We start from the raw sequence: 135,083 nt of genomic DNA on the forward strand, positions 1-135,083 counted from the left end.
AGGCTCGAAGAACGTGAAGGCGGACACCCTGTCTCGCCTCTATGATGCAGAGGAGAGAGAGGGAGAAGAGACCCCCTTCCTCCCTCCGTCCCATATCATCGCACCAGTGGTGTGGGATGTGGACCCCCGACATATGGCAGGCCCTGCACACGGAACCCGCACCTGCACAGTGCAGTGCAACCTCATCTACATGCCCATGGGTGTGTGGGACTGCCTCCTTACCTGGGCACACACGGCGCCTGTGTCGGGATAAGCCGTACCATTGCCTGCCTGACTGAGAAGTACTGGTGGCCCACCTTTGGCTAGGGACGCCCAGGTTTACGTATCTTCCTGCTCCATCTGTACCCAGTCTAAGACACCCAGACACCTCCCTTATGGAAAACTCCTTCCCATGCCGCATCCACAACGACCCTGGTCTCACCTCTCGGTGGACTTTGTCACTGACTTTGCCCCCTCCCAGGGGAACATGACCGTTCTCGTTGTTGGGGACGGGTTTTCCAAAGCTTGTTGACTCCTTCCTCTGCCTGGGCTCCCATCGGCCATGAAAATCACGGAGGCTCTTTATACACATGTCTTCCGGCACAACGGGATCTCGGAGGATATTGTGTCAGAGCGTGGCCCTCAGTTCACCTCACGCATATGGAAAGCTTTCATGGAACGCCTGGAGGTCACGTCAGTCTCACCTCCGGGTACTGTCCTCAAGCTAATGGGCAGGTGGAGAGGGCCAATCAGGAGCTGGGGTTCCTGAGGTGTGGGTGGATTTTCTACCTTGGGGTGAGTATGCACAGAACTCCCTCTGCCACTCCTCCACTAGCCTCACTCCTTTCCAGTGCGTGTTGGGGTGTCAGCCGGTCCTGGCACCTTGGCATCCGAGCCAGACTATGGCCTCTGCAGTGGATGAGTGGTTTCGGCGCGCTGAGGAATGCTGCGCACACTTGTCTTCAGTGGGCTGTGCTTCGGCACAGGAACAGGCCAAGGAACAGGCCGACCGCCACCGCATTGAGGCGCCTGTCTTCACTCCAGGTGACCAGGTCTGGCTCTCCACCCTCCGCTTGCCCCTCCGCCTGCCCTTCCGGAAGCTGAACCTGCGGTTTGTGGGGCCATTTAAAGTCCCGAGGAGGGTTAATGAGGTAACGTACCGTTTGCAACTCCCTGCTGATTATCGCATTAACCCAACTTTTTATGTGTCTCTCCTCAGCCCAGTGGTGCCTGGTCCCCTCGCTGAGGCTGGACCCAGTGACGCCCCGCCTCCTCCTCTGGACATCGAGAGAGGTCCGGCGTACTCGGTCTCTGACCCAGAAGTGTCTTCCCGATGCTAGTGCAGCAGGTCGGAGGGTACTGTCACAGATCCCCCCCCCGGTACTGCTGCTCATTCTGTTCACCAGCTTCGGAGGGCTACGTCACCGGCCTTCTAGGTGTCACTGAACTTGATTCCTTACCACTAACCCCGGAATGTCTTGTCTCATTATGTACACCTGGTTCCCATTCCCCCTGATTAGTATGTTATATATGTGCCATCTGTTCCCCATTGTCCTTGACGGTTATTGTTACCATGTCCGTTGGTCCTGTGAGTACCTGTGCTGTTGTATTGGCTTCCATGCTACGTGTTATAGTGCACCTGTTTTACGGGTCTCATCCCATGTATTATTTGTAGGTTTACACCTCGCTTTTTTGTTTGGGTGGAGTAAATACTACCACCTATTACTATTTCTGTGCCTGTCTCCAGTCATTAGACAACGTGACACACCCCTCAGAACAGCCTCAATTCGTTGGTGCATGAACTCGACAAGGTGTCGGATGTACTACCATACGCTGTTCAAAGGTACTTACATTTTTTGTCTCTTAATGGCACACATACACAATCCATGTCTCAAGGCTTAAAAATCCTTCTTTAACCTGTCTCCTCCCCTTAATGTACACTACAAGTGACATCCATAAGGAATCATAGCGTTCACCTGGATTCACCTAGTCAATTTATGCCAGGTTCTTAATGTTTTGTATACTCAGTGTATATAAGTTTTGTCATACAATATGGTGTCTCTAGCTTTATTTATCTCTGAGTAATTAGGGGAAAGAAATGTGACTTTCATCCCGTTCCTCCCCTATCCTTCCTCTTTCCCTTGCCTCTACTCTTACTCTCGAGGCTCTCTGCATCTCACACTTATTGTGTCCAGTATTTTTCATTATTATTTTACTTTTTATTTCACCTTTATTTAACCAGGTAGGCCAGTTGAGAACAAGTTCTCATTTACAACTGCGACCTGGCCAAGATAAAGCATAGCAGTGCGACAAATACAACAACACAGTGTTACACATAAACAAACGTACAGTCAATAACACAAAATAAAAGAAAAATTGACAATCTATGTACAGTGTGTGCAAATGTAGAAGAGTAGGGAGGTAGGCAATAAATAGGCCATAGAGGTGAAAATAATTACAATTTAGCATTAATACTGGAGTGATATATGTGCAGATGATGATGTGCAAGTACGGCTACTGGGGTGCAAAAGAGCAAGAGGGTAAGTAAAATATGGGGATGAGGTAGTCTGGTGTGCTATTTACAGATTGGCTAAGTACAGTGATCGGTAAGCTGCTCTGACGGCTCATGCTTAAAGTTAGAAAGGGAGATAAAAGTAAGGATTGGCTTTGGGGATGACCAGTGCAATATACAGTGGGTAGTACAAGTATTTGATACACTGCCGATTTTGCAGGTTTTCCTACTTACAAAGCATGTAGAGGTCTGTAATTTTTATCATAGGTACACTTCAACTGTGAGAGACGGAATCACGAAAATCACATTGTATGGTTTTTAAGTAATTAATTTGCATTTTATTGCATGCCATAACTATTCGATCACCTACCAACCAGTAAGAATTCCGGCTCTCACAGACCTGTTAGTTTTTCTTTAAGAAGACCTCCACTCATTATCTGTATTAACTGCACCTGTTTGAACTCGTTACCTGTATAAAAGACACCTGTCCACAAACTCAATCAAACAGACTGCAACCTCTCCACAATGGGCAAGACCAGAGAGCTGTGTAAGGACATCAGGGTTAAAATTGTAGACCTGCACAAGGCTGGGATGTGCTACAGGACAATAGGCAAGCAGCTTGGTGAGAAGGCAACAACTGTTGGCGCAATTATTAGAAAATGGAAGAAGTTCAAGATGACGGTCAATCACCCTCGGTCTGGGGCTCCATGCAAGATGTCACCTTGTGGGGCATCAATGATCATGAGGAAGGTGAGGGATGAGCCCAGAACTACACAGCAGGACCTGGTCAATGACCTGAAGAGAGCTGGGACCACAGTCTCAAAGAACACCACTAGTAACACACTACGCCATCATGGATTAAAATCATGCAGGGCACGCAAGGTCCCCCTGCTCAAGGCAGCGCATGTCCAGGCCCGTCTGAAGTTTGCCAATGACCATCTGGATGATCCAGAGGAGGAATGGGAGAAGGTCATGTGGTCTGATGAGACAAAAATATATATTTTTGGTCTAAACTCCACTTGCCGTGTTTGGAGTACAACCCCAAGAACACCATCCCAACCGTGAAGCATGGAGGTGGAAACATCATTCTTTGGGGATTCTTTTTTGCAAAGGGGACAGGACGACTGCACTGTATTGAGGGGAGGATGGATGGGGCCATGTATCGTGAGATCTTGGCCAACAACCTCCTTCCCTCAGTAAGAGCATTGAAGATGGGTCGTGGCTGGGTCTTCCAGCATGACAACGACCCGAAACACACAGCTAGGGCAACTAAGGAGTGGATCCATAAGAAGCATCTCAAGGTCCTGGAGTGGCCTAGCCAGTCTCCAGACCTGAACCCAAAATAAAATATTTGGAGGGAGCTGAAAGTCCGTATTGCCCAGCGACAGCCCCGAAACCTGAAGGATCTGGAGATGGTCTATATGGAGGAGTGGGCCAAAATCCCTTCTGCAGTGTGTGCAAACCTGGTCAAGAACTACAGGACACTTATGATCTCTGTAATTGCGAACAATGGTTTCTGTACCAAATATTAAGTTCTGCTTTTCCGATGTATCAAATACTTAAGTCATGCAGTAAAATGCAAATGAATTACTTAAAAATCAGACAATGTGATTTTCTGGATTTTTTTTTAGATTCTGCCTCTCACAGTTGAAGTGTACCTATGATAAAAATTACAGACCTCTACATGCTTTGTAAGTTGGAAAACCTGCAAAATCGGCAGTGTATCAAATACTTGTTCTCCACACTGTACCTGCTGGAGTGCGTGCTACGGGGTGTTGCTATGGTGACCACTGAGCTGAGATAAGGTGGGGCTTTCCCTAGCAAATACTTATAGATGACCTGGAGCCAGTGGGTTTGGCAACGGATATGTAGTGAGGGCCAGCCAACGAGGGCATAGAGGCCGCAGTGTGGGTAGTATATGGGACTTTGGTGATAAAATGGATGGCACTGTGATAGACTACAGGGTTTGCTGAGTAGAGTTTAGGGAGCTATTTTGTAAATGACATAACCAAAGTCAAGTTTTGGTACGATAGTCAGTTTTACGAGGGTATGTTTGGCGGCATGAGTGAAGTAGACGTTGTGGCGAAATAGGAAGCCGATTCTAGATTTATTTTGGGATTGGAGATGCTTAATGTGAGTCTGGAAGGAGAGTTTACAGTCTAACCAGACACCTAGGTATTTGTAGTTGTCCACATATTCTAGGTCAGAACCGTCCAGAGTAGTGATGCTAGTTGGGAGGGAGGGTGCGGCCAGCAATCGGTTGAAGAGCATGCACTTAGTTTTACTAGCATTTAAAAGTGTTTGGAGGCCACGGCAGGAGAGTTGGATGGTGTTGAAGCTCGTTTGGAGGTTTGTTAGCACAGTGTCCAAAGAAGGGCCAGATGTATACAGAATGGTGTTGTCTGCGTGGATCAGAGAATTACCAGCAGCAAGAGCGACATAATTGATATGTACAGAGAAAAGAGTCGTCCCGAGAATTGAGCCCTGTGGCACCCCCATAGAGACTGCCAGAGGTTCGGACAACAGGCCCTCCGATTTGACACACTGAACTCTATCTGAGAAGTAGTTGGTGAACCAGGTGAGGCAGTCATTTGAGAAGCCAAGGCTATTGAGTCTGCCGATAAGAATACGGTGATTGACAGAGCCGAAAGCCTGGGCCAGGTCGATGAAGACAGCTGCACAGTGGTCAGTGATCTGTTTATTAACTTGGCTTTCAAAGATTTAGAAAGGCAGGGCAGTATGGATATAGGTCTATAACAGTTTGGTTCTAGAGTGTCTCCCCCTTTGAAGAGGGGGATGACCGCACCAGCTTTCCAACCTTTGGGGAACTTAGACGATACGAAAGAGAGGTTGAACAAGCTAGTAATAGGGGTTGCAACAATTTTGGCGGATAATTTTAGAAAGAGAGGGTCCAGATTGCCTAGCCCAGGTGATTTGTCGGGATCCAGATTTTGCAGCTCTTTCAGAACATCAGCTGTTTGGATTTGGGTGAAGGAGAAGTCATAGGAATCTACTGTGAAGGCTGGCGGAAGGCTGGTCGCTGCTTCATATTGGAGCCCAAGGGTATCTGCAATTAAGTGTGAAGACTGCATCAAGGTTATTTACTCCACCCTGACACAAAGTGATGGATGTCTCGATTTGGTTGTCCTACTTGAGGGAGGCACATCCCTTAGCACTTTGTGAGAAAGGGTTAGATTTTCATTTAAGAAAAGAGAGAGAGAGTTGGTTGGTTGAGAAGAGGAGCAATATAATAGCCATGAGAGCCCAGGGAGGGAATTGTCCGTGTGTCACGTTCTGACCTTAGTTCCTTTGATTTGTCTTTGTTTTAGTATGGTCAGGGTGTGGGTTGGGTGGGTTGTCTATGTTCCGTTTTCTATGTTGTGTTTATGTGTTTGGCCTGGTATGGTTCTCAATCAGAGGCAGGTGTCGTTAGTTGTCTCTGATTGAGAATCATACTTAGGTAGCCTTTTCCCACTTGCGTTTCGTGAGTGTTTATTTTCTGTGTCTGTGTGCTCCACACGGAACTGTTTCGGTTGGTTATTTCACGTGTCGTTTATTGTTTTGTTTCAGTGTTCACTTGTTTTAATAAAGAGCATGAACACGTACCACGCTGCGCATTGGTCCTCCGATCCCTACTACTCCTCGGAGGAGGAGGAGGAAGACAGCCGTTACTGTGTCAGGGCTTGAACAAACATTTAACAGGATGATAAAGTATGTATTGATTTTTGGTTGGATGGTGCTCCGTCTGTCAATGCACTAATTTGCCAAATTGACAGCAGCTCTGCAGCGTTGTGTGTGACCAAACAGCTGGATTTAGTCTAAACACCATAAACACTATCCATACTTGGCTGCAACCTCTTCATAGGGCCACTGATTTATAATCCAGTGGATTGTGTGCATTTGTGGGAATTACTGTATAAGAACATTGCAGAAAACCTTTCCAATCTCTCTCCCACTGCTTAGCCAGGGATGAGCTGATGCATATACAACGGAGATGCATAGACAATATTTTCATGTTTTGACATTTGACTGTGGTTGACTATTCTGTCTAAAATATGTGTCCCTCTAGGCTCATGTCTCACATATTTGTGAGAATGCAATTGAATAATATAGTGAAAACTGTTTGGAATCTTTGTATTTTACACAGATGGTCAATTGCAGTTTGTGGGAGATATTACTTTAACTAAATAATGATGTAGTCTCAAATGATGTCTCAAATGATTTAATGGAATCAGATCGGGGATGTAACCTTGTCAAAACTGTTATTACCGCTATGTTACCAATATGTGCCGTGACTCCTCATTACAAGTATTTCAATTGAATGTCTCACATAAAATGCATGTTACTAAGCTCAGTTTAAGATCATGAAGTAGATGTAATATTGAATCGCTCTGATATAAGGGAATTTGGGAAACACAAACTACACACAAATGAAATCACTATCTCATTCTTTATCACCAGGGAGGTAATTGACAAGTGATTTATCATTGTCTTATTCTTTATTCACAGTTGTGTTCCTGGGTTAACAAACCGGGAGATTGGGCCGTGCCTCTGCGCTGCACATTCTTAGCTTGCAGGCCTGTTGTTCTTCTGCCTTTCGTGGAGTCTGCCCTGAATTCACTGAAACTCTCTACTGTTGAGTGTACTGAAGAAGCCTTTTTCTCACACACACACACACTTAGTGTACACACACACTCGCAGATGCACAAAGACTGAACCGCTGCCAGCATGTCGTGGGATAATCTACCTTCCTGAAGGTTTGGCAAAGCCTCCCCTTGCTCCTCCTTATCGGCGTAGTGTAAGCAGCATATGGTTTCCTGCCAACATCTTGGGCTGTGAGCTGCCTCTCCAAACAGGAACACGTATGGAGACATTCCTCTGCTGGAGAGGGAAACTGTCCTCAGCCACCACCCCCTAACCCCCTCCCTGGACACTTAAACACAACCCACACAATCCTCAACTCCTGAGGGTCCTGACCAGACTACAATTCCCCCACACCCACACAGTGAGGCCACTGCCATTTAATGCAGGAAGTGTGTATGTGTGATGTAGGTTATCTATTCTACAGTATACACTCTGCTGCATTTCCATTCCCATTTTGTGTGACAGCTACAGAGGTATTTTCTTCACTGCCCGCAAAGATGCCCACAGACAGTATCAACACTGGAGTTAAACACACCATTGGGTGTAATCACAGGGTGTAAGGTGAAGTAGAGTAAATACCTACCAGTTGTCGAACAGTCAAAACAAAGAGGGTCTAATTGCCTGCATGGTAAACCTCCATTTTATGACCAAATGCATCCTGACTTGTCCTTCATAATTAGATGATAATGATGATGTTTTGATGAGGATTAATAATTGTGTAATTAATTAGGCAAGTAAGATGAGGGACACGTACCATGATGGACTAATTGGGAGCAAGAGGATCTTGGGTGTATTGCAAGCAGTGGCAAAGAGGAAGTGTTGAGTTTCTTTCCTGTGAGACTTTTGTGGATCCTGGAATGTCACCAGGGAACTTTGTGAGAGACCTCGATTAATCATGAGCTTCTTTCCTCTCCTGTGTGATTTCAGTATCAGGAGTATGTGTCCTCGTCTGCTATCCTACCTGTCTCTTAACAGCCTATTTTCCCATGTCTGCTCCACGACCTCTCTTCTCCCTGGCTCATCCTTAACCTGCCATTCTCTCTTCATCTCTTCCACTCCACTGTTTTTCAGTCAAATTAATGTTTTCCAAAAACAAGTGCGCAGGAAAGGAATTGTGTGAAGTGCAACACGTTTCCGCTACGCGATGCTGTCTTTTTCCATAAATAGACAAAAATAAACTGCTTTTTCCTTTAGATTACCATCTCTCTGGAACAAACAACCTGTCCACATGCTAAAACCTGATTTTCACATTGTATCTTGATCTTAATTACCATATAAGACACAAAAGACACAGTTACTGAAGTGCTATGTTCTCAGTTAATATAATTTAATATAAGTGAGTGCTTAAGGCAGAACACCTGCTTTATACAGTTGAAGTCGGAAGTTTACATACACTTGGAGTCATTAAAACTCATTTTTCAACCACTCCACAAGTTTCTTGTTAACAAACTATCATTTTGGCAAGTCGGTTAGGACATCTACTTTGTGCATGACACAAGTCATTTTTCCAACAATTGTTTACAGACAGATTATTTCACGTAGAATTCACGGTATCACAATTCTAGTGGGTCAGAAGTTTACATACATTAAGTTGACTGTGACAGCTTGGAACATTCCAGAAAATTATGTCATGGCTTTAGAAGCCTCTGATAGGCTAATTGACATCATTTGAGTCAATTGCATCTTTGCTTGACATCATGGGAAAATCAAAAGAAATCAGCCAAGACCTCAGAAAAATAATTGTAGACCTCCACAAGTGTGGTTCATCCTTGGGAACAATTTCCAAACGCCTGAAGGTACCACGTTCATCTGTACAAACAATAGTACGCAAGTGGGACCATGGGACCACGCATCTGTCATACCGCTCAGGAAGGAGACGTGTTCTTTGGTGCGAAAAGTGCAAATCAATCCCAGAACATCAGCAAAGGACCTTGTGACGATGCTGGAAGAAACAGGCACAAAAGTATCTATATCCACAGTAAATCGAGTCCTATATCAACATAACCTGAAAGGCCGCTCAGAAAGGAAGAAGCCACTGCTCCAAAACTGCCACAAAAATCGCCAGACTACGGTTTGCAACTGCACATGGGGACAAAGATCATACTTTTTAAATGTCCTCTGGTCTGATGTAACAAAAATAGAACTGTTTGGCCATAATGACCATCATTATGTTTGTAGGAAAAAGGGGGATGCTTGCAAGCCGAAGAACACCATCCCAACCGTAAAGCACGGGATGGCAGCATCATGTTGTGGGGGTGCTTTGCTGCAGGAGTGACTGGTGCACTTCACAAAATAGATGGCATCATGAGGGAGGGAAATTATGAGGATATATTGAAGCAACATCTCAAGACATCAGCCAGGAAGTTAAAGCTTGGTCGCAAATGGGTCTTCCAAATGGACAATGACCCCAAGCATACTTCCAAAGTTGTGGAAAAATGGCTTAAGGGCAACGAAGTCAAGGTATTGGAGTGGCCATCACAATGCTCTGACCTCAATCCTATAGAACATTTGTGGGCAGAACTGAAAAAGCATGTGCGAGCAAGGAGGCCTACAAACCTGACTCAGTTACACCTGCTCTGTGAGGAGGAATGGGCCAAAATTCACCCAATTTATTGTGGGAAGCTTGTGGAATGCTACCCGAAACATTTGACCCAAGTTAAACCATTTAAAGGCAATGCTACCAAATACTAATTGAGTGTATGTAAACTTCTGACCCACTGGGAATGTGATGAAATAAATAAAAGCTGAAATAAATCATTCTCTCTACTATTATTCTGACATTTCACATTTTTAAAATAAAGTGGTGATCCTAACTGACCTAAGAAAGGGAATTTTTACTAGGATTAAATGTCAGGAATTGTGAAAAACTGAGTTTAAATGTATTTGGCTAAGGTGTATGTAAACTTCAGACTTCAACTGTATGTAATTGAGCCAACTGTAATCCCTACGTAGAATCTCTCACCATACTACACTCAGTTAAACACATTTTACTGATCATACCAGAACTTCAGCACCATATGTATTTTTCCAAAGAGATTCAGTCAGAGGAAATGTATGTCAGAGCTACCATGCACTTTTGGTTGTTGACAGCTTGGCAACATGCCAATCACAGATTATTTTTCTGAGCAATAACAAGATTCAGTAAAGGAAGGAACTCTGATGTGGGTAGAACTGTTTCAGTCACACTCTTGAATTGCCGAATGCATGGTATCATTTCTCGTCTCTGTCCCCTCCCCCAATTCTCTTTTCACTTGTTGCTTTTCTTATAATGTCTCCCTTATTACTGTAACATCAAAAATGCCCAATTTTCCATTGAATTAATTACAGAATGAGCCAGGCAATGCGTAATGCTGTTATGATTGAATTCCGTTTATTAACATCATGATGTGCAGATGAGCCTCTAGAGCAGCATGCTATGAGCTAAGCAGATATCTAGAACCTGAAATGGTTCTTCGCCTGTCCCCATATAGGACAACCTTTGAAGAACCCTTTTTGGTTACAGGTAAAACCCTTTTCCACAGAGGGTTCTCCCTGGAACCAAAAAGGGTTCTCATATGGGGGACAGCTGAAGAACCCTTTTTGAACCCTTTTTTCTAAGAGTGTATATTCACTGGGTAGAGGGCAGAGCCGGTGTGATAAGAATGACAGTGACACAGCAGAAGTGATCGTATCTTCTCCTCTCCACTTGGTGGATAGAAGGGAGAGATTCACAATAATATATGCTATTTAGCAGACACTTTTATCCAAAGCGATTTAGTCATTTGTGCATACATATAGGACCAGGAGCCATGGCAAGTGGCTAATGAGGCTATACGATTCATACTTCATCTCCTACACAGAGAGTCTTGTCCTGTGCAGGAGGGAGGGAGGCCTTCATGGGGGTCCTCCAGGATGTCTGGAATTTTGGAAATGATGAGTAAGGTGAACATTTGTAATCTAAATACAAATGATCATTCAAGGTGAATGTTTAGTGTCTGAGGTAATCCTTTCTTTCTTCTACGTCTTATTTGAAACATAAGGCATTCCCCATTTCCTTGAGTCCTTTCAAATGTTAGGCAGTGTGGGCACACTACAACCACAGAAGATGAAACAACTGAAACATGTCCGTCTTAATGCAAAGACAGTAGGCTAATCTCACGGACAGGTATGATAGGGACAAAAGCCCTACAGGCTAAATTGACTGGACTGCTCTGATAGCACTCAACATACATTTTTGAATTTGGTTTATTAGTAGTCCTAGACATTTTGACTCTTACACCTGTCACGATTGAAAAGGGATGATGGGGAATAACTTTCTATGCACCTGTGTCCCAAGATGAACTCCACCAGCTACTTCTTCAATGTGTGTAGGGATAAAATGCAATGACACCAGCTCATGCTGTGGTACTGCACAGTATGACACTCACGAAACCTGTGAATACATTGGGCTGGCACTCTTATTCCTAAATTTCGACTATAACCCGCATCATCTCATTTCGATACAGAATATTTCGGGGAAATATATAGCGAGCTACCTATTTCTCTTATTTCCAACCAGACTTTTAAACAGAGGCATGCGGTGATTGGGCGTCTTGGAGTCACGCGGTGTGCAGTCGCCCTGCCGCTGAATGCGAGCTTAACTGCCAGCTTTAGCAGCGGTTCTATCTGGATCCTCCGCGCAGAACCTACAACAATTACTGATTATTACTGAAGACCTTTTCTTCTTTTGGAAGACAGTTCTTCACCATGGGCGACAAGAAAAGCCCTACCAGGTATTTAACCGTATACCCCAGTCGGTTTTGTGTCGATTTAGACTTGTTTTGCGATAATTCCATGGCGTTTGCGGTTGATATTCGGATGATTTCTCAAGGAGTGTTTCTCCCTTTTTTCAGTTTGTATGCCAGAGCTAGAATAGTGCACAGGCACTATGGCGGCTTCTCGCTCCCTACTCTCTACCAGTCACTCTCAGACAAAGGGAATTTTTCAGTGGATATGCCTGCCATTCTAGAAAATTATATTCAATGTCAACAGAAGTCGTTCGAAGATCAATGTCGAATGGACATTATTTGACATTCGTTTTGCTAGTTAACATGCTTAGCCCCGAACAGACATTAGGCTAAGCCGCGATACAATCGAATGTTGTAACGTTAGCTAGCTAGCTAACCGAAATTCGAGCTAGGTCGCTTGATTCTAGGGTTAGTGCTATCCAGAATCCTTGGGTCATCCCTATCCTAATCTTAACTCCTACCCCAACCATAACAACCCTTATCATAACAATTTTAAACGTCAACTTCAATGGGATAGGGACGTCCCAAGGATCCCAGATAGCAAGGACCTTGATTTTAGCTAGCGACTGATCTACTCGAGAAACTCGCGCTGCGTAGGTTATTCGGGATTCGAATGGATAACCTGACAGCGATTTTTGTTTCTTCTGTATTGGTTTAAGTTAACCGATTTTTAATTTAGGGGGTATTGCATGTCGTCAGCACTAACAACAGTCATTATCAAATTAAGTATATGTAATAAACTAACTTGACTTTACATTTTTATATTTCTAAGGCCAAAAAGACAAGCTAAACCAAGTGCTGACGACGGATATTGGGACTGTAGCGTCTGCACCTTCAAGAACAGTGCAGAGGCTTTTAAATGCAGCATATGCGATGTGAGGAAGGGCACATCCACAAGGTATGTCTGAACGGGTGTTGTTTTACTCCTGCAGTAAAGCATCGCAATTGATTGAAATCAACATTAATCGTCTACCAATTTCCGTAGTAATACTTTGATTTATTGATTGACGTAGGCATGTTGCATTGTGTGGCCATGCATTTCATTATTGTATGGATAGTGAGTGAATTGAGTCGTCTAGGTGTGCTGTTGGTAGCCAGAGAGGGGGATGGGGTGGGAATGAGGGACCTTACTTCTTCATAATAGCTGTATGGAGCTGCTAGAATAAAGCAGCTCCCAAGTGAATCTCTGAATTTGACATTAGTATCACCAGATTGAAACAAGACATCTGTAGCTTGAAACATCTGTTAGAATATATCACTTAGGCTACCTGTAGGATTAAACATCAGGAGTTGGCATGGCTGTGGGAAGTAGCTAGGTGTGCTGAGGTGCTGCAGCACCCCCCGAAAATAAATAAATATATATATATATACAAATAAATGGGATTACTCCCTCTCCACCACCAAATTAGTGCACTAGGCCTTTATTACTCCTGTATGAGTGGAGCATAAATACTTCTCAGAGTGGGAGAAATGACCCCCCACATTAGAAACCTATTTCTTGGCTGTCACTGCAATGGGAAACTAAGATGACATCATCACGATATGCATTCAGAATTTTTTACGTGATTCCCTTTAAATTTCATGTTTATCACTCCAGCCTGAGTTCTTGGTACTGATGATCAGTTGTCAGTGTGAGTTTACAGGCACTTATCATCAGCTGCCTGATGAAATCTAGAGATAGATGAGTCATTTGTGAGCCTGCAGAAGAGTCCCTCCATGCTCTAACCTTTCCAGCTGTGGTTTTAGAATGAGTGTTCTGCTGACACCTTTGGTCTGCCACTGGGAAAACACTGACCGGTTTACTGCTATTCGAAATGTGTGTTGTGTACTGGGCAATTCCACATTAACGGAATTATGCTTTGACTCAGATTTTTTGTTTTAAAATGTATGCTAAGCAAAAAACATTGATTTCAAAGTTTAACAAACCATACAACTCTAAGCACAAGACCTACTTTGATCAAGTTACACAGAGAATGTCATAACACATTTACTGGAAGAACTTTGTAGATGCAAAGTTTGGTAACAGAATTACGGTAGAATCTCACTCAGATTTTACGACATGATACCTTGAGTTTGAAAAAAAATATTTTGGTTATTCAACTATATCAGGTGAATTTACATCTGGTAATGAAATGACTGCAACTTAATTACATCATAGGTCCCTTATCTGTACTATAGAGAAATGCATTATAATGAATATAATTATCTTCATGGTGATGTATCCTGAATAGGTACAAATATGTAATATCCTTCTTTTGCGTATTTGGGTATTATTCTACACACTGGCTATTGTTGTAATGAGCTCTGCTCCCAAGGCACAGGAGGCTGCTGAGGGGAGAACCGCACATAATAATGGCCGGAACAGAGCCAATAGAATGGCATCAAACACCTGGAAGCCATGTATTTGATACTATTCCGCTCCAGTCATTACCATGAGCTCGGTTTCCCCAATTAAGGTGCCGCCAACCTCCTGTGTCACAACGACCACATTTGGTTGGACGTCCATGGTCTGTACCAGACCAAATCGGAACCAATCATGGACGTCCATGTTTCACAATTTTGGACATCACAGTGCAGCAAAGTAGATAGCCTATGTAGAATATAGTACATTATACTGTTCTCTACTGTGCTGTCCAAACTTGTGAAACATCTACGTCTGATTGGTTCAGATTTGGTCCGGACCGGGCAAGTTAACAGATACTGGCACGTCACAGTGGGGGTTAGCATGCTTTATGTTAATGAGGGGATGTCATGACAAGTATGTCCAAGCCCCTTACCATGTAGCTTTTGGCAACAGCCCAATTGCCTCTATTTGGTAAATGAAATCGCATGACATCATTGAAGTGGGTTGTCACATTCCCATTTGATCTGAATTGTTAACCTTTGATGCAGTTGTTTGCTTGTTGAAAGCCTGGCTCTTATTGTAATGAGTACTAATTAGGCATATTTTCTCTCTGTTTGATGCAGTATGCTCTCAGCCAAATCATTCACACTTTAACAGTGTGTGTTTGTGGTAGGGGTGGGCGATATGAACTAAAGTTTATTTCACAATATTTTCCACTTTCTGGACGATAACGATATATCACGATATACTGTACTTTAATAAAACAAACATTTTATGAGCCCTTCAAAGTTAATAAATTAGAAAATATTGCTTTTAACCCTATAGAAACAGAAAGCATTGCACTTAATTTTTTTTAACTTCTATGGTAAACCTGTGCAAACACGAAACGTATGTAAAGGTATGAGTTAAATATATATGCAGTACAATTAAATAAAACAAATATTTAAAGTATTCAGGATGTAAAGAAAAGTAACTTATTTTTTAAGCTTTGTCCTGCCAAATATAAGTGCAGTCTGTTTTTTCAGCATAATACTGGACATGAATTCAAGTTGTAAACCTTTTCAAACTAACTTCTTCAAGCATTCACCAGACAGTCTATGTTTCTCAGTTCAACATGTAACAATTCACTGCCTCCCTCTTCACAAGTTCTGTGCCAGGAACACCAGCCTATTGACAGTTTCTGGCTTCAAAGTTGCCTTGTGGCATGTGACCATATGAAGACAGCCATGCAATCTTCATAGACAAACATTGGCAGTAGATTGGCCTTACTGAAGAGCACAGTGACTTTCAACGTGGCACCGTCGTAGGATGCCACATGTCCAACAAGCCAGTTCGTCAAATTTCTTCCCTACTAGAGATGCCCCTGTCAACTGTAATTGCTGTTATTGCTGTAAGTGGAAACGTTTAGGAGCAACAACAGCTCAGCTGCAAAGTGGTAGGCCACAAGCTCACAGAATGGGACCAGTGAGTGCTGAAGTGCGTAGTGCGTAAAAATCGCCTGTACTCGTTTGAAACACTCAGTTTCAAACTGCCTCTGGAAGCAACATCAGCACACTAATTGTTCGTAGGGAGCTTCATGAAATGGGTTTCCATGGCCGAGCAGCCGTGCACAAGCCTAAGATCACCATGCGCAAGGCCAAGCATCGGCTGGAGTGGTGTGTAAAGCTCGCCACCTTTGGACTCTGGAGCGGTGGAAACGTTCTCTGGAGTGATTAATCATGCTTCACTGTCTGGTGTATGAATCTGGGTTTGGTGGATATCAGGAGAACGCTACCTGACCCAATGCATTGTGCCAACTGTAAAGTTTGGTGGAGGAGGAATACTGATCTTGGGCTGTTTTTCATGGTTTGGCTAAGCACCTTAGTTCCAGTGAAGGGAAATTAACGCTACAGCATACAATTACATTCTAGACAATTCTGTGTTTCCAACTTTGTGGCAACAGTTTTGTTTCAGCATGACAATGCTCGCTGTGCACAAAGCGAGGTCCATAAAGAAATGGTTTGTTGAGATCGGTGTGGAAGAACCTGACTGGCCTGCACAGGGCCTTGACCTCAACCCCATCAAACACTTTTGGTATGAATTGGAACGTCAACTGCAAACCAGGCCTAATCTAAGTGTGTGGCTGAATTAATAAGGTGACGGGGCATCATATTGTTTTAGCTTTCTGCCATGTTGGAGAAGTCAAAGCCTTTTGCATGAGTTATCTGTACAGCTGCCATTGCTATGTTGATTTCCTTCATTTTTTTTCTCCTCTCTGTTCTCGGCTCACCTGCTCCGCCCCCCTCTTCTCCAAGCAGAGCAGACTCCACACAGACACAGTGTGTTGACACAGATGGGGTTAGTTATAAAATCTTTGGTGTAGACATGCTGCTCGAGAGCCAGTACTGCATGCGTCTCAACTTTCTCTCGTTCACATTCGCTTGTAAATGTCTAAACTCACCAAAAATGACATTCGGTATCTCCTACCTATTTATGTAAAACTTTGTGAGCTGGATTGCCTGTCTTTGCAATTTATCACATTTAGCTAGCAGGCTCCATGGAAATTTGCTATTACTTGTGCTAATTTTGTTAGCATTCTGGTAATAGACCCCCAATTGGGTTTTGGGCATTTTTTTTTGACTCACATTATTACCAGTTTAGTACACATGCATCTCCCGGGGTGAGAGAATGATGGATGGTATGGCGATATGAAAACCGGGATACCACCCAACCCTACTCCTGACCAGGCCCTAATCTCTGTGATTTGAAAGAAGAAGCAAGAGAGGCAGATGAGCTGGCATCTAGACAAGACTACTTACTATACCCTACGTTCTATTGCCAAACGTACAGCCACAAGAGAACAAACTGGACGAGCTCTGTTCGATTGTATTCTATCAACGGGACCTAAAGAAATGTCATATTCTATGTTTATCTATGTTTATCGTGGCTGAACAAGGACATGGCTAACAAATCTAGCTGTTTTTTCCATGCATCGTCAAGACCGCTCGGCAGCCTCGGGTAAGACGAAGAGAGGAGGGGTGTGTATCTTTAACAGCTGGTGCATGATCTCTGTTCAAGGGTAGGTAGCATAAACGTAGCATATGTATTTGAATTAGTATACACCTCAAAAGTCTTAATGCAAAGTCACACCTCACTTTTATATTGTTTGAGTTATTACATAAAACTGATCAGAAAGCCGAAGTCATGTCGGAAAATATTCTTCCGTAAGGTGATGTTATATGGAGGACCCGGCAAGCCGGCCTGTCTTCTATAATGTAAACTCTAACATAAATAACTTAAAATTAAACCAAATGAATACTGGTTTCAGTGTAATTTTCAGGCAACTTACAAGCAATTACTAAATTAATTTATTGTTACAAACCAGCTTTCAAGGCTGATAGCCAACTAGCCTGCTAATGTTATGTTAGCACTACACGAGTCAGCCAGTTGCTATCAACACCTAGCTTACAGCTACATTAAAGTAAACCAAAGTTTTGGAAATGCATAATTATTTTTGGATCTGAGTTAGCTACCAAAGCCAGGAGGAGGTGGGTGCTTCACTGGCTGATGGAGAGTCTCAGGGAAATCCCAAATGGATAGATTCCAGATATCCGTCAGCTATCGCGCTAGCACTAAGCCAAGGTGGAAAAGTTACACAACTCCTATAGCGTACTAAACAGCGAATATGCTGAAAAGTTGACAAAACAAAAAGGTGAACAGACGAGGTACTACAAAATGTGATTTTCTGTATCGATTTGAGCCCACGGGAAGAAGGCACCAGGGCCTGCCATGCTAACGGGTTCCAAATAGATAACACAGCCACAAAGTCTGTGAAGAGCATGCTTCATGGCCGCACGTGCCCCATCAACTTCTTGTTTACATCACACTTCCTGCGTTTGGTGGATTGTAGCTCACCACCGCCAACACTTGGTTTGGAATGTAATTACACGCTGTCATCGCTAGTGGCTAACGTTGGCCAGCTTGAGCTAGCTGCTCAGTAGCACAAAGCAGATCCTCCACTTGATGTTGAGAAATAGTGCATTGTGGGTAGTTTAGAAGATATCCAGAAATAAGTTAAGAAATATTGAATATGTAACAACTTTTTGCACATGTAGTCATGATCTGGTTACCTATATCTAAGTTACTAAGTCTTTGACTACACTGTGTTGCGTGTTTCCTACCCTTTAAGGAAGTATGACGTTTTTGCTTGCCTGATTTAGAATACCTTATGACAAGCTGCAGACAAAACTATTTACTTATTTATCTATATTTTTTGTAGCTGTATATTTACCACCACAGACCGATGCTGGCACTGAGACCACACTCGACAATCTGTGTAGGGCCATAAGCAAACAAGAAAATGTACATCCAGAACCGGCGCTTCTCGTGTCCGGTGATGTTATCGCAGGGAAACTGATCCGTTTCACAACATTTTAATATTTGCATAATTTAGCAGATGCTCTTATCCGGAGCGACTTACAGTAGTGAGTGCATACATTTTCATACTTTTTTCGTACTGGTCCCCTGTGGGAATTGAACCCAAAACCCTAATGTTGTAAGTGGCATGCTCTACCAACTGAGGGACCAGCGTGAAAGGCTCGCCCTCCCTTTGGCAAATCTGACCATAAATCTATCCTTCTGATTCTTGCTTACAAGCAAAAATTAAATGCCTTTTATGCAACACTGGATCATGCATGAGATCACCAGCTGTTGCGGATGACTGTGTGATCTCGCTCTCCCTAGTAAAGGTTAACATTCACAAGGTCGTGGGGACAGACGGATTACCAGGATGCGTGCTCAGAGAATGCGCTGACCAGCTGGCAAGTGTCTTCAGACATTTTCAACCTCTCCCTGACCCCGTCTGTCTCCCTGATACCTACATGTTTCAAGCAGATCACCATAGTCCCTGTGCCCAAGAATGCCCAGATAACCTGTCTAAATCACTACCACCCCTTATCACTCAGATCTGTAGCCATGAAATCGTTTGAAAGGTTGGTCATGGCTCACGTCAACACCATCATCCCAGACACCATACGTCTCTATTGCACTTCCCTCTCCCACCTGGACAAGAGGAAAACCTATGTGAGAATACTGTTCATTGACTACAGCTCAGCATTCAACACCTTGGTGCCCTCCAAGCTCATCACTATGCTCAGGACCCTGGGACTGAACCCCTTCCTCTGCAACTGGATCCTGGACTTCCCGACTGGCTGTCCCCCAGGAAGCGAGGGTAGGCAACATCTGCCACGCTTTATCATCCTACACAGTTACATAACTCCATTCAGAATATAAAGTAGCAGCTGACATTTTAACTCCATCTTCCTCCATTTATTAGATAGTGTATGTACAAAAGTAGGTGGGACACTCCTTCATATTAGTGGATTCGGCTATTTCAGCCACACCCATTGCTGACAGGTGTACAAAATCGAGCACCCAGCCATGCAATCTCCATAGACAAACATTGGCAGTAGAATGATCTCACTGAAGAATTTAGTGACTTTCAACGTGGCACTGTCATAGGATGCCACCTTTCTAACAAGTCAGTTCGTAACATTTCTGCCCTGCTAAAGCTGCCCCGGTCAACTGTAAGTGCTGTTATTGTGAAGTGGAAATGTCTAGGAGCAACAACTGCTCAGCCGCGAAGTTGTAGGCCAACCAAGTTCACAGAACAGGACCGCCAAGTGCAGAAGCGCGTAGCACGTAAAAATTCTCTGTACTCGGTTACAACACTCACTACGAGTTCCAAACTGCCTCTGGAAGCAGTGTCAGCACAATAACTATTCGTCGGGTGCTTCATGAAATGGGTTTCCATGGCCGAGCAGCCGCGACAAGCCTAAGATCACAATGTGCAATGCCAAGTGTCGGCTGAAGTGGTGTAAAGCTAGCTGCCATTGGAATCTGGAGCAATGGAAACGCATTCCCTGGTGTGATGAATCACGCTTCACCATCTGGCAGTCCAACGAACAAATCTGAGTTCGACCAATGCCAGGAGAACTCTAACTGCCCAAATGCATAGTGCCAACTGTAAAGTTTGGAGGATCAGAATGCTACAGCGTACAATTACATTCTAGACGATTCTGTACTTTCAACATTGGTAACAGTTTGAGGAGTGCCCATTCCTGTTTCAGCATGAGTACCCCCCCCCCCCCCCCCCCACCCCACCCACCACCACAAAGCGGGGTCCATACAGAAATTGGTTGTCGAGATCGGTGTGGAAAAACTTGACTGGCCTGCACAGAGCCCTGACCTCAACTCCATCAAATGGTATGAATTGGAACACCAGCTGCGAGCCAGGCCTAATTGCCAAATATCAGTGCCCGACTTCACTAATGCTCTTGTGGCTGAATGTTCCAACATCTAGTGGAAAGCTTTCCCAGAAGAGTGGAGACTGTTATAGCGGCAAAGGGGGACCAACTTCATAATAATGCCCATGATTTTGGAATGAGATGTTTGATCAGCAGGTGTCCACATACTTTCGGTCATGTAGTGTTTCTCCTAACTTTTGCCCCACGTGGAGGATCTATGACTAGCCTAACGTTGCTTTGATGATTTGTGATTGCCGCGTGTAGCTTGTTGTTGGTCATTCTCGTGAAAAGCACAGAGCAGCAGCATGAATTATACAAATTCTCTCTACTGCAGCAGGCGCATTCGGCTCTGTATGGGTCCTTCTGGACAAGTCAGTTAAAATTACTCATACCCATGACAATTAAATCAGGGTTTTGGATCTGGTCTCGGGTATTCGGGTACAGGTGAATCTGTGAAGACCTCTAGTGCTAACTTGTGCTAGAGAAGCAATATCAACATGCATGGGGAGGCCCAACTCTCACCCAATCTCACACAATGCCCAAGTAGGCTAAATCTGTGCACTGCCACTGCCACTGCACTCACTTTGGTTCTCCAACAAGAAAGCACTGTGTGTGTTGTGACCTGACCTCCCGAGTTCTGCTGTTAATAGTTGGAGTACGTTTTTGAAGCATTCTTATACCAGAAGAGGCACATCTTTGCGTTAGCAGCGTAGGCCTGACAGCAGTGATCAGCTATCGTATTCGAAAGTAGCCAGCACATGAAACCAATCAGTGCTAGATTGTGACATCTTGCTGCTGGACCAGTACAGTTTTCCTGATGGCTGTGCTGTGTGTTGGTATGATGCACCTTGAGCTGCTCCAGGTCCTGGCTGGGCCTTTTTGACTTGATTAATGGTCGGGATCAGGTGCTAATGCTCTTTGGTTGTTGTGACGCCTCAGGCTGTGGTTTTGGGGGACGTGACGTTCCTTGTTGATTGTTGCTTGCCACTTTGTTCCAGACATGTTTGTGCAGATGTAGGATTTTTGGCTCACTGCTGTGCGTCGTGCTGGTGATTCTCATATTCCAAACCAAATTATTAGAATTGCGTTAACTCGGCTACTGTTTGGTATGCAGACTGTAACCTGTTGACGCTTAGCATCAACATTTTGATGTCCAGATTAGAAGTCGACCGATTAATCTGGTCCAATTTCAAGTTTTCATAACAATCGGAAATCGGTATTTTTGGGTGCCGATTTGCCTTTTTAAAAATGTATTTAAAAAAATATATATATTTTTAACTAGGCAAGTCGGTTAAGAACACATTCTTATTTTCAATGACGGCCTAGGAATGGTGGGTTAACTGCCTCGTTCAGGGGCAGAAAGACAGATTTTCACCTTGTCAGCTCGGGGGATCCAATCTGGCAACCTTACAGTTAACTAGTCCAACGCAATAACGACCTGCCTCTCTCTCATTGCACTCCACAAGGAGACTGACTGCCTGTTACACAAATGCAGTAAGCCAAGGTAAGTTGCTAGCTAGCATTAAACTTATCTTATAAAAAACAATCTATCATAATCACTAGTTAACTACACATGGTTGATGATATTACTAGATATTATCTAGCGTGTCCTGTGTTGCATATAATCTGACTGAGCATACAAGTATCTAAGTATCTGACAGATATATAGGCAGAAGCAGGCGCGTAAACATTCATTCAAACAGCACTTTAGTGCGTTTTGCCAGCAGCTCTTCGTTGTGCGTCAAGCATTGCGCTGTTTATGACTTCAAGCCTATCAACTCCAGAGATGAGGCTCGAGTAACCGAAGTGAAATGGCTGGCTAGTTAGCGTGCGCTAATAGCGTTTCAAACTTCACTCGCTCTGACCCTTGGAGGGACGGAAGCTATAATGTTACACTGGCAATTCTAAAGTGCCTATAAGAACATCCAATAGTCAAAGGTTAATGAAATACAAATGGTATAGAGGGAAATAGTCCTATAATAACTACAACGTAAAACTTCTTACCTGGGAATATTGAAGACTCATGTTAAAAGGAACCACCAGCTTTCATATGTTCTCATGTTCTGAGCAAGGAACTGAAACGTTAGCTTTCTTACATAGCTAATGTTTCAGTCTCATAGGTCATTTCATATCACGATATAGCACATTTTCTGTAAATTCAATGAATAAATAGTTTATGTAAAGGCCTATTTCTTATTACATGTTGAATTATACTCAACAAATAAAAGGTTCTTACTCTTGATTATTTCTCCTTTTATTTAGAACCTTTTAGCAAATTTTAAATTAAGCGTGTAATACAATATTAATCTAAAAAGGTAAATAGAAAACACTTAAATTTATATGTGCAAAAAAACATAAATATTGGCCTGTTGCATGTTATTTTGGCATTAATACGCGTCACATATCAATTTGCATTTGGTACCTTAGGTCGAGTGTTAGCACCAACTCACGAAACCCTCGTTTCTCCACCGTGTAAATTGGGGCCATGTCTTTGCAGATGTAAGTTGTAACAGCAGCTGTTACCTCCTTCCGTCTTTTGTGATTCTTTGCCATATGGTTTGCCGCGGGCAAAAGTATCTTGCAACGTTTAGAGCACTCGACTGTACTTTTTTGTTTCTCATCCATAGACTTTCTCTGTACTGTTTCACATGATTCTTGCGTACGTGTTTTGAGCCTGTTGTCGGGACTGGCCTGCGGCATATTTTGCAGAGGACGGTTTTCTGGTCCGTGTCAGACTTTTCATACCCAAACCACGTCCATGTGACCGAAGGAGCCACTCTTTCAGGTACGAGCTCCGATGTCACGTTCACTGTCCTCCATGTTTGTTTGTTGCAAATTTCCTTCCAATTGATGAAAAATATTGCCGTAAAGAGTAAGATTTGCGACATGAAATAAACGATAGTGCATAATATGAAACGATAGATATTTTTCTATCATCACACGATATATATCGTCATATCGCCCAGCCATAGTCATTATAATCTGTGGATTTTACCGCTGTCACATTAACACAAATTGTCAAGACTAATGGAATTACTTAAGAAGGACGTGCTTGCACACTCCATTTGTATTTGTAAAGGCTTATGCTTATAAATCATTATCAGCATCTGCATTAATCCTTAAGCATGAGCAGGTAGGCCCTAATCTTAATGTGTTAATTGGCGGATTTCAGAGTATTTAATTACTTCATGAGATTTGAGAGAATGTGAGTGATTTTGAATGGCCCATTTGGCAGTCTGACAAATGGCGAAACGTTGATAGAACGAGCTGTTGACTTGAACTTGTCCTCACAGGGTGGAGTGAGGGAGCGAGCAAGTGAGAGAACGAGACTGAGAGAGACGTGTAGAGTGACAATGGGGAGGCAAAGTAGCCGGAAGAAGAACCGAGAGCAGATGGTACAGAGGGACAAGGGGCTTCGGAGGGACAAGGGGCTTCGGAGGGACAAGGGGCTTCGGAGGGACAAGGGGCTTCGGAGGGACAAGGGGCTTCGGAGGGACAAGGGAGTGTACGGAGGGACAAGGGAGTGTACGGAGGGACAAGGGAGTGTACGGAGGGACAAGGGAGTGTACGGAGGGACAAGGGAGTGTACGGAGGGACAAGGGAGTGTACGGAGGGACAAGGGAGTGTACGGAGGGACAAGGGAGTGTACGGAGGGACAAGGGAGTGTACGGAGGGACAAGGGAGGGTACGGAGGGACAAGGGAGGGTACGGAGGGACAAGGGGAAGCAGGTAAGAGGTAAGAGGTAAAAGGCAGGTAAAAGGTAAGAGCTGGGCTGGCCCTCACACACGCCTCTTTCCACCATGGCCATCCCTCTGGATCACAACTCCATCCGTGTCTGTCACAACACTAGACGGGGAAAGAAACAGCTCAGCGGTAGTGTCATCTGGGGAAGAATATATATATATATATATATTATATATATATTTTATTTAACTAGGCAAGTTAAAAATTGTATTTTTATTCAGGTAAGATTGACATGATTGTCTTTTGTGTATAGAATATTTTGTAATTGGGAGACTGACTGTGGTATTTCCATCAAAGCAAATTTGTGACGTCCTCAATGTTACCTGTAATTTTTTGGGGCACTGAGCAGTGTAGGTCTTGTGAGCGGAAACTTGAATGTTGTGAGAATTTTGCAGTGAGGCTGTACCCTTACAGTTTTAGACAGTAGCCAATAGGTGATTGTGGCTATTTGAGCATAATGTAGGTCTACCAACAAAACCAATGGAGCAAATCACATAACATTTTTAACTTGGAAATAGCTTTTGATTTCTGATATAGCCCACAGTAGCCTATATGTGGTGTTCAATGCAGGGCTACATTGCATACTTACATTTTTTTTTTTTTTAATATATCATTATGAAGGGCTTGACATTAATGATTTTTTAAAAACTTGTCTGTAATACCATGGGCAAAATGGGTGACTGTAAATTGCTTTGTGCCTTGTTGTATGACGCAAGAAATCACTTTACAAAATACAATGAATTATTATTACCATAGTGAATTAGACAATGTAGGCTTCCCCTCTGCCTATTGGCTTATTTGCATATTCAAGCCTGTCTTAAAATACAACACTGCCTCTTTAATTAAGGCATAAGCTTTTTACCTGACTGGCTTTTCAAAGACCACTTGAAATGTAGCCTACATGTTTTGTGCTCTTGTTGGAAGCAGTAGCTTCCCATTACTGACCTATACTTACCTATAACTGGGCTAATAACTCTTTAACTAGCAAATAATAACAAATGTTCACGTGTGGCTCTGATCTGAAGAACGCGTTCATTCACTCGCTGGTGATTGAAAGACCCCTAGTGTGCTACAGTGGTTCCTCCTTTAAAAGTTGCGAGCTTTGCACTGCGGGACTTGGAGGTACCCAGCGTCACGGCTTCAATGCTCCAGACCACCACAAGGGGGAGTTGGAGCACTCGTTATGCATTTGGGTCCCAAGGTTTTTATATGACCAATCATATCGAGTGGTTCCAATGATGAATTTTGTCGCGAGCCAGACTTGCCTTGTGGCGTTCTTCAACAAAGATGGCTGACAACATTACGGTGGAAACAGATTTAAGTTATTATAACGTCAAGTCAAGCAAAAAAAAATACAATTGAGATGAATATGCTAGTTAATGTAGAGACAAACGTTTGTGCATATTTTTTGGGGTCATAAAGCTAATTCACAAATCGCTATTTAGCAAGTTATCTGACTAGCTAACATTAGCCAGCTTGCTAGTGTTAGGATAATTAATTTGTGTTTAATGTTTTAGGGGACTCCTGAGAACCAGCAAACCAGGCTGTCGTCTTGTGAAACAGTGGATGTAAAGAATCTAGCTAGCTAAAACATTTACTGCAAATGTAATGTACAATTGTATACACTTGCCTTGCAATGCAGCTGAAGTAACACAGCTAGCTAACTATTTACTTGCTTATTGTGTAGTGAAGGATAAAAATAGCTGTATGCCTATGGATGTGTAGCTAGCTACAGTATGTAGCCAATCTGTGTATGGACCCTAAAACATTAGTTCTGAACTAATATTCATACCAATCAATGAACCACAGCTATTATAGTTGTTGTATCAATTTCAAGTCTGAATGGCATTAATGAAGCCTATGGATAGAGTAGATTATTAACTTTATTGTGCCAAGGATGCAAGTCCTATATACACATGTGCTGTAGTTATTACCACGTATGAGATTCCCACATTGTAGCCTGTACATTGAATATATTCACTGATCATGTACTCTTCCTTGGCAAATAAAGGTGCGGTTCAGGTATGAATCTCGGAGACATTATTTTTCAGTAATATCAAACTCCATTATTTTAATAATGCTGTGTCTGCATGAATGTTTTACAATTATACACTTCAACAGTGTTGCTGCTCCTGGGACATCAATGATTACACATTGTAACATGATTGAGTTGTAGTTCATATATACAGGTACAACTATGCATAACTCCCTTCATCTGCATTTAATCTGAGGACACAGGATAGTATTTCAACCATTGGAGAATGTGAAAAGCTTTACTGAAATAAGTTCATTATCCAGGTGTTATAATTACATAATTATAATGCATTTATGATAATTGTAATATTTTTAAATACAAGTTCAATCTGTACTTCAATGCACATATGGTGTGCATTATAAAATGCGGAAGAAAGACGAGGTGGGGAGAGGTGTAGAAGGGAAAGAGGTAAGAACAGCGGCAGACAGAATATGATTCATGAATTACAGTGCTACCCTAATATTCTCCCAGTTCATCACAATTGCGGTGTCTCCTAACCAGCCTTGGGCCCCCAGTTGGCCCGACGGTTATCTTAAGAGCGGGTTAGGTGGTGAGGATGAGACTGGCTTCCTCTCTCACATCAAAACATACCTGCAGACGATTGACAAATGGATAGAGATAGAGCATGATTAGAGCATGTTTTTTAAAATTCTGACATCTTAAATCAGAAGGTGAAATGCAAAACTGGCCTTGGATCATTAACTCTGGGACTAAAACATCTGTCTGTATTTCAATGTAAAGCATCTCTTTAATAATACTTCCTGTTGACCCGACCAAGTGACATCTCACCTATGATCATGCTGTGCCCTCTGTCAGCCTGTTCAGATCCGGGAGGTGTTCACCAAAACAGCTGATATAACCTAGAGGATTTAGGGAGAAGGGGCAGAGGGATGAAGTGAAGAGAATGTTATTGTGTGGTCTCACCTGGTGGCTACAGAGTACTGAAAAACAGACACATGATGGCAAACAATAATGTCAATAGAAGATACTGTATGTGACGCAGACACCTATCAGAGTGTACCTGAAACAATTAAATACAGAGGGCATTGTGTCTCACCACTTGGTTATTGCAAGGCTAACCCCCAGGTAAATCATGAATTGGCTGCAATAGATAGCCCGGTGAAAATGGCTGTGTTTATGTGGTGTAAATCTGAAAATTAGCAGCTGACATCTTAAGGTAATTTTTTTTTTTTTTTATCCATGTGAGACAGGTTCCATGTACAACAAGACAGGCAGAGATGGAGAAAAATAACACAACAGTTTAACTACCTCTGGTTGTGGACACTTGCCAGCCATAAAGCCTCTACGGCCTGTTCCTTGGACAGTGAACATCTGGCAATAACTACATTTTCGACCCCTTACGTTCTTTGAAAGTGAAGAAAACGGCTTGTTTTTTTATAGATATGTAAACAATAACTGAGATGACCGTTTAATCTAAAGCAGCAGATGCCATTTTTAGGATACATCAATACCATCGATGCCATCTTCGCAGGTGTCCGCTTTGACTGACTTAGTGTCGGAAAAAAGTTGCTTTCAGAACAATTATTTTTTGATTGAAAATAAAAAAGGTTTTGCTCTCTACAAAAAGACATCTACCTCCATAGCATATAACAATTTGCCTATGAATAACCACACCTTCATACAAACGTGCTACTATATGCAGAATTCTTGACGCACAACCGAAGATGCTACCATATCACGCCCACAAGCGAGCCACTCGGGAGCAGAATGATGACGCGTGAAAGAGGGAAAGGAATGAGATGGGAACAGCAATTTGTTGCAACTTGGGGAGGAGGGCTAATAGCTGAACAATAGACTATTCCACCTTTACTAAAGAATAACCTAATAGCGGAGCGAGGTGTGAACCCCCCGCCTATCACAGACCAGATTTGCCCTAACGAGCAAGGGGTAGCTTGCTACTCAGTGTAATAAAGTAATGACTTCAATTACCTTACACGTTATGTTGGCTGACAATTTGTTAGCAACGCTGTCCTTACGAACCACAGCATATCATTACAGCAGTATGTGCCGGTATGTTAGCTAGCTGCCTAACGTTAGTAGTCATACATCAGCCTATAGTTAATATACTAACAAGTTTATCTAACTACCCAACGTTTATTGACTTGATTATTCTCGTCATTAGCTAAATGGTATAATCGTTGTGCTTTCTCAATGGATATTTGAGTGCTTTCGTAAATTTGCTCTGGCTATCAATAGGCTGGACAATAGAATGGGTCAAAATTCACCCAAGGCTGAAAAACATCTTAAGAACGTTGGCTAAACTGGAACACTAGCGTGAGCCCATAGCAAATTTAATTGAATTTAACGTTCGCAGAGCCTGCTTTGACAGTAGTGCTGCTAAGAATTCTATAAAAATTTTTTTAAAAATTCAGACTATTTCTGGTCTAGCGATCGATGACAAACGAGCTCGCTGCCCAGATTTACGTAATTACAAAGAGGAGATTATCCTGATTTTTAAAATAGTGCCAGTGTAACATTATAGTTCCAGTCCCTCGCTCAAACCAGGGACCCTCTGCACACACAGACAACAGCCACTCTCGAAGCATCGTTACCCATTGCTCCACAAAAGCCGCAGCCCTTGCAGAGCAAGGGGAACAACTACTTCAAGTTCTCAGAGCGAGTGACGTCACCGATTGAAATGCTATTAGCTCGCACCCCGCTAACTAGCTAGCCATTTCACACCGGTTACACCCGACATGAAAAAAACTAAATATATTGCCAACAATAGCGACGCAGTCATTGTGACGTTGAACAATAAGCTGGGAATAGAAAGTTCAGAAGGCGAGTTGGTGCCACGGTGCTCAAAATAACTAATAGGAGCTGGCAGGGTGAGAAATGCACTAAAATAAGGCCTGTTTTTTCGCGATTACTCCAAAATGACGGCAAGCAGCTGGGAAATATGGTCATAATATGGAACTGGGCTCCACGGGGGATGCAATGAAATAGTTTTTATCAGAAAAGAATGTTGTTAAAAATGTCATGTGTCCAGCCTACTATCTACACAGATTTCAGAACATCCTCTGAGTGTACCAGAGCGCAGAATAATTACTTTATGAGCACTCAACAGCCGTTGAATTTGGCCGGTGTCAGGAAACGTCACAAAAAAATGGTAATTAAAATTGTTTCCAGCAGCACATTTAGTCACCAACACTCTGGTTAACACAAACTGCCTTTCCAGCTCTGCTAGAGTGAGTAAAATGTTCAAAGTGGTCTCATTTGTGTCTGGAAGAAGCTAGACAACGTTAGCTTGGGTGCTTGACTGCCGTTGTAAGGCCAGAATGCTCAAATCAATCCCACTCCTCGCCCCGAATATCCAGTGTGCACTCCGAGAGCAAAATGGTCTGAATTCACAAACTGACAATTTTTCTATGAATGGAAACACCATTATATTAATCAAATTAATTAAGCCAAATTTCTTAATCAATCCCATATACTATGTTATACAAAAGGTTTTAAATTCTCTGGTAATGCCAATGCGTAATACTACCAAGTGCTTCTAAAAGATAAGATGTCCTCTGGTGGTCAAACTAGCAATAACTTGCAGTAATCGAAGAAATGGCTGAGAATTAAATGACGTGCCACAGAAGGTTGCAGCAGCACGCAGGGTGTGCCGCAGTATGACACAACTTTTAAAGGAGGAACCACTACCCGCCAATAGAATTCTACTCTGTTGTGCTCTGGCTCTGCCTACACCAAAATCAGACTCAATCTTGCAAAGTTCGATTGGTTTTGCATCGAAAAGGGGCTGAAATAATGTTGATTCCATCACAGAAAAAAACGTATCTATATAGGGCAAACTAATAGGGTGAACTCTGAAGTTCAGTCTCTTGGGTCTTCTCTGTGCTGCTTGACATTTTCTTCTGTGCGGCAGTCCTAGAGGTGCGCTTAGAGTGAACATTGGAAGTTACCCAATTATTGCAGTTCGTGTAGTGTTTGACTAGCATTATGAAGTGTCAGGATAGAAGGCTTCTCTGATTGTATTTAGGCAATGTTTTTGTTCCCTTTTGTATAGTTTACGGTGCATTCGGAACCCTTTCCCACTTTTTTTTTTCTCATCAATCTACACACTATAATAATGATATTTTGCAAATATACTAAAATAAGTGTTAAGACCCTTTGCTATGAGACTTGAATTGAGCAGCTTGTTTCCATCCTTGATGTTTCTACAACTTGATTGGAGTCCACAAGTAATGAGGTCAAAGGAATTGTCCGTAGAGCTCCGAGACAGGATTGTGTCGCGGCACAGATCTGGGGATAGCTAACAAAAAAATGTATGTAGCATTGAAGGAACACCGTGACCTCCATCATTCTTAAATGGAAGAAGTTTGGTATCTCAAAGACTCTTCCTAGAGCTGGCTGCCCGGCCAAAATGAGCAATCGGGGGAGAAGAGCCTTGGTCAGGGAGGTGCCCAAGAACCTGATGGTCACTATGACATAGCTCCAGAAGGACAACCATCTCTGCAGCACTCCACCAGTCAGACCTTTATGGTAGAGTGGCCAGACGGAAGTCACTCCTCAGTAAAAAGCACATGACAGCCCGCTTGGAGTTTGCCAAAAGGCACCTAAAGGACTCTGACCATGAGAAACAAGATTCTCTGGTCTGATGAAACCAAGATTGAACTCTTTGGCCTGAATGCCAAGTGTCACATAAGGAGGAAACCTGGCACCATCCCAACGGTGAAGCGTGGTGGTGGTGGCAGCATCATGCTGTGGGGATGCTTTTCAGCGGCAGGGACTGTGAGACTAGTCAGGATTATTTATATATATATATATATATATAAATAACAAAAAAACAACTATTTAACGAGGCAAGTCAGTTAAGAACACATTCCTACTTTCAATGACTGCCTAGGAAGGTGGGTTAACTGCCTTGTTCAGGGGCAGAATGACAGATTTTTACCTTGTCAGCTCAGGGATTCAATCTTGCAACCTTACGGTTAACTAGTCCAACGCGCTAACCACCTGCCTCACGAGGAGCCTGCCTGTTACGCGAATGCAGTAAGAAGCCAAGGGAAGTTGCTAGCTAGCATTAAACTTATCTTATAAAAAACAATCAATCAATCATAATCAGTAGTTATAACTACACATGTTTGATGAAATTACTAGTTTATCCAGCGTGTTGCATATAATCGATGCGGTGCGCATTCGTGAACAAGGACTGTCGTTGCTCCAATGTGTACCTAACCATAAACAGCAATGCCTTTCTTAAAATCAATACACAGAAGTATATATTTTTAAACCTGCATATTTAGCTAAACGAAAGGTTAACAGGCAATATTAACTAGGTGAAATTGTGTCACTTCTCTTGTGTTCATTGCACGCAGAGTCAGGGTATATGCAACAGTTTGGGCTGCCTGGCTCATTGTGAACTAATTTGCCAGAGTTTTATGTAATTATGACAACATTGAAGGTTGTGCAATGTAACAGCAATATTTAGACTTATGGATGCCACCCGTTAGATAAAATACAGAACGGTTCCGTATTTCACTGAAAGAATACACGTTTTGTTTTCAAAATAATAATTTCCGGATTTGACCATATTAATGACCTAAGGCTCGTATTTCTGTGTGTTATTATGTTATAATTAAGTCTATGATTTGATAGAGCAGTCTGACTGAGCGATGGTAGGCACCAGCAGACTCGTAAGTATTCATTCAAACAGCACTTTCGTGCGTTTTGCTAGCAGCTCTTCGTTGTGTGTCAAGCATTGCGCTGTTTTTGACTTCAAGCCTATCAACTCCCGAGATTAGGCTGGTGTAACCGATGTGTAATGGCTAGCTAGTTAGCGGGGTGCGCGCTAAAAGCGTTTCAAACGTCACTCGCTCTGAGACTTGGAGTAGTTGTTCCCCTTGCTCTGCATGGGTAACGCTGCTTCGAGGGTGGCTGTTGTCGATGTGTTCCTGGTACGAGCCCAGGTAGCGGCGAGGAGAGGGATGGAAGCTATATTGTTACACTGGCAATACTAAAGTGCCTATAAGAACATCCAATAGTCAAAGGTATATGAAATACAAATCGTATAGAGAAATAGACCTATAATTTCTATAATAACTAACTACAACCTAAAACTTCTTACCTGGGAATATTGAAGCCTCATGTTAAAAGGAACCACCAGCTTTCATATGTTCTGAGCAAGGAACTTAAACGTTAGCTTTCTTACATGGCACATATTGCACTTTTACTTTCTTCTCCAACACTTTGTTTTTGCATTATTTAAACCAAATTGAACATGTTTCATTATTTGTTAGGCTAAATTGATTTTATTGATGTATTAAGTTAAAATAAGTGTTCATTCAGTATTGTTGTAATTGTCATTATTACAACAACAACAAAAATTTGACCGCTTAATCGGTCCTCCAATAATCGGTTTCGGTGTTGAAAAATCATAATCTGTCTACCTCTAGTCAGGATCGAGGGAAAGATGAGCGGAGCAAAGTACAGAGATCCTTAATGAAAACCTGCTCCAGAGCTTTCAGGACCTCCGACCGGGTCGAACGTTTACCTTCCAACAGGACAATGACCCTAAGGCACAAAGCCAAGACAACGCAGGAGTGCCTTCGGCACAAATCTCTCTGTGTCCTTGAGTGGCCCAGCCAGAGCCCAGACTTGAACCCGACCGAACATCTCTGGAGAGACCTGAAAATAGCTGTGCAGTGACTTTCCCCATCCAACCTGACAGAACTTCAGAGGGTCTGCAGAGAGGAATGAGAGAAACCAAATACAGGTGTACCTAGCTTGTAGTTTCATACCCAAGAAGACTCAGCTGTAATCACTGCCAAAGGTGCTTCAACAAAGTACTGAATAAAGGGTCTGAATACTTATATACTTATAATATTTCAGTTTTTCAAGGGTTCTGAATACTTTCCGAATGCACTGTACAACATGAAACGCCTGCTGTCAACCACTGTGTCCCCCTGAGCAGTATTGCTTGATGACTTGTTGAGCTAATTTGAAACGGGCCATGTTTACACAAGAGCAAGTATGACAACGCATGACCGCTGCAGGGTGACTGGTTCCAACAGACACTGGCAGACACCCCTCACATAGCAGGGAGTCAGACTGACACAGAGGAGAGAGACTACAGGGAGAGAGAGGAGCATTGAGGTGAGAGCCACGGAATGAGAAATAATAAGGGAAGGAAGAGTGAAAAACAGTGTGTAATTGACAGCACAGAAAAGGTATAGCAGGGAAGCAATGGCTACATATTTAGAATGGGGACTGGAGACAAAGTGGATGATACATTTGACTAGAGGTGAAGAGATAATGATTCAGCAGGGAAAGCGAGGGCGGAGAGAGCACAAGTGATACAAAGAGGACTGTCATGGAGCCTCTGATGGAGGGAGCTCATGCATGCTTAGTGCTGTCACAAGTGCGGCTGTCAATCACCCTGATGGGAAGCAATTTGTAGCCTGGAGGTCAGACGTGGGAGGGAATATCTCACAGTGGGAGGCCACACACACTCAGAAGCCCCACACTGGTTTAGGTTAAAGGGTTCTATTTTTTTTTTTTTTTTTAAGAATGAGGAACTTATTTCTTTCCCCATTTTTTTGTTTTTAAGATTTTCATTGATTTGTTTCTCTTTTGTCAACTGTCCCAAATAGTTGTCACTGTACATCACCGTGGGAAAGAAATGTCATGCTCAGCTGCCTTGTCGGAGGGCTCTGCTGGGGCCCACTGTGCTCACTGAGTACCCGGGGGCATGGGGAGGCATGCAGGGGCATCCCCCTTGGGGGTGCAGGATTTTGTGTCTGGAGGAATGTTTAATTCAATGTTTTTAATAATGCCCTTGGCTCTAGCCAGCAGTGAGTCATGCAGACAGTGCTGGAGCTGCTCTCCACTCCAGGTAGGGCTGCACGATGTCTAATAGCAAAACATTTATTTTTTGGGGGAGGCACAGATTGTGATTTTCAAACACTTGGGTGAAAACTTGGTAATATCATCAGACATGGTAAAACCGTGTCAGGGTAGAGAAAATAACTTGTAAAATGAGATCCTATAAATACATACTGTGCTAACTGAATACAAACCCAAATGAAACTAATAATCTTTTTCAGCATTGTTTTATAGGCTACATACAGTACCAGTCAAAAGTTTGGACAAACCTACTCATTCAAGGGTTTTTCTTTATTTTTACCGTATTATACATTGTAGAATAATAGTAAAGACATCAAAACTATGAAATAACACATATGGAATCATGTACTGTAGTAACCAAAAAAGTGTTAAACAAATCAAAACCTTATTGATATTTCAGATTCTTCAAAGTAGCCACCCTTTGCCTTGACAGCTTTGCACACTCTTGGCATTCTCTCAACCAGCTCATGAGGTAGTCACCTGGAATGCATTTCAATTAACATGTGTGCCTTGTTAAAAGTTAATTTGTGGAATTTCTTTCCTTAATGAGTTTGAGCCAATCAGTTGTGTTGTGACAAGGTAGGGGTGATATACAGAAGATATCCCTTTTTGGTAAAATATCAAGTCCATATTATGGCAAGAACTGCTCAAGTAAGCAAAGACAAATGACAGTCCCATTACTTTAAGACATGGCCAGTCAATTCTGAAAATGTCAAGTACTTTGAAAGTTTCTTCAAGTGCAGTCGCAAAAACCATCAAGCGCTATAATGAAACTGGCTTACATGAGGACCGCCACAGGAAAGGAAGACCCAGAGTTCTCTGCTACAGAGGATCATTTCATTGGAGTTACCAGCCTCAGAAATTTCAGCCCAAAAAATGCTTCAGATTTCAAGTCACAGACATATCTCAACATCAACTGTTCAGAGGAGACTGTGTGAATCAGGGATTCATGGTTGAATTGCTGCAAAGAAACCACTACTAAAGGACACTAAGAAGAAGAGACTTGCTTGGGCCAAGAAACACAAGCAATGGACATTAGACTGGTGGAAATCTGTCCTTTGGTTTTAGAGTCCACATTTTTGCTTCCAACCGCTGTGTCTTTGTGAGACACAGAGTAGGTGAACGGATGATCTCCGCATGTGTGGTTCCCACTGTGAAGCGTGGAGGAGGTGTGATTGTTGTGGGGGTGCTTTGCTGGTGACACAGATTTATTTAGAATTCAAAGCACATGTAACCAGCATGGCTACCACAACATTCTGCAGAGATAAGCCATTCCATCTGGTTTACGCCATTCCATCTGGTTTGCGCTTAGTCCCACTCATTTTGTTTTTCAACAGGTCAATGACCCAAAACACACCTCAAGGCTGTGTATGTGCTATTTGACCAAGGAGAGTGATACTGTACTGCATCAGGAGACCTGGCCTCCACAATTACCCGAGCCTCAACCCAATTGAGATGGTTTGGGATGAGTTGGAACGCAGGGTGAAGGAAAAGCAGCTAACAAGTGTTTAGCATATGTGGGAACTCCCAAGACGGTTGGAAAAGCATTTCTCATGAAGGTGGTTGAGAGAATGCCAAAGACTGTGCAAAGCTGTCATCAAGGCAAAGGGTGGCTATTTGAAGAATCTCAAATAGAAAATATATTTTCATTGGTTTAACACCTCTTTGGTTACTCCATGATTCCATATGTGTTATTTCATAGTTTTGATGTATTCACTAGTATTCTACAATGTAGGAAATAGTAAAAATAACTAATTCAAGGGTTTTTCTTTGTCAACTTTTGACTGGTACTGTGATAATGCATTGCATTATTACACCTACCTCTTAACTAAAATACATTTTTAACATGATCATCAAAATGGTGATCCTCTATCCCAGCACTTATTAATTAATATCATTAGGTCCTATTTCTTATTTTACCATTTAGTTCTTAAATTACCTAAGATAATTGTTTATTCAGGCAGCCATAGGCTGGTTATGGAATAGGAAACTTGTTAGTGTGTAAATTATGTATAAGTATGACCTATAATTATTATAATTGAAATGATGAGTCAAAGTGCCATAACATGTAACACGTAGCCTACCAATTGCAAGGTGCAGCCTGTGTCCAAAAACTGTCTGGTCCAGTCAATCGACTCGACATGTTTCAACTTTTACCCTTTTTTAATTTTGTTATACAGTGTTGGGGTGGCGACTTGGGAAATATGTGCAAGATGGAATCTTGTATGTCCTGTCCAGCTTGTTAATATTCTTTTTGAAGCCGTCTTTGCTGACAGTGTAAATAGGAACCATGTCTTTGGATATGTGATGGCCTCTGATTTCTGTGTGTCTGCAGGAAGTTTTTCATAGGACGTTACACTTGAAAATACATGGACAATCGATGCCTGTTTAACATAGGTTGTTGAATGTGGTTTAGGGGCTTTGCTGCTGTCCAGGCACTTTTTGTTTTCAATACTTTTTTTTTACCGTGCAATCATCGCAAAGTGGGGGTGGTTATTCTTCAAATGATTGAATACATTTGTTGTGTTGCCTCTTGTCACCACAGCTCGGGGGTTATTTTTGCCAAAATACTGCTGAAGATGAGCCCTTCTTTGGCACCAAATTGAAATTTTAATTAGTACTTGCAGCATTCATGTTTGACACACACTTTGAGGTAAAGCCACAGAGTTTCTGAACCTCATACTGTACTGTCTTTGAAGCCCCTTCTCTCTTCACCAGCGCGGATGCTTGTGATTGGCCAGCATGTGCATGCCGTGCAGAGAGTGGGAGAGCCCGCTTGTGATTGGTCAGCATCCTCTGTGCATGTAGAGGGTGAGTGAACGGAGTCTAGCGCCTCTCATTGGAGGTGGTACCATAGTCTAATTTTTCTTGTGTTAAGTGTCAAAGAAAGGAGAAAATTGCAACTTCTTGCGATATGGATATTTGCACGTCAAAATCGCAATTTTTGATCTGAATACGATTTATCATGTAGTCCTAACTTCAGGTGCACAGTATTTTGTAAAAATGTTTTTAGATTCAGATGAAATCTTATAGTCTGACTACAGTTGGCTGTCCCTGTTAGAGGGGACCTTTTTGTCTAGGCCTCTCTCTTTGAGCTGCCGCTGCTGCATGCTCTGGGTCTGTGGCTGGCTGGGAGTAATAGCCTGTCCTCCAATTATCACTCAAAATAAAGAGCCGTGTTAATGAGGGCTTTCCTGTGGTCGCATGGTCACCCCTCTCTCCGTGTCTGTCTCTACAGAAGTACTCAATATCTCAATTCTGTCACAACACTGCTTGGTTTTAAGTTCAACAGTATGTTATTGGCATCTCTAGGTCTCCACTTGCTATGCTCTTCAGGTAGGAGGCTAATATTGACATGCATGAGTAGTTCCTTGGGAGTACTTATTATGATTGACAATATAGTGGGTGTGGCTGGCAGCATAACCATAGGTCTGTCTGCCTGGGTTTAGTGTTTAGTGCTGATGACAGTCATTTCATAGCCGCCTGTGGGGTAAGAATCCACACCCCATATCAAGGGGAATTTAAGGGGCAGTCAGCAGAGACAATCATTATCTATGGAGGTGTGAAAAGGAGGAATAGCCTAGACCGATTATCTGGTGTTTCTCAGTGAGAAGTGGCTTGGAACAGATGCAGTGGCGCTGTTTTCCTGCCTACCAGCAAGGTGAGTGTGGCCAGCCCAGTGGTGTGGATCCAGCCAGCCAGCCAGCCGTGTTAATGGGTCAGAGTGGTGGTGTTCAGAGCAGCAGTGACGTAGCTGGTAAGTGTAATAATACTCTGTAGAGTAAGCGCACCACAGGGCAGGCCAAACAGGGAGTAGCGCTCCGATCATGCTGGCAACAACTCCATGGCTCAGTTACAGCTGGCACTGAATCACAGCTTAACTACTGGGGCTGTTCCTGCTGCTTCCCTCTCTCTGGGCTGAGCACTGCTGCGTCTGACACAAATCTCTGGGTCTGGGGTGATGGGCCAAGGAGGCGGTGAGCCAATCAATCAATCAATCAATCAATCAATCAATCAATCAATCATGCTCACTTTCTACCTCCAGCACTTTGCTGACAGCTTAACCTGCCACGGGAAATTATTTCTGGGCCCGTCAGACGCGGGCTGCGCTGAGAACCCGTTTACGAGTGTTTGGTCTGCATGCGTCCTGCCAAATCCTGTGATTGATTGGCGACAATATTCACTGCCGTTGGAGACAAATAGTTTTGGTGTGTTTGAGTGCTTGTTGCAAAGTGACCTCGGGCGCCAGTCTGAGAGTACAAGTGAGGCTCCTCAAGGGTATTGAGAACTGCCATTGATATGAAGTTGCTCAAACCTTGTCAAGTCACTTAAGGTTTTTTTTGAGTGTCTCGTCATCCAGATGCTGCTGAACGTGAGCATGTCAATCCCTCCTCTCCTGTGGAGTGTGACTGGCATTGATTCTGTAAGAGTGAGTAGGCTAGCTTTATGCAGCAGCTCCAGAGCCATGCCAGCTGTGCTGGGTGGAGTCACTACAAGGTCATCAGCATTCACCACAGCCTGCCTATTGATTGGAGCGTGGCGCGAGCGCTACGACATGATGCCATATTATGAAGCGATTGATTGCCTACTGATCGACTGGTCCCCCCTGAGGGAGAGACGGTGGGTTCTCTATCTCCTGCAGAACAGAGATAAAGAGACAGGGAGAGGGCGGGAGAAAGTAAAAGGGTTGATATCTAGGATGTGCTGTTTCTAAGGTAAATTACTCCAGCAGCCTTGTGAAAAACACTCTCCTCTCCACAAATAGACCTCATCAGCCATGCATCATAATCAATGTACCCATCGTAATCAGACAACCACATCTGAAATTAACCTTTAAGTAAAGCCTGGGGGCCATGTTGTCTAAAATGTCTTGAGCAGCACCAGCTGTATCAGAACAGTCCCACTCAGTATTGTCATCAAGTTTCTGCTCATGTTCTGACCAACTTAACGATAACAGACTCTCTGAGAGAACGAGTCAGCACCTCATTGGTATTCTAGTCAACAGGTAGGCTACATTTTCTAGGAGCCAGACAGAGCTTGTTTATCAGTTCAGTCTGAGGCTCAGGCAGGTGGATCAGAAAGCAGGGAAGTGCCCATCTGCCCTCAAACCCGCAGAGAGTTTCTTTAAACATGACACACTCTGAACAGCTAGACAATAAACAGGACCTCTTGGCAATGCAGTAGATGAGATGTGGAGGCTATGCCATAGTTGGATTGTGCCTCCTGAGTAGCTTGCAAACCATGTACCTCTCAGACGTGGTTGAGTGTGTGTGTGTGGTATACTCTGGTATTTTTCACTGATCTGGCCCAGTCCAGTGATGTGATTATCTGTGCTGGTGAGAGCCAAATCTAGGCTAACCTTGTGTCTGTGGCACTCTATTCTCTTGCTCTCTCTCTCTCTCTGCCTGCCCCTGAGACCCCCCCACTGCTGCCAGCTGTTGTCCATTAGGGAGGCAGACGGGACACGCAGCACTCACCCCTCACATCTTAGACGTCGAACTGTGTGTGTGTGGTGCGACACTTGGGGGCGGGGGGGTGATATTGGGACTTAAAATCTGTTATAAAACAGGTTGTATGGATGCTGATTGGTTGCTAGCAGGAAGTTTTTCACCACAAGCCCCGGGTAGTGCCTGTTAACAGTTCCACTGTCCCACAGCCCAGCCAGGCAATTCATAAACTTAATCTCCCCTGAAAAAATGTGTCTAGACATTATTTCCCTATGCTTCTAGGTTAGCATATGCTTTTCAACAGTTGGGATTAGTCTAAACTAGAGGTCGACCGATTGTGGTTTTTCAACACCGATACCGATTATTGGAGGACCAAAATCGGACAATTTTTATTTATTTATATGTAATAATGACAATTACAAGAATACTGAATGAACAATGAACACTTGTATATTTTAACTTAATATAATACAGAAATAAAATCAATTTAGTCTGAAATAAATAATGAAGTGAAGATGCTGGTGGAAACAGGCACAAAAGTATCTATATACAGTGGGGCAAAAAAGTGTTTAGTCAGCCACCAATTGTGCAAGTTCTCCCACTTGAAAAGATGAGAGAGGCCTGTATAATTTTCATCATAGGTACACTTCAACTATGACAGACAAAATGAGAAAAAAAAATCCAGAAAATCGACATATCCTGAAAAGCCGCTAAGCAAAGAAGCCACTGCTCCAAAACCGCCATAAAAAGCCAGACTACAGTTTGCAACTCCACATGGGGACAAAGATTGTACTTCTTGGAAAAATGTCCTCTGGTCTGATGAAATATAAATGGAACTGTTTGGCCATCATGACCATTGTTATGTTTGGGGGGAAAAGGGGGATGCTTGCAAGCCGAAGAACACCATCTTAATCGTGAAGCACGGGGGTTTCAGCATCACGTTGTGGGGGTGCTTTGCTGCAGGAGGGACTGGTGCACTTAACAAAATAGATGGCATCATGAGGCAGGAAAATTATGTGGATATATTGAAGCAACATCTCAAGACATCAGCCAGGAAGTTAAAGCTTGGTCGCAAATGGGTCTTCCAAATGCACAATGACCCCAAGCATACTTCCAAAGTTGTGGCAAAATGTCTTAAGGACAACACAGTCAAGGTATTGGAGTGGCCATCACAAAGCCCTGACCTCAATCCCATAGAAAATTTGTGGGCAGAACTGAAAAAGCATGTGCGAGCAAGGAGGCCTACAAACCTGACTCGGTTACACCAGTTCTGTCAGAAGGAATGGGCCAAAATTCACCCAACTTATTGTGGGAAGCTTGTGGAAAGCTACCTGAAATGTTTGACCCAAGTTAAACAATTTAAAGGCAATGCTACCAAATACTAATTGAGTGTATGTAAACTTCTGACCCACTGGGAATGTGATGAAATAAATAAAAGCTGAAATAAATCTGTCTACTATTATTCTGACATTTCACATTCTTAAAATAACGTGGTGATCCTAAGACAGGCAATTTTTACCAGGAGTAAATGTCAGGAATTGTGAAACTGAGTTTAAATGTATTTGGCTAAGGTGTATGTAAACTTCTGACTTTATCTGTATGTAAGTTTTAATGCTAGCCTATTACTTAGCTTGGCTCCTTGCATTCACAATGTCCTTTTGATGCTGCACTTGCGTAACAGGTGGTCAGCCTTCCACGCAGTCTCCTCGTGGATTGCAATATAATCGGCGACCAAAAAGGCCGATTACCGATTTGTTATGAGAACTTGAAGTCGGCCCTAATTAATCGGCCATACCAATTAGACCTCTAGTCTAAACCTTGCTGCCTTTCTCGTTGACCTGTGCAACAACGTTGCTTTTTTTTTTTTGCGATCTTCACCTGCCGTAGAAAGAATGAATGTGAAGAGACTGACATCTTCTGAGCCGGGTGAATTTATTTATCAGGATGATTATAATGGATAAATCCAAAGAAATGGCAATAGAAACAAAGGTAAAATAAATTTGCTGTCATTTCAGCTGCTTGCTCTGATTGTGTTTGATCTAGTTGGCTAGCTAGCAATGGATGAGTAGCTACTATAGCCTGCATGGCATCCTTTTTTGCTTAGAACATTTGGAATGGACAACCAGTTCATTTGGCTAATGACTTTTGCCCGGACAATATTGTGGAAGGATGAAAAAAATGAATTTATTAATACTAATATTTGTACTTTTTGCACATTTTTTTCTCCCCAATTTCATGATATCCAATTCGTAGTTAGTTTTGTCCCATTGCTGCAACTCACGTACAGACTCGGGAGAGGCGAAGGTCAAGAGCCATGCGTCCTCCTAAACACGACCCTACCAATCCGCACTGCTTCTTGACACACTGCTCGCTTAACCCAGATGCCAGCCGCACCAATGTTTTGGAGGAAAAACTGGCGACCAACTGGCGACCGTGTCAGCGTGCATGCGTTCGCCCCGCCACAGGAGTCGCTAGATTGCGATGGGACAAGGACATCCCGGCCGGCCAAGCCCTCCCCTAACCTGGGCGACGCTGGGAACGTTGTGCGCTGCCTCTTGGGTCTCCCAGTCGCGGCCGGCTGCGACACAGCCCGGGATCGAACCCGGATCTGTAGTGACGCCACTAGCATTGCGATACAGCGCCTTAGACTGCTGCACCACTCGGGAGGCCCTTAAATATTTGAATGAAAATATGTAATCTTTAGAAAAATATGTTAGTAACTGTTTTATAAAAGCTATAACCTGGGAATTATTGTTAATATCACCCTCCAAAGGGCTGTTTCCCTGGCCCTCTGCTTCGTGTCGGACTAAGAACAGCCCCTAGTCGGAAGTTATTCACACGATAATCCTCGCATTCTCATTCATTGCCTGAAGTGTTTGTTTTTTTCCCCCCCATGAAGTACCTCTTCTAACCTCTCAGGATGAAGAGTGATGAGCTCCCAATGAGCCCTTTATCCTAGATCTTTTTATTCATCCACCAAGGCACTCATTTGTCTCCACCTCTCACTCACAACGCATTTGCCTGCTGAACGAGAATGGTTTGGCTCAAAGAGAATAGGCTAGGTGTGTCTGTGTGTGAGTGACGACAGAGAGCCACAGAGTGACTTCTTTCTGCTCTGGTGGGCTAGCCAGCTAGTAAGTGAGCGGCTGCACGTCTCTGTGTATCCCAGTCTGTGACAAATGGGGCCAACGCTGCAGTAATCAGATTAGAGGACGTAAATGACATGCTGCAACTGTCCCACGTTGTGATCCCCACATTCATTTTATTATAGCACTGAGCTAGTGAGATTACTCTTCAAACAGACCAGCCCGACCAAGAGCTGTCACTTACATCCAGTCAGCCAGCCGTGTGTGTACATTAACCCTTTCACTCCACAGAGGCACTGTGACTCAATCCAGCAAACTCCTTATAAGATGATGCAGAGAGGGTGTGTGTGTGTTGCTATGTGGTCAGGCAGGGGCTGCTCATGGTCATCTTGTCCTGAGAAAGCTGAGCCTGGAGTCTCTGCTGCCTGCTAATCCCTATTTGTGCCCTGGCCTCTACAGGAAACCCAGGATCAACTCCCAGCTGGTGGCCCAGCAGGTGGCACAACAGTACGCGATGCCTCCCCCGCCCAAGAAGGAGAGGAAGGAGAGGCCTGAGAGGGAGCATGGCCCGGACGGGGAGCTCTTGGAGGGGGAGCACCCCGAGGGAGAGCTTCTGGAGAGAGTGAAGCCAGAAGTAGAAGAAGAACCTCCCCTGGATAAAGACGAGAGCAATAAGGAGAAGCCGGAAAATGACCAAGCAGAAAAGCCAGAGCAAGAGGAGGAGAAAGAAAAAGGGAAAGAGATCAGCCTAGCCAGGCCCATCGCCAAGAAACCCAGCATCAAAGAGATCAGCCTAGCCGGGCCTATAGCCAAGAAACCCAGCATTAAAGAGAGCAGCCCAGCCGGCCCCATTGCCAAGAAACCCAGCATAAAAGAGAGCAGCCCAGCTGGCCCCATTGCCAAGAAACCCAGCATAAAAGAGAGCAGCCCAGCCGGGCCCATCGCCAAGAAACCCAGCATCAAAGAGAGCAGCCCAGCCAGCCCCATCGCCAAGAAACCCAGCATCAAAGAGAGCAGCCCAGCCAGGCCCATCGCCAAGAAACCCAGCATCAAAGAGAGTAGCCCAGCCAGGCCCATTGCCAAGAAACCCAGCATCAAAGAGAGCAGCCCAGCCAGGCCCGTTGCCAAGAAACCCAGCATCAAAAAGATCAGGTCAGTGTGTTTATAAAGGAGTAAGATGTCTGTTCATTGTCTGTGTAAGCATTTTTCCTCTCTAGACATGAACTTTACTAATATACTCCTCTGTGGTCAGACCATCAAATAAGCTGAAGGAGACATTACATTACTCTTACTGAATTTCCACGTGGGTGAGGATATTGGAAATTTAATCAAAGCCTATTGGATGATAACTTGTTTTTAACTAGGACAGAGGAATTTATAACATAGGTACAGCAAATCCGCTTATTGTATGGGCCACTTTTAAATATGCCTTTAGAGGCCATGCAATTCAGTACTCCTTTCTAAAACAAAAGCAATTTAGGTCAAAGGCATCCATACTAACAAAGGAAATTGAAGGTCTAACAGAACAGATAGATGGCAGTGAAAACTGTACCATAGAGGCTCAGAATAAGTTGGAGGAAAAGGAAATGGAGGAACTTATTCAACAAAGATCAAGTGTAATATATTAATAATAATAATAAAGCAAACTGAATGGAATATGGGGGAAAATGCACCAAATTATTTTTTAATCTTCAACATAGAAATGCTCCCAAAAATAATTTACTGAAACTTGTTACAAATGACGGAGTCACCAATGATTCACGAAATGATATTTTGGAAGAGGAAGCAAAGTACTTTAAAGCATGTGTTTTCATTTGTCTCCTTCAGCGCCTTTTAACCGAAGCTAATTGTATGGACATTTTTTCTATTAATAACTTTAAATGAACAGCCATACAGAAAGACTCATGTGAAGGTGAAATTATAGAGAAGGAACTTCTTGATGCAATTAAAGCCTTTAACTGGGATAACTTCAGGGCTGGATGGCATATACCATTTCAGGTATACCAAACCTTTTTTGATATACTCAGAGGACCGTTATTAGCATGTTTTAACCACTCCTATGTAAATGGTAGATAATCAGACACTCAACAAGGTCTGATTCCATTATTACTGAAACAGGATACAAGTGGGAAATATAAAGATCCAGTCCTTTAAAAATAAATTGGAGGCATCTTACACTTCAGTGATTTATTGTCAGACATTATTTGTCAGACATTATTCATTCTAATCAGACAGGTTTTGTTTTTTTACATTGGAGATAATATAAGGCAAGTACTGGAAACACTATGAAAAATCTGGGAAACCAGGCCTGCTATTCATAGCTGACTTTGAAAAGGCTTTTGATAAAGTATGACTGGAGTTTTTAGAGAAATGCCTGGAACATTTCAATTTTGGAGAATCTCTTATAAAATGGGTTAAAATCGTGTATTAAAAAATGAGTTAAAATCCAGTCATACCCTAGGTGTAAAATAGTAAATAATGGCTACTTAGAAAGTTTTAAACTGTCGATAGGAGTAAAACAAGGTTGTCCACTATCAGCATATCTATTTATTATGGCCATCAAAATGTTAGCTATTAAAATCAGATCCAACAATAATATCAAGTGAATAGAAATACAGGGCTGAAAAACAAAGGTGTCATTGTACACTGATTCATGTTTTTTTTTAAGATCCACAACTTGGATCACTCCACAGCCTCAGAGGATCTAGATCATTTTTCTAACCTTTCTGGATTACAACCAATTGATAAGTGTACTAAATTACATATTGGATCACAAAAAAAATACAACTTTTACATTACCATGTAGTTTACCAATAAAATGGTCTAATGGTGTTGTGGATATACTCGGTATACATATCCCAAAAAGGTTAGTAAAATACATAAGATCTTGCTACCATAGAAAGGTAAATACCCTTCCATTTGTGGAAAAACCTCCCTGATTAACTCTAGTCATATCCCAGTTTACCTATTTGCTTATGGTCTTGCCTACACCTGGAGAACAGTTGTCTTTTTCTTATTGTATGAGAAAAAAAGATTCAATTTAATTTGGAATGGCAAGGAAGACAAAATTTAAACAGGCCTATTTATATAATGACTATACATTCGGAGGGCAAAAAGTCTTAAATATTAAAGCATTAGACCTCTCAATAATGGCTTCAGGCATACTAAAGTTATACTTAAATCTGAACTTCTCTAGAAAATTAGTAAGAGTCTCACCCTATGTTCATGAAATGATTTTTTCCCCTTTATTCAGATTATAACCTCTCACATTGTTATTTGAAAAGGAAATAATCTGTCAAATATCGCTATTTTTAAAATAAGCCATTGGTTGCAATTTCAATTTAATCCAGCAGAAAAGACAGAACAAATAATACAACAAATATTGAGGTTAAACTCAAATATAATATTAGATTTTTTTATGAATTTGTTTGAATAAAAAAAAAAAGCTATAATCTAAGTAAATTGTCATACATGCAGCTAACTAAACAATTGCAGCGTTACCGCAAAAATAGAAGAGGGAAGTGGAAGGGGGCAAAAGTATGGAACTTGTCTGTCGGCCCTGCATTAAATACCATAATTGGTTAAGGAAAACCAATTTAATTTAAGGACCAAGAAATGTACAGCTGCGCCATATAGATTGCAAAATAGTTTAGATTTTTGATGTACCAATTCCATGGCGCATGGTTTATAAACTGATAAGCAAAACAATGCTGGATTCAAAACGTAGATTTTTTAACATTTTAATTATTATACAGAATTCTTGCAACCAATAGAATGTTATTTATATGTGCGATACAACCTTCCCAGCTCTGCAGATTTTACTGCGAAGAGGCAGAATCATTAGATCATTTGTTTCGGTACTATCCATATGTAGCTTGCTTTTGGTAACAGGTCCAGCAATAGCTGAAGATTTGCAACATTTACCTGAAACTAACCCTGCAGATAGCACTACTGGGCGATCTGAAAAGTTATAGTCAATCGATCAATAATATAATAATACTTTTTGCAAAAAAATGTATTTACAATTTACAATCTGTAGAAACAATGAAAATAGAAAGGTTCAGAACTTTTGTTAAACAGCACAGTTGAAAAATATATGGCAAATAGAATCCAATATGGATGGTGTTAAGAGATAAATTGGAGGGGTTGAATGGAGCTGAAGGTTGGGACTAATAACAAGATAACTAGTGTAAAACATACTGTGCCCATAACATGTACAGTGGGGCAAAAAAGTATTTAGTCAGACACCAATTGTGCAAGTTCTCCCACTTAAAGATGAGAGGCCTGTAATTTTCATCATAGGTGCACTTCAACTATGACAGACAAAATGAGAAGAAAAAATCCAGAAAATCACATTCTAGGATTTCTAATTAATTTATTTGCAAATTCTGGTGGTTAATATGTTTTTAGTCAATAACTAAAGTTTCTCTACTTTGTTATATACCCTTTGTTGGCAATGACAGAGGTCAAACATTTTCTGTAAGTCTTCACAAGGTTTTCACACACTGTTGCTGATATTTTGGCCCATTCCTCCATGCAGATCTCCTCTAGAGCAGGGATATTTTGGGGCTGTTGCTGGGCAACACGGACTTTCAACTCCCTCCAAAGATTTTCTATGGGGTTGAGATCTGAAGACTGGCTAGGCCACTTCAGGACCCTGAACTGCTTCTTATGAAGCAAACCTTTGTTGCCTGGGCGGTGTGTTTGGGATCATTGTCATGCTGAAAGACCCAGTCACGTTTCATCTTCAATGCCCTTGCTGATGGTAGGCTTTGTTACTTTGGTCCCAGCTCTCTGCAGGTCATTCACTAGGTTCCCCCCGTGTGGTTCTGGGATTTTTGCTCACTGTTCTTGTGATCATTTTGACCCCACTGGGTGAGATCTTGCGTGGAGCCCCAGATCGAGGGAGATTATCAGTGGTCTTGTATGTCTTCCATTTCCTAATAATTGCTCCCACAGTTGATTTCTTCAAACCAAGCTGCTTACGTAATGCAGATTCAGTCTTCCCAGCCTGGTGCAGGTCTACAATTTTGTTTCTGGTGTCCTATGACAGCTCTTTGGTCTTGGCCATAGTGGAGTTTGGAGTGTGGAAAGCTTGTAGAAGGCTTCCTGAAACGTGTGACCCAAGTTAAACAATTTAAAGGCAATGCTACCAAATACTAATTGAGTGTATGTAAACTTCTGACTTACTGGGAATGTGAATTTGTCACATCTTGGTGTTCTCTGGCAAATGCCAAACGTCCTGCACGGTGTTGGGCTGTAAGCACAACCCCCACCTGTGGACGTCGGGCCCTCATACCACCCTCATGGAGCCTGTTTCTGACCGTTTGAGCACACATGCACATTTGTGGCCTGCTGGAGGTCATCTTGCAGGGCTCTGGCAGTGCTCCTCCTTGCACAAAGGCAGTGGTCCTGCTGCTGGGTTGTTGCCCTCCTACGGCCTCCTCCACGTCTCCTGATTTACTGGCCTGTCTCCTGGTAGCGCCTCCATGCTCTGGACACTACGCTGACAGACACAGCAAACCTTCTTGCCACAGCTCGCATTGATGTGCCATTCTGGATGAGCTGCACTACCTGAGCCACTTCTGTGGGTTGTAGACTCCGTCTCATGCTACCACTAGAGTGAAAGCATCGCCAGCATTCAGAAGTGACCAAAACATCAGCCAGGAAGCATAGGAACTGAGAAGTGGTCTGTGGTTACCACCTGCAGAACCACTCCTTTATTGGGGGTGTCTTGCTAATTGCCTATTATTTCCACCTGTTGTCTATTCCATTTGCACAACAGCATGTGAAATTTATTGTCAATCAGTGTTGCTTCCTACGTGGACAGTTTGATTTCACAGAAGTGTGATTGACTTGGAGTTACATTGTGTTTAAGTGTTCCCTTTATTGTTTTGAGCAGTGTATATAATATACTCCTCTGTGTTTTCTGTTTCTGTGCAGACCCAAGACAGACGTTCATCAGAGCTTACCCAGCATACAGTCTGGGGAGTCAACAACCAAGATCAACAACTCTCACATCTCCAGGTGGGTGATTCTCCTCTTACAGAGATGTATTCCACTACTAGTACTGACCTTATCTTCCAGTTGGACATTGTGAGAACCTGTCATGGCACTTTTTTAATTGGAACTCGTACAAGATATTCTAAAAGGGGCCATCAGCAGTTGCTACATGTTCCCATGGATGCTTGAAGAGTATAACCTATAAATGTCTCATAAGCTTGTTTTACTCCAATGTTTGTAAACAAAGTAAATGTGAACAAGAACTATAGTCTCAATACATGGTTAAAACTATATATTTTTTTATATCATGGATCCATAGCTTTGTATATGAGTTTGTGCTTACATTTCTCCAGCCCTATCTCTCAGCTTTTTCTCGAAGCGGAGGTGGGGAGAACACTGTTATTGTTTCAACTGCTGATTGCCGCTTTAAAGGGACACTTCGGAATTTTGCCAATTACCTACTTTATCCACTTCCCCAGAGTCAGATGAACTCATGGATACCATTGTTATGTCTATGCATCCAGTATGAAGGAAGTTAGAGGTAGTGGGCCAATGCTAACTAGCATTAGCGCAATGACTGGAAGTCTAGGGGAGCATGCTAGCTGTTACCATATACTTCCAGGCATTGCACTAATGCTAGTAAGCAATTGTGCTAACACTAGTTAGCTACTTTCTTCGCACTGCACACTGAGACACAAAAATGGTATCCACTAATTCATCTGACTCTGGGTATGTAGAAAAGGACTTCATTGTCAAACTCTCAAAATCAAACTCAAGTGATTCATAAATGCTATTTCATGTTCTACTCTCTCTTTCTCCCTCTTACTCTTGTTGGCCTTGTAGTATACATTGAAATGAGCGGTTGGGTCTAACCACCCACACTGTACTACACACCTTAATGTGGTTGTATGGCAGTTTTATCAATGTAATCCTAACCCTGTGTTTCCCTCCTGCTGACCAGGCCCAAACTGAAGAACATTGACCGGAGCACCGCTCAGCAGCTAGCCATAACGGTGGGGAACGTGACAGTCATCATAACGGACTTTAAGGAGAAGACCCGCTCCTCGTCCACATCCTCGTCCACCGTGACGTCCAGCTCGGGCTCCGAGCAGCGGCACCAGAGCTCCGGCTCCGAGAGCATGGACAAGAGCTCGTCTCGCGCCTCCACCCCCAAAGGAGAGCTCTCTGTGGGGCACGACGAGTCCTTCTGAGCCCTCCAGTCCAGGTGCTCCGTGAAGACTCTGTGGATGGGATCCCTTAGGGGGAGATATTTCACCTTCCTTCCTCCTGCCTCCGCCTTCCTTCCATCACCGTCCCAGGATGCTGAGAGAGCTAGCTGATTGGAGCTGTCTGCCTTCTGATTGGAGCAGCCCATGGCATGCGCCTAATGGAGAAACGTCCAATCATGGGTACACGTTGAGCATGGCCCAGGCGGGAGAGTGGGGCTGATGGGAATAGCGCCCCCACTGGTGGCATCCTGACACTTGTATGTATTGTTTGATATTTGTACGTGGATGTGCGGCCGACATTTTGTTTATGTGCAAAGAAATGATCTGCTGTACACAATAACCACCACCATTTTAGCAACTCTGAAACATGACCCTTATTTATTACTTGTTGCACCCTTATACTTTGAGAGACTTTTCTTTTGTTGAGGCTTTGCTGTGTAGTTGTACCCCATCTCTCACTTTGACACTTGTTTTCATGGTTGAACTGGTATGATGGGACAAGACACTTGAGACCACAACACACTGGTGCTACATCGATACACTGTGAAACAGTTTCCAACGTGGGACTGTCATTCACACGCTCCAACAAAAGTGCTAATAACCCAGAAATTCTCTCTTGCTCTCTTTCTCTCTGCCTCTTTCACACACTCTCTCTCACTCACTCTCTTACACTCGTGTCTGATTTTAGTTTGAACCTCCATGTGGTCTTTCAGGTTGATGTGTAGAGGTGAATGTGCAGCATATAAAGGTCACCTGCTTTGTTTTGATTTGAAGGGCCTACAATGTCAACTCAACACACACCCAAACCTTTGTCTATCATTTAGTCTGATAGATGCTATATATCTTATACAGTCTGTGTCTCCTGTCCTTAACTCTATAGTGTAGGCTATTGTGAAAAACACTAAAGTTGTTGATGTTTTTGCATTCCGTCGCTTTAATATTGGGTAGCCAGTTGAGGAAAGGTGTGGTACCTTTTTTTATTTCTGTAATGACTGAAGGAAAGGTCAAGTTCAGATCCACCTGTCAAGACCACAGTTTGAACTGTAATATAGTGATGCCATATACCGTTTATGATATCCAACTGATGCTAAGGGACTTCAGGTTTTTAGAAGTCCTAGCGAACGTTTGCTAATGTATTTTTTTTGAATGCTCTGGTTTACAAAGTTGTGATTTTTCCGGTTTATTTAGTGCAAAGGCCTGGACAGTTCATGACAATTTGAGAATTGATTTGAGTGACTTTTTCTGCTAAGATATATTTAAGACTCCAATATGTAGGTTAATTGAAGGCAGAAACATTGCAAGTAGATGATATAGCTAATAGAATAATATTGCATTTTTGTTTTGCATTTTCAAAGCAGTAAACACTTACCTAACTAAATAACCAATTAAATGGTTCTAATTCTCATTCTCCTTAGATGAAAATAGACCATTTCCTCTAACTGTATTAAATTGTATAAAGAATAAATGTGTATATCTTAGTTTTATTTATTGAAGGACCAAAGGAATTTCATAATGACATGATACATAGACAAATGAATAACAATTTGAGATGCAATTATAAAATGTGTGAAATGAAATACATTTTAAATAAAGACTAATATAATCCATTTAAATGGTGTAATTCTTGTCCATTTTATAAGGAACTTACTTAGATAAAGCTGAGAATAAGCAGAACAGAAAATAACCACACTTTAACATTCAATTACAAGTCAGTTTCTCTACTTGGAGAACAATGAAAGGCAATGAAAAGCATTCAATGGGCAGTAAGCTGCAGGGAACTCTGCAGTGTTCAGAAGCTCTTGGAGCCATGTAAAGCCCTGTGCTTTGAGCCTCTGCTCCACTGTCCGCTGAACAGTATCTCCCCCTGCAGAGAACCAGTTGGCCTGAGCAGGCCAGTTCAATCTATCCCTATAGACTTCTCTAAAGCAGGTCAGGCAAGGTAGGCATACCCTTCTAACTTACCGTGACCATGAGTCTACCTACCGGCAAGTGTTGTAGTAAAGGCTTTACGATCTATTTAGTGTAGATACGATAATCATATTTGTGTGTTGTGAATAAGCAATGTTCGTTGTCCAATAAGGCCATACAAAGTTGATTTACTGTTTTAACGGATGCCTGCTTCACATTTCTCGACCACATTTATATATATATTTTTTTTTGAACGATTCATTTGATTCATATGTATCAATTCTTTCAAATGATTTGTTGATGAAATAAAAGATCCACTTCACTATTGTTGGGATCTGGTTCAATTGCTGTGAATCAAATTAAGAATTTGAGAATTGTGAGCAGTATTTTTGGGGCTAAAGATGAGCTATAGCCTTCCTTTCTGGATTATGTGGCTACAAAACGTGTTTTGTCGATCAAGTAGAGTTGGGCATTAAATTTATGGAACATTATGACTCAATAGATGCTAGTCAACCTGCAAAGTAAACATTTCTAAGGAAAGATAAATATGGCAACTAGAAAAGGCACATTTCCCGAAGAAAATGTGTGCTTGCTTCAGCTGTCTAAAAATCCAATTTGTATGTTAGTGGGAGATGTGAAGAATGTAGAATTCAAGCTAAATAGAAGCTGAAGCTGATCATAATAGGGAGAGTAGGTCTGATTTCTTTAGGAGACTGCTATTTATTTCAGATGGCACATCACTTATTAGTAATGGCACAACTATGCCTCTGAAAAAATGTACTGTGCCTAAAACTGAATGAACTGTGCCAGGACAGGTTTTCAAGGGTGCTGTCCAGCTTCTGACATGGGGTGGGGGCCTGTGACTCATTCCAGAACCGTTTTACCAAAAGGCTGAAATCTGTTGGTAATGTTGCTAGGTGTTGTACCAAGGTTGCTTTTTTTTTTTCTTTTTTTTCGCTCACTCGCCTCAGTTTACTAAAAAATGAAATCCGTTGAAAGTTAATCAACTTTGTATGGCCTAAGCATCAGTTGTAACTTCTTCTGACTCCTCCCTGAGTTTCGTTTTGCTGTTCAGCTGTATGATTATGATATGTAATAATTATCTATTTAAACTCTATATTTTGTGCAAAGATATGGAGTCTCTAGGCTACATTGAATGAGGAAGAAGATCCGATTTACTCAAAGAAAATGCAATGTGAACAGAATTAATGAGGTGTCTGGCTGAGATATGAAGAAAAATATGCTATCGGTCACATTTTTACTGAGAATGTTAACTCTTTGCTTTGTAATGCAATCCAGAAGAAATTGGCTTCAAAAGCCATATTTTCACATGCCTTACCCGCAACCATATTCACATGACTGACTTCTGTGACATTATTATAGAATTGATTAATTGTATGTTAAATTATTGAAAATGGCCATTTGCTGGGTATATAAAACTTTGCTTGTATGTATAATCTGAAATGGTGCAAGAGCAAACTTTATTAGAATGGCGTTGTTTTATTTGATATATTTTTCCTTTGTTTCTTTTACGCGCAAGCAGTTCTGTTCTTGTGCGACCAGTAACCTTAATTTACTGTGTAAAGATGGTTACATTTTTTTTTTTTTAGCTTTGTTTGTCAGACACCTAAATATAGACTGCTTGTTTATTGACTGAGTAACATTAATCTCTTGAATTTCCAATTTAAATGTATTATACAAGGGCAATTCCACAGTAAAAGAGTGATGCTGAGACTCACTTTTTTCACTTTAAAATGTATGTCAAACAAAAACCAGTGATTGCAAAGTTAAACAAACCATATAACTCTATCCATAAGGACTACTTTTAACAATTTCCACTGGAATTTTACAAAACACATTTACATGAAGAACAGTGCCGATCCAAAGTTTGCTAACCGTCATTGTTCTCCCAGACTTTCCCACTGGGCAAAAACTGGTTGAATCAGCGTTGTTTCCACATAATTTCAACCAAAACATTCAATGTGATGACGTTGAATCAACGTTGTTTCCACATAATTTCAACAAAAACATTCAATGTGATGACGTTGAATCAACATTGTTTCCACATAATTTCAACAAAAACATTCAATGTGATGACGTTGAATCAACGTTGTTTCAACATAATTTCAACAAAAACATTCAATGTGATGAAGTTGAATCAACGTTGTTTCAACATAATTTCAACAAAAACATTCAATGTGATGAAGTTGAATCAACGTTGTTTCAACATAATTTCAACAAAAACATTCAATGTGATGAAGTTGAATCAACGTTGTTTCAACAATTTCAACAAAAACATTCAATGTGATGACGTTGAATCAACGGGGAAACTGTATTTGCAAAAAGTCCAACATAAGGGATTTGTTTTTCATTTTTTCACCCAACTTTATTGACATGGTGAATATTTTATTTTGATTTCACGTTAAATTGATCTTAGTTGACAACTCAACCAAATGTAAATCAAGACTAGATGTTGAAATGACATCTGCCCAGTGTGTTGCATCTGCACTGCTCTTCAAGTAAATGTGTTTTAAAAATGGTAGGAAATTATTCACAAAGTTGTATGGTTTGTTTAACTTTGCTATCATTGGTTTTTGTTTGACATACTTTTTAAAGTGAAAAATCTGTCTCGGCATCACTTATTTATTGTGGAATTGTCAACAAGCTTTTTTCATTTTCCCGTATTACCATGTCTTGTACAATGCTTTTAAAGTTAATGCTCAGTAAAAGTATGTATGGTCAGTATATTAATCAATTTTTTTGTTTAATCTCATTTGCATTCTGTTTTCTTTCTTACTACTTGCTCATGTGTCATTGGTCACCCTGTGAGATGGTCACATTACTTCACTAGTGTGGAAATGTATGGAGCGAATTTCAAAGGATCACCGCTTCTTGTCTACTAGCTTATACGATGTTGAATAATACATGTTTCCTGGCATGTGCACGGCTTAACGCTTATAGGCTACCTTATCATTTCCTCTGCTTCATATAGAAATGTATATTTATGAATTTTGCTTGTAGTTTTTCACAAATAAAATTGTTAAAGTTAACTAAATTCCCAAGGAATAGATTTCTTTATTTCCCCCTCTGACGGAGCAGTGTCCTGAGCTGTGGCTTCCATGTCTTATCCGTTATCTCTGGCTGCCGTCACAGATCAGCCGTCACGCCAGCCTGCTCGTCTCCCGCACTATCACTCAGACCTGATTGAGATGTCTGAGTGTATGAAGAGGGAGGGAGGTGAGGGGGATTTCCTTCTACACAGTGCAGTGACACGAGACACGGGGGATCCTTACAGGTAGACACCCGCCAGTCATCTCTGCTGGGGAAATCCTTCCTACCCAGTGTCTGGTTAACAGAGCAGCAGGGCAGTAGAGCTCTCTGACAGTAGGATGAGGCGGGGCTCGGGGGCAGAAGCAGCAGCCCTCTGCTGTCTGTCACAACCTGGATGACTGGACACCACAGATGAGTCAAAGACACATGATGATTACAAGAAGCATTTTGCTGCACCTGCTATGACATCTGCTAAACTGTGTACCTGACTAATACACTTTGATTTGAACGAGTTATACTTAAAGGTAACTTGAATTGCTAACCAGGTGCTTGCTATGTCGTTATCTGCTTGCACTATGTTGCAAAACCGGACTCTCAACCGCTCCTCGACAAAATATAATGACCAAGGAAGTATAATTTGACACCTTGTAGAATCATAACACCTTGTTCCTATTCCACCTCTGTTGTTGTGGCTCTAGCCTCAGATTGTCCAGTAGTTTTTGTGGCTCAGTACAGTCCTTGTAATGTCTTTGGGCTATCCAGTGACAGGGTTTGGCCTTCCCTGCTGCTTAGTCCACTTCCGGACTCTCCCCTATAGAGAGACGCTCTTCAGAATGACTTCTGCTCCACTCAGGTTCCAACAGATGGCTCTCTTCCACTGGAGACCCTCTCTTCTCCTCCAGCTAAAACTTAACCGCACTGCACTGTGAATGAGTCCATATGGTGAGGAACGATTGTACGTTGCGGATAAGAGAGCAGCTTTGATAAAAAATGAAGACACCTAATGTTGAACAATGTGTTTTAACAGAAGGAGAATGTGTCTTGTTTCTGCAATCTCCCAATATTTTTGTAGTGCCTAATTTATCATTTAGAAGTTATGCCAGATATATTTACTCTTATTGATTTTCACCACAGAGAGGGTCGTCTGCATGATTAGCTTCACATTTCTTAGCTAGCGTGTCAGCTAAACGGAATCCAGAGCATGTGGCAAGGTCAAGCTTCATGGTTAAAACATCATTCGAGCAACAGTTTGATTGATTGGGCATGACTACAAAGTATTGTCTATGATTTCAATAATCTACCAAATGTTGTTTTGACAGCACACAGCACTTAACTGCTTCCAAACAGAGTCCGTGGTAGGCTAGTCTAAAAGCAAGACCATCCTCTTTGTCTCTATGCAGACCTCACTTCCAAGTTTGTATTTGTCTCCCACCAATTAGTCTAGTGAAAATGTGCAGCTATTTTCTCTATCGTTTCCCAGATTGCCCCATGATCCTAGCATTCTCAACCAGCAAAGTAGATGTTAGCATTTTGCAGAATGCATGTGTTGTGTATGTATTGCAGGTTGGAAATATGGGTATCAGTGTGTATTGAGCAGATAATACAGCAGGAGAGGTAGTAGGTTCTTGGGAGGTGGCCACCACAGGGTCCGGACAGCCACCTGCATCTCCTCAGACTGCCAGGCCCTGTATAGAGCTGGAGCTCTCAACCCACTCCCTCCTCAGCAGTCAGACCTCTCTCAGAGCCTCTCCACATACTGCACCTTCCAAGAGCTGAAATGAAAGCACTGCGCTTGTTTGAGCACAACTGTTTCTTCATGCCCTGGAATCCATTGAGTGATATCTTCTGCATTTTCTTTCTGTTCCTGGTGGATTTGTTTTGTTTTTTACTGCAGAATGTTAACGCCTTCACAACTGCAGTGGCTTGGAGCGCAAGTAAACGTTGTCACTGGACTCCACCCAGATCTACAAGCCCCACATGTCCTTCGAACTCTTAACTGTAACACCTGACAGAACAGATCCCGTGGTCCATTTGATACCTGATGTTGTTTGTTGTCCAGATGCACGCTCAGACAATTCACTTAAGAACATGGAATTGAACTGGTGCTTATAGAAAGTCTGTTGGTCCACTGTTTCTTTGAACATGATTAGGTTCTCTGACTCCAACAAGGGACTCCAGCAAATAGGATACGTTTTGAGGATAGGTGCTGAGATATTCCACTGAAAAGTTTTGCGTTGCTTATCATGAATACAAGTCACACCACACTCACGTCTCATTTCTCCACTGCAATCAATGGGGGAAACCATTTAGTTCGATAGGTAAGAGTCAATACTTCATTGATCTCCGGTCTGTGTGAGTATGCTGTTCATTGACTTACAGCTCAGTGTTCAACACCATAGTGCCTTTCAAGCTCATCACTAAGCTCAGGACCCTGGGACTGAACACCTCCCTCTGCAACTGGATCCTGGACTTCCTGACGGGATGCTCCCTGGTGGGAGGGTGGGCAACAACAACTCACATGTGCGTGTCTACTCCCCTCCTGTACTCCCTGTTCACCCACGACTGTGTGGCCGCGGTTGACTCCAACACCATTATTACGTTTGCTGACGACACAATGGTGGTAGGCTAGATCACCAATAACGATTAGACCGTCTATAGAGAGGAGGTCAGTGACCTGGCAGTGTGGTGCCAGGACAACTTCTCCCGCAACGTCAGCAAACAAAGGAGCTGATCGTGGAGTACAGCAAACGGAGGGCTGAGCATTGAACATGGTCCCAACACAGCAACAAAGTTGTAAAGAAGGCACGACAATGCCTCTTCCCCCTCAGGAGGCTGAAAAGATTTGGCATGGGCCCTCAGTTCCTCAAAAAGTTCTACAGCTGCACAATTGAGAGCATCTTGACTGGCTGCATCACGTCTGGCTGCATCAAATCAACAGCTTAGCATCCGAACGCAAGTCGCTATAGAGGGTAGTACGTGCATCACTGGGGTCGAGCTCCCTTCCATCCAGAACCTCTATACCTGGCAGTGTCAGAGGAAGTCCCTAAAAATGGTCAAAGATTCCAGCCACCCAAATCTTAAATTGTTCTCTCTGCTTCCGCACAGCAAGAGGTACCGATGCACCAAGTCTGGAACCAACAGGATCCTGAACAGCTTCTACCCCCAAGCTATAAGACTACTAAATAGTTAACCAAATAGCTACCCGGACGATCTGAATTGACAGTTTTTGCACAAACTCTTTTGACTCATCACATGTATTATCTATCCAACTGTTTATGATCTATCCTGTTGCCTAGTCACTTTATCCCTAATTATACCCTTACTTATATGTACATATTTACCTCAATTACCTCGTACCCCTGCACTAGCCTCGGTACTGGTACCCTGTATATAGCCAAGTTATTGTTACTCATTGTGTATTTATTCCTAGTGTTATTATTTTTCTATATTATTCTCTCTGCATTGTAGGGAAGGGCCCGTAAGTAAGCAGTTCACTGTTAGTCTACACCTGTTATTTTGCCAGCAGCAACAGCTGAACTGGTGAGAATACCGGATTGCCACCCACTCCTCATGAGTTGACAAAAACACAAATAGACATTAGGAGCAGACATGATTTGTGATAGACACATAAACTACTAACTATATTTCAATTATTGACAATTATTATAGTGCCCGTCTATATGGATGGCACCACATCTTGGTTCAGTCAGAATGATTTTAACACAATCCCCATCTGTCTGCTGAGAATAAATAATCTCCCAATAAAAGCCCAATGATAAAGGATTTATTGAGCAGCAGCCCCCAGTGCTCATAAACTGGACCTGTAAATCTCTGTTCAAGAACTTGGCTCCTTTTCCCCACCATGTCTGTGGGAGGACACATTTGCTTTTACAGCTGCCACGCATTGTCTTCATATTTGTGCCAGGAACTGAAATGAAATGGAGTTTAATTTAGACTTTCCATACTTTCTAGGAAATTGGACAGTCTTGAATCCTCTTTCTTATACTGACCATATTGCATGATCTTTGCCTGCCATTATTGTGTGCAAAATTACACCTTCTCATGATGAACTGAGATAATGAGGATCATTTCATAACATTCACACTATCTGTGTGTGTGTGCGTGTGCGTGTGTGTGTGTGTGTGTGTGTGTGTGCGCGCCACAAGAGGCTGCTGAGGGGAGAACGGCTCATAATAATATCTGTAACGGAACACGCAGAATGGCATCGAACATGTTTGATGTATTTGATACCATTCCACTCCTACTGCTCCAGTCATTACCATTAGCCCGTCCTCCCCAATTAAGGTGCCACAGAACCTCATGCGGTGTCCGTCCGTGCTCATGCGTACGTTCGCGTGTGTGTTTCTTATACATAACGACTGCGCTTAAGGATAGTGTTAACACGAGCAGCCGCGCGGTAAATTATTGATGAACTCTGGCGCCTTGAGAGGCTTGTAAAGCAGACATGCCTGGAGGTCAGAAACCCAGCCTCTGATAGCTATCATGTTTCTATCTGTCATGTCTGCACCTCAGGGCCCGGCTTCAGGTTCACCTGCTCGCTGGGACCATTTACACGGCCTGGCGACCTGATACCTGGCTCTGTCTCTGTCTAAGCTGTTTTACACCACGCTAGCTTAAAACCTTTACCGTTGTCTCTTTATTCTGAATACTTCCTTGATTGATGTCATGCTGAAATGAATGAGCTAAGAACAAAACCGGGACTAACGATTGCCCCGTGCAATGATCTTACAACGGCAGTTGTTTCACCGTTATCAGAGGGTGAAAAAGATTGTGTTGTCTTCATAGGAATTGGCTGACCACTATTGTCAATTATCGTCTTAATTTCCCAGTGTTAAAGGGATTGAACATGTCCTATCCTCTCTCGCTTAATGCAGTGCATTGCTCTATCATTGGGGCTAATTACTACTTAACAAATGGCTGTTCAGTGCCTGTCTGATGCAGTGTGTAATCATTCTTGACCTACTCACTGAACTCCAAGTATTAAGTATGTGAACTGTATAATACTCAACATCGCCGGCTTAATAATTAATAGGACTAAATTGCAATGGATGCACCATCCATTTAAGACTGAGGCCTTAGTCACTGTGGTCACAGAGGTTGGTTGACTCTGGAGAGAACGCGTCTGTGCAGGCTTCAGGTTTGTGTTGTGTTCTCCAACCTGCCTTGTTGCTAGATGGACTAGGTCATGTTTTCATGTGCGCAGGGTGTTTTTCAATGTTGCTGCATTTCCTGCAGTTATTGTATGACCGTGCGGATATAGGGAGAGGTGATGACGCATTGGTCCGTTCTGTTTAGAAGCATGGTGCTCGAAAGTTGCGCTTTTGTCTTAGAGTCAGAAATTCTTCTGCAAACTCATCGCTAGGATAATGTGAAACTCTCCCTGAATGAATTCAGGACTCTGGTTTTTTTTCACTCAGTTGGAGGATTCTGACTGCCCTGTACTGCGTGATTGGCCTCTCTCTCCGAGGAGCGACCGTTCTTCACACTGCAAATCATGCAAGAAGCTGACAACCTGGCACCACTCCAAATGTGCGTTTCCATTTGGGAGCCATCCAAACAAAACCCCGAGTGCTCGGCAAGGCAATCATAATGAGAGATCCAGGGATGAGGGGGGTTGGGGAGGAGGAGTAGGGGGAGCCAAACGTGAATTCATTCACTCAATTGACCAAAGGCTTAAGAGAATTTCCATTGGAATCAACACATCACAGCAGTGAAAAGTCCTTTATTGAATTTAGATTTTTTGATTTGTCCATGTTTAGTTACACAGGAGGATGCATGGCTAGTGTACACATGCAACTTCGTCTGTGTTGCTATTCTTTTTGGTTTTCAAATGATCCTCTCATCCCCTCTGTGGACTAGCAAATGTATATTTTTTTGCCTCTCAATAGCGCGACAATACAGTATCAGTGTTTTCCTCCCCTGATTAACTAGTCTACTCTACACGCTGACAAATGTTTGGTGACGAGCCACTGATGTGATTAATTCCTACTCTAGACCTCTTATTCATTCACCAAGACTGAATTATGAAAGAGACCGTACACATTATCTCTCAGGAGAGTAGAGTTTCTATTTCATCAGCATGCCAACTGGCACAATGATGAGAGGGAGAGGAGAGAGAGGTGAAAGAGGAGAGAGAGGCAGAGAGAGAGAGAAGCAGAGAGAGAGAGAGGAAAAAAAATGAATTTCTTTCCACAGGGCATTGGGGTGAGACAGCGATGCAGCCCCACCCTCTTCAACATATATATCAACGAATTGGTGAGGGCACTAGAACAGTCTGCAGCACCCGGCCTCACCCTACTAGAATCTGAAGTCAAATGTCTACTGTTTGCTAATGATCTGGTGCCTCTCTCCACATCCACAGAGGGCCTACAGCAGCAACTAGATCTTCTGCACAGATTCTGTCAGACCTGGGCCCTGACAGTAAATCTCAGTAAGACAAAAATAATGGTGTTCCAAAAAAGCTCCAGTTGCCAGGACCACAAATATAAATACATTTAGACACCATTGCCCTAGAGCACACAAAAAACTATACATACCTCGGCCTAAACATCAGCGCCACAGGTAACTTCCACAAAGCTGTGAACAATCTGAGACAAGGCTAGAAGGGCCTTCTATGCCATCAAAAGATACATAAAATCAACATACCAATTAGGATCTGGCTAAAAATACTTGAATCAGTTATAGAACCCATTGCCCTTTATGTTTGTGAGGTCTGGGGTCCGGTCACCAACCAAGAATTCACAAAACGGGACAAAAACTGCATGCAGAATTCCGCAAAAATATTGTCAGCGTACAACGTAAAACACCAAATAATACATGCAGAGCAGAATTAGGCCGACACCCGCTAATTATCCAAATCCAGAAAAGAGCCGTTAAATTCTACAACCACCTAAAAGGAAGCGATTCCCAAACCTTCCATAACAAAGCCAACCCCTACAGAGAAATGAGCCTAGAGGAGAGTCCCCTAAGCTAGCTGGTCCTGGAGCTAGCTGGTCCCCTAGGCTAGCTGGTAGAATTAACAAAAAAACTGAGAATACTAGAATGCTATTTGGCCCTAAACAGAGAGTGCACAGTGGCAGAATACCTGACCCAAAGTTAGGAATGCTTTGACTATGTACAGACTCAGTAAGCATAGCCTTGCTATTGAGAAAGGCTGCCGTAGGCAGACGTGGCTCTCAAGAGAAGACAGGCTATGTGCACACTGCCCACAAAATGAGAAACAAACTGAGCTGCACTTTCTAACCTCCTGCCCAATGTATGACCATATTAGAGACACATATTTCCCTCAGATTACACAGACCCACAAAGAATTTAAAAACAAACCCAATTTTGATGAACTCCCATATCTATTGGGTGAAATACCACAGTGTGCCATCACAGAAGCGAGATTTGTGACCTGTTGCCACACAAAAAGGGCAACCAGTGAAGAACAAACACCATTGTAAATACAACCCATATTTGTGTTCCCTTTTGTACTTTAACTACTTGCACATAATATGACATTTTAAATGTATTTATTCTTTTGGATCTTTTGTGATTGTAATGTTAACTGGGATTTTTTTATTGTTTCTTTCACTTTTGTTTATTATCAATTTCACTTGCTTTGGCAATTTAAACATATGTTTCCCATGCCAATAAATCCCCTTAAATTGAAAGTGAAATTACATTGAAATTGAATTGAGAGAGGGAGAGGCGGAGAGGGAGAGGCAGAAAGATTGAGGAGAGAGAGAGAGGGGTGAGAGAGAGGCAGAGAGAGAGAGAGAGGGGTGAGAGAGAGGCAGAGAGAGAAAAAGGCAGAGAGAGAGAAAAGCGGGGAGAGAGGCAGAGGGGCAGAGAGAGAGATAGTAGAGAGAGAGAGAGAGAGAAAGATAGAGAGAGAGAGAGAGTAGAGAGATAGGCAGAGAGGTAGAAGCAGGGAGATAGGCAGAGAGAGAGAAACAGAGAGAGAGGAGAGAGGCAGAGAGCGAGAGGCAGACAGAGAGAGAGAGAGAGAGCTCAGTGATTGTGATGAGCCATCTACTCTGCCATATGGCAACACTGCTGCTGAAGTGTTATTTTATCAACTCACCGATAAGGACTCCTCTTTTTCCTTAGGGATTTCTGAGTGTTTGTTTGTCTGCCTGCCTGGGAGATTGTTTATAGAAGCTTTCAAATCAATATGACACCCTGAGTAGTATGATTATGTATCCGCATTTTTTTTTTGTGTGTGTGTGTGTGTGTGTGTGTGTTTATAGTGTGATTGGTTTTCGTGGTGTTCATGATGGATGTTGACAATCATGTAGACAGTTGCATTCGCTGCTGCTGTTGATCATGACAATCATGTTAATTATAATGAGAGTGGTGAGGATGTTAAAAGCTCAGTAATGTTCAAATAAGGACAAGCTTCCTTTTACCTTTATCTTTACTCTAATTGCCATTTTGGTACATAAGTGTTGACTTATGAATGTAGTGAGGTGATGGGCTTCAGACCTGAATGTTTTGCATCGCTCCATGCATGCCACGCTTATATTTTCCCAAGGCCATTCTGACTCAATCCGACAGGCCCACACGCTTCATTCCAGTGGGAGCTGGGAACCATACTTGGATGCAGAGTTGTTATGTACAGTATGGATGAGCTCCAGTCTTATTGCAGGCTCCGCTGTGGATCGCATCACTCCCATTGAATGGATTTTATGTCAGCCAGAAGCCGGGGGAAGGACAGGTTATGATCCTGTCTGATGTGTCATACCTACAAGAGGTGTGATGGGTGCCAAACTGCCCCTCCACTCTGCCAGCTGGCATGTCTCTGACTCTGTCTCTGCATACTGAGTGTCTCCACTAGAGAGCAGCCAGAGAGCACTGCAGGCACCCACAGTCAGCAGTGGGCTGGTGAATCATTCATAGAGTAATCTAGCAAGCCCTGTGTGATATAGTCTCTACATGTACGGGATGTTAAACAAGATAGACCAAATGAACTGAACAAATTTGATTAACACACTGGGCTGAGCTTAGACCTTTGGTCTTTTGGATAGGAGATATACAGTTTGAAGTTGTAAAACCTCTAAATTAGCATTCTCCTTTTGCATAACTAGTCAGATATTTGACATCAAGTTATTGATTCCATTAATGGAAGCATATATGTGTTCACTCTGTTCCTGTGTCTAGATGTCGTATGGACACTAGGGGTGGATTGTGAACAAACATCCCACCCACTTTGGCCAGATTGCTGTTTTCTCAGTCTGATTGAGATGCACCCACCCGCCACATACCCCAACCAGCCCCTGCCAGCCAAAACAGAATGAACTGAAGGTGTCTGTTGCCTTAAAGATTGCTTTTGCTCCTCCTCGCACATAAGTATTTCATCAGTGTGGAACTTATCTCGGGTTCTTGGAAATTAATGGGCAGGATTTCTATGAATGCGAAAGCAGGTTGCTTTGCTGCCTTGGAAACAGGGATAGAAGCAGCGACTGCAGATAGATCAACGTACTGTAGACAGGAGCCTCTGGAATTAGTTGTGTTGCTCGTACTCTGGTGCCGTGGCTTGGTGGTCATTTGTGATCTTCCTATGGAATGCTCTCACAAGATTTCAATAATAGTGTTGAATTATAACAAAGCGATAAGACGATATGAACTGTTGTTAATTTGGAGGCTTGTAAGACATTTAGAAAAATGTAATACATTGTCTCATCAGCCAAGCAATTTAGGAACTTGATCTCCACTATAAAAAGCATCTAGACATTATCTCATATTTCTTTTAGACTAACATTTAGTTGTGAACAGCAGAGATTTGTATAAACTTTGCTGTCTGTCTCTCCAACATTTGCAAAATTGTTTCAATATTCAAATTTGATCTCCAGCTGTCCCATAGTAATGAACCTGTCGGGACGAGACAGACAGTCAGACAGGCAATCGAAGTCATGAATCAGCTGGCATCATTTTTATGGATGTATACAAAGAAATGTCAATTGAAAAAAGGTCAAACAAACCGAAGGGTATTGTTGGCTAGCTCCTCTGAACCACAGTGTCCTAATGAGAGAGCACATTTTCTATGCCAGGCAAAATCGCACCTCATTAGTTCATTGTTATGGATGTGTCCAAATAAATGTCACTAGAAAACAGCTTATACAAATGCAAAGGCAGCTACTTTCCTGTTATTCTGGCGGCACTTTTTGATGTGACTGTAAGTTAGCCGGAGTTGGCTAGCTAGAAAGCAAGGTATAAGAACATTGCCAGCCAGTATGGCAATGGAACATTTAGATAGAATGAATATGTGTGTTGGAGGATATATTGGCACGGTTTTGTCTTGGGCCTAACCACACCCGTGCCAATATATCCTCCAGACACCGACTTCTCGGGCATTATCACTTAAATGTACATACGCTGTGATTATGTGATTTTTGTATTTTATTAGGATCCCCATTAGCTGTTGCAAAACCAGCAGCTACTCTTCCTGGGTTCCACACAAAACATGAAACATAAAGCCTCAAGGGTTCTGTTGATGACCTTGGTTATATCACTTTATATCACAAGCCCAGAGAAGTGTCAAAGAAGAGGGCAGACATATGCTGAATGTAAACATCCATGGACACGTTGAATTTCCTGGCCCAGGGGGAAATGTCTCGGAAGTCCGTATGGAGTTTAAAAAGAATACAAGCCCATGTTTTCCTCCCCTGCTATTGTGTTTGGGTCCCTCTGTCATGTGACCCCTGTGAACCTGGACAGGGAAAGGTCAGAGGGCTCGGCGAGCCATTCCACTATTTTCTAAATATGGACGTAGTCTGCATTCCTGACCGTGTTGCCTGAGAAAACGTGCATCATGCACTGTACAGTACAATACAGAACTCCCACACTGATGGCAATATTGATTAGTGTTTACACTCAAATCATACCAAGTAGATGGCTCTTCTATGATGACATTGAATGCTAATTCATTTCTCCCTCCTCAATTTGTGTTAGTATAATGAATTACATGAATTAAGTGGTGAGACAGAAAACCAAGTTTGAAACATGAACTCCTGTCAACGGATGATATATTAAGTTGCTTGACTTTTTGTGGTCTAACTGTGCCATCTTGTGGTCAAACAAAAGTCCTTGGCTCCCTCACCGTCCTCCCAAGGTTGTCCCTGAACGATAACTGGTTAATCATAAATCACAAGCCCTGACTGGTTGGTTCCTGAGTCCTGAGTGTTTAATACTGGTGTTACAGTGGCCATGGTCCCGGTCAATTACATCATTGATTTAGTTGTCAGAGGGAGGCTGTGATGTGATTGGTGCTGACACCCAGTGGTTATTTAAGTACCACTTGTGGTGCTCACAGCTCAATCCAGCTCATTTGGCTTCTTATCTCTCTTCACTTAATCAGATATGACAAGCTCCACGGGCACCTCTTCACAAAACAATCAAACTCCCCTGCCCATCACTATGAAGCCCATCGCCCTGTTGATCGCTGCCCATTAAGGGATGATGTGTGTTTCTTTGCTCATTTGATCACTTTACTTCAATTGTGAACAATTTATCCTCACTACAGCGCTGGAGATAGAACAGATGTCTAATTGGTGTGTTAATTATTATTAATCATCACTTATGAGTCAGTGAGCACGCTGGAACTAAGCTGGCACTATGCTGGCACTGCTGTCAGACGGCACTTATTTGTCCTGCTTCAGAGACTCCCCAAAATTGCCAACATATTATAAAAGATCCATGAAACATAACCAAATACGGGACATAACATAGTCGTTAAATTTTGGCAACTTTTAAAAAAACTTCAATTTCAGAAAAACTTAGTTTCAGCTTGTGATTTTATAAAATGTTATGTTATGTAACGTTATGTTCCTTCAGTTAATGAAACCTGGAGTGTACAATGCTTAGGGGATGTAGTTTTACCTGTGAGCGTGTACTATACATATGAATACAGGTATAAACCTTAAACCAGCAGTGCATGCCTGGAATGTGTTTGTAGGAGGCTGGACTCCTGCCATAGTGTCTTTCTACTGTTTTACCAGCAGAGGAACTAGTCCTCATTTTGCCTCAATGTTGTCATTCACTCATTCAGCTTATTTTCTAAGGAAAAATGCACAATAAATACAGTGCCTTGCGAAAGTATTCGGCCCCCTTGAACTTTGCGACCTTTTCAGGCTTCAAACATAAAGATATAAAACTGTATTTTTTTGTGAAGAATCAACAACAAGTGGGACACAATCATGAAGTGAAACGACATTTATTGGATATTTCAAACTTTTTTAACAAATCAAAAACTGAAAAATTGGCCGTGCAAAATTATTCAGCCCCTTTACTTTCAGTGCAGAGTTTGAAATATCCAATAAATGTCGTTCCACTTCATGATTGTGTCTCACTTGTTGTTGATTCTTCACAAAAAATACAGTTTTATATCTTTATGTTTGAAGCCTGAAATGTGGCAAAAGGTCGCAAAGTTCAAGGGGGCCGAATACTTTCGCAAGGCACTGTACAATTTCCAATTATTGCACATTACTTATACTTTTGAAGTATCCTGATACCATGGGTTTTAGAATGATAGGCACATTTCCTTTGAAATTGAATTTGAATCTGCTTCATCTGAATTCAGGTAGGACTTTGTTTTTAGACTATGAGACAGATAAAAGAGAATATATTATATTGAACATACAGTTGAAGTCGGAAGTTTACATACATTTAGGTTGGAGTTATTAAAACTCGTTTTTCAACCTCTCCACAGATTTCCTGTTAACAAACTATAGTTTTGGCAAGTCGGTTAAGACATCTACTTTTTGCATGACACAAGTAACATTTCCAACAATTGTTTACAGATAGATTACTTCACTTATAATTCACTGTATCACAATTTCAGCAGGTGAGAAGTTTACATACATTAAGTTGACTGTGCCTTTAAACAGCTTGGAATATTCCAGAAAATTATGTAATGGCTTTAGAAGCTTCTGGTAGGCTAATTGATGATGAAACAAAAATAGAACTGTTTTGCCATAATGACCATCATTATGTTTGGAGGAAAAAGCCGAAGAACACCTTCCCAACTGTGAAGCACCGGGGTGGCAGCATCATGTTGTGGGGGTGCCTTGTTGCAGGAGAGACTGGTGCACTTCACAAAATAGATGGCATCATGAGGTAGGAAAATTATGTGGATATTTTGAAGCAACATCTCAAGACCTCAGCCAGGAAGTTAAAGCTTGGTCGCAAATGGGTCTTCCAAATGGACAATGACCCCAAGCACACTTCCAAAGTTGTGGCAAAATGGCTTAAGGACAACAATGTCAAGGTATTGGAGTGGCCATCGCAAAGCCCTGACCTCAATCCTATAGACGATTTGTGGGCAGAACTGAAAAAGCATGTGTGAGCAAGAAGGCCTACAAACCTGACTCAGTTACACCAGCTCTGTCAGGAGGAATGGGCCAAAATTCACCCAACTTATGTGGAAAGCTTGTGGGAGGCTACCCGAAACGTTTGACCCACGTTAAGCAATTTAAAGGCAATGCTACCAAATACTAATTGAGTGTATGTAAACTTCTGACACACTGGGAATGTGACGAAATAATTAAAAGCTGAAATAAATTAAATTCAAATGATTCTAACTGACCTAAGACAGGGAATTTTTACTAGGATTAAATGTCATGAATTGTGAATTGTGTTGGGTTTTTGGGTGAAGCTTTCATATATTTTTTTGCTCAAATAAAAAAATGTAAGAAAGTATACATTAAAGTGTCTGTAATATAAACAAATGTGTCAAAAACAAATGTATACATTAATTAATGTATTTCTATAACTTCCAAAATATATTTTACAACATGGGGGAGTAGCAAGATGGAGGCGCGGTGGCTTCAAAACAGTGCCCCTTGTTAGCCATCTAGTGTATGTATAAATCATTAGCAGTAGCGTTGTGGGGTATCTCCTCAGTCCTCACTCCTTTTAACAGAGTTATATTTATAGGAGATCCATCTGAATAATTTATCTGAAAGTTGAAGTAGCCAGCACCTGCGTCATAAAGCCACAAAGCCTGATAACTGTTTAAATGGAGTTATTGGAGCAGAAGCTTTTGACAAAGAAGAACACAGTGCAGGGCTCTTCACTATTCACTCAGAAGTTAAGAGCTATTTGGAGCTTGTCCTTGACTTCCTTCACCCTCCATTACTCTCCCTAAATGATAAGATTTAGATCATATCTGCTGTGCTGGAGCAAATTTGCACTTAAAAACAACATTTTACAAACATTTTAAGACAGCTTTTTTTTTGTCTAGTGTTATGTTCCCTTTTAATTTAAACATTTGGAAAGTGGAAGTCTCAAGGAAACTAAGGGGTTTAGACTGAATTGTGGGTTAGAGTCAAACATGTTCAATTCAGTGGCAGAAAAACAAATATATTTCCCTATGATAGCAGAGGGACATTTCCTGGGCTACGGTGACCTTTGTTACTCATAGGGCAATTGAGTTCACCATCTAAATCTGCTTCCAAATCTCTCTCTCTCTCTCATACTGAAAGAAATTGAAGCAGTGAGAAATATTTATTGACAATGATGCACATAATGACGGTGATGCAGGTATGATGCACGTATGTAGCCCACACATATTCATTTTGCATTGCCCCATGAATTCCAGTGGACTGTGACTTATACGTTCTTTTGAATCCAGTGTAGTTCTATGTATAATAAGCCAAAATACAAAATCAGTCTGTTAACATTTGTCTTTTGCCTTTTTAAATGGCTTATTCACAGCTGTGCCCTTACATCTTCATCACCACCCCACAACATCATTAGAATTATGCAGATATGTTAATTGACAATCTGTTGCCTGGAGTCAGATGTGTATGTTTACTTTTTTTTTTGACAGCTCTGTGCATGTCCCTAGTTTCTCTGTGAATGGCCTGTCTCTGGACCTGGAGGAGGGCTGTAGAGGGCTGTGTAATGCACTCTCCGGGCATACGCCACAGAAAGAGATGAAAGTGCAGCCCGATAGAAACACCTCAGATATGATTCCTGTAGAGCCTGCTGTGTTGCTGGGGCTGCAACAGGGAACATATGGATGTGGTGTGAATCTCCATCAGCTGAAACGGCTCTTATTATCATGTCAACATTTAGAGCAGTGAGACAAACTGTGAAAATGATATACAATTAAGCAAAATGGATCTCAAGGAAATACATCTCTGGGGGAAAAAATGCTATTACTGTACAATTATTGTACCAAACTGTGGATCTTAATGATGTGTATAGCCTAGATGCTTGACTGATCTTTGCTGAGTTCAGGAGTGTTTGTCAGGTGAGTTTTCATTATGAAAGTGATGCTAGTCGAGAGCCACTTTGTGATAAATGTGCATCTTAGGCTTCCCTCCCTTTCTTCACCTCTCTGAGAATCAGCTCCATGAGTGAGAGGAGGAGAGGAGGGATATGGGAATGGTAGGCAGGACACATCTTCTCACAGGAACCAAGGTGATTGTCAGGAATGGTTAAAAAACATGAGCTAATGGGCGCGTTCCCCTGCATATGATGTGGTTAGCTGATACGTAAAATACCTATCAAGGCATTGTAAAATCTGGCATGTGTCAGCAATGGCTGGGCACAGGACACGCCAAGTCTCTATGCCATACAGGGGGAAGAAGTGCTGATCCAAAAGATTGATAATAAAACCATAATTGACATAGTGAGAAAGGAAAACCTGCTGTGGATTTTAGTGAGGCTTTTGGTGATTGCTGAGTGTTCAAGGCAAGAGCCACCTCAGAATCAAAGAAGATTCTTGACCTCTAACAAGTTACGAACTGTTTTTCTTCTCTTTCGTACTTCCCTTTGTATTCTTTTAGAAGAACGACACCTTGACTTCAGCAGAAGCCTTCTGCTGCTAGGTGTCAATGGTAGAGCTGGGCTCATGTGGGTTTGTGATGTGAAGGTCCCTCATTAGCACTCTCTGAGGAGACATCTGCTGCTCAATTACCCCTGGTGGTGCCTTGCTAACGCTTCATGGAAAAGCCAGACAGGCAGGCAGGCATCCAAGCAGATAGGTAGGCAGCATGGGAGCTGGGGGCCCTTTATGACTCATTGCTACGCCTCACTGCCCACACGGAGGTGTGAAGAATAGCAATGGGAGACCCAGGCCCACTCTTAAGTACGAGAGAGTCCTTGAGAAATACTGTCGCATTCTTTCGCTCTGCACTCCTGTGATGTCAAGGATTTCATTTATGCCCCAAATGTTTTCTGAGAGGTCTATTCGTCAAGGTCGTCACCCATTTCAATTACTTTTTTGTTTAGATAGACCCAGCGAGTGCAGATATGATTCACAAACAAAAAGGTGAGGTAGTTCAAAGAATGTAGATTTCGAGTCTTAAATATTATTGGCCGTATATTGCATAAGCAATCTGAGCATAATTTAAGAATTGTATTGAAGGGGTTGACATAAATCTTTAAAATGTGTTTAGCCTAGTCTGGCCTTGCAACATCCTGAGGAACATCTCAGCTGCCTGTTGTTCTCTCTCCTGAAACAGACGTCACCATGCGACTGATATAAAGTCAGATAGATGCTGGCAAAGCTACTGAGAGACACGGAATTCTGTACATGGGAAGCTCTAATGCCCTGTAGTCAAATCCTCCAAGCATCTGCTCTGCAGCATCATCAGAGAGGATCAGGGAGATGGACTGGTCATCGGCTCCATGTTGACCCCCAAGGCATTTGCCCAGTGTGGCCAGTCCATATCTGGTGAAGGCAGCCCTCACGTTGCCTGAAATAAGCAGGCTACACAGATTGGGCCGATGTGCAGTCAATTTAATACGAATTTATTGAGTTATTTATTGATTACAATTGAATTAAATGCATGAATTGCGTAATTTAAGCATTTAAGGTATTTAGGGAACATAATACATGGTATCAGAAAGACAACCAAGTTGTTACTATCCTACATATATTTTTAAAAGAGAAACTGTTAAGTTTCTCATGTGTCACATACACTTATTTAAGCATTTAAGACTTCATCATTGGCAGTATACAAGATAAAGAGAAATTGGGCGTCACACAACAGAACACGAACTGCAACATCTCAGTAATGTGCACAAAAAGAACTGTGTGTAAACCACGCCCCAAATATTCTAATGAGCAACCTTGTCTCGCTGGGCTATGTGTGGACTGTTCTTTGTTGGGCTGGTGTGGGCTTGGTGTGGGCTAGGTTGGGCTGGTGTGAGCTTGGCGTGGGCTAGCCTGCGTTGGGCTGGTGTGAGCCTGGTGTGGGCTACCCCGTGCCCACCTTGCCCACCAAATACCTACATGGGGTTAATAGAGTCATGCTTGCTGGGTTCCATCAACTACACATCAACTACACGTGGTTTCCATGTTCTCTGACTAGATATTTAATGCCCTAGACCCATTTCATGGGAACGTTGCAAAAACATTCCTGTGTATCAGTTCCTTGAATAAAACACGCACATCCTCTTCTTGAAGGATGACAATTCATTTCAGTAGACATGGAGAAATCAGGTAATAGTATATGCATTTAGGCTAAGCAGGCCCTGAAACTAAAGAAACCCCCATGAAGGCTTGCCCTGGGCCAAGCTGGTATGACTCCCACCAGTACTCTGCTTGATTCTTTTGAAAACACTTTCATTAATCTTTGAATTTCTAACGTGTGCTTATGTAACCGGTGTGAAATGACTAGCTAGTTAGCGGGGTGCACACTAATAGCCGGTTCAATCGGTGACGTCACTCGCTCTGAGACCTTGAAGTAGTTGTTTCCCTTGCTCTGCAAGGGCCACGGCTTTTGTGGAGCCATGGCTAATGATGCTTTGTGGGTGTCAGTTGTTGATGTGTGCAGAGGGTCCCTGATTCGAGCCCAGGTTGGGGCGAGGAGAGGGACGGGAGCTATTACATTGATGCTATTGACCAGGATCATTGGTTGCTGCGGAAAAGGAGGAGATCAAAGGGGGGTGAGTGTGTTGGTCAATTTCTTCAACAAATGATCAGGTCTATATAAATGATCAAACATACATTAGTAATGGAAAGGAAACACAGGCTCTTTGTTTAAGTATTAAAATACTCATTTTAGTAATACAATTGTAGGCAGAAGTTGATACAGAGTACAGTATAACAGTATATGATAGTTCTCCCCAAGTTCTAAGTTCTAAGACATCCTGTAACTCATATAGCCTCCCCCATCCCCCTTACCTAACTTCCCCTAGCAACAATATTTTAATACATCTAACCTCGCCCTGACAGCAGGAACCATCTTATCGGCAAGTAAAAACTCAGAAGTGGGTTTGACCGAAACTTGACCTTTCATCACAGGTATTGAGTCATGACAAGGTGAACGAGTGTAAGCATCTTCTGACTGGGGGCTGGTTTCCTCAGGTCTGTGGCAGCCTTGTGTTCTCAGAAAACCAAATAACCACGGTGGGATCCAGACTGGAGGAGTCTGAATGTAGAAGCCTTCTGATAGGTCAGTGATCAGGTCACAACACTCAAAACAGGTTTTAACACACACACACAGGTAACATAACATAACAATTTATTAACCCTTGAAAAGGTATAAGGCCTTTGTTTAAACCCCTTTATTCCCACCTTTGAGGCCAATAGGCCTCAACAAAAGCAAAGCAATTTAAGCATAGTAATTATGTAATCCTAAAGTAATCCTCAGGAGATTGAGGATAGAAATAAGGGTCTGGGGGGGATGAGGAACATGAAGCATAAACATGCCTGGCAGAGCCTTATGAAGTACACATTTGCCAGCTGCACAGAATGCACAAATGCAAATCAGCAGAACAAGCACAGGGGCCAATAATGGGACTAAAATGGAAAACAACTTAAATCCAAAATGTCCTAGTTTATCTTTCAACCACCCAAACGGGAACCAGGAGTCTTCTCCTGTGGGGGTGTAGGTGTCAGCCAACTGTGTTAATTCTTTCAAAATCTCTGTCATATTATCAGAGGAGTCAGGGAGAAGCATAACATAACAGTTGGGGAAATATAATTTAGGACCCTGCAATATCCCCCCTTCTTAGCTAGTATATAGTCTAATGCCAGCCTATGCCTAGCTGTAACAGCTTTAAGATTCTGAACATCAGTGGAAGAAGGGAAAAACCAGCAATAGTCAAATTCATATGGGCCTGTATGGAGTAGGTGATGTTGTTAATCCAATCCCATAACACTTTAATTCCAAACAACTCACTCTGACGGTTTTTCAAAACAACTACATACTAACCACTAGGCGTGGCTCATCTCCTCAGATTTTGGACCATGTCTACCCATCGATTATTGGTTTTCAATTGATTCCCTTGGATCTCTTTTCCTCCCAACAGAGGCTGCTGGTGGGTGATAAGAAGTATCAAAAACATATACCTCAAAAGGTTGTCGTGGCAGAATCAGAATTCTTTAGGTAACATTTATAAATAAGATGTTTTATTCATTTTATAGCATGCTTATGTGCAAAAAGTTACTTGGGCCCAGAGAGGGGAGAGGTCTGGTTAGTCTTATCTGTGAATGTGTCAAGTGTAAACGTATCTTCTAAACCACATATGTCAGAGTCAAGGCCCGCGGGCCACATCCGGCCCGCAAGAAGGTTTTTTACGGCCCCTGGGATGATCTTGATTTATTATTAGAACCGGCCCGCAGCAAGCCGGCAGCCCGCAGATCTTTTACACGCACCAATACTACATTTCCCACAATGCAAAGGTGACGCACCGAGCAGTAGGCTGCTTCATTTCAATATTTATTGGCACAGCAATCGTCAGCATCACAGTAAAATTAACTTTCAGATACCCATCAAAAATGGCAAAACGGAAGGTGGATACTGAGAACCGGGGGTTTCAAACAAGGTTGGAGTCGGAGTATATGTTCACGAAGGTAGCTGGAAAACCTGTGTGTCTTCTGTGTGGAGAAAGTGTGGCGGTACTGAAAGAGTATAATCTGAGACGACATTATGAAACGAAACACGCGGACAAAAACAAGAATATGGACATGGAACAAAGGCTACAAAAGGCAGAGGAATTAAAACGAGGCCTCAAATCTCGACAGGCTCTGTTCAAAAAAGCCAAATCACAAGGCCAGGCTGCTGTCAAGGCCAGTTTTATTTTGGCAGAAGAGATCGCTAAATCAGCCCGGCCATTTACGGAGGGGGATTTCATCAAAAACTGCATGATTAAAGTTTGTGACGAAGTTTGCCCAGAAAAAAGGCAACTCTTTTTAAATGTGAGTCTGAGCAGAAACACCATTGCCGAGAGAGTAGACCAGTTGTCCATCAATCTAAAAGAGCAGCTTGTGAAAAAGGGAAAAGATTTTATTGCATATTCCTTGGCTGTGGATGAGAGCACCGACATTTCTGACATTGCCCAGTTGTCAATTTTCATCCGCGGAGTGGACTCCAACCTAAGCGTGACAGAGGAGTTTTTGGCTTTACGTCCTATGCATGGCACAACTACGGGGCATGATTTGTATGAAGAGGTGTCAAGATGTGTAAATGAGATGGAGCTGCCTTGGGAAAAACTCGTGGGTTTGACAACCGACGGAGCACCTGCGATGTGTGGACACAGGAGCGGACTGGTGGCGAAGATACGGGAAAAGATGCAAGAGGAAAACGCGACAGGTGAGCTGACAGCTTATCATTGTATCATACACCAGGAAGCGTTGTGCGGTAAAGCCTTGAAAATGGAGCATGTAATGAGCATCATCACGCGCACAGTTAACTTTATCAGAGCCAAAGGTTTGAATCACCGCCAGTTCAAGGCATTTCTGACGGAGTTAGAAACGGAGCATGGTGATTTGCCTTATCACACAGAGGTGCGATGGCTAAGCCAGGGAAAGGTGCTTCAAAGATGTTTCGAGCTTCGTGAGGAGATTTGTCTGTTCTTGGACAGCAAAGGGAAAGACACAACACAACTCCGAGACGAAATGTTTCTGTGTGAAATGGCTTTTCTGTGTGACATTACGAGTCATCTGAATGCAATAAACTTGCAGCTGCAGGGTCGGGATCGTGTCATCTCTGATATGTACAGTACAGTGAAGGCATTTAAAACCAAACTGACTCTGTGGGAGACGCAGATGCGGAAAGAAAATTTGAGCCACTTTCCCAGCTGCCAGACCATGAAAGAGAAGCTCTCTACCAGTGCGTTCCCGAGCACACAGTTGGCTGATAAAATAGGTATGCTTGCCGCTGACTTTCGACGCCGATTTGCTGACTTTGAAGCACAAAAAAGCAGGTTGGAACTGCTCGGTAACCCATTTGCTGTTGACGTGGAAAGCTCACCACCAAACCTCCAAATGGAGTTGATTGACCTCCAATGCAATGATGCACTGAGGGCAAAATATGCGGCAGTGGGTGCTGCGGAGTTCGCCCGTTTCCTCCCCGGCACAATGCCCCAGCTGCGCATCCAGGCTGCTCAAACGTTGTCTATGTTTGGCAGCACATACCTGTGTGAACAACTGTTTTCTTTGATGAACCTGAACAAAACATCACACAGAAGTCGACTTACTGCTGAACACCTCCACTCAATTCTGAGGATTTCTTCAGCTCAGAGCCTTACCCCGAACATTGATGAACTTGTGGAAAAGATGGGACACCACCAAGTATCACCCTCAACCTCAAACAAGTGAACATTACTGTGCAATCACATATTTAGAGTTTTTACTCAGTTCAAGTTTAAAAGTTAAAATGTAATATTTGTTTTCACTGCATGTTACTTCTCCTTAAACAAAGTGTTGTTTTTGATTAATAGATTTTTGCACTTTATTTTTTTGTATTTCAATCCAATTATATTTTAAAAATATTTCAGTTGAGTGGATGATAGAAAATTGCTATTATTGTTTTTTCTTTGAAGTAAATTTAGCCCACTTTTGCTAAAATAGAAAATATAGTCTACTGATGGTGCCTTGAATACCGGTTTCTTTCATTTAATGTTCATGTTATGGGGATATTTATATAAAGGAAATTTGTCTTTTGTGTCTGTTGAAAATTAAAGATTACTGACAGAGCCATAAGAAAATATTGCTTTATTTATCTGATCATATTGTAATATATTTGTTAGGTTTTCAGTAGGTTCAATTAGGTTCACTAGACTATATGCGTCATTTAAAAATGTTTCAATGAACATTCGAACAGTCCGGCCCTCGTCTTGTAGCTGATTTTTTTATTTGGCCCTCCGTCCATTTGACTTTGACACCCCTGTTCTAAACCATGTGAAGGGATGATTGAGGGGGAACCAATTATCTCTTGGCTCCACAATGTCTGTGTGCCAGTCACTGTCTCTCTGTGATCTTGTCCAGGAAGGGGTGCATTTGATATATGCCATTGTGTGGGGTAATGGTGTTGGTCCTGAGTGGTACCAAGAGCGAGATAAGAACATAGTTTAGGAGACCAAAGCTGAATGATAATTTATAGCCAATGCTGTCTGGCTATGTGTGCCTTTGCTATAAAGGATCTCAGTTACAATGTGTAAGCACTCTCAGAGAATTCATTTATAGACACTGAATTGATCTGAGAGTCACAGGGTTGTGATGGAGCTCATATCATTAAAGATGATAACTCTGACTTGTGTGTGGTTTGCTCTCTCAAGATTTGGTAATACAGTGGTCATGTGTAACAACATCTGAGTCTGGGTTTGCACTCTTATCTGTTATGACGGTTTGGACGTCTTCTGGCAGTGTGATAGGTGGTGCCACCCCTGGCACTCCTGGACCTTCACTGCTGTGGGTGTTGCTGTGATGACCTGGTATGGACCCATCCATCTGGGGTGGTTCCAATTTCTCTTGTGGACTTTCAGCTTGATCCATTCTCCAATGTCAACAGGCAGGCTGTCTGGATCATCCTGCTCTGGAACTTCCTGGGCTTTCCTGTATTGGGAATACAAGGACCTAACAGCATGCGTTGGTTCCTTCATATAAACTCAGCAAAAAAAGAAACCAGGACCCTGTCTTTCAAAGATAATTTGTAAAAATCCAAATAACTTCACAGATCTTCATTGTAAAGGTTTAAACACTGTTTCCCATGCTTGTGCAATGAACAATAAACAACTCATGAACATGCACCTGTAGAACGGTCGTTAAGACACTAACAGCTTACAGACGGTAGGCAATTAAGATCACAGTTATGAAAACTTAGAAAGAGGCCTTTCTACTGACTCTGAAAAACACCAAAAGAAAGATGCCCAGGGTCCCTTCTCATCTGCGTGAACGTGCCTTGGGCATGCTGCAAGGAGGCATGAGGACTGCAGATGTGGTCAGGGCAATAAATTGCAATGTCCGTACTGTGAGACGCCTATGGCAGCGCTACAGGGAGACAGGACAGACAGCTGATCGTCCTCGCAGTGGCAGACTACGTGTAACAGCACCTGCACAGGATCGGTACATCCCAACATCACACCTGCGGGACAGGTAGTGGATGGCAACAACTGCCCGAGTTACACCAGGACTGCACAATCCCTCCATCAGTGCTCAGACTGTCCGCAATAGGCTGAGAGAGGCTGGACTGAGGGCTTGTAGGCCTGTTGTATGGCAGGTCCTCACCAGACATCACCAGCAACAACATCACCTATGGGCACAAACCCACCATCGCTGGACCAGACAGGACTGGCAAAAAGTGCTCTTCACTGATGAGTCGCGGTTTTGTCTCACCAGGGGTGATGGTCGGATTTGCGTTTATTGTCGAAGGAATGAACATTACACCGAGGCCTGTACTCTGGAGTGGGATTGATTTGGAGGTGGATAGTCCGTAATGGTCTGGGGCGGTGTGTCACAGCATCATCGGCGCTGAGCTTGTTGTCATTGCAGGCAATCTCAATGCTGTGCGTTACAGGGAAGACATCCTCCTCCCTCATGTGGTATCCATCGTGCAGGCTCATCCTGACATGACCCTCCAGCATGACAATGCCACCAGCCATACTGCTCATTCTGTGCGTGATTTCCTGCAAAACAGGAATGTCAGTCTTCTGCCATGGCCAGCGAAGAGCCCAGATCTCAATCCCATTGAGCACGTCTGGGACCTGTTGGATCGGAGGGTGAGGGCTAGGGCCATTCCCTAAGGAATGTCCAGGAACTTGCAGGTGCCTTGGTGGAAGAGTGGGGTAACATCTCACAGCAAGAAATGGCAAATCTGGTGCAGTCCATGAGGAGGAGATGCACTGCATTACTTAATGCAGCTGGTGGCCACACCAGATACTGACTGTTACTTTTGATTTTGACCCCCCTTTGTTCAGGGACACATTACTCCATTTCTGTTAGTCACATGTCTGTGGAACTTGTTAAGTTTATGTCTCAGTTGTTGAATCTTGTTATGTTCATACAAATATTTACACATGTCAAGTTTGCTGAAAATAAACGCATTTGACATTGAGAGGATGTTTATTTATTGATATCATCATCCAGTGCAGTCAGGTCAGTCAGTTTTGGAATCATTGGTCTGTGTAAAGGAATGTTCATTGGATTGCCAGTTAAGAGCTCATGTGGGCTAAGCCCTGTTCTGTGGTTTATACTATTGCGCATTTTCATCAGGACTAAGGGAAGACATTCTACCCATGACATCCCTGTGGAGTGGCATGCTTTGGCAAGTCTCTCTTTTATGGTTTAATTAGCCTTCTCAGTAATCCCATTACTTTGTGGGTGGTAGATACAAACAAACTTCTAATCTATTCCCAATTGGGCAGCCACCAATGTCTGCAGAGAGAACTTCCTCTATACCAAATTTAGGAATGATTTCTCTAACCAAAAGTTTTACTACTGTTTTTGCATCACAGTGCATAGTTGGAAATGCTTCAACCCACCTGGTAAAGCCATGAATTATTCCCAGGCACTCTCTCTTTTTTTCCTTTTGTTTAGTCATGTCTATGAAATCCATAGCTAAATGGGTGAACGGGCCGGCCGGCGCTGGAAATTTCCCTGGTTTCAGGGGGTACCCTTACCAATGTTGTATTGCATGCATGTAGTACATTTATACATGTGTGTTTTTCAAATTTCAATCAGATTTGGACAAAACCAGGTGTCAGATATTAGTCTAACCATCTCCCCCTTGGCGCGTCAGGCAACACACAGAGGAGACGAGAGGCAGAACTGGTTTGCCAGAGAGTGATTGCCTCCACATGCCATCAGGGCCTCTGTAGCAGCCTCTAGACTCCCACAAAGGGTGATTAAGTGCATCCGCAGCCTGGTGTTGGTCCAGATCAGTGATTTCAGACGTACACGGGGAGGCAAGCAGAACAGCATGAGTATGCCAGCGGGAAGCAGCATTCTTAGCAGCAGTGCTGAGCAATGTTCAGGCAGGGGCTGTTCAATAAACAATGACCTATCTAGTGAAACTATACCAAACCCTGCATGTTTCCTATCAGTCTCCCTATCAATAAAGGCAGAGCCATCAACAAAGAGAGTAACATGAGGGAGCTCAAGAGGTTCATCATAAAGGTCATGTTGGACTTGATCAGGAAAATGTCTCTACCCAGTAGGCTAACGGTAGTGGCCGGAGAGTTCAGAAAGGAAGCATTAATAGTATTACCTTCCCCCAGGTCAATTGTTGTATCTTCAGTCCAGTACAGCTTTTGAGATATCCCAGCGACTCCCATCATCCTCACTGACTTAGATGTGAGTCCCAGGCCGAGGTGTTGGCCTGTAGATCCAATGCAGGAGGTGTGAGATCCAGCGTCTATTAAAAATGGTACCTCTTGATCGTTGACCTTCAGAGTAATGATTGGTTCTTTGGTACCATCCAGAAATATGTACTGGTGACACTGGAGAAGGGGGTCAGGGCATCCCTATTGTTGATTATTCTGTGGTGGGAACCACGCCTGGTTTGTCACAGGAGGCTGTTGGGGCCATCCATATTGTCGACCATTCATTGATTGAGTCAGGTTGAGGCTGTCCAGTGTAGGCTGGTCTTCCACCTACACCCCCTTGGAAGTTCCCTCTGCCAGCATCCCCTCTCCATTGACCTCTCCCCCTCTCTGCTGCCAGGGTGGCTGCTGCTGTGGTTGGTGAGGGCACGTTTCTCATATGACCTGTCATTCCGCAATTCCAGCACACCAGTGGTTCTCTCAGTGTTGGTAGGTATGTTTGTGGTTTCCCATATGGTTGAGGAGGGAACTGAGCTGCAGGTGCTTGGGTAAACTGTGGAGCAGGTGGTGGAGGAGGCTGTGGTGGTTGTTGCTGCTGGGTCCAGCTGAGCTAGCTGGGTCTGTGTGTCGAGTCCAGCCTTTCTTGCTCTTTCCTTAGTCTTCATCTTTTTCCAGGCTCTGCAGTGGTCTAATGTGGTCCTCCTTATTAGGGCCTTCAAATCTCTCAGGTGTTTCTCCTTGCCATTCTGTCTTCATCTTATCCATCCAGTCGAGGAGATCATCATCTTCAGTGAAGAGCAGTTCACCCAGTCTTACAACATCTCTGGTGGTGGGAAACATTACCCTCAACTGTCGGTAGAGTGCTTGTCTGAAATGGGTGAAGGGCAGTTCCATTCTCGTGTTCAGTAAATTATTCACGTTCTCTCTCCTCTCCTCCCACTGTCTCCTGTGTTGTTCAGTTTTCATTTTTTCTTCATATTCCGTTCTCAGCCGTATCAGTTCTTCTTCCTCCCTTCTGTTCTCTTCCTTCACTGTGTGATTACCACTTAGACTTTGCCCTCCATCTTCATCATTACGACCTCGTCTGATAACCTCCACAGCGTTAAACACTTCTCTCTGTACTTTCTTTTCTTGAGCTGCCACGAGGTCCTTTGCCGTGGTAACTCTTGCATAGAGAGGTGTTGATTGTGTCTTGGCATCGTTCCATATATCTCCTAGTTCTTGATACAATCTACCGGTGGTGGGGAAGAATTATCGTCTGGAGCTGCTAGTTCGTTTGGGAGTAGTGGATACATTTCTTTGAACCTATCCCAGCAGTAGGGAGGGGGTGGTGGAGCATATGGTGGAGTGCTACACTCGAGAGGAAACTTCTCTGTCTTGACGGAGGCAGGGTCTTTAATCTTTGTCAATTCCTTTTTCAAACAGCTTTCTGTTGAGTCCAGAATAGGTTACACTTAGTTTTTAACATCTTTAAAGCAGTCACAGAAAAAACAAACATGTTTTCTTTCCCTTGGTCTTATTTTCCTGTCTTCCTTTCACAATGTCCTGCACATGTTGATATTTGGTTTTATTAAATTACCCGTCCGTAGGCCATCTATATTCAGTGGCGTCCTTAGTCCAATCATGCCTTTTCATGAAAACCCAGGTTAATGTCACACCCTGACCATAGTTTGCTTTGTATGTTTCTATGTTTTGTTTGGTCAGGGTGTGATCTGAGTGGGCATTCTATGTTACATGCCTAGTTTGTCTATTTCTATATTTGGCCTGATATGGTTCTCAATCAGAGGCAGGTGCTAGTCATTGTCTCTGATTGGGAACCATATTTAGGTAGCCTGTTTGGTGTTGGGTTTTGTGGGTGATTGTTCCTGTCTCTGTCGCGCCAGATAGGGCTGTTTCCTGTCTCTGTTGCACCAGATAGGGCTGTTTCCTGTCTCTGTGTTTGTTGCACCAGATAGGGCTGTTTCCTGTCTCTGTGTTTGTTGCACCAGATAGGGCTGTTTCCTGTCTTTGTGTTTGTTGCACCAGATAGGGCTGTTTCCTGTCTTTGTGTTTGTTGCACCAGATAGGGCTGTTTCCTGTCTTTGTGTTTGTTGCACCAGATAGGGCTGTTTCCTGTCTTTGTGTTTGTTGCACCAGATAGGGCTGTTTCCTGTCTTTGTGTTTGTTGCACCAGATAGGGCTGTTTCCTGTCTTTGTGTTTGTTGCACCAGATAGGGCTGTTTCCTGTCTTTGTGTTTGTTGCACCAGATAGGGCTGTTTCCTGTCTTTGTGTTTGTTGCACCAGATAGGGCTGTTTCCTGTCTTTGTGTTTGTTGCACCAGATAGGGCTGTTTCCTGTCTTTGTGTTTGTTGCACCAGATAGGGCTGTTTCCTGTCTTTGTGTTTGTTGCACCAGATAGGGCTGTTTCCTGTCTTTGTGTTTGTTGCACCAGATAGGGCTGTTTCCTGTCTCTGTGTTTGTTGCACCAGATAGGGCTGTTTCGGTTTTCCACGTTTGTTGTTTTGTATTATGTTCATGTTTAGTTGTCTTATTAAAAAACATTAACTTCAACCACGCTGCATTTTGGTCCGCCTCTCCTTCGACTCAAGAAAACCGTTACAGTTAAGTCCTTTTCCATAGAGGGGTATTTCCCAATTAAAAACTGTAGAGGGGTGGTGGGTTTCATTGTGACCATATCTCAATTTTTTTTATTTAAAAAAAAAATTAGGCTCCAAGTGTAATGTGAATACAGAAAAATGAATGCAAAATAACCCTATATGTGTATAGTCTATCCCTTAACTCACGTAAGTTTATTTAAAGCAGGGTATTAAGTAAATGATAACAGAATACCATGTAATGTATGGGTGGTGTAAAATAATCATCGACTATGGAGCAACGACGAATAGTAATGGATTCAAGATTATTTATAACTGGCATAAACTTTGGTGTAACCTCCTCAACAATCCTGGTATCTCTGAGATAATATTTTTCTTCCAAGGGAGAAACTATTACTTCAAAACAATTTTTTATTTTTTTTTAAATAACATGGGTCAGTAACACACGGGTAGTTCTATTTCCTAATACAGCAAGGGTGTACGCATTAAGGTTTATACCCCCACAGGCAACTCTTCCGAGAATCTGATCCGAATGTCGACTCAGTTAATTGAAATACACTGGCATTATATCGTTTATAACTACTCCACTCCTGGTTTAATGTCCCACCATCCAGTCATACCATATGTGATACATAGAACAATGACAGAATATCTTATCAGAATAATCTCAACAATCAGTGTTTATACTTGGAATTTCGCCCTAAGTCCTATCACCAAGGCTCACACAATAATCAACAATCAGCGTTTATACTTGGAATTTGGCCCTAAACCTATCACCAAGTCTCACAATAATAAACATTTAACCCAGGAATGTAGAACCTATTTCCACCTAGGTGGTTTGTGCTTCCTCCCATGGGTTGTGTAACAATAATTTCACACTTTCAATTATTCCACTATTAGGTTCACTATTAGAAATGTAGGTTCATATAAATTTAACAGCGAGGCGCCACTTACATGCCAGAATAACTCATTAACCACAACATGCTTTAGGCAGCCTTTTTTCCACCTGTGTTGTGTGGGATCTTGTTTTTGTATTGTTGCTGTTGAGCCCTACAAAGCTGTACGTTTCATTGGTTTGCTCTTGTTTTGTTGGTGGTGATGCTGCTGCTAAGAATGCTGCTTCCCGCTGGCATACTCATGCTGTTCTGCTTGCCTCCCCGTGTACGTCTGAAATCACTGATCTGGACCAACACCAGGCTGCGGATGCACTTAATCACCCTTTGTGGGAGTCTAGAGGCTGCTACAGAGGCCCTGATGGCCTGTGGAGGCAATCACTCTCTGGCCAGCCCCCTGTCTGCACAACTCTGCCAGGACCTAGGATCAAGAGAGACACTCAAGTGTTTTAGTACTACATCTCTTGACACAATGATGAAAATAATCATGGCCTCTAAACCTTCAAGCTGCATACTGGACCCTATTCCAACTAAACTACTGAAAGAGCTGCTTCCTGTGCTTGGCCCTCCTATGTTGAACATAATAAACGGCTCTCTATCCACCGGATGTGTACCAAACTCACTAAAAGTGGCAGTAATAAAGCCTCTCTTGAAAAAGCCAAACCTTGAACCAGAAAATATATAAAAAACTATATTGAATCTTCCATTCCTCTCAAAATGTTTAGAAAAGGCTGTTGCGCAGAAACTCACTGCCTTCCTGAAGACAAACAATGTATACGGAATGCTTCAGTCTGGTTTTAGACCCCATCATAGCACTGAGACAGCACTTGTGAAGGTGGTAAATTACCTTTTAATGGCATCAGACCGAGGCTCTGCATCTGTCCTCGTGCTCCTAGACCTTAGTGCTGCTTTTGATACCATCAATCACCACATTCTTTTGGGGAGATTGGAAACCCATATTGGTCTACACGAACAAGTTCTGGCCTGGTTTAGATCTTATCTGTCGGAAAGATATCAGTTTGTCTCTGTGAATGGTTTGTCCTCTGACAAATCAACTGTAAATTTCAGTGTTCCTCAAGGTTCCGTTTTAGGACCACTATTGTTTTCACTATATATTTTACCTCTTGGGGATGTCATTCAAAAACATAATGTTAACTTGCACTGCTATGCGGATGACACACAGCTGTACATTTCAATGAAACATGGTGAAGCCCCAAAATTGCCCGAGCTAGAAGCCTGTGTTTCAGACATAAGGAAGTGGATGGCTGCAAACTTTCTACTTTTAAACTCAAACAAACAAAGACAAAACAGAGATGCTTGTTTTAGGTCCCAAGAAACACAGATATTCTGTTGAATCTGACAATCTTAATGGTTGTACATTTGTCTCAAATAAAACTGTGAAGGACCTCGGCATTACTCTGGACCCTGATCTCTCTCTTTTGACAAACATATCAAGACTGTTTCAAGGACAGCTTTTTTCCATCTACGTAACATTGCAAAAATCAGAAACTTTCTGTCCAAAAATGATGCAGAAAAATTAATCCATGCTTTTGTTACTTCTAGGTTAGACTACTGCAATGCACTACTTTCCGGCTACCCGGATAAAGCACTAAATAAACTTCAGTTAGTGCTAAATACGGCTGCTAGAATCCTGACTAGAACCAAAAAATGTGATCATATTACTCCAGTGCTAGCCTCCCTACACTGGCTTCCTGTCAAGGCAAGGGCTGATATCAAGGGTTTACCGCTAACCTACAAAGCATTACATGGGCTTGCTCCTACCTATCTCTCTGATTTGGTCCTGACGTACATACCTACACGTACACTATGGTCACAAGACGCAGGCCTCCTAATTTCCCTAGAATTTCGAAGCAAACAGCTGGAGGCAGGGCTTTCTCCTATAAAGCTCCATTTGTATGGGATGGTCAGCCTACCTATGTGAGAGACGCAAACTCGGTCTCAACTTTTAAGTCTTTACTGAAGACTCATCTTTTCAGTGGGTCATATGATTGAGTGTAGTCTGGCACAGGAGTGTGAAGGTGAACGGAAAGGCTCTGGAGCAACGAACTGTCTCTGCCTGGCCGGTTCCCCTTTTTCCACTGGGATTCTCTGCCTCTAACCCTATTACAGGGGCTGAGTCACTGGCTTACTGGTGCTCTTTCATGCCGTCCCTAGGAGGGGTGCATCACTTGAGTGGGTTGAGTCACTGATGTGATCTTCCTGTCTGGGTTGGCGCCCCCCCTTGGGTTGTGCCATGGCGGAGACCTTTGTGGGCTATACTCTGCCTTTTCTCAGGAGGGTAAGTTGGTGGTTGAAGATATCCCTCTAGTGGTGTGGGGGCTGTGCTTTGGCAAAGTGGGTGGGGTTATATCCTTCCTGTTTGACCCTGTCCGTGGGTATCATCGGATGGGGCCACAGTGTCTCCTGACCCCTCCTGTCTCAGCCTCCAGTATTTATGCTGCAGTAGTTTATGTGTCGGGGGGCTAGGGTCAGTTTGTTATATCTGGAGTACTTCTCCTGTCTTATCCGGTGTCCTGTGTGAATTTAAGTATGCTCTCTCTTTCTCTCTTTCTTTCTCTTTTGCTCTGAGGACCTGAGCCCTAGAACCATGCCTCAGGACTACCTGGCATGATGACACCTTGCTTTCCCCAGTCCACCTGGCCATGCTGCTGCTCCAGTTTCAACTGTTCTGCCTGCGGCTATGGATTCCTGACCTGTTCACCGGACGTGCTACCTGTCCCAGACCTATTATTTGACCATGCTGGTCATTTATGAACATTTGAACATCTTGGCCATGTTCTGTTATAATATCCACCCGTCACAGCCAGAAGAGGACTGGCCACCCCTCATAGCCTGGTTCCTCTCTAGGTTTCTTCCTAGGTTTTGGCCTTTCTAGGGAGTTTTTCCTAGCCACCATGCTTCAACACCTGCGTTGCTTGCTGTTTGGGGTTTCAGGCTGGGTTTCTGTACAGCACTTTGAGATATCAGCTGATGTACGAAGGGCTATATAAATAAATGTGATTTTTATTTTTATGTGTGCAAGAGTCCTTAGTTTGAGCCCAGGTTGGGGTGAAGAGAGGGACGGAAGCTATACTGTTACACTTACCTGCTAACATGGGTTAAAGGGGGGTGTGGGGTATACCTCATATGGAGGAATATGCACGAGTCTATTCAAAATTCTAAGATACACAAAAGGGTTTTCAAAATAATCAAGAACATTACCGACAGGAGTCATCCAGCTTGGCCCAGGGCGAGCCTCCATTGGAGTTACTATAGTGTTGAGAGGTTGCCTTGATAAAAAAATCGCCAGAAATGATCAGTGCAGTGTGCCTTGCCAAGTACCTCTGGTCCCTCTTCAAGCAGCTCTGTAGTTCATGACAAAGGGCAGTGAACACCTCACTCCGGAAGTACTGGGGCTTGATGAATCATACTGATTTGCGGTTTTGCAGGCCATTCTCCTCATCGCTCATCAGGTCCACATGAATCCTGTCCAAATGTGTCTCTCATCTTCTGCAAGCACTCTCAACTGTGTATCCACAATAGAACCAAAAAAACAAAGAAAACAATAGAACACAGTAAACAAACGCATCAGTCGCAAGTCATGCATATTCATATAAATCATATGAAGTCTGAACTTCACTTTAAAGCAGCAATCAATAGCAGAAACAATAACCACGCGTTTTCCCCGTCCCTGTTTTGGTAAAAATCTGAGGGATATAAAAATGTAATAACTCTCAAATTCATAGACAGATCTATGGACGCAAGGACTGACCATCCATGATATCAACATTATAGCTTTAACCAAGCTATATAGTGTTTGTTTACATTTACTTTGTTAACAGTCATTGGAGTTAAACAAGCTTATATTTGGGATTCTGATGTGGTGCGACAGATGAACTAAGCGCATTTTTAAGGCATTTTGAAGTAATTTTTTTCAAGAATCAATGGATACATAACATTCATTTATAAGTCCTAAAATGTGTAGCAACTGCTGATTGCCCTTTTAAAGCCTGAGATTGAGAGATAGGAAAGGGGAATTCCAACCTTCGACATATTTCACTCTTAACTTGATTGTAGTTCCCCCAAACAGTGTTTGATATCTCGTGAAATTACTGAGATTGTTGGTAGTATTGGACTATTGTGAAAAGAATAGTCGAATACCATCCACCTGGTGGATGCCTTTAGCTACGTGCACGCAATGTATCACCCACAAACACCTACCGAAAGGTCATGATAATCAAACAAGATCTGCTACAAGTTTTGCACATGATACAGAACAGAGCTACAGATATTGGGAATAAAATAGAACAGATTTTATTTTCAAAATGTGTACCTAGCTCATGATTACTGTTATTTTCACTAAAATAGTTCATGCAGTTCTGATACAGTGGCAATTAGTGTTCCAACAAAGTACAGCAATTGCTGATTAATGGGACTATGGTGTCCGTGCTCTGTGACATCGCACAGACATATTGTTCGGGGAAGTAAATCTGTGTGAGAATGCAAAAGTATTACATTTGTGTAAATGTTACAGCTCAATTCAACAATCTCTCGAAGAATCTACTAGCTAATTACCTATGCAAAAACGTGTGTCTTGCTAGGTGTGTATGACGCATCAGGGTTTAAACCGGTTTAGTTAGCTAGTTAGTAAGTTAGCAAGCCAGTGTTAGCTAGTTTATCACTAAGATGGTGGTGTGCAAAACCCCTAAATATACTCCCAAGCATTGTACCTGCAACAACAGTTTGTACAACAGTACAAACTATTTATAGAAGAGGCCTGTGTATTAAATGTAACAAAAAACACATGAACAGCTTAGGCTCATCACTAAATATAGATGGCGATTTTGGACGCTTGTAAAAGTCCTGAGAACTTCGATATATGCCTTCCTCGGCACTCACCAAAAAAAGGCTAGGTAGCACCAAGCACTGAGCTAGGTAACATTACCAGCTAGCAATTAGCATGCATTTTGTAAAACGAAAACTTCTATTATACATATCATTAGTGCGGTTCATATGTAGTATCATGTAAATACACTTAAGAGCCATTGTTAGTTAAAACAAATTAATACAACTAAATTAAAGAGCCAAAATGTTTAGAACAAAAATTCAAATGATCTGAAACACCATCTTGCTAGCTAGCTCAGCTTGGCAACAATCATACGAATGAGAAAATCTCACTAGTTTTTCAAAATAACCAGAAAACTCATCACAGTTTAGATAAGCATGTTATCTCTAGATTTTGAAAGTGAAACCATGCTTATAATTGTTACAAACCTGAAAACAGGATAAATAAGGAGACATGGATAGTTTGCTTTTCCCCCCTGGGCTTCTCTAACACATGAAGAAATAGATAGGCAAGTGCCTCTCAGTTGAGAATTTATGTGATGTGCACGGTCCGGGAAATGTCCAGAAACGTATTAATGCAAAATTGAGAATTCACTCTCCAGAAATTCCTATATCACGCAAGTGTTCAGGGATGCGTGGGAGTCTACAGGACCTCAAATTTCACAGGAATATAGCATACCCGATTTCACCCAGAAATTAATCATTATGTGGAACAGCTTACCTGTAACGATCGTCTGTGGTGGAAGAAGGTGAGGACCAATGCGCAGCGTGGTACGTGTTCATCTTTTTAATAAAGTAAACTGAACACTGAATAACAAAACAACAAAGAAACAACCGGAACAGTTCTGTCTGGTGTACACACACAAAGACTGGAAACAACCACCCAAAAAACACAATGGAAAACAGGCTACCTAAATATGGTTCTCAATCAGGGACAACGATTGACAGCTGCCTCTGATTGAGAACCATACCAGGCCAAACACAGAAATAGAAAATCATAGACAAACTAACATAGACAACCCACCCAACTCACGCCCTGACCATACTAAAACAAAAGACAAAACAAAGGAACTAAGGTCAGAACGTGACATTACCAAGCTACGTGAAAACTCTGTCATCAGAGAACAGCTTTAATGTGTCACAAAATAAATACCTTAGAACTAACATGTCGGTTTGATTAAATTAAGGGATATTTTTTCACGAGGTGACTCTGAAAGGGGCACCTCTGTGCAATCAATATTGTTGTAAATGGGCACAGTTGTTGTTTTTAATTGCATTGAGTGCATGTGAAGTGTCAGTCTTGCTCACCTGCCATCTCACTGCCATAATGAAGACCACAATGGAAATAAGCTTCCAGGCTTTATTGTGTTTTTATCCTCAATCATTTTTAAATGTATGTAATGTTGTTTCCAGGTGGAGAAGCCTACTACTTTTAATTATCTAATAATTTCAATCAATCAAATTCAATCTCGGACCACCATAACGTTACAATTTCCTTACTCTATTTTCCATGAATTGATGTGGATCTAAACCTTTCCTAGGATGGTTTACAGGGCATTAGGAAAGTATTCAGGCTCCTTGACCTTTTCCACATTTTATTAAGTTACAGCCTTATTTTTGGATAAAATTGATGGATAAAATGGATAAAATTACGATATTTCCTCATCAATCTTTCCACAATGTCCCATAATGACAAAGCAAAAGCAGGGTTGAGAAAAGTTTGCAAATGTATAAAAAAATCTAATCAGAAATACCTTATTTACACAAGTATTCCAACCCTTTACTATGACACTCGAAATTGAGCTCAGGTGCATTCTATTTCCATTGATCAACCTTGAGATGTTTCTACAACTTGATTGGAGTCCACCTGTGGTAAATCCGAATGATTGGAAATTATTTGCAAAGGCACACACCTGTCAATATAAGATCCCACAGTTGAATGTGCATGTCCGAGCAACAACCAAGCCACGAGGTCGAAATAATTGTCAAAGAGCTCTGAGACAGGATTGTGTCGAGGCACAGATCTGGGGAAGGGTACCAAAAATGTCTACAGCATTGAAGGCCCCCAATAACAAAGTGGCCTCCATCATTCTTAAATGGAAGAAGTTTGGAACCACCAAGACTCTTCCTAGAGCTGGCCGCCCGGCCAAACTGAGCAATCGGGGAGAAGGGCCTTGCAAGAACCCTGTTGTCACTCTGACAAAGCTCCAGAGTTCCTCTGTGGAGATGGGAAACTGTCCAGAAGGACAACCATCTCTGCAGCACTCCAGCAATCAGGCCTTTATAGTAAAGTGGCCAGGCGGAATCTACTCCTCAGTAAAAGGCACATGACAGCCCGCTTGGAGTTTGCTAAAAGGCACCTAAAGGACTCTCAGACCATGATAAACAAGATGATCTGGTCTGAAGAAACCAATATTGAACTCTTTGACCTGAATGCCAAGCTTCACGTCTGGAAGAAACCTGGCACCATCCCTACGGTGAAGCATGGTGGTGGCAGCATCATGCTGTGGGGATGTTTTTCAGCGGCAGGGACTGGGAGACTAGTCAGGATAGAGGGAAAGATGAACAGAGCAAAGTACAGAGAGATCCTTGATGAAAACCTCAGACTGGGGCGAAGGTTCACCTTCCAACAGGACAGCGACCCTAAGCACACAGCCAAGACAACGCAGGAGTGGCTTTGGGACAAGTCTCTGAATGTCCTTGAGTGGCCCAGCCAGAGCCCAGACTTGAACCCGCTCAATCATCTCTGGTGAGACCTAAAAATAGCTGTGCAGCGACGCTCCCCATCCAACCTGACAGAGCTTGAGAGGATCTGCAGAGAAGAATGGGAGACACACCCCAAATACAGGTGTGCCAGACTTGTAGCGTCATACCCAAGGAGACTCGAGGCTGTAATCGCTGCCAAAGGTGCTTCAACAAAGTACTGAGTAAAGAGTCTGAATACTTAGGTATGTAAATGTGATATTTATGTTTTCTATTTTTAATACATTTGCAAAAATTCTAAAAATCTGTTTTTGCTTTGTCATTATGGGGTATTGTGTGTAGATTGATGAGGGGAAAAAACTATCAAATCAATTATAGAATAAGGCTTTAACGTAATAAAATGTGGAAAAAGTCAAGGGGTCTAAATACTTTCTGAAAGCACTGTATATAAGAGTGTCTCACAGAAGTACTTTTCTAGGAAGGTTCATTTTCTCCCTTGGAAATCAGGCCTGGTTATTCAGCTAACTGGAGCATCCCATCATAGCTCTGTTCTTGATGCCATCATTAGCCATTCCTTTGATTCATGGTGACTCAGAAAGAGAAAAATGATACGGGTGCTGCATCCACACACCCTTGTGGCTTCATGAGGAAATAGGAAATGGGATCACAGATTGTGTTGAACCTGCCCCTCTAGGCGGTTCAGTCTATAGTCAAAATTTGTGTGTGTGTGTGTGTGTGTGTGTGTGTGTGTGTGTGTGTGTGTGTGTGTGTGTGCGTGTGCATATGCAGAGGTTAAATTGAGAATTCAAAGGTGGGGGTAAGGGTTAGCGTGCCTAGGTCAGAGTTAGAGTTGTGCCAAGATTAGGGTTAGGGTTAGGGTTGAAACGGGATGAAGCCATGAAGATAGGGCTAGGATTACCGTTGTAAGTACAAATGTATTACCAATCTAGGGTTAGGGTTACAATTAGGGTTAGTATTTTATTCTACTTTCTATCCTACTTCTCTTTGGACCCGTAAGGTGCTGGAGCTCAGCTCAGCATCGCCTGTGTGTGTATGTATGTTTCGAGCCATTAATTGTTTTCATTCATCCCTGTTGTTGAACTGTATCAGGAATATTCTGTAATTTGTGATAGCACATAGTTTTCAAGGCGCGTGCTTTATCCCCCAGAGCCTTCAGCTGTGTGCCCTATTTTTAGAGGACTGCTTTGGCTATTTAGCTGAACAATGTTATTTGAGTGGCATCCTCGCTTCTGTGTGCTCTGGTTGGAAGCTGCAAGAAGTTGACTTCAGGCCTCACATCTGAATTGTGTGTGTGTCTGTGTGTGTGTTAGCATATCACAAAGTGGAAAGCTTATTTTTGTGCCATAGATCTGAATAATCACATGCAGTTTAGGGAAAGTACTCATGCTGATCTTTATGCAGTATTGTAGAAATAACCTTTGAACTGGGGTGATTTGCTCCACCGGAAGGCTTACAAGGTAGCCCCTTCCCCCACAATAAACTGAGTAGTATTGAATTGTGGTGTTATGGTTTACACGTTAAGACTTATATTAATACATTTATGAAGCACATTTTTATGGAGAGGCTGAATTTTCCTTTCTATTTTGTATATAGGGACTTGAAGTTTATGTCAATCAATGCCAGGGGCATACAAAACCTGTTGAAGAGGAAAGTTTTTTGTGAGGACTGCAACGCAGATCTTGTATTCGTTCAAGAGACACATTCATGCAAAGAGGACTATAATTTTTTTTTATCTGTGGGGCAGTGACATTTTCTTGGCTCATGGGACTAATCATTCAGCTGGGGTTGCAATTTTAGCACACAATTTCAAAGGTAAATTTTTGTTTACACAAATAGATACCGATAGACATTGGCTGGTAGCGGTCAACAACCACATGGACAGATTATTTTATTTGTGTAATGTATATGGATACTGTTCTAGTCCTCCAAATGACTTATGTCTAAAGGAAAATTAGGAAATTCTTAAGTCTTCTGGGGAAATATCCATGCAGTCAGATTATAAAACTCAGCAAAAAAAGAAATGTCCTCTCACTGTCAACTGCATTTATTTTCAGCAAACTTAACATGTGTAAATATTTGTATGAACATAACAAGATTCAACAACTGAGACATAAACTGAACAAGTTCCACAGACATGTGACTAACAGAAATGTGATAATGTGTCCCTGAACCAAGGGGGGTCAAAATCAAAAGTAACAGTCTGGTGTGGCCACCAGCTGCATTAAGTACTGCAGTGCATCTCCTCCTCATGGACTGCACCAGATTTACCAGTTCTTGCTGTGAGATGTTACCCCACTCTTCCACCAAGGCACCTGCAAGTTCCCAGACATTCCTGGGGGGGAGATCTGGGCTCTTCGCTGGCCATGGCAGAAGACTGACATTCCTGTCTTGCGGGAAATCACGCACAGAACGAGCAGTATGGCTGGTGGCATTGTCATGCTGGAGGGTCATGTCAGGATGAGCCTGCAGGAAGGATACTACATGAGGGAGGAGGATGTCTTCCCTGTAACTCACAGCATTGAGATTGCCTGCAATGACAACAAGCTCAGTCAGATGATGCTGTGACACATCGCCCCAGACCATAACGGACCCTCCACCTCTAAATCGATCCTGCTCCAGAGTACAGGCCTCAGTGTAACGCTCATTCCTTCGACGATAAACGCGAATCCGACCATCACCCCTGGTGAGACAAAACCGCGACTCGTCAGTGAAGAGCACTTTTTGCCAGGCCTGTCTGGTCCAGCGACGGTGGGTTTGTGCCCATAGGCAACGTTGTTGCAGGTGATGTCTGGTGAGGACCTGCATACAACAGGCCTACAAGCCCTCAGTCCAGCCTCTCTCAGCCTATTGCGGACTGGCTGAGCACTGATGGAGGGATTGTGCATTCCTGGTGTAACTCGGGCAGTTGTTATTGCCATCCACTACATGTCCCGCAGGTGTGTTGTTCATATGTACCGATCCTGTGCAGGTACTGTTACACATAGTCTGCCACTGCGAGGACGATCAGCTGTCTGTCCTGTCTCCCTGTAGTGCTGTCATAGACGTCTCACAGCATCTTTCTTTTGGTGTTTTTCAGAGTCAGTAGAAAGGCCTCTTTAGTGTCCTAAATGTTCATAACTGTGACCTTAATTGCCTACCGTCTGTAAGCTGTTAGTGTCTTAACGACCGTTCCACATGTGCATGTTCATTAATTGTTTATGGTTCATTGAACAAGCGTGGGGAACAGTGTTTAAACCCTTTACAATGAAGATCTGTGAAGTTATTTAGATTTTTACGAATTATCTTTGAAAGACAGGGTCCTGAAAAAGGGACGTTTCTTTTTTTGCTGAGTTTAGTTGGTGGGGATATTAATATGGTTTATTATAATGAGACTGAAAGATTTCCCTATAGGCCTAACATTGGTGTGAACAAATTGCTGAATTTCTGCTAAGTTGGAGTTAATTGACATATGGAGAGTTAAAAACCCTGGAGAGAAACAGTACACATGGAGTAATAGAGATCGTTCATTACAATCAAGAATTGACTTGTGAGTGATAGCCTTGAGCCCAACACTGTAGAGGTAAAAAATATTGCATTCAGTCCTGACGGATCATAAAGTGATATGGCTGACTGTAAGAATGTGCAGTAATGATGATAATAAATATTCTGGTGATAATTGGAAATTGAATAACTAATTGTTTTTACATGATGATTTAAACATGTAATAATCTAATAATAATCTAATAATAATAATCTAATTTCTGTTTATTGGAATTTAACTTCCTCTAATGCAGAATATGAGAAATATTGGAAAGTGCTGAAATGTAAAATCCGCTCACACTGTATTACTTATGGGAAACAGCTTGCTTTAAGAAGGAGATGTGAGGTAGCTGAGCTCTCAAAGAAAATCGCTGATATCACAGAGATTGAGCATCTTGATCTTAATGAGAAAGCTAAATTGAATGATCAACTAGATACATTTTATGGGGAAAAGGCTGGAGGAGCCGTCATAAGTTCCAGAAGACAATGGCCTGAAAAAGGTGAAAAGAACAGTAAATACTTTTAATTTGGAAAAGAGGAGAGGAGAACTCAACACACTTAGGAAATGTAAGATAAAATGATCACCTCTGAGGATAGAGAGTTGTTATCAAACCTTACCACTAAGTTTTATGAAAATCTTTACTCCTTAGATAAGTTAGAGTGGCTTTAAGGATCCCCTTGATTCTATAAATAATGTTAACTCGGTTAGTGAAGAATTCAGTCTGTCTTGTTGTCAAGATTTAGCCAGTATGGACATCCAATATGGGATTGCTCAATTAAAAATAAAAAAAACTCCAGACTGTGATGGACTAATAGCTGAATTTTACAAAACCTTCTCTGAAGAAATAGCAACATTTGACTTACCCTTTAAGGAGGCTATGAAGAGGGGGCCTCCCGGGTGGTGCAGTGGTTAAGGGCGCTTTACTGCAGCGCCAGCTGTGCCATCAGAGTCTGTGCCATTCGCGCCCAGGCTCTGTCGTAACCGGCCGCGACCGGGAGGTCCGTGGGGCGACACACAATTGGCCTAGCGTCGTCCGGGTTAGGGAGGGATTGTTCGGTAGGGATCTCCTTGTCTCATTGCTCAGCGCCCGCTAGCCAAGGTTGCCAGGTGTACGGTGTAGCCTCCGACACATTGGTGCGGCTGGCTTCCGGGTTGGATGCGCACTGTGTTAAGAAGCAGTACGGCTTCTTTGGGTTGTGTATCGGAGGACGCATGACATTCAGCCTTTGTCTCTCCCGAGCCCATACGGGAGTTGTAGCAATGAGACAAGATAGTAGTTACTACAACAATTGGATACCACGAAAAAGGGGTAAAATTTTTTTTTAAATTTAAAATAAAAAAAATAAAAAAGAAGAATGGCTTCTGAAGCAACTTATTACTGTACGTAAACCACACCAGAATCTCTTAATTATTGATAATTGGTGTCCAATCACACTCTTCAATAACTACTACAAAACTATAGCCTCAATCTTTGTGCAAAGTCAGGCCTGAATGATCTGATTGGTGAATTTCAGTCAGGGTATATCTAATACTTTGAGGCTGGTGTTAGATTTGGTTGAGTATTGTGATCTATTGGATGACTTCCCTGTTATCTTATTTAGGGATTTTCAGAAAGCTTTTGATACGGTAAATCACAGCATTTGAAGTTCGGTCATTTTTGTTGTTGATGCTATTAGAAGTCTGTATAATGGTGGCAATAGCTATATCAAACTCTGTCATGGCGCATCCTCAAGGTTTAACATTTACAAAGGAACACGACAATGTTGTCCAATACATTTTTTGTTAGTACAGTACCTCAAACCTTGTTCCCATTAGTTTATCAAAGTCCCTTTGAAGGCATTACATTCCAGGGCAGAACACTCAAGATATCCCAACTGGTGGATGACACCTCACTTTTTTTGAAAAATTTGTCACAAGTGTTGTGACTTTACTTTCATTAATCTGATGACTATTATTTATTTAAACCGTTAACTATATTTAATTGTTACCCGATTCAATTAATCATGTAACAATGAACTCATTAGGAATTTGTGGCACCACGGAAGAGTTTGTTTAAAGAGTCACCATCTCCAGAATTAACACTATATGATATACAGTTTCAGTCAAAAGTTTGGACACACCTACTCATTCCAGGGGTTTTCTTGATTTTTACTATTTTATACATTGTAGAATAATAGTGGATACATCAAAACTATGAAATACCACACATGGAGTCATGTAGCAACCAAAAAAGTGTTAAACAAATCTAAATATATTTGAGATTAGAGATTCTTCAAAGTAGCCATCCTTTGCCTTGATGACAGCTTTGCACACTATTGTGTGAAGCTGGCAATGTTCTGGTCTGGTATGTCAATGCTTAGCCAATTCTTAACCAATTCCTAGCCAGTCCTTTTAATGCTAGTTAATGTGCAAAGGATATGATTAAAGTTATCTCTTATGACTCCTAAAATCACATTCCTATCTTAACAAAAATATGTTCATAAATGTTCATAACACATAGACAACGTATTGGATGGAAACTTGACAGATAAAAGGGGTATCCTTCCCAAATTACAGTATTTCGTCCATACAGTTTTTAATGACATCACAAAATGAAAGACAATATGACATTACTTTTCCACATCTCCCCACTGACCGTTCCCCAGATTCTTTATGTTAGAATTATTGTTCCATTATCCACTTTTTGGATGTTAGAGTTTTGGACGGGCAACAGCCCCCCCCCCCCCCCCCTGTGAAGCAGTTCTCTCAAAATCTCAGGTTTGGTATTAAATCTTTCCAAATGTGATGAGATATTTGTTCTTAATAACCTATTATGGATCCACCCCTTTTTTAAATCTTTGCTTAAAATGACATACTCAAATCTAACTGCCTGTAGCTCAGGCCCTGAAGCAAGGATATGCATATTCTTGGTACCATTTGGAAGGAAACACTTTGAATTTTGTGGAAATGTGAAAGGAATGTAGGACAATATAACACAATAGATCTGGTAAACGATAATGCAACGATATTTTATTTTATTTTGTATTAAGGCCATAATGTATTATCCCAGCCCAGTTGCAATTAACAGCCACTAGATGGCAGCAGTGTATGTGCAAAGTTTTAGACTGATCCAATGAACCATTGCATTTATGTTCAAAATGTTGTATCAAGACTGCCCAAATGTGTCTAATTTGTTTGTTAATAACTTTTCATGTTCAAAATTGTGCTCTCTCCTCAAACAATAGCATGGTATTATTTCACTGTAATAGCTACTGTAAATTGGACAGTGCAGTTAGATTAACAAGAAGTTAAGCTTTCTGCCCATATCAGATATGTCTATGTCCTGGGAAAATTTCTTGTTACTTAAAACCTCATTCTAATCACATTAGCCTATGTTAGCTCAACCGTCCCGCGGGCGGACACCAATCCCGTAGATTTAAAAAAAAGGAAAGCAGGGTTGTTGGTTGGTTGGTCACTCGGGGTGGATGGGTACAGTAGGTTGTGTGTTCAAATCTTAATCAACACATTTGATGTAAAGTGTCTCTCAATATTATTGTGCATCAATCAATTTGTTAATCTTCATCACAAGGTGATTTGTGCTTTGCTTCCTAATGAACTACTCTAGAGTCTATTGAATTATGGGTGGCAATAGAGCTGTGCTTTAATTATACTGGCAAGGGCATGCATTTCAAACTAACATATTATTGTAATTCGAGTCTCCCGGATTTATGTTTACTATGTTACGTCTAGTCTTCTGAGACCAGTGTGATTGATTATAAAATAGAGATACATGTATTGATCCTCTGCTACCATACATGTAAGAAATGATTAACATATATTGTTGGCCTTGCTCGTTGTTCGATGCAATTGCTGTTTTAATTTACATTGTTCCCTGAAGTAGGAATCTAAATAATTCACTGACCTTGGCCCATGGCTCTCTCTCTCTTATTGTCATACTCATGAGGGATGTCTGGTACTTTATGGCTATTCACTGACCATGCAAAACATCAGTCATATAACGTTACTCAGTGTTGTTGCTGCTAGGGATGCTTGTGAAGTAATCCCAAAGCACTTAGACTCATTGAGATATGAAAGAAATGACTGCTTCAAGAGCACTAAAGTGCCTCTCTCTCAGAGTGGGCATTCCAAAAACAGCTGCTAGGGAGAGTACACGAAGCAGGGAGATTTTTAACGTGAGGCGAGCCTCTTGTCAAAGGGGTCTGTATGGGATAAAGGCGATCTGATAAATGGAACAAAACCCATTACTGTGACATTGACTAAAAGGCAAGAAGTATGGTTATCAACTGGAGAAAAGGAAATCCATTGGAGCTAATAACCTAGCCCTCCGGCAGGTGAAATACAGAGGTCGGGGAGAAGAGGAGATGCCAGACCCAGTCTTTAATCACGGAGCTGGGCTGGGACTGAGGAGCCTGCCGGCGGGACCAGGAAGACATTCAGCCCTCTGCATAGATTCATCACTATCACTGCCTCCCCACAGCCCACTGCTCTGGCCCAACACAGATACATCACTGACAGTCCACACACTGAGGTGGGGAGGCACACACAGGAGCGCACTCGCATGTATGCACAGACTCATGGACAGAGACTCAAGGCTCAAGAACATTTTGTACATACTGTAACTCAGATTATGTCCCTGATTGACATAGCTTTGTCCAATAAAAAAATCTCACACTGTAAATATGATCACAATTACACAATTGATGCAGCCTGAAATACATACTGACACTTTCTCGTAGGCTTAGTTTCAGCCAGTACAATGTTTTTTTTTATTATAGTCAGAAAAGTTTTCCAAATGTATAATTCCACAATCTGTAATCGCTGATGACAAATTACTGCTACGCGAAGGCAAGCAGGCCCATTCACAAAATAAATGCCTCTGTGTGTCGCATCACCTTAGTAGGAGTGCTCTGTGAGAGAGGCATCCTGCAGCGCCAGACTAGACCAGACCCACGGATGGCTGTCAGGATACATATGAGCACAACACTGATTTATCCCATTTCAGTCCAAAAAGCATTAGGACTATGAAGTGCAATTTTACATCCAAGCTCAAGGAAAAAAATAAAAATAACTGTCAGTTTACTTTCACAGATTATTGCCTGACTATATCCATATTTCTTACTGTCAGTGTGACGCAGCTGCTATCCAGACTGTATCTCAGAAGCAGTGCATTTACTGGAGGCATACAACTTGCAGTTAAGTGTCCTTGTGTGATTTCTTATTCATGGTTTTATCTTAGAGTGGTATTGAAACCTCTTAACTGGATAGTTCACCCCCCAAATTCACAGGTTGTCATTTTCGTACCTCAGTGTAGTCTAGTTGAGCTGAACTCATATTCCACACCATATGTTGTGTGTAGAGCCCTCGGTATGCATAGGGGATATGCATGCCTCAACACCAAATGAATGGTAAAGATTGACACCATCTAATCAGAATGGAATTGGATTAGAGTAGTCTTCCAATTATTTACTCGAATAAGGATTTAATGCCAGTATGATAGAAAAAATGGTGAGATTGTCTCGCAGAGAAGACAAGAAAAAAAGCTATGAAAAACGATTTAACAGTCATTTAACTGCACACTGCATAATATATGTGGTACCCTTGAATAGACCGGAAATTATCTTTCTAAAAGTGTTAAGAGTACAATGGCAACGATTTGTCTGAATGGCTGCAGTGAAAGACTGCATGTCCTCTATAGCAAATGTAACAAAAGGGAAAGAGTGTGAAGGATTATTTTCCACCAACTTCAACACAGTACGAACTAAAGATGTCAGGGGATGATATTTTTTGCTTGTTCTTTCTTTTTTCACTCTCTGATTGCCATGCATCAATCAAAATGTGTCTATCGAATGACATTTGATAATTCTGTAATTCAGTCATTCTGCTGTTGTCTGTCTTGTCTGGACTATCATTAAATGTGAAGACTTATTTATATAAAACCAGTTCTCTAGGTTTAATTATTACATGATTAAACGAATCATGTAAACATTCATTAACTAGGAAGTCGGGGCACCACGGAAAATGTTGAGATTTAACAAGTTATAATATTCCGAATAAAACTGTTCAGATATTTTAATATCTGATCGATTAGTCATTCTCAATAATGCATTATTATTACCTCATCAGTTCTCATTACTGAACATCGCAAACCCTTGGATATCTGCACAAACCCTAGTTTCTATAATGAATCAGCAAAATACAAATTTACTTAATTATTTATTTACTAACTAACTAAATAATCAAAGAAATACATAACAAACAAACAATAGATATTGGTTACTAACAATGATAGAAAAGTCCCTAGTGGGCTAAGCTGATATGACGGCTTGGTATACCACGGAAAGAGGTGGGGCAGATAAAGTGCGGGAAAGACAAGATGGATTACATACATAGTTGATAATAGGTATTCATGGACATGCTAATACTTTGCACATGGACGGCCGCTCATTCTGAAAGAAATTGCAATGTACATATTTACGCCTGTATGTCGTTGCTGTCTCTTCGTTGAAAACACTTGATCGTCCTGTAGAGTTCATCAGAGTTTCTGGATAACTTTCCCAGAAGTCACAATGTATTTTGTGGTTGTAGGTGGTTAGAATGGATAACACAGCTGAACACACCATCCCCACTGTCAAACATGGTGGTGGCAGCATCATGGTTTGGGCCTGCTTTTCTTCAGCAGGGACAGGGAAGATGGTTAAAATTGATGGGAAGATGGATGGAGCCAAATACAGGACCATTCTGGAAGAAAACCTGATGGAGTCTGCAAAAGACCTGAGACTGGGATGGAGATTTGTCTTCCAACAAGACAAAACATATTGATCCAAAACATAAAGCAAAATCTACAATGGAATGGTTCAAAAATAAACATATCCAGGTGTTAGAATGGCCAAGTCAAAGTCCAGACCTGAATCCAATCGAGAATCTGTGGAAAGAACTGAAAACTGCTGTTCACAAATGCTCTCCATCCAACCTCACTGAGCTCGAGCTGTTTTGCAAGGAGGAATGGGAAAAAATGTCAGTCTCTCGATGTGCAAAACTGATAGAGACATACCCCAAGCGACTTACTGCTGGAATCGCAGCAAAAGGTGGCGCTACAAAGTATTAACTTAAGGGGGCTGAATAATTTTGCACGCCCAATTTTTAAGTTTTTGATTTGTTAAAAAAGTTTGAAATATCCAATAAATGTCCTTCCACTTCATGATTGTGTCCCACTTGTTGTTGATTCTTCACAAAAAAATACAGTTTTATATCTTTATGTTTGAAGCCTGAAATGTGGCAAAAGGTCGCAAAGTTCAAGGGGGCCGAATACTTTCTCAAGGCACTGTATACAGGCCTATAATTCCCAGGGTCAGACTTTATCGCCTTCTTATACAGAGGTATAACTTTAGCTTGTTTCATATCGCTGGAAAAGGTGCCTTGTTCAAGAGAGAGATTAATGATATGCGTAATACAAGGGCCAATTTGCTCAACAGAAACTATAAGAAACCTTGTAGGAATATTATCCAGGCGTATGCATAAATACATTGTGGGTTGGGCTATTCTTTTTGCAGACATCAGTAGTGAAATCCCCTAACAAAATGATTGGGCGGCCTGTAACGCACCCCCAACAAAATCGGCTTGGTTTAGGGAATGCAGATATCCAGCCAGACAATCTCCAGATCAGTGTTTAAATCCCCCCACCATTCCGATTCCGATCCTTCCTGACAACAGAGTAATTACCTATCTCAATTTCTGAGTCACAAACAGATGAATCCAACCATGTCTCAGTAAAACGTAAGACACCCACCTCTGATTTGCAAACCAACAGGCGTATCTCATCGATCTTTGGTAGTAGGCTTCGGACGTTTAAGTGCACAAAATGTAAGCCCTTCTTCCCAAAGGCCTTATTGAATTCCTGATCCACTTGTAACTCGCCTCCCGCTGCGCTACCATCTTCCCACTGCACTGCCTTTGGTGGCCTCTCTGCCGCCATGGAGCACCCTTCCCCAGGTGCTACACCATCGTCCTCACCACCGTGTCCCCCGTCACTCGGCTCTGGTGGCCTCCGCTCCGCTGTGGATCCCCCCCCTCCAGTGCACTCTCCACCCTCGGTAACACCTCTGGACCCACTCCACCTTCAATGCTCAGACACCCCGCGGGTACAGCACACTGACAGCAACGGTAAGCTTCATTGACCCCATGTCCAAAACTAGGACCGCTGCATTTTAGATGAATCCACTGCGCACATTCCAAACATATCAAAGCAAACTGGCAGCTTCATTAAACTGTACCCCGCAAAACTTGAGTCTTAACTTCAACAGTGAAGAGGCGACTCCGGGATGCTAGCCTTCTAGGCAGAGTTCCTCTGTCCAGTGTCTGTGTTCTTTGGCCCATCTTAATCTTTTATTTTTATTGGCCAGTCTGAGATATGGCTTTTCCTTTGCAACTCTGCCTAGAAGGCCAGCACCCCAGAGTCACCTCTTCACTGTTGATGTTGAGGACTTGTGAGGCGTCTGTTTCTCAAGCTAGACACTCTAATGTATTTATCCTCTTGCTCAGTTGTGCACCGTGGCCTCTCACTCCTCTTTCTATTCTGGTTAGAGCCCATTTGCGCTGTTCTGTGAAGGGAGTGGTACACAGCATTGTACGAGATCTTCCATTTCTTGTCAATTTCTCACATGAAATAGCCTTCATTTCTCAGAACAATAATAGACTGATGAGTTTCAGAAGAAAGTTCTTTGTTTCTGGACATTTTGAGCCTGTAATCGAACCCACAAATGCTGATGCTCCAGATACTCAACTAGTCTAAAGAAGGCCAGTTTTATTGCTTCTTTATTCCGAACAACAGTTTTCGGCTGTGCTAACATAATTGCAAAAGGGTTATCTAATGATCAATTAGCCTTTTAAAATGATAAACTTGGAATAGCTAACACAATGTGCCATTGGAACACAGGAGTGATGGTTGCTGATAATGGGCCTCTGTACGCCTATGTAGATATTCCATTAAAAAAATCTACCGTTTCCAGCTACAATAGTCATTTACAACATTAACCATGTCTACACTGTATTTCTGATCAATTTGATGTTATTTTAATGGACAACATTTTTTGATTTTCTTTCAAAAATAAGGACATTTCTAAATAACCCCAAACTTTATTCTTTTGGAACTTCTGTGAGTGTAATGTTTACTGTTTATTTCACTTTTGTATACTATCTACTTCACTTGCTTTGGCAATGTTAACATATGTTTCCCATGCCAAAAAAGTAGAACGACAGATTTGTACCTTGTCAGCTCGGGGATTCGAACTTGCATCCTTTAAGTTACAAGTCCAACACTCTAACCACCAGGCTACCCTGCCTCCCCAATAGCAACACAGCAAAGGGTCTTTGTTAATTAGTCCCTGAATAGCAACCAGTACACAATACACCCCTTTAACCATTATCCCTCTAAGACAGGGATGGGCAATTTTGATGGGCATGGGGGCCACAATAAAACTGAACTCATCATGAGGGGCCTATGTGGCAGGTCTGCGTATCCACATCCTACCCACACATGCAGTCAGAGCCGGCCCTGGCCTTTTGCGGGCTGTCGTGGAAATTCTTGCACAGTGACACTCAAAGTCAATCTTAAATGAATCGTTGTTTATTGTCAGCGCGCTGGAGAGGTTCCAACCAACTCAATGCACCATAGTACACATGTCAATCTGGAGCTCTCCTGGGCAGTCCCAGCGGTTGTCTTATTTATGGCTACACGCAGACAAGTTATATTTGCATGATTTAGCTTAACTAATTAATCATTACCGTTTTGTTTCATCCATGTGACTGATACTTTTTCATAACATGCGACAGACCAACACCTCACGAGGCTTCTTCTCTCTAAACTGAGACCTTGAAACTGAGATATATTTAGTTCGTTCTCAAAACAAGGTCTGGGCATACTGCCAAATTGCAGCTACTGATAGTGAGGATTTGTATAGTCAGCCACTTGCATGAACACAGAAATTGGTTATAAGAAAAGCACAAACATTAAAATTCCCATTACCGGGCCCTAAGCTAAAATTTGTTGAACTTCTTGATTTAGCCTCAGTTTCAATTCTCCTCGTTAGGAGATGCGAGTGAGAACGAGATTTGGGTCTTGGAGGCGTGCTTTGATGTGGGTGTCTCTTGTGTGTGTTTGAACGTGAGAAGCTTTTGTACTTTAATTCTACCAAAACAGTACACAGTTACATTTACTCTTCCCTAGATAACTTGAAACAGTCTAATTAGGTCTTGTGTCTGGAAGTAGTCAATTTTGACACTAGAATAAATGTTGCTGACTAATATCAATGCCATATAGGCCATTTTCTACAAGAGAAGTTGTTCATTGCCTTTAGTTGCTCTTTGAGCGAGCACACATAAAACTGTGCTTCTTGTGTAGGGACTGTGGCTAACACAGCCCTAATGACCAGGAAGTGTGGATGGGACAGAGCTATCTGTGTATTAGATCATGTTTATGAATGGTAATTGCTGCTCTGATATATCCAAGGATGCTGCTGTGTTTGCTCATTTAAAGTACCCTGTTGGTACGGCACAGCACAACCTCTTAGGCAGTAAGCTCTCATTGCATCCCTGTTCATTGCATTCCTCAATGGTGTGAGATTGAGGGCAGACCCTGTCAAAAGATTTCTCAGTGAGATGATGTGATGCCTTACAAGCTCGGCCAAGCGATGTGAAGCAGATGCAGCAGTTGTTGGAATGTTTATCAGTCATGAATCACACATCCTCCATCAAAGGCCCATGATCCCCACGGGAAGGGCTGCCATCTCTCTCCTCTTTAATAAGGGGAGCACCTTGTTATCCAGGCCGAATGCTGTGCATTTTACCCTTGGGCTGTTGTCTTGGGTGAGCAGGCTGCTGATGCAGGGAGCAGGGTGGACGGGGGAGGGAAATGCACTTCTACTATTGGATCCAGAGGCACATCCCATGTGTATCGCCTGCTTGGGTTTTGAGCAAGCTGCGGCATCACTCACTAACCCAGAGTTATGCGTGCACTGTAGGGCACTACCTGAAAACTGGCAAGTGCACAGAGCAAACCCCAAACAATATTTGTCACAGCCTCACAGCCTTCGGGTGATGACGCTAACCCACAAACCCTACTGTTCTGGGAGGAGGCAATGGAATACGGAACCCTCAAATCGCTATATCGAGGAGGACGAGAACCTTGATATGGATGAGGAAGAAATACTCCAAATTGATGATGAAACTCACCTGACGGCTTGAGGTTTTCTTCCGCCTTCAGTGCAGCATCGGCACCCAATTAAGAATTTGGGCTCAACAATGTCTGTAAACGGGCAGAGACCAAGCTCGGAATCAAGTGGCCTGCACCCGTGGAGGGTGGCAGCGCCGAAATGGACTGGTTCGACAAGAGGAAACTCCCCTCTCACACCATCCTGGAGAAACAACTCCTCCCTGCGGTCCCAGCATGTGTGTCAGAACCCAAACGTAGCTGGGACAAGCCCCTGTCCACACACTTTGTTGCATGCGCAGGAGAGCTACTCGGTGACAGATGAATATGACAGAGAGTTGTATGAATACATGCCTCCTGACAAGATGTAAAAACGATATTATTTCAGTAAACATTCATTCCCTTTCATTACAGTGTATTCATTGAATTCTAACAACACAACATGATGTCAGAAGTGATTGAAAGGAGGAGAAGAAACCGAAAGGACGGAAAAATACAATAAACAACTCAACAAAGCAACAAACTGGATAGCCGTAAGATGCTAAGCTAATGGCACCAATGCTAGGCTATGTAAAGTGAGGCTAGCTAACATAACAGTCATCACTGCTAATAAGTAGATAAAATCATAATATCATTACGTACATGGGAAGCGTAGATAATGTTCTGAAAATTGAAGGTTTTACATCCACCGCCAAAACTTCAGTTTACTGTCAATGTAGCTGTACATTTTGAACTGTACCCAGCTGCGATTGAAACTGATGTGAAAAGATGAAAGCATCAGGGTTCTTACATGTGATAGGGGAAGAGGCACTGGATGTGTGCAATAACTTAGAGTTAACTGAAGAGGAAGATAGGCTGATGGCAAGATTAGAGAAGTTTAAAGGTTAGTCTATACCAAAACAAAACATTATGTTTGAGAGGCACAGATTTTTCACTAGCACTCAGAAAACCGGAGAATCCATTGATACAGTATGCGACTGAATTGCTTAATAGGAGCAAGACGGGTGAGTTTGGCAGACTGACAGATTCTCTGATAAAAGACAGGATTGTGTGTGAATACCAGACAATGGGCTGAGAGAACAAGACCTGGACTTGGATAAAGTTATAGCACTGTGTAGGGCTGCAGAGACAGTGAAATCACAGGCAAAATAACTGTTTGGTGATGGTAGTTGCACCATGGATGCAATGAAAAAACAGGCCACGCACAGATCAAACAAATATAATGGCTATGTGATAAAAGGCGAGCGACCAGCCAAGAATAAAAATGTGATGGATGACAACCAAAAAGCATGCGGTTGTTGTGGAACACATCATCCTCCGAAAATGTTTCAGCATACAGCAAGACTTGAAACAAATGCAACAAAAATAACCACAGTGCTCGTTGTTGTGAGAATAAAGGGAAGCAAAACCAAGCAGATGCATTGAGTGAAAGGAACTAGAGGAGTTATATGTGGATGCTGTATCTGAAAAAAAAAACACTAAAACAGAAGGATAGGATTCTTTGTTTGCAGGTGAATGACAGTATTATTTCATTTAAACTAGATACAGCTGCACAGGTGAATGTGATATCAGAGGCTGAGTTTAAGACAGTGGAGTCTCCTCAGAGGAGGAAGGGCAGGACCATTTTAATAAAAATATATATTTTTTAATATTTTAAAAGTTTTGCTTTTTAGATAAAGCTATTCGAAATATAATCATGTCACCAAATAATTGATTAAAACATTATTTTGCAAAGAAGATCTACAGTAGACTCCACTGCACTCTATAGGGTAGCAACATGGTGTAGCCGGAGGACAGCTAGCTTCCGTACCCCTCTGGGTACATTGACTTCAAAACAAAACCTAGCAGGCTCATGGTTCCCACCCCCTTCCATAGACATAGACATTAATTATGACAACTTATGGAGGATGCCCTCCAACCTATCAGAGCTCTTGCAGCATGAACTGACAAGTAGTCTACCCAATTAAAGGATCAGAGAATGAATCTGGTACTGAAAGCATAAACTACAGCTAGCTAGCACTGCAATGCACAAAATGTGGAGGCTAGTTCACTCAAAGAGAGAGAAAGACAATAGTTGAACAGTTTTGAACAAATGAATTTCTTCCAAAATGAAAGAGAAGCAAGAGAGAAATAGAGAGAGATTGTCATTTTTTTCACTTTCAGTTTCACTTACTTAACTAGCAAATGCAGCTAGCTAGTTCAGCCTAATGAAACACCCTGCTCAAACAGAGGGATGCTATGTTAGCTAGCTGGCTATGACTATCCAACACAACATTGGAACTCTTCCAAGTCGAGGTAAGCTTCTGGTTTTACAAATGTATTGCCACCGGCACCCGCCTGTGTAACTGCTTACTAACTGTACACTGTAACGTTACTGCATGATTGTAGCGGGTTTACTAACGTATTAGTTCTATTAGCTATGCTGACTATGACGTTACATGAACAAATATGGTGACAACGATGCAGGCTGTGTGTAGCGTTTTGACTTGGAAAGATTTTTTTGACTGGTCTCCTATAGCTGATGTGTTGTGCATTGAAGTCCACAAGCAAAGAGAAGAGGTGAGAGTAGGAGAGCGCATGCGAGAAGGAATACAACGTGGCTGCTATGAAAGTGAACTGTGTTTATGGGTGATCAGGGGTGTATTCATTCCATTCTGTTGATTCTGTTGAAAAACGTAAAGTTAAAGTGACAGGTTACGCAGGTGTTGAGATTCCAGTTAAAGGGAAGTGTGTTGCCAAAGTGTCTTACAAGAACACTGTGCACACTGTCATTCATTGTAGTACCCCAGGATGTGCAGGCTATTCTAGGCTTATCAGCTTGTTACAGACTGAACCTAGTGAAAATAGTTATTGTGGTTGAAAGCTAGACAGAGACAGACTGTGATGAACTGCTGATTCTCAAAGAATGATGATCAAAACTACAACGCTATTCTCTGAATGTAGCATACACTCCAGGAAAGATGATGTACACTCTTTCTAGAGCTGTGGACCCGAAGGTGCTAGCGAGTACCGAAGCAGATGACAAATTGAGATTATATGTGGAAAAAAGTTTTACTATGACAGAGGGACAAGAAACCTACCTGAACTCCGACCTGGTGACAACATGAGGTACAAAGACAAAACAAACACATGCGCACAAAAAGGAACTGTGATCACTGAAGTACAGCCAAGGTCATACAACAGATGGCCCTGTTCTACAGAGAAATAGTTGTGATCTTCTAAGGGGACCAGCAACAGAGAGTCATGACACAGACACAGTTTTGTGTCAAACTTTTTTATTTAACCTTTATATCATTAGGGAAGTCCGTTAAGAACAAATTCTTATTTGCAATGACACTCTACCAAGAGGCAAATGGCCTCCTGTGGGGACAGGGGCTGGGATAAAAAAAAAAAAGTAGGACAAAACACGCATCACAAAAGAGACCACAACACCAAATAAAGAGAGACCTAAGACAACAACACAGCACAGTTGCAACACAACATGGCAGCAGCACAACATGGTAACATGGTTAGGCACAGACAACAGCACAAAGGGCAAAAAGGTCGAGACAACAATACGTCATGTGAAGCAGCCACAAGTGTCATTAATGACCGGTTTCAATGTAGAGACGGAAATAAAACTGTCCAGTTTGAGGTTTTTTTTTGCAGCTCGTTCCAGTCGCTAGCTGCAGGAAACTGAAAAGAGGAGCGGGGTGTGTGTGATTTGGGGGACCTTTAATAACAGAATGTGACTGGCAGAACAGGTGTTGTATGTGGAGGATGAGGGTTGCAGTAGGTATCTCAGATAGGTAGGATTGAGGTCTAAGAGGCTTTATAAATAAGCATCAACCAGTGGGCCTTGCATCGGTTATACAGAGATGGACAGTTTACAGAGGAGTATAGAGTGAAGTGATGTGTCCTATAAGGAGCATTGGTGGAAAATCTGTTGGCCGAATGCTAAAAACATCTAGCCGCTCGAGAGCAACCTTACCTGTTGATCTATAAATGACATCTCCATAATCTAGCTTTTTTTAAAAAATTTAACCTTTTTTAACTTGGCAAGTCAGTTAAGAACAAATTCTTATTTACAATGACGGCCTACACCGGCCAAACCTGGACGACGCTGGGACAATTGTGTGCCGCCCTATGGGACCAGGATGTGTATTGTGATGCCTCTAGCACCAAGATGCAGTGCCTTAGACTGTTGCAACACCCGGGAGCATGGGTAGGAAGGTCATCTGAATCAGGGTTAGTTTGGAAGCTGGGGTGAAAGAGGAGCGATTACGATAGAGGAATCCAAGTCTAGATTAAACCTTAGCCTGCAGCTTGGATACGTGCTGAGAGAAGGACAGTGTACCATCTACCCATACTCCCAAGTACCTGTATGAGGGGACTACCTCAAGCTCTAAACCCTCAGAGGTAGTAATCACACAGGTGGAGCATTCTTCTTCTGAACCACATGATCTTGTAGGTGTTCAGAACAAGGTTAAGGGCAGAGAAAGCTTGTTGGACACTAAGAAAGCTTTGTTGTTGAGCATTTAACACAAAATCTGGGGAGGTGCCAGCTGAGTACAAGGTTATATAATCTGTATATAAATGGATGAGAGAGCTTCATACTGCCTGAGCTATGTTGTTGATGTAAATTTAGAAGAGTGTGGGGCCTAGGATCAAGCTTTGGAGTACTCCCTTGTTGACAGGCAGTGGCTGAGACAGCAGATTTTCTGACTTTATACACTGCACTCTTTGAGAGAGGTAGTTAGCAAACCAGGCCGAAGACCCATCAGAGACACCAATACTCCTTAGCCGGCCAACAAGATTGGAATGGTCTACCGTACTGCACTCTTTGAGAGAGGTACAGTGCCTTGAGAAAGTATTCGGCCCCCTTGAACTTTGCGACCTTTTGCCACATTTCAGGCTTCAAACATAAAGATATAAAACTGTATTTTTTTGTGAAGAATCAACAACAAGTGGGACACAATCATGAAGTGGAACGACATTTATTGGATATTTCAAACTTTTTTAACAAATCAAAAACTGAAAAATTGGGCGTGCAAAATTATTCAGCCCCTTTACTTTCAGTGCAGCAAACTCTCTCCAGAAGTTCAGTGAGGATCTCTGAATGATCCAATGTTGACCTAAATGACTAATGATGATAAATACAATCCACCTGTGTGTAATCAAGTCTCCGTATAAATGCACCTGCATTTATACGGAGACTTGATTACACATTCGCAAGGGACATATGCTGCATGGTTGACATCCTCAAAGGCTCTCTCAACTCTGCCGGTCTGATCGTGGTTTCACAACATTCTTTGATGATAGATGAGCAATATTTAAATTGCTTTCTGCATCATAGATGATTTGGTTTGGTTTTTAAATGTTGAAAGTCGTAATGTCTTGACTCCACTCAAAGCAGGTCATGTTGTAAAGTGAACTGTCCTTCTGAGCCTCCTGATGTTTGACAGCTCTGTGTCATATGGAAAAGTTGACCTTTCCTTATTTCTGTACGGGCTGAAATTGAAACAGCTGGGATTCTTCATCTTGTATAAAATCAATATCAAGATAATATCTTCATGTTTGTCCGAGGAGGAGGCTGTTCATGTTTCCCAACAGCCAAACCACCCTATTTCCTTTTGCTAGCATTCACCTGACGGTAAGCAGGGTGGGACCAGGTTTTTTTCTGGATGGGAGACCAAATGATGCAGGAAGTAGTGTCAGAGAGCCATAGTAAACATACCTTGCTCTGGGGTATTGGGGCACCCCAATCTCCAAGGACAGTGATTAGGGGACACTAGTCTTCAAAGGTTTTTGTTCTTTGGATGGTGCATTTTGTAAATTTGTTCTTAAGGCCAAGCACCACAGGCTTAAATTACATTTTTGTATCTACTTACAGTATTCATTTTGAGATTTGTTGGTATTTCCGTTCATTAACATGAGTATTTTCAGAAAGTAAACATACAAAAGTCAAAAACTTCATGAAAATGTATATTGCTTTTAGTTTATCATACTACCGTCATCAACATTTTAACTAATTTTAAACACTTTAAAATGGACAAACATCAATAATTTCAAAACTCGCTACATTAAATTCCACATAATTGAAAAGCCCATTTCATATTGAGTGTTACAAACTGGACTATATTTAGTAACTTACTTTGAAGAGATGGTGATTGAGTCTAAATAGGCTTTTGGTGTTTGGTTGTCTAAATTCAGTGTACTTGTCTTTAACTGCCATTTCCCAAAAGGCAGACACATCCCACACGCCAACTCATTTTTCTCAGCCTCAGAAGCATCTGCATTCACCAAATTGTGTGTGGTTTACTTAGATATATTCTCCAGACTTGCCCAGAGGCAATTGTTGATATGCTTTACATTTTTTAATTCTAGAATTTTGGGGGGGGGGGGAATATGTAACAAATTCATTTTTTGTTCATGTATTTTACAGGTAAAAAGATGAAAAAAGCCATTTATCCACAATCTGCTCTGGACAAGTCTGGTCCTGGAGTGTGAAAACAAACATATTTAGGCTGACTTCATCCAGTGTCCAGAAAAATGGATGTGTGATATGCAAATACATGCATATTTAATGAGATAGCTCCACATTTGCATATTTCTATAAAATATTTCTGGAAATGTTTAATACAAAATATACTTATATTTGTGTTTACATTCAACTGGTAAAAGTTGACTGTAATATAATTAAGGGGGAAAAATACCAAATAAAATATTGTTTAATGACAGATAATCCTGTAATCTCAATCCTGGCATCTATACATTTTATGTCTGATATTCTGGGAGTCCTGGGTTTCTCAGTAAAGGCCCAAGGCAACCGTTTTTGTCTCAATATCAAATAATTTCTGGGTAACAATGAAGTAAGTTGCTTACGGTGATTGTTTTCACTTAAAATGGTCAAAATGAAACAAAAATAGCTCCTTAGCAAAGAGCATTTTCTCAAGCAAGAATTTTATTAGGACTGTCTGTGAGTGGTCTGAGTGGGGAGGGGAAAACTGAGAACAAGCTGTTATTGGCAGAGAGGTTTTGTCAAGTTGGTATGAAGAGAGTCGGGAGACAGACGCAGGAATGCGTATTATTATTTTTTATTTCACCCAAATTACGGCGTGCCGTGTAAAGGCACGTGGACGAAAACCAAACAAACACTATACAAAAACACAGGGTTGAAACCCAAAAGAGTACCTCGAATAAATAACACACGCGCACAATGATTAGCACACGGGACGAGACGCGTAATCATCTGCGCAATCCACAATGGCACGAAAGCCAAAACACACAGCACAGGTACTCACATGCACCAACGGACATAGTAACAATAATGGACAGCCCAATGGAAACCAAAGGGCACACTTATACAAGTACTAATCAGTGGGAATAGCGGACAGGTGTGGGTAATGAAAGTTCTGGAGGGATCCGTGACAGGTTTGACTTCTCTTTCTTATTGGCCTATTAACTAATTTACCGGCTGGTGATGTCACCAGGCAGGCCAAAACTCCATCCCACCAAAACAGGCTGACATTTCGGGCGGTCTTTTCAAACAGCTCTTACACTAAAAGGGCATTATCATAATTTTTACAATTTCACAGTATTATTCCAATCTGTGGAATAATCACATTTTTGACTGCACTGGGCCTTTAAGGCTGTCAAATGCTGCCTTGTGTTGTTATACCTGTGCCATGTAAACATCTGTAACAGAATACAATTAATATCAGCACACTGTCACACTGTATGTACAGTACTGTGAAAATAAGAACAGTGGGGATAATGGGAAATTCCCATGCATGGCTCCATGACTATCTGTCCTTGTGGAGGTCTGGAGGACAGGGACGGACGGACGGACGGGGGGGGGGGGGGACTGGGGTTCTCTTCTCAAGTGTTTTCATCAGCAGTAATGATGTGTTTATGAGGCTCATAATGTGGTCAGCGCTAATCTGCTATGACAGGCCCTTACATGACCTGCCCTTTGTGTCAGGGGTGTCAGGCCCGGGGCCATCCCAGTCTCTGGTGTCACCTTGTATTAGCATCACACCACAGCACTGCATTCACTACACACAATACATAGAGCCCCTGTCCTAGCAATAGGGACGTGTTGTGCTGTATGTCCGCACTGCTGTGTTTGTTTATACTGGCAAAGGTCCATCTCCCCCAGAGACAGAGAAACCTTTGGCATGTAGATCTGAAACCCAGACAGATACATTACACAGGAATTGATTGCTCGTTCATAAGTCCTAACTCAACACCATTGTCAAAGTCAGAGTTTAACTGATTCATACCTTTTCATTATTTGATCCATTTAATTATATTTAGTTGTAATATTCATAGTTTTTTTTGTTTCAGAATCTTCAAATGCAATGAGTCATAACTCATAAATAATGCTGATAATGAGTATATTAAGGCTGTTCCCTCTAAGTCCGCAGGACTGCTGCCCAGAACAAATGCCAAGCCCCTGCAGAGAAGAGACTGAACTTCACTGAGTTCGCCCCATTAGTTTGCACTATATTTATTTCACCTTTATTTAACCAGGTAGGCAAGTTGAGAACAAGTTCTCCTTTACAATTGCGACCTGGCCAAGATAAAGCAAAGCAGTTCGACACATACAACGACACAGAGTTACACATGGAGTAAAACAAACATACAGTCAACTATACAGTATAAACAAGTCTATATACGATGTGAGCAAATGAGGTGAGATAAGGGAGGTAAAGGCAAAAAGGCCATGGTGGCAAAGTAAATACAATATAGCAAGTAAAACACTGGAATGGTAGATTTGCAATGGGAGAATATAGATTAATGCATTTTTTTCTGTGATCGAATCAACATTATATCAGCCCCTTTTCAATGCAAAAAAACCCAAAACAAATCCAACTTTGCAAGATTGAGTGTGATTTTGTTGTAGGCAGAGCCAGAGCGCAAAGTAGTAGAATTCTATCAGTGGGGTAGCCCACCAACTGTCTTTCAATCACCCATGAGTAAATTACTTTTCAGATCAGTTCAGATCAGAGCACAGAGCCTGCGTGTCTGCACATTTGTTGATATTCTTTGTTAGTTAGCGAGTTATTAGCCCAGTTATAGATAAGTATAGATCGGCAATGGGGAGCTACTGCTTCCTACAAGAGCACAAAACATGTAGGCTAGATTTCAAGCTGTCTTTGAAAAGCCAGTTAGGTAAAAAGCTGATGTCTTAATTAAAGGGGGGTGTTGTATTTTGAAACAGACTTGAATATGCAAATAAGCCAATAGGCCGAGGGGTAGCCTATATTGTCTAAGTCACTATATAGTAATAATAAGACATTTTATTTTGTGAAGTAGTTTCTTGCATCATACAACACAACACAATGCAATTTACAGTCATCTTTTTGCCTATGGTGTTACAGAAAAAATCATAAATTAATGTCAAGCCCTTTTTAAAAGTCTCATGCAGTGTAGGCCTGCATTGAACACAACATATAGGCTACTGTAGGCTATATCATAGAAATCAAAAGATATTTCCATGTTAAAATGTTATGGAATTGTCTCCATTGGTTTTGTTGGTAGACCTACATTATGCTCAAATAGCCACAATCACCTATTGGCCACTGTCTAAAACTGTAAGGGTACCGGGAAGTTGCAAAAAATTCTCACAATGTTCAAGTTCACAAGACCTGAAATTTGCTCAGTGCCCCTAAAAATTTGAGGGAACATTGATGGTAACTATAACCTAATGGGGCTCTCGAGATCAACAGTCAGAGAACCCCAGCTACAGTATGACTCATCAGTGCATTTGTACTGTATTGTTGAAGAACGTGAAAAAGTGAAGACTTTTCAACGCAATCAGCATGTCTCCCTTAATTTCTGGGTATAGCCATCCACTTAAGGAGAAAATTAAGGAACTGTATTGTTCTAGAGACTAGAAGGAGCTCGTGGTAATAGATTGTAGAGGCTAGGTGCAGGTTTGAATGGATATGGAGTCTTTGTGGGGAACCAAGGACAGGACTCTAAATTGATGAGCTGTGACCTTGCGAGGTAAAGGGCTATTTGCATGATAGTGAATTTCCTGGCAGAAAAAAGGACGCATGTAATGAAGGTTACATATTTTCTGAAAGAGTGGATCTCTCTCTTACGTCAAACACTCTCTGTTATGTGGGACTTTCAAACACAAGAATTGTAAAGCTTTATGACACCAAGGGAAAGGCACTAAACACACAATGAATGTTGTGTAGGTGTGATGGATAGTATGTGGACTGAGTGGGAAGATCTTGAAGACGACAATTTTGAGGACAGTGATGATAAAGACAATTGTCAAATCAAATCAAATTGTATTTGTTAGATGCGCCAAATACAACAGGTATTTCACCTTACCGTGAAAGGCTTATTTACAAGCCCTTAACCAACAATTAAGTTTTGAGAAAAATTGGAGTTAAGAAAAATATTTACTAAATTAACTAAAGTAAAAAATAAAAGAGCAACAATAAAATTGCAATAACGTAGCTATATACATGGAGTACTGGTACTGAGTCAATGTGTGGGGGTACAGGTTAGTCGAGGTAATATGTACATGTAAGTAGGGCTATGCATAGATAATAAACAGCGAGTAGCAGCAGCGTAAAATAAGGGTGGGCTCCTCCCAGGTGGCACAGTGGTCTAGGGCACCGCATCGCAGCGCTAGCTGTGCCACCAGAGACTCTGGGTTCGCGCCCAGGCTCTGTCGCAGCCGGCCGCGACCGGGAGGTCCGTGGGGCGAAGCACAATTGGCCTAGGGATATCCTTGTCTCATCGCGCACCGGTGACTCCTGTGGCGGACCGGGCACAGTGCATGCTAACCAAGGTCGCCAGGTGCACGGTATTTCCTCCGACACAATTACTATCTTGTCTCATCGCTACAACTCCCGTACAGGAGGGTCGAAGGTAATTGCAAATAGTCTGGGAAGCCGGGTATTTGATTAGCTGTTCAGTAGTCTTATGGCTTGGGGATAGAAGCTTTTAAGAAGCCTTTTGGACCTAGACTTGGCACTATGGTACTGCTTGCTGCGTGCGGCAGCAGATAGAACAGTCTACGACTAGGGCCCTCCTCTGACACCGCCTGGTATAGAGGTCCTGGATGGCAGGAAGCTTGGCCACAGTGATGTACTGGGCCATACGCACTACCCTCTGTAGCACCTTACACTTGGAGGCTGTGCAGTTGCCATACCAGGCCGGTGATTTAACCAGTCAGGATGCTCTCAATGGTGCAGCTGTAGAACCTTTTGAGGATCTGAGGTCCCATGCAAATGTTTTCAGTCCCCTGAGGGTGGATAGGCGTTGTCATGCCCCCTTCACACCAAGGAACTTGAAGCGCTCAACCTGTTCCACTACAGCCCCGTCAATGAGAATGGGGGCGTGCTCGGCCCTCCTTTTCCTGTCATACGATCAGCTCCTTTGTCTTGAACATGTTGAGGGAGAGGATGTTGTCCTGGTACCACACTGCCATATCTCTGACCTTTTCCCTATAGGCTGTCTCATCATTGTCGGTGATCAGACCTACCACCATTGTGTCATTGGCAAACTTAATGATGGTGTTGGAGTCATGCTTGGCCATTCTTGGCCATGCAGTCATGATTGAACACGGAGTACAGGAGGGGACTAAGCATGCACCCGTATTGAGGATCAGCATGGCAGATGTGTTGTTGCCTACCCTTACCACCTGTGGGGCGGCCCATCACGAAGTCCAGGATCCAGTTGCAGAGGGAGGTGTTTAGTCCCAGGGTCCTTAGCTTAGTGATGAGCTTTGAGGGCACTATGGTGTTGAACGCTGAGCTGTAGTCAGTGAACAGCATTCTCACGTAGGTGTTCCTTATTTCCAGGTGTGGGAAAGGGCAGAATTGAGTGCAAAAGCGATTGTGTCATCTGTGAATCTATTTGGGCGGTATGCAAATTGGAGTGGGTCTAGGGTTTCTGGGATTATGGTGTAGATGTGAGCCATGACCAGCCTTTGCAACTCTGCCTAGAAGGCCAGCATCCCGGAGTCACCTCTTCACTGTTGATGTTGAGACTGGTGTTTGCGGGTACTATTTAATGAAGCTGCCAGTTGAGAACTTGTGAGGCGTCTGTTTCTCAAACTAGACACTAATGTACTTGTCCTCTTGCTCAGTTGTGCACTAGGGCCTCACACCTCTCTTTCTATTCTGGTTAGAGCCCATTTGCGCTGTTCTGTGAAGGGAGTGGTACACAGCGTTGTACAAGATCTTCCGTTTCTTGGTAATTTCTCGCATGGAATAGCCTTCATTTCTCAGAACAAGAATAGCCTGACAAGTTTTAGAAGAAAGGTCTTTGTTTCTGGCCATTTTGAGCCTGTAATCGGACCCACAAATGCTGATGCTCCAGATACTCAACTAGTCTAAAGAAGGCCAGTTTTATTGCTTCTTTAATCAGAACAACAGTTTTCAGCTGTGCAAACATAATTGCAAAATGGTTTTCTAATGATCAATTAGCCTTTTAAAATGATAAACTTGGATTAGCTAACACAATGTGCCATTGGAACACAGGAGTGATGATTGCTGATAATGGGCCTCTGTACGCCTATGTAGATATTCCATAAAAAAATCTGCTGTTTCCAGCTACAATAGTCATTTACAACATTAACAATGTCTACACTGTATTTCTGATGAATTTGATGTTATTTTATTGGACAACATTTTTTGTTTTCTTTCAAAACAAGTGACCACAAACCTTTGAACTGTAGTGTACTGTAGGTATTACAGACTCGGCTAGGGACAGGTTGAAAAATGTCAATGAAGACACTTGCCAGTTGGTCAGCGCATGCTTGACGTAGACGTCCTGGTAATCCGTCTGGCCCTGCGGCCTTGTGAATGTTACTCATATCAGCTGGTGCTCTCATGCATGCTTCTGTGTTGCTTGCCTCGAAGCATGCATAGAAGTCGTTTATCTCTTAGGCTTGTGTCACTGGGCAGCTCTCGGCTGTGCTTCCCTTTGTAGTCCATAATAGTTTGCAAGCCCTGCCACATCCGACGAGCATCGGAGCTGGTGTAGTAGGATTCAATCTTAGTCCTGTATTTACTATTTGCCTGTTTGATGGTTCATCTGAGGGCATTGTGGGATTTCTTATAAGCATCCGGGTTAGAGTCCCGCTTCTTGAAAGCGACAGCTCTACGCTTTAGCTAAGTGCAAATGTTGCCTCTAATCCATGGCTTCTGGTTGTGGTATGTACGTACTGTCACTGTGTGGACAACGTCATCGATGCACTTATTGATGAAGCCTGTGACTGATGTGGTATATTCCTCAATGCCATCGGATAAGATCCGGAACATATTCCAGTCTGTGCTAACAAAACAGTCCTGTAGTTTAGCATCTGCGTCATCTGTATTGAGCGAGTCACTGGTACTTCCTGCTTTGGTTTTTGCTTGTAAGCAGGAATTATGAGGATATAATTATGGGCAGATTTGTCAAATGGAGAGCGAGAGAGAGCTTTGTATGTGTCTGTGTGTGGAGTAAAGGTGGTCGAGAGTTTTCCTCTGGTTGCCCATGTGCCATCCTGGTAGAAAGTAGGTAAAACAGATTGAACTTTTCCTGCATTAAAGTCCCCAGCCACTAGGAGTGCCCTCTGGATGAACATTGTCGTGTTTGCTTATGGCTTTTTACATCTCGTTGAGTGCGGTCTTAGTAGCAGCATCGGTTTGTGCTGGTAAATAGACAGCTATGAAAAATATAGATGAAAACTCTCTTGGCAAATAGTGTGGTCTACAGCTTATCATGAGATACTCTACCTCAGGCGAGCAAAGGATCACTGTCAAAGGATCACCTAAATAGATGTGAATTGAACTGAACACATCCAAGGCTAAAGTTCTGGTTCTCTCTGTTTAGCATACCTGTACACTGAGTGTACAAAACATTAAGGACACCTTCCTAATATTGAGTTGCACCCCGCCTTTTGCCCTCAGAACAGCCTAAATTTGTTGGGGCATGGGCTCTACAAGGTGTCGTCAGTGTTCCACAGGAATGCTGGCCCATGTTGACTCCAATGCTTCCCACAGTTGTGTCAAGTTGTCTGGATGTCCTTTGGGTGGTGAACCATTCTTCATACACATGGGAAACTGTTGAGCATGAAGAAAAAAGCGGTGTCGCAGTTCTTGACACAAACCTGTGCGCCTGGCACCTACTGCCATACCCAGTTCAAAGGCACTTAAATATTTTGTCTTGCCCATTCACCCTCTGAATGGTAGTCATCTCAACTGTCTCAAGACTTAAACATCCTTTTTTAACCTGTCTACTCCCCTTCCTCTATACTGATTGAAGAGGATTTAACATGTTGCATCAATAAGGGATCATAGCTTTCACCTGGATTCACCTGGACAGTCTATCATGGAAAGAGCAGGTGTTCTTAATGTTTTGTAGACTCAGTGTAGATATAATAAAGAATATAAAAAACATTTTGTGTGTGGAGGGGGGGGGGGGGGGGGGGGGTGTTGAATGCAGTGAACTTTACCAGGGAAAATTCTGCCATAATTCAAAACCAATAAAAAATAAATAATGTGCAGCTGTTGTTGCGACCTTCAAGTTAGTACATTCTATCCTTGCTGTAGCTATGACATAGACAACCAAGGCAACTCTACATAGTTTGGGTGTTTGGGATACAATACAATTATTAATATGAATAGAGGGGAAGGCACAGTACATTGACGAAAACTATTGCTATTAAATGTTTACATTTCTTTCATGTTTTCCCTGTTAAAATAAAGGTAAACAATTCTTATCAAATAAATGAACAAATATTGAAGATCAGAATGTTTGGGACAGTTTGAGAGAAATTGGATTTACACCCTGTTTTAGAGAAAAGGGATTTAGAAATAGGATTTATACCCTATAATAAGGAATGTGGATTTTTTTTGTCATACCCTTGTCTCTTTCTTTTGCAGGGTTCTCTTTCCACGTATCATTGGATGGGTACAAATACACACACACCACACCACCACAGGTGTTATAACACTATGGGATTAGTCATGGTCAGCAATTAAAAGGCAACTCAATTAAAAGGCAACTCATTTTGCTGACTCCCCATGAGATTTCACCCTGGATCTGAACCCCCTATTGGGTCTCCCACTCTCCTTTCTCCCTCAGGCTTCCCTAATCCCTTCAGATGGATCATCCCAGCTGGTGGGATCACGGCAACACCAGGATTAACTCCCATCTCGCACAAGGGGGGCCATGTCATTGAGATAAAAAGCATCAGATGAAGAGGTGCAGAGATGAGTTGAAATCCTGCAGTGCCTTATGAGGGAGGGAAGATGCCCAGTGGGGATGCCAGGGGATTTGAACAGCAGCAACATGATGTTGCTGTTACCCTGGGCTTTGATCTAGTTAGGAGATGTCCAGAGCCAAAAGAGCCTGATGTTCACAATAACCCGCAATCTCATGGTATGTGCGCCTTACACAATTTAGCAACCTGGTCTCAGAGCATTTCGTATTATTCTGTACATAAATCCGAGACACTCCATTTAGGATGATATGTTACGTTTGGTATGGTTACATACGACAGATGGTTACTTAAGGCAAAAACGAAAGTAGGGTGGTTGTTCGGGGTGGATGGGTGGGCGTATAACGAGTCTAGCAACCCAAAAATTGGAAGTTCAAATCTCACAACAGACAACTTTAACATTTTATTATACGAAATGGGTGGACATCCACAAATCATTAACTACCATACCAAACGTAACACATCATTCCATATGGAGTGTCTCAGATATACATACAGAATAATACGAAATGCCCTGAGACCAAGTTGAATTTACGCATGCAGAGAAAATGAGATTGGGGATTGCCTTGGAGGGACAGGCTCAGAATAGATTTATGTGGATGAGCCAGCAACCCCATCCCCTCCCTCACCAGGAATAACATAAATCAAAGATGTCTTAATTCATGTATAGCAGGGATCATTAACTAGTTTCAGCCGGGGGCCTATTTTTGCTTGAGCTGATGATCGGGCGACCGGAACATAATTAGAAACCATTTGTAGACTGCAAATTGACCACAAGCAGATATAATATTTGACTAAAACATAATCATTCCAAACCTTGTTTATATATAACATGTCTGTCTATTATGCATGGGAATACTTGGCAACATATTTCCAAAATTAAAAATCACTTGGAGCTGATTTTCTAGTGTTTCTAGTCTTTTATCTCCAACAATAAAAAAATACCCTGAAAGTTGGGGAACCCTGATTTTTATTTATTTTTTATTTGACCTTTATTTAACTAGCTAGGCTAGTTGAGAACAAGTTCTCATTTACAACTGCGACCTGGCCAAGATAAAGCAAAGCAGTGTAACACAAACAACAACACAGAGTTGCACATGGAATAAACAAACATACAGTCAATAATACAGTAGAAACAGTCTACATACAGTGTGTGCAAATGAGGTAGTGTTACGGAGGTAAGGCAATAAATAGGCCAAAGTGGTATAGCAATTAAACACTGGAGTAATAGATGTGCAGAATATGAAGAGTAGAGATACTGGGATGCAAAGGAGCAAAACTAAATAAAATAGACAACAGTATGGGGATGAGGTAGTTGGATGGGCTATTTACAGATAGGCTATGTGCAGGTGCAGTGATCTGTGAGCTGCTGTGACAGCTGGTGCTTAAAGCTAGCGAGGGAGATAGGAGTCTCCAGCTTCAGTGATGTTTGCAGTTCGTTCCAGTCATTGGCAGCAGAGAACTGGAAGGAAAGGCGGCTGAAGGAAGAATTGGCTTTGGGGGTGACTAGTGAAATATACCTGATGGAGCGCGTGCTACGAGTGGGTGCTGCTATGGTGACCAGTGAGCCTAGATAAGGCGGGGCTTTACCTAGCAAAGACTTATAGATGACCTGGAGCCAGTGGGTTTGGCGACAAATATGAAGCGAGGGCCAGCCAACGAAAGCATACAGGTCGCAGTGGTGGGTAGTATATGGGGCTTTGGTGACAAAATGAATGGCACCGTGGTAGACTGCATCCAATTTGCTGAGTAGAGTGTTGGAAGCTATTTTGTAAATTACATCGCCAAAGTCAAGGATCGGTAGGATAATCAGTTTTACAAGGGTATGTTGGCAGCATGAGTGAAGGATGCTTTGTTGCGAAATAGGAAGCTGATTCTAGATTTAATTTGGGATTGGAGATATTAATGTGAGTCTAGGAGAGTTTACAGTCTAACCAGACACCTAGGTACTTGTAGTTGTCCACATATTCTAAGTCAGAACCGTCCAGAGTAGTGATGCTGGACGGGCGGGCAGGTGTGGGCAGCGATCGGTTGAAGAGCATGCATTTAGTTTTACTTGCATTTAAGGGCAGTTGGAGGCCACAGAAGGAGAGTTGTATGGCATTGAAGCTTGCCTGGAGGTTAGTTAACACAGTGTCCAAAGAAGGGCCAGAAGTATACAGAATGGTGTTGTCTGAGTAAAGGTGGATCAGAGAATCACCAGCAGCAAGAGTGACATCATTGATGTATACATGATGTATGGTAAGTCAATTGTTTATTCTAAACCTTGCACAGCCAGCAGCCAAAGAGGGGCCTTTATCATTCATGTAAAGTAAACCATGACTTGGCTCTAGGTCTACATCATATCAGAGACATTAGTGTCCTACTCCATGAGCCAAGCTTTTTCCTGCCAGCCAGTAATTGCTCCTGACACAGAGAGGAGCTTTGAACTTTATGACTGTCAGCTTGCCAAACGCCCCCGTACCAGTCCTCCCCCAAGCTCCAGGCCAAGGAACAAGAACAGGAAGAAAGACGCAAGCCTCCTAAAAAAGAACCCCTCGTCTGTAAGCTACCTTTACTGTGTCGGTGAACCTGCTGCAATGCTTTCTAAAGAGCCTCTGTGCCACTACCTCTGGGTTTGTCAGAATGAACTGAACTCACTGCACTCCTCCGAGTGTAACAATGTGTGGCACACCTCAGCCTGGCTTCTCACGGGGCTGCCTGTCTCTAAAATCTCAGCCAACACTAGCAAGCAGGCACAATATAAAATGGGGCTTTCTGTAATGCACTGAGGTTACTAAATCATAAGGCAACAGCAGGTTCTGCATGGAACAGAGGAACATTTAGGCTCAGAGGGTACTTGATAAATACAATGTGTGTGGTTGTCTGGCTGTTATGTAGTATGGGTGTTACACCAGTGAGAGTTGTTTTATGGAGGGGATGACACATCAAATGATCAGTCCTCATTGGCAACCCTTTTCCAATTCTCAAGTGAAAATCCTGAGATAGGACTATAACTGTTAGCTGTAAAATAGCTGTAAAATATGCAAAAAGTAACACTGCAAATGTTCCATTAAATGAGTATGCTACCCATCATTTTAAGTTACGGAAACCGATCATATATGAAAGACAGTTCACTCCATACCAGGGTGTTTTGTTGTACTTGTCCTCCTAGCCTCTACTTCTTTCTTGTGTTTTTTGTCTCCTTGTTTATCTCATTGGATTGGTATTGCTTGGAGACTTGGTCAAGAGCTCCAGATTGGCAAGCAGACTGGTTCCTGTCACAGGCAGAAAATAAGATTAAGTGCTTTGAAATACAAAATGACCCACTTGCAGTAATAAGGGGAAATATTTCAGTGCACACTGAAAATAGAGTGCGGCAATGTAGAAATTAACCTATTTTCACTTAAATTATACTGTAAATGGTTTCTGCATTGTGCTTAAGTGTTCTCTACTTTGGGGCTTTGAAGTGGATTGAAACACCCTCACCCTGAGATTTAAGGAAATAAGATCCATATCTCTGACATATTCTCTTTCTATGAACATTTCTGTCCAGGTGATGCATTTATGCGAGCTCTTCTTCTTCTGCATTGCTTCCTTGCCAATACCTTGATATGTGCAATGATGAAGGAGTAATGATACATCAGGGAAGAGCAGCACACTGGAGGTAAGCATGCCAAGTCATTTCAGCCGACCTGGCACTCAGTCGGTGTTGGAAATAAAAATACAAGTCTACCCTGCAGCTTAAACTGCTGGCTGCTCTCTCTTTCTGTGTCTCTCTCACCGTCTCAACCCTCCCTCCCTCTTTCTCACCAGCTATTACAGGATCAGTGGGTCAGATTACAAACGTACACGTCAGCCAATTACATATTCACCTTCCCCACTGAAGGAGAGAATAAAATGAGTTGAACAATATAGATGATCTTGAGTGATATTCATATTCTGCTGTATTCAGAGTCACACTGCTTCAAGAGAAGTGTGTCATTTTGTTCAGGGCTATCCCACTATCCACCTTTGGTCGTCATTCTCGAGGCTGGGGCCTTAATCTTGGCTTCCTGTGAGACTCAGTTAGTGGTGTGACTGTGACTCAAGTCCTTACCAACTGATGAGGGACAGTTCAACTGCAGCCGACTGGACATATCAGCGAGTTCTACTTGATGTCACTATTCTACAACACACGCAAACTAGACAATGGAACTTCTTGAATTCAAGCATGAGGGTAATCAGTCACTATGCAACAAATGTTTGTATTATCAGCCTTTTACATTTAAATCACTTGTTGCCCAAAGTTTAAATTCCATCTCACTCCATCTGGCATCACTACAATATGAAAAGAAAAAATGTTTTTCTGCCATTTTACTGATCTTGAACATCTGGGCTCAAACACCAAGGACTTCTGTGCCTCTAGCTGCTGAAAATATAACAATGTAATTGGCTTGGCTTATTTTGGCATGCCAATTATATTTTTTTATAAGGGGAAAAATATTTGACAGAATCACAAATGCTACCGCCTTTCATATTGGAGAGGAGACCTTGAGTTTCTGTCATGACAACCCTTCCAATAGCAGATTAAATGCCACAAATATCCACATATGGCCTTATTAAATCACGTGAGCCTAGGACGATATATGACTCTATGTACTCAATTCATTCAGTTAACATAGACATTTTTATTGGAGTGGCATTCTTTTGGTGAGCCTACAGTGATTGAGTGACCATGTAATTGCATTTAAATGTATTGCATCAGAGCTAAGGAATGTGTGGCTTTTATTTTCTAACCATATCATTTTATTTACACTATATATACAAAAGTATGTGGACACCCCTTCACATTTAGAGGATTCGGCTATTTCAGCCATACCTGTTGCTGACAGTTGTATAAAATCGAACACAGCCATGCAATCTCCATAGACAAGCATTGGCAGTAGAATGGCCTTACTGAAGAGCTCAGTGACTTTCAACGTGGCACCGTCATAGGATGCTACCTTTCCAAAAAGTCAGTTAGTCCAATTTCTGCACTGCTAGAGCTGCCACGATCAATTGTAAGTGCCGTTATTGTGAGGTGGAAACGTCTAGGAGCAACAACGACTCAGCCACGAAGTAGGCTGAGTAGGCCACACAAGCTCACAGAACCAACTGTGCTATTTTGTTAGTTTTTTCGCATTGTTTGTAACTTATTTTTCTTATTTATTTTGTACATAATGTTGCTGCTGTCTCTTATGACCGAAAATAACTTCTGGACATCATAACAGCGATTACCCACCTCGAACGGGACAAAGATTTTTTCTTTAACGAGTTTGACGTGAAGGATATACAGTACTGCTTTCTTGGGAACGGGCCCAAATCCCCGTCCGTTGCGTGAAGAAAAGATAGAGGAAAAAGGGGGCAGAGGACGGGCTGCCTTCTGAGAATTTGTGAGTAAACTTTCACTGCCATCCTTTCTATTGGCCAACGTGCAATCATTGGAAATCAAAATGGATGACATACGATCAAGACTATCCTACAGTACCAACGGGACATTAAAAACTGTAATATTGGGCCTCCCGGGTGGCGCAGTGGTCTCTGGGTGCCACCAGAGACCCTGGGTTCGCACCCAGGCTCTGTCGTAACCGGCCGCGACCAGGAGCTCCGTGGGGCGACGCACAATTGGCCCAGCGTCGTCCGGGTTAGGGAGGGCTTGGCCGGTAGGGATATCCTTGTCTCATCGCGCACCAGCGACCCTGTGGCAGGGTCCTTGTCTCATCGCACACCATTCGACCTACTTTCTACCAGCATGTCACGTGCAAACAGAGGAAAACAAACTCTAGACCACCTTTACTCCACACACAGAGGTACATACAAAGCTCTCCCTCACCCTCCATTTGGCAAACCTAACCATCATTATATCCTCCTGATTCCTGCTTACAAGCAAAAACTAAAGCAGGGAGTACCAGTGACTCGCTCAATAAGGAAGTGGTCAGATGACGCGGATGCTATGTTACAGGACTGTTTTGTTAGGGATTCACCCAATGGCATTGATGAGTATACCACCTCAGTCATTGGCTCAATCAATAAGTGCATCGACGACTTCGTCCCCACAGTACATATATCAACCAGAAGCCATGGATTAGAGGCAACATCTGCATCGAGCTAAAGACTAGAGCTGCCGCTTTCAAGGAGTGGGACACTAATCCGGTGGCAAAGCGTCAATACAGGATTAAGATTGAATCCTACCATACCAGCTCTGACACTCGTCGGATGTGGCAGTGTCTTCACTGATGTTTTCAACCTGTCCCTGACCGAGTCTGTAATACCTACATGTTTCAAGCAGACCATAGTCCCTGTGCCCAAGGAAGTGAAGGTAACCTGCAAAAATGACTACCGCCCTGTAGCACTCACGTCGGAAACCAGGAAGTGCTTTGAAAGGCTGGTTATGGCTCACATCAACAGCATTATCCAAGATACCCTAGACCCACTCAAATTCGCATACCGCCCCAACAGATCCACAGATGAAGCAATCTCAATCGCACTCCATACTTCCCTTTCCCACCTGGACAAAAGGAACACCTATTGTGAGAATGCTGTTAATTGACTACAGCTCAGTGTTCAACACCATAGTGCCCATGAAGCTCATCACTAAGCTAAGGACCCTGGGACTAAACACCTCCCTCTGCAAATGTATCCTGGACTTCCTGACGGGCCAACCCCAGGTGGCAAGGGTAGGCAGCAACATGTCTGCCACGCTGATCCTCAACACTGGTGCCCCTCAGGGGTATCGTGCTTAGTTCCCTTCTGTACTCCGTGTTCACCCACAACTGAGTGGCCAAACACGACTCCAACACCATCATTAAGTTTGCTGACAACACAACAGTGGTAGACCTGATTACCAACAATGATGAGACAGCCTATAGGGAGGAGGTCAGAGATCTGGCAGTGTGGTGCCAGGACAACAACCTCTCCCTCAATGTGAGCGAGACAAAGCTGATCGTGGAATACAGGAAAAGGCGGGCCAAACAGGCCCCCATTAACATCAACGGGGCTGTAATGGAGTGGGTTGAGAGTTTTAAGTTCCTTGGTGTCCACATCATCAACAAACTGTCATGGTCCAAACACACCAAGACAGTAAGAGAGCACGACAATACCTTTTCCCCCTCAGGAGACTGAAAAGATTTGGCATTGGTCCTCAGATCTTCTAAAAGTTCTACAGCTGCACCACCGAGAGCATCGCCTGGTATGGCAACTGCTCAGCATCTGACTGTAAGGCGCTACAGAGGGTAGTGCCCACTGCATCACTGGGGCCAAGCTTCTTGCCATCCAGGACCTGTCAGACAAAAGCCCCAAAATTGTCAAAGACTCCTTAACAGCTTCTATCCCCAAGCCAAAAGACTGCTGAACAATTAATCAAAAGGCCACCTGGATTTTTTACATTGACCAACCCCCCCCATTTGTTTTTACACTGCTGCTACTAGCTGTTTATTACCTGTGCATAGTCACTTTACCCCTACCTACATTAACAAATGACCTCGACTAACTTGTACCCCCGCACATTGACGTGGTACTGGTACCAAGTATATAGCCTCGTTATTGTTATTTTGTGTTATTTTTTACAATTTTTTACTTTAGTTTATTTGGTAAATATTTTCTTAACTATTTCTTGAACTGCAGTGTTGGTTAAGGGCTTGAATGTAAGCATTTCATGGTAAGGTTGTCTTCGGCGCATGTTGTCTTCGGCGCATGTGACAAATAAAGTTTGATTTGATTTGAGTGCTGAAGCGCGTAGCTTGTAGAAATTCTCTGTCCTCCATTGCAACACTCACTACTGAGTTCCAAACTGCCACTGGAAGCAACGTCAGTAAAATAACTGTTCATCAGGAGCTTCATGAAATGGGTTTCCATGGCCAAGCAGCCACACACAAGCCTAAGATCACCATGCACAATGCCAAGCGTCGGCTGGAGTGGTGTAAAGTTCTCCGCCATTGGACTCAGAGCGGTGGAAAAGAGTTCTCTGCAAGGATGAATCCCACTTCACCATCTAGCAGTCCGACAGACAAATCTGTGTTTAGCAGATGGCAGGAGAACGCTACCTGCCCGAATGCATAGTACCAACTGTAAAGTTTGGTGGAGGAGGAATAATGGTCTGGGGCTGTTTTTCATGGTTCGGGCTAGGACTCTGGGCCCCTTCGTTCCAGTGAAGGCAAATCTTAATGCTACAGCATACAATGACATTCTAGATGATTCTGTGCTTCCAACATGGTGGAAACAATTTGGGGAAGGCCCTTTCTTGTTTCAGCATGACAATGCCCCCGTGCACAAAGCGAGGTCCATTCAGAAATGGTTTGTCAAGATCGGTGTGGAACTTGACTGACCTGCACATAACCCTGACCTCAACTCCATCGAACACCTTTGGGATGAATTGGAACGCAGACTGCGAGCCAGGCCTAATCGCCCAAAATCAGTGCTCAACCTCACTAATGCTCGTGGCTGAATGGAAGCAAATCCCCGCAGCAATGTTCCAACATCTAGTGGAAAGCCTTCCCAGAAGAGTGGAGGCTGTTATAGCAGTAAAGGGGGGGACCAACTCCATATTAATGCCCATGATTTTGGAATGAGATCTTCGACAAGCAGTAGTAGTGTATATTTGATTGCTTATGACTTGTAAAGTGGAAATGTATATTTAATAGAAATATATATACTGTATGAATGCTGAATCTTCTGCTCAAGGATGACAACACAACTACAGGCTTGAGATCACTCAAAGGGTATGATAATGGTGGAAAAGAACAGGAAGAATTGGCATCAACATAAAAAAATGCCAGAAGGATATTGTCGTGTTGAGCTTTACCTTGGGCTTCTCTTTTTTTCTCCGGAGGCGATGCTGGTGACTCATTTAGATGGAATGGTTGGCTGGGTTTATAAACCTCTCTCTGTCCTCAACACCAGACTTTGGAGGCCACCTCTCTTTCCAAGTCCATCTAACACACACATACACACGTAGGAACGCACAGCAGACCATCTCTTTCACCCTGGAGAACACAGGAGCTGGAGAACTTTTCTGCTTCACAATGCGGTCCAGCTGCTCCCTGCTATTCTGCCTACTGCTTGTGTCCCATGGGTCCTCAGCAGTCATCACAGGGGTAAGTGGAAGCGAACAGGTTCTAGAAGCCAACCGAGTTATGAATAGATGATACTATAGAAACTTCATGTTTTGTTATGGTAAGCTTGATTTGGTTTAATATGAAATAATTATCATAATTTATCCCAAACGGAAGTGATAACAGGGGGTAAATGATCTCAGAGTGCCACGAGAAGCCTCTGATGAAGAAACAATGAAGTTACAGTCTGTATAACAGCATGTTTGATGCCAGTATGTCATTATCAGTTCAAGCCTGGCTATACCCAGAGAAGAACTGTTTGCGTTATGTTGCAGCAAGTAGAAGTATCTTTTCAATCAATGTGAGGTTAGCCAGCTGTGAGATTGCCTTAGCAACCCATATAGAAGAGCACAAGTATTGTCTTTTAAGTTAACATTTTAAACTGTGTAACCACAATAGTTCCTTCTGGGCGAACCAGTGTCAGATAATATGGGGAAAAAATATTTTTTCAAAGTCTCCAACATACTGTATCTATACCCATCTATATGGAATCATTTGGACAATTCATGTTCCTTGAATATGGATTTAACTAGGAAAAAGGTTTTACTATATTAGTGGTCCTAGTTTTATAACTAAAGCGAAGCATTGTTGCATAGTACTTCGGGTGCCATGCAACCTGTTTGCTATTTGTGTAGTGGCACTGTTCTATTTATAAAATCTATAGTTTTTTGCAGAATTTTCTAAAGCTGGGCATACGTTGTTTTATCAGCTCCAATGACAATTTGGTATCTAATTTGAGGATGAAATATAATAGATGAAAAACGAAAAAGTGCCAGAACAGTGCAGGCATCTAGGGATGCTAATATGACTTGAGGTAAAAACAAGCAACCATGAAACAGAAAACAGATTTTCCTCCCAGATTGTCACATTCAATCATCCCCTCTTTCCCTCATCTCAATCCTTCATTTCATTGAAAGTGTGAATAGTCACTCAAGTTGTTCATATCCCTCTGAGCAATTTCAGGATCCTTTAAAAAAAAAAAATTAGCTTGCGATAACCTCCATTTTATATAGCAGCGCCAAACATTCCAAAAAATAAATCAATATCTGTACAAAGGGTTTGGCTTAGACTGAGCAGTATTTGGAAAAAATACAAAGTCACTTTTAATGCTTCTCAGTTTTCTCTAAAGCTTTTTTTTTTTCATCTTTTCAATTCAACTCTATAAAATGGTGTGTAATCTCTCCAGGCCTGTGTGAAGGACTTGCAGTGTGGAGAGGGGATGTGCTGTGCGGTCAGTCTGTGGATCAGGAGCCTGAGGATGTGTGCCCCTATAGGACAGAAGGGAGACGAGTGCCACCCCATGAGTCACAAGGTGGGCCAAGTTTTGTACATCGTCTCTTCTCTGTATTACCTCACACCATATCTCACTAATCAATACCTCCGTCTCCACTTCATTTGAATTGGAACAGCAGAAAGAGTCCTGATTTCCTTACAAAATATGGACTGACTTTTGTCTCTAAGGTGTAACATTTTGTTCACAGTATAAATTTCTGTCTTTGTTTCCAGGTTCCCTTCATTGGCACAAGACTACATCACACATGTCCATGTGTGCCACATTTGGCATGCATCACCACATCAGAGGGCAAATCAAAATGTCTTTCACCGTACAACTACTCAGACTACTACCTCTGAGGACAACCACGGGAAGTGCTGATAGTCATTTTCTAGGTCTGCCTTAGTTTTTAAAATACTGTTTCCATTACATGTATTAAAGATAACATATAGACATTTTCAGGTTGACTTAAATTTGAAAAGAACAATTTGCTCTCCCTTCTTAATAGCTGCAATCCTTAATTGAAACATTAACAAAGTTGACACCCCGTCACAGTTTCAGTAAAAAGTCGAGGAATGGGGCTGGAGAATTGCAACCACTCTCGAATCCATAGACTACACTATGGATGCAAGGACTGACAATCCGTGATATCAAAATTGTAGTTTTACATTTACCTTGTTTACAAACATTGGAGTAAAACAAACTTATATTTGGGGTTTTGATGGGTACTACAGTTGAGCTAAGCTCATGAGGCATTTATACGTATATTCTTCAAGAATCAATGGGTACATATCATTCATTTATAAGTCCAAAATGGATGTAGCAACTAAGGATTCCCCTTTTAAGATTCTGGACTTCACACTGTAAGTGCTGATGGCATCTAGTGCCATTCCAAATCAAACAAGAACAACGACTGGATCTGTACATAGGTCCACGAAATATACAGTTTCACTTGCACAGCTTTGCGACTTTACAAACGTGAACGTTAATCATCTGCAGAATTATGTTTAAACCGATATGGAATAAAAATCCTTTCGGGTTTGTTCGTGAAAGACAGACAGAACTCATTTCAGAAAGAGCTACGCTGTTTACTATTGTGAATGGCCACTAACAGTGTGTGACGTCCAAAGGACATTTTGACGCTACCGTGTTGTTGTATTGTACTGTATGCGACTGGACCTTATGTGCATTATGTTGTTGTTGTTGTTATTGGTGGTGGTGGTGGGACCTGCCATTCAATCACTGGACTTGTTTTTGGGAATAAATGCAATTCAAATAAATAGGAAAAGTGTCTAATCATGTACCTCTATCAAGTGTATTTTAACGTTTCTTAATACAGATGCGTGGTCAGACTTCCTCAACGTCATGATGAACACTCTACGTTAACGTAGAGTCATTATACTTTAACACTACGCTTAAATATCATCTCTAGGGAGACAGGAAGGAAATGCAATCAAGGAGTCATTTCATTGAAGGAGCATGTTCCTTTCTGTTATCTGCAACTAGGGCACACACATCACCCTATACCATGCTTCTGTGGCCCACAGTTTTTACTGGTCAGGCTGTGTGAGCAGGAAAGCCTCTGGGCCCAAAGCATATTCGAAATAACTGAGCCGTACTTCACTAACATTGTAGTTGAATTGAAAGGGTTTGGGAATGTAAAGGTTAAAACAGAAAGTTCTATTCTCCTCTGACATCAGCAAAAGAAAGAGTTTTCTCTGTAATAATAGAGCGCAGGTCTCCGGAAGTCTGACAGCACTGAAAATCTGTCATTGTCAGGCTACATTTTACAGTGCATTCATTCAAAGTGCAAAGCTATAATTAGATTTGTCCAATGGTTAAGGGGACCAGCGTTCGTTGACTCATCTTAATCTAATTATTTATTAATGGGAATCTGTGTTATTCAGCTCTAGTTACATTTCAAACTAGTTTCTCAGTATTGATATAGATTAGCTTCTTAACGGGTCAATCTCCCAATGGCCCAAATATTGGAGCTCATCCACAGTCCAGTGATCAAAATGATGTCTTTTAGACGTCCATGGATGTCGGTATCAGACGATGCTCACTAGGAGTACACTAGCACATACAATGTGGTCACTTTCAATTTAGGTATATTCAGACAAGGGCATCATAAACTCTATGCAATAACACAGATTTCACCCTAACTTACTCTAGGGATGAAAAGTAAATAACAGCAGCAGATGTGGGGTCAACAATATGGCCGTGTACAGGCTCTGCAACATTTTTTCATGAGCACAGCAAAGAGGCAGAGAGAGTACCACTGGGGCAGAACTGTTGCATAAAAAAATGCTTGACCTGAAATGGTATTTCATGAGAGAATTCAACGGTGAGTAAGATTCAGTATCTCAGAAGCCACAGAGATTCTGCTGATAGCCTTGTATGTACATGCTGGGAGTGGAGCGGAGCAGATGTCAGTATGAGGCAGGCATGTTGTGATGGTAATGGTTATGAATGCAGTGAGGCCAGGCCAGGGAGGGAGGGTGTACTGTAGGTATACTGGGATGGCTCTGCACAGAAACAAGAGCTAAGCAACTCCCACTCTATCCCAATTCCCCATAGGGAGGTGAACCGGGCTACAAAGATTAAGGACTCCAATTAGCAGACAGATTTTCATTTACATGGCTGTAACAGAGACGAGCAGTGATCCAAATAATGACTATTATACACTGTTGTCTTTTTTACATACTACGAGGTGCATGTCCTCTCTCTAACTAAGCATCAGCTGTCAGAGCAGCTTAACGGTCACTGTACCTGTACACAGCCAATCTGTAAATAGCATACCCAACTACCTCATCCCCATATTGTTATTTATCTTTTTGCACCCCATTATCTCTACTTGCACCTCCTCATCTGCACATCTATCACTCCAGTGTTAATGCTAAATTGTAAATATTTTGCCTCTATGGCCTATTTACTGCCTTACCTCCCTAATCTTCTACATTTGCACACACTGTACATAGATGTTTATATTGTGTTGTTAACTGTACGTTTGTTTATGTGTAACTCTGTGTTGTTGTTCTTGGCCAGTTGTAAATGAGAACTTGTTCTCAACTGGCCTACCTGGTTAAATAAAGGTGAAATATATATATTTTTTAAAACATGTTGGCTGGTTAAAGTCTTATCAGAAGAATGGAGTGTGCAATCAGAGGAAAACTGGACTCTTACTGCACTTCTTTTTCAGGACCACAAACTTCCTAAGGCCAGTTAAATACTATGGTATATGAATAATGGTCGTATTTTGCATTACAGCATGGAATAAAGTAGTAATACTAAA

At 42.3% G+C, this 135,083-nt stretch overlaps 2 protein-coding genes across 2 annotated transcripts; both read left to right on the forward strand.

The window, feature by feature from the left end:
• The first annotated feature begins 11,221 nt into the window (after positions 1 to 11,221).
• Positions 11,222 to 51,553, forward strand: LOC110527873 (RING1 and YY1-binding protein B). Its single transcript, XM_021609456.3, has 5 exons — positions 11,222 to 11,886; positions 12,674 to 12,799; positions 43,174 to 43,866; positions 48,658 to 48,741; positions 49,679 to 51,553. Exons 1-5 carry the CDS (start codon positions 11,861 to 11,863, stop codon positions 49,926 to 49,928), a joined length of 1,179 nt encoding a protein of 392 aa, XP_021465131.2. The 5' UTR covers positions 11,222 to 11,860; the 3' UTR covers positions 49,929 to 51,553.
• A 78,770-nt stretch (positions 51,554 to 130,323) lies between these two features.
• Positions 130,324 to 133,087, forward strand: prok2 (prokineticin 2). Its single transcript, XM_021608273.3, has 3 exons — positions 130,324 to 130,497; positions 131,702 to 131,827; positions 132,022 to 133,087. Exons 1-3 carry the CDS (start codon positions 130,426 to 130,428, stop codon positions 132,145 to 132,147), a joined length of 324 nt encoding a protein of 107 aa, XP_021463948.1. The 5' UTR covers positions 130,324 to 130,425; the 3' UTR covers positions 132,148 to 133,087.
• The last annotated feature ends 1,996 nt before the right edge of the window (positions 133,088 to 135,083 follow it).

Source organism: Oncorhynchus mykiss, chromosome 7 (genome assembly GCF_057628025.1).
Source record: "Oncorhynchus mykiss isolate SJ-2025 chromosome 7, ASM5762802v1, whole genome shotgun sequence".
NCBI lineage: Eukaryota > Metazoa > Chordata > Actinopteri > Salmoniformes > Salmonidae > Oncorhynchus > Oncorhynchus mykiss.

Bases quoted from the DNA above. Each gene is read 5' to 3' on its own strand.
- LOC110527873 (XM_021609456.3), top strand. From the start codon at position 11,861: ATGGGCGACAAGAAAAGCCCTACCAG. The intron at 11,887-12,673 runs GTATTTAACCGT...TATATTTCTAAG, and splicing joins GACAAGAAAAGCCCTACCAG to GCCAAAAAGACAAGCTAAAC. The intron at 12,800-43,173 runs GTATGTCTGAAC...TGGCCTCTACAG, and splicing joins AGGAAGGGCACATCCACAAG to GAAACCCAGGATCAACTCCC.
- prok2 (XM_021608273.3), top strand. From the start codon at position 130,426: ATGCGGTCCAGCTGCTCCCTGCTATTCTGCCTACTGCTTGTGTCCCAT. The intron at 130,498-131,701 runs GTAAGTGGAAGC...TAATCTCTCCAG, and splicing joins CCTCAGCAGTCATCACAGGG to GCCTGTGTGAAGGACTTGCA. The intron at 131,828-132,021 runs GTGGGCCAAGTT...CTTTGTTTCCAG, and splicing joins GCCACCCCATGAGTCACAAG to GTTCCCTTCATTGGCACAAG.